Source organism: Giraffa tippelskirchi, chromosome 2 (genome assembly GCF_054371585.1).
Source record: "Giraffa tippelskirchi isolate mGirTip1 chromosome 2, T2T-mGirTip1v1.2.pri, whole genome shotgun sequence".
Lineage (NCBI taxonomy): Eukaryota > Metazoa > Chordata > Mammalia > Artiodactyla > Giraffidae > Giraffa > Giraffa tippelskirchi.
In genome coordinates, this window is record NC_137276.1 from 155,853,779 (window position 1) to 155,997,957 (window position 144,179).

At 42.6% G+C, this 144,179-nt stretch overlaps 1 long non-coding RNA gene across 1 annotated transcript; it reads right to left on the reverse strand.

The window, feature by feature from the left end:
- Nucleotides 1–28,987: 28,987 nt before the first annotated feature.
- On the reverse strand, nucleotides 28,988–108,394 carry LOC145524080 (uncharacterized). Its single transcript, XR_014067148.1, has 7 exons — nucleotides 103,746–108,394; nucleotides 90,877–90,993; nucleotides 83,674–83,760; nucleotides 32,265–32,334; nucleotides 31,754–31,867; nucleotides 30,811–30,901; nucleotides 28,988–29,097 (listed from the first exon to the last, which is right to left on the reverse strand). It is a non-coding gene; the product is annotated as an uncharacterized LOC145524080 (long non-coding RNA).
- Nucleotides 108,395–144,179: the final 35,785 nt, after the last annotated feature.

A 144,179-nucleotide genomic window follows, 5' to 3' on the forward strand; every position in this document is an offset into this window, starting at 1 on the left:
ATGTAATTTTAAACTCACTCTGAACCTAGGAGTGTTGATTGCCTTTACCGAGGCTTTAAAAGCCCAAACCCAAACTTTCAGCCCCTGAAAGTGAAACCTGCAGTCCCTAGAAAGTTTCACTGACCAACCGAGTTTCACTAACTGACTGAGTAAAAAACAAACATTAAACCAACAGAACAATCTACGAAAAATCAAATAAGAAAAAAAATCTTTCAGTTCCAAGAAACTTAGGTATTTTCAGTAATGTGCCTCTTGCAAGGAAGCCTGAGGGCTTAGATGGTGTCAGTTTCATTTCCAGTAGAGAGTTTTGACCTTCTGTCTCCTTAGGAGAGAGAGAAAGAGTCGCCCATCCCCCCACCCCTGCCCAGCAGCTGTGACACAGCCTTGGGTCTAGAAACACGCAGAGAACCAACATGCAGAGAACCGAGGCAGAATCAAAGAAATTCTTCTCATGTGTTAGGTTGCTTCTCGTCTCCTTGTTCTGTGTTAGAATAAGCTATAAGCATGTCTGTGTCAGAAAACATATTCAGATCACAACATTTGTTGAATCAGTGAGTTAGAAAATGGCTCAAAGCAGAGCTGGTGAGCGGAGAATTTAGCACGAGAAGTAGAAAATGCATTCAACTCAGGTCAGAGGACTGGCCTGTTCTTTCTCCAACACATATGAGCTTGTGATCCTGAGCACTCACCTTTTTTCTCTGGGCTCATTTTCCCCTTTCATTTTTGACATATTTGACAGATCCTCATTATGATAGGAGGGGAAAAGTCTGTGAAAACACCTATGGATTTTTTTCTTTTTTTAAAGGAGACATCCATGAAAACTCTCTATGTGCATGGGATCTGGGAATTGGAGGGTTTTCCTTTTACTCTGACTTAGGACTTCCCAACCTTGGCACAGTTAACATTTGAGGCCAGACAACTGTTTGCTATAGAGGGCTGTTCTTTCCATTGTAGGATGTCTTTCAACATCTCTGATCTCTACCCACTAGATGCCAGTAGCATCCTCTTCCCTCTCCCCAGTTGTAACAACCTAACCAGATGTTGCCAATTGTTCCCTGGGGGCAAAATTGCCCCTAGTTGAGAACCCTAGGCCATGAGTTGCATTCCCAACTGAATATAAAACATTCCTTAGATTAGTGTAGCTGAGGATGGACTTGGGAGGGTGTGGAAACCAGGCACAACCTCCCTTCACAGCTAAGGATCTGGAAATGGGGCTTTCCACAGAGCTCAGGAAAGGTAGAAGTTCATGGAGTCTGGAGGCAGGAAATTAGCATTTGAGCCCTACATTATCACTGACTGACTTTTTGACTTTCACGTTGCTGACCATTCTGAGCCTAAGTCCCTGTGAATCCAAGGGAAATGGTACCTCGTCTCTATGCATCTCCCTTCCATTTTCCCAGCCTCCATGCACACCACCAAAACATTGGCAGAAGGACCAAAAGTTATGTAGGTAAAAGTTATGTGAGCTAAAATGTCAAATATGTGTTATCACTCTAAAGGCTTATGTTTGGGGAAAATTCCCTGGTGGTCCAGTGGTTAAGACTCTGCCCATTCAATGCAGGGGGCATGGGTTCAATCCCTGATTGGCAAACTAGGATCCAACATGCCAAGCGGTACAGCCAAAAAGAAAAATAGGTTTGATTTTTCTAAGAGATCACAGAAAAGGAACTTTATTACTGAATGATTTTCCTATCAAAAGCGGTAATGGTGCCATTGCAGGTGGCACCACAGCAATATGAGAACAAATAATAGAGAACACCTAGGGAATACTGCCTCAGCACCACTTTCAAAACTGGGTTTCCACTGGAAACCCAGTGGAAACTTGAGTTTGTTAGCATTTGTCCAGTAAAAATGAAAAGCCTCCTCCAAGAAGGTGTCATGGTGTTTATCAGGCAAAGGCAAGGAGGAACAGATAGTTGTTCACATCCCTGGAAGTAACTGGGTCCTGGGTTGACTCTTCAATGGGGCTCTCAATCTGGAAGAGGCCTCAGGGACTCCTGTCTTTGACAACAGAAAACTTGAGGACTAAGAGAGGCTTCTGATGGCTGCTGGTTTCTCCCAGTGGGAGTCAAGGGGGTTCTGGTCACAGACAGGCCTAGAATGGGTGACCCTTCCAACACCTCAGGCCAAAAGCCAAATTAGGCCAGGCCCAGGACGACTCTCCAGGAAGCTCAGTTAGCTCAGAAACAATCTAGAGTTTCAAAGCAGAAATCTTTCAGGTTCAAGGGACAGGTTCAAGTTAGAAGGGGTAGTGTAACACACACTTGTGAGTTCTTTGGTGTATGGACTGCTCTTTCATCTTTTGAGGGTGGTATAGAATAGTGGCTAAGGGCACTTTTTTCTGAGCCACAAGTGTGTATCCGGTCTCTGCTGCTTGTCATCTGTGTGACCCTGGACCCGCAGTGTATGCTTTGTAAATGTTAGCTATGCTGTTTGATATGCTACTTGATGCTCACAGCAACCTCTGAGGTCAGTGCTGTGATCATCTTCACTTAGCAGAAGTGGAATCTAAAGTTCAGACAAGAGCGTCCCAATGCAGCACCTCCTCCCTCACAGCACCCCCACATCTCTGTGCCCTCCTCTTCCTCTGAAGTCACTCTTTCCTCTGTCTCCGCTATCTAAATGCCATCTGTCCCCCCAGCCTGTTCACATGCTAGCTCCTCTATACCTTGTGCCTCCAGGGTTAATTTCAGCTTCCTCCAAGCTCCATAGTATTTTGCTGGTATCTCTGTTACACTAAGACACTCACTTGGGCTATGGTAGGCAAGAAAAAGGATCAAGATAAGGACATGACACATGGCAGACTGTGATAAAGCCTGGAGAGAAAAGCTTAGCTGAAGAACTCAGGAGGATCAAAGGAAAGAAGGTTTCCTCCCTGAAGCATACCTTCCTGCTTCTCCTATCTGCCAGTTGCAATATGTCATGGTACCTTTTAAAGTCCTCATCACTTTCTAGTTCCAATGGAAGCTGACTCCATATATGGTCTCTCGCTTCTGCTACGGAGTATCTTAGTGGGCAGAATGGATTCACCTCCGCATCCCTCACAGCACATGGCTTGAGATTGCAAGCACTTAAAAATGCACACAGCTCTGAACTGAGAAAAGCTTGCTGACAGTGGGTGATGGTGCTGGATTGACGGCGGAGATGATAGTGATAAGAGGGAGGTTAACTGAACCGAAACCCAGCCGTCACGAAGGGTGATGTACGTACGACGTTTCACTATGACTGAGTGAAGAACAGGAGATCCACGAATCAGACCTAGAAACACAGCCTACTCATTGGCAAACTGAGAAGAAACTGGAAAATGGAAAAGGCATTTGGGCGGGAACTATCTTATCAGCTTCGGTCTGATGTATAGATTAAGGTAGCTGTGGCCTATGGAAATATTGCTGCCTCTGATTGTTTCAAAAATATAACTTTCACAATCATTGCAAAAACCCTATTTATTATGATTGTTCATCGAGGAAGATACAGAAAATATCCAAAGGTAGATATAAGAAAAGCAATCTCATCATGGCAAGTGGGGTACTATTAAATTTCACTATAGTTCCCTTGTTCTACCTGTTTGACTTTATGGAGATAATATTGATTCTGTAGATTACAAAGTATTTTAAATATATTTTTAGAATAAATAACACACGCATAACATGCACAATATAAAAGGCACACAAGGGGGCAGGGAGAAGACAGTTTCTCTCTTGCTCCTATTTCTCATCACCCAAATTTCTCCCAAGTCTCCTACATCTCCTTTGAGATGAGTCTGATGCTTATGTGTGCTCAGTCACTAAGTCGTGTCTGTCTCTTTGCAACCCCATAGACTGTAGCCTGCAAGGCTCCTCTGTCCATGGGATTCTCCAGGCAAGAATACTGGAGTGGGTAGCCATCTCCTCCTCCAGGGGATCTTCCCAATCTAAGGATAGAACCTATGTCTCCTGTGTCTCCTGCATTTGTAGGCAGATTCTTTAGCCACTGAGCCATTGGGGAAGCCCTGATGCTTTTATTTGTCCATTTTTAAAGTTAATCCTTAAAAAGTTCCTTAGTCCTTCAAGGTTCTCAAGAACGAAAAACTATCTATCAGATCAAAGCATGTCACTAATGTAATGTAATCTGTGCTGAGAAAGATGCAGTTATACCACCTGGATGCCAGTTACATAACCAGAATTGCATCCTGCATCTCTTCCTAAAGATCATTCTTAACCAACAAAGACAGTTGGAGGTTCTCAACCGTGATACGCTCCTTTAAAAACAGCTCTCTGCTCCAAAGATTTATCTGAATCTTCGCAAAGCTCAGAATTTGAAATCAGAGTCTCTGTGTGTCTGGATTGCAGTGACTAAGACATTAACCCCAGGCCCACGTCCCAGGCCCCTCCTACTCCCGGGCTCAGACCTGGCAGGGCCATCCTCATGGTGTTCTGCCCTCGTGTGCTTGCTGGGCTGGGAGGTGGAGGAAGAGTGGGTGGGGGAATTCTAGCTCCAATGAAGTGGTTTTTAAAAAGTCATTTCCATAAAATCTAGCTCAAAATAGAGAAAGCCATTCTATACTTACCCAAATTCTGTCCTCTTCAAACTCGCCTCCCCGTCCTAAACACAATGAACTGGTAGAGGGGCCCAGGATTCTTTCCTGGAGATCTGGTACCACGTGCTGCCCCACGGGCTTACGTGGTCACAAATCCTCCCACTCCAAGTGTGTGCCGGCCACCACAGCCTTACAGATTTTCTCCCCTGTAGGCAGTTTTCAGAGTTTTTCAGGAATCGGCTGTGATTTTGAAGTTCCTTTGCCAGTACAGTGAATTTCCCTCCTCGCCTCCGAGGATCCATCTGATAAAGTTACAGAGGCATCTTGGATTCACAGCAACCCTCCCCCACCCCGCCCCCCCAGCCCCTCTCTGAACAACACATCGTCTGGCAGCAGAAGGCGTTTGATTACATTTGGCTGGAGGGCCCACATCAACTCCAGTTGTCCCCAGATTGGAACTGATGGGCCTCACGTGCTTCAGCCAGCAGTTTGCCTTCACCCACTCCTCTCTCTGAAATGAACCTTCCTTTGGGAAAACAAGAAACCTACATGCCATGCTGGGTGAGAGATGAACAGGAGCTGGGTCCCAGCATCGCATCCCTGGAGTGACAGGCAAGAGAAGATTCAGAGGGGTTCCTGACAGCAAGCCTAGCCTCAAGGGTATCTGGACAAAATCCTCTGAACCACAGGACACAAATGCTCTCTCCGCAGGACTAGACGCTCTGTGTTCCTTTCAGCTCACGGGCATCAATTGTCCCTGTGTGCAGGGTAAGGCACCAAGCAACTGTCCCCTTCAGCAAGCCTCCATGACCTCTCTCCTCCTATTCTGACTTATTTGCTCAGTGAATCACTGCAGCAGGCAGAATAATGGCCCCAGAAGATGTCCATGTCCTAATCCCCAGAACCCATGAATACGTTATATTAAATGGTGAGGGCTAATTAAGGCTGCAGATGGAATTAAGCTTGCTCATCAGCCTACCTTAAAAACTAGCAATATTATCCAGGACTAATCATGTGCCCACAATGTAATCGCAAAAAATCCTTAAATACGGAAGAGGCAGGCACAAGAGTCAGAAGCAGAGTGGTAGCATGGTGAGAAAGACTTGATCTGCTGTGGCTGCCCTTGAAGATGTAGGAAGGAACCATGGACCAAGAAAGAATGTGAGTAGTCTCTTCAATCTGGAAAAGACGAGGAAACAGATTTTCCCTTAGAGCCTCCTTGATTTTAACCCAGTGAAACAGACCTATTCAGACTTCTGACCTCCAGAGCTGTAATATTTATGCTGTGACAGTAGTCATAGGAAACTAAGGCTGTCACCATTGACTTGCCATGTACCCGGCCTGGTACCAGGTGGTGAGCTGAAGGAACTTTCCCCAAGCGTGTGATTTCTACCTTATATCAGTCATCAGGGTCCAATCAGGGAAACTGAAGCCATTCAGGGTCCAATCAGGGAAACTAAAGCCACTCTAAGTGTCTAAAAGCAGGAAATCTAAGGCCAGTCATTGGCTAAACAGGTGATAGGAAGAAGCCACAAAGCCAATCCAGCCATTAGCCATAACAGTGGTTGCTACTAGGATTCTATGAGGCCGGGCTAGAGAGGGACATAGAGAGAAGGTCATATACTGAGTCCAGAGAATCACCTGGTAGAAGCTGGATCAAGGTGGGCCTGTCTATGGAGAAGACAGAGCCCTGCTGTAGAAGCTTCCTGAGACAGAAAGGGGAGAGAGGTATATATCCAGTTTCACCCTTTCTCCTACCCTCCAAACTCCTACCAACACCTTCCACTGACTGTTATTAGCTGGAAGGCAGGTGACATAGGAGCCTGGGTACATAGCCCTTCTGCAGATCAGAAAAGAGCTGGGAAACAACAGCGAATGGATGAAAGAATTTGTTGATGAATAGGTCCCAGACTGGTACACAACTCTTTTCTACTTGGATCACCTTGAATCTTCAACAGTTTATTGTTTAAAAATACAAATTCTTCACCTTGGCTTCTAAGACCTGACCTAACCTAGCCCTTCTCTAACTTCTGTGCCCTCATCCTATAAAGTTCTCCCCTCACTCACAGCACCCCAACCGCGCTGGCCTTTGTTCCATCCTTAGCATCCCAGGCAGTCCCATCTTGCCACCTTGTACTTGTTTGCTGTAGGCCTCTGCTCCTCCTCTTGTCTCTCCCCTAACTGATTACTTTTTATCATTGGAGTCTCAGCTTATATAATACCCTCTCCCATCTAAAATAAGGCCCTTCACCCAAAGTCACCATCATATTCCCCTATTTATTTTCTTCAGAGCAGCTATTATAATATTATGTGAAATTATCTTGGTTATATGTGTACCTGTTTATCATAACCTTCCCCAAACTGTAAGCTCCTTGAGGGTAGGGATCTGTCTGCTACTTGCTATGTCGTTGTATCAGCATTGGCTAGGTGTTGACCAAAATCTATCTCTTCTTCCTGGAAACAAAGTAAGGCTCATGTCATATTCCTTTGTGGTTAGGAGGGACAGAGTTGTAGCTACTGGAACATGAGTGAAAACAGTCAGTGCTGCTTCCCAGGCCTGGCCCATGAAAACCTCTCATGCACACTCCTGCATGTTTTCCCCTTTCTACCAGATGATGACAAGGCCCTTCGGGATGGTGGAGGCACAAGATGAAAGGAACCTGGGCTGTCGAATGACTAAGTGAAGAAGGGTTGCGCCAGCAACCTACATATCCATCCGGGACTGTTATGTGAATAACAAATAAATGCGTTTTGTGTTGAGTCTTTACTTTAGTCTATCCTAACTGAAACAACTCCCACTGCCAAGAATTCCCAGAGCTTTGTCCATAATTGGCTCTCAACAGCTACTGAATGACTGACTGCTAAACTCTCAGTAATTATATGTTCAGTGATGGAGTGTCTTTTCCTTACGCTCATGCCTTACCCACCAAACTCCCCGTATGTTCATCTCTGGACTCTTGATGGCTTCCGTGGAGCCTCAGCCTTCATAGATGATTGATGGGAGTGTGTTACATTGGGTTTCTAGGCAGCACGAGGGAGACAGTGACAAGGCAGAGTCTGTCTTGACCTTGTGAGTTTAAGAAGGTGTTCTGTGTTGCTATAACTACCAATGTTTGTGTAGTTCTTTAGAGTTATCAAAGGGTTACAATTACTCTGAAAGGAAATGGCTATTATGATCCCCACTTTACAGATGATGAATCCGAGCTCATAGAGCTTAATTATCTCATTCAAGATCTTGCTTTTTCAAGGAATGAAGTTGGTGTTAATTCATTGCTCAAAATCATTTATGGAGTACCTAAAAATGTGCTAGGGGATTTCCCAGGTGGCTCAGTGGTGAAGAATCTGCCTCCCAAGCAGGAGACATGGGTTTGATCTCTGGGTCAGGAAGATCCCCTGGGGAAGGAAATACCAACCCACTCTAGTATTCTTGCCTGGGAAAGCTCATGGACAGAGGATCCTGGTGGGCTACAGTCCTTAGGGTCTCCAAGGAGTAGGACACAATTTAGTGACTAAACAACAACCATAACACAATGTGCTTGGCCCTGGTTAAAGCTCCTGTACCTAGTGGGGGCTTAGGAAACATGGGAACCCAAAGTTATAAAGAAGTTGGAATAACCTCCCAGAAAATAAGAGAGGCCCCAATTCCAGCCCAGGACTGAGAGCTTTGCTTGTGTCTTGCAGCTTATGTGTTTAGCTGCGACGCTGCCACAGCTGTGTGCCTTAGTATAAGTTTCTGGGTGGTCTCTCAGACCTGCCTGGAGGCCACAGAGCGGCTGGAACCCCTCAGCAGCTCTCCTACTTGACCAGGCTAACGGCTCTGGCAGTCTGAGTCTGCCCTTTTCCATACATTCTTTCCTCCTTCCGGTGCCAAGATTGCAGCAGACAGTTGAGAGTGGGTTCCAGGCCATTTAGCTCAGTCAGAAATGTGGGTGAAAGTTGCCTCCCACTCACCCCAGGCCTCAGATAACCCATCAGGGTGTGACAACCTGCAAGAATGAGGGGGAAGGAACACCGTGGAGACTTTGGGGCCCGGGATTGGAGCAAAAGTTTCGGCAGCTACTGCTTTTCTCCACCCTCTCCTGGCTGTACAAAGTGTGTCAGGAATGGGTCGGCTGGAAAGCTTAGGACAAAACACCCAAGAGGATGTATTAATAACTTGTCTAAACAGATATATCAAAGGCCCTGGAGGGTCACCTGTAGGCTGGGTTATTTGCCAATGCAGGGGAGGCAAGTGCTGGCGATTGAGGGGCCTGTGAAGAGGAAGAGGCTAGTGAGGTGGCCCGTCTCTGCCAGGGCCCAGCCTTTCCCAGCCTGACGACACCAGTACCTGCTTGGGTGCCTCTTTCTGTAAATAAATCCCGGCTGCTCTTACAGTGCGGGACGTCCCACATACCGTACATCTGAGGTGGGGTGAAATACAAATAGGCCTTTTCATAATAGCTTTACACCTGGAGCAGCAGAGGACCGGTTTATTGCCTTGGTAAACAAAAGTTTGAATGCAAAGCAGAGTACAAACTTTGCCCAAGGCACTTCTGACAGTGCACCTTGTGTTTGCAATGTGAACTCAATATATATATATATATATATATATATATATATATATATATTGAGTATATATATATATATATATATGTATGTGTGTATATATATATATATATATATGTGTATGTATGTATATGACCTGAAGCAATGGAAGGCTGGCCTTTCTCTCTCTCTCTCTCATCTGATTTCCAAGGTTTAAAAGTTGATGTTTGTGTGCATGTATGTGTTGGGGTATACAGAGAGGGAATTTGCTTTGGCTCTGATTTTTTGAGCATTTTGAAATCATGCTGTTTGGTGTGAAAAAAAAAACAAACAAACCTGTGAGCCAATTTATATTGTTTTTTCCAGGGAGAGTGTACTTGCTGCTTTCAGGGTGGCAATTAGGATTTGAGGGAGGGAGACAGGGTAAACCAGTTTGGGGAACACACACAAGAATCAGGATTTGCCTTGAACTTATACGAAATATTAAAAGCATAATAAATATTTATTCAGTGCCTATTATGTGACAGGCATAGAACTATGAATTTTAATAAACATTATTATATCTTCACAACGACATGGAAAAGGAATTGTTGATTATAGATGAGGAAACTAAGGCTAACTTTGCTAAAGAAATTCAAGCCACAGTTTTCTAAATCCAACTTCAGAGTTCTCTGTACTATCCTCCCACTTCTATGCGGGGTCACAGACTCGGCTGTGTTCTACCGCTTGGTCTGTATCCACTATTTTTTCTTTCTCATTCTCTGCTGCACTTGGAGAAACAACTCTTCTCCATTCTTTGATGCATTTCTGCTTAGAGAGTTTCCCTACTATTTAGTAGTCACCTAGTCATCTGAGTTGCTCTCTCACCAACTAGCATTTCCATGCATTCAAGTGCAAAGGATTTGAAATATGTGGATTAGATTTCCCCTCAAAATACTCATAAGCTTAAAAGCAAAGGTAGGGTTTCTCCAAAAAAGACAGACAGATGGCTAATAAACACATGAAAAGATACTCAACATCACCCTTTGTTAGAGAATACAAATCAAAATGACAATGCAGTATCACCTCACACCAGTCAAAATGGCCATCAATCAAAAATCTACAAATGATAAATGCTGGAGAGAGTATGAAGAAAAGGGAACCCTCTTGCATTGTTGGTGGAAATGTAAATTGATATAGCTGGAGAACAGTGTGGGGATTCCTTAAAAAAAAAACAACTAAGAATAAAACTATATGACCCAACAATCCCACTACTGGGCGTATACCCTAAGGAAAGCATAACTGAAAGAGACACACGTACCCCATTGTTCACTGCAGCACTGTTTACAATAGTTAGGACATGGAAGCAACCTAGAAGTCCATCAACAGACGAATGAATAAAGAAGTTGTGGTACATATATATAATGGAATATTACTCAGCTATAAAAAAAGAACACATTTGAGTCAATTCTGATGAGGTGGATGACCTTAGAGCCTATTTTATGCAGAATGAAGTAAATCAAAAAAAGAAAAATAAATATTGTATATTAATACTTGCAGAAAGAAAGAAGAGACGGAGCCAAAGCAAAAACAACACCCAGTTGTGAATGTGACTGGTGATAGAAGCAAGGTCCGATGCTGTAAAGAGCAACATTGCATAGGAACCTGGAATGTTAGGTCCATGAATCAAGGCAAACTGGAAGTGTTCAAACAGGAGATGGCAAGAGTGAACGTTGACATTTTAGGAATCAGCGAACTAAAATGGACTGGAATGGGTGAATTTAACTCAGATGACCATTATATCTACTACTGTGGGCAAGAATCCCTTAGAAAAAATGGAGTAGCCATCATAGTCAACCAAAGAGTCTGAAATGCAGTACTTGGATGCAATTGCAAAAATGACAGAATGATCTCTGTTCGTTTCCAAGGCAAATCATTCAATATCATGGTAATCTAAGTCTATGACCTGACCAGTAATGCTGAAGAAGCTGAAGTTGAATGGTTCTATGAAGACATACAAGACCTTTTAGAACTAACACCCAAAAAAGATGTCCTTTTCATTATAGGGGCCTGGAATGCAAAAGTAGGAAATCTAGAAACATCTGGAGTAACAGGCAAATTTGGCCTTGGAGTACAGAATGAAGCAGGGCAAAGGCTAACAGAGTTCTGCCAAGAGAATGCACTGGTCATGTAAACACCCTCTTCCAAAACACAAGAGAAGACTCTACATATGGACATCATCAGATGGTCCACACTGAAATCAGATTGATTATATTCTTTGCAGCCAAAGATGGAGAAGCTCTATACAGTCAGCAAAAACAAGACCAGGAGCTGAATGTGGCTCAGATCATGAACTCCTTATTGCCAAATTCAGACTTAAATTGAAGAAAGTAGGGAAAAACACTAGACCATTCAGGTATGACCTAAATCAAATCCCTTACAATTATACAGTGGAAGTGAGAAATAGATTTCAGGAACTACATCTGATAGACAGAGTGCCTGATGAACTATGGACGGAGGTTCATGACATTGTATAGGAGACAGGGATCAAGACCATCCCCAAGAAAAAGAAATGCAAACAAGCAAAATGGTTGTCTGAGGAGGCCTTACAAATAGCTGTGAAAAGAAGAGAAGTGAAATGCAAAGGAGAAAAGGAAAGATATACCCATTTGAATGCAGAGTTCCAAAGAATAGCAAGGAGAGATAAGAAAGCCTTCCTCAGTGAACAGTGCAAAGAAATAGAGGAAAACAATAGAATGGGGAAGAATAGAGATCTCTCCAAGAAAATTAGAGATACCAAGGGAATATTTCATGCAAAGATGGGCTCGATAAAGGACAGAAATGGTATGGACCTAACAGAAGCAGAAGATATTAAGAGGAGGTGGCAAGAATACACAGAAGAACTAAACAAAAAGATCTTCAAGACCCAGATAATCACGATGGTGTGATCACTCATCTAGAGCCAGACATCTGGAATATGAAGTGAAGTGGGCCTTAGGAAGCATCACTACAAACAAAGCTACTGGAGGTGATGGAATATCAGCTGAGCTATTTTGAATTCTAAAAGATGATGCTGTGAAAGTGCTGCACTCAATATGCCAGAAAATTTGGAGAACTCAGCAGTGGCCACAGGACTGGAAAAGGTCAGTTTTCATTCCAATCCTTAAGAAAGGCAATGCCAAAGAATGCTCAAGCTACTACACAATTGCACTCGTCTCACATGCTAGTAAAGTAATGCTCAAAATTCTCCAAGCCACGCTTCAACAATATGCGAACCGTGAACTTCCAGATGTTCAAGCTGGTTTTAGAAAAGGCAGAGGAACCAGAGATCAAATTGCCAATATCCGCTGGATCATCGAAAAAGCAAGAGAGTTCCAGAAAAACATCTATTTCTGCTTTATTGACTATGCCAAAGCCTTTGACTGTGTGGATCACAATAAACTGTGGAAAATTCTGAAAGAGATGGGAATACCAGACCATCTGATCTGTCTCTTGAGAAACCTGTATGCAGGTCAGGAAGCAACAGTTAGAACTGGACATGGAACAACAGACTGGTTCCAAATAGGAAAAGGAGTCCATCAAGGCTGTATATTGTCACCCTGCTTATTTAACTTATACGCAGAGTACATCATGAGAAATGCTGGGCTGGATGAAGCACAAGCTGGAATCAAGATTGCCGGGAGAAATATCAATAACCTCAGATATGCGGATGACATCACCCTTATGGCATAAAGTGAAGAAGAACTAAAGAGCCTCTTGATGAAGGTGAAGGACGAGAGTGAAAAGTTGGCTTAAATCTCAACGTTCAGAAAACTAAGATCATGGCATCTGGTCCCATCACTTCATGGGAAATAGATGGGAAACAGTGGAAACAGTGTCAGACTTTATTTTTGGGGGCTCCAAAATCACTGCTGATGGTGATTGCAGCCATGAAATTAAAAGACGCTTACTCCTTGGAAGGAAGGTTATGGCCAACCTAGATAGCATATTTAAAAGCAGAGACATTACTTTGCCAACAAAAGTCCGTCTAGTCAAGGCTATGGTTTTTCCAGTGGTCATGTATGGATGTGAGAGTTGTACGGTGAAGAAAGCTGAGCGCCGCAGAATTGATGCTTTTGAACTGTGGTGTTGGAGAAGACTCTTGAGAGTCCCTTGGACTGCAAGGAGATCCAAGCAGTCCATCCTAAAGGAGATCAGTCCTGGGTGTTCATTGGAAGGACTAATGTTGAAGCTGAAACTCCAATACTTTGGCCACCTGATGCGAAGAACTGACTCATTTGAAAAGACCCTGATGCTGGGAAAGATTGAGGGCAGGAGGAGAAGGGGACGACAGAGGATGAGATGGTTGGATGGCATCACTGGCTTGATGGACATGAGTTTGAGTAAACTGTGCAAGTTGGTGATGGACAGGGAAGCCTGGCGTGGTGCAATCCATGGGGCTGCAAAGAGTCAGACACGATTGAACGACTGAAGTGAACTGAACGGAAGGAATGTAGAAAGATGGTACTAATGAACCTATTTGCCGCGTAGTAAGGGAGATGGCTCAGACGGTAAAGCGTCTGTTTACAGTGCAAGAGACCCGGGTTCGATCCCTGGATCGGGAAGATCCCCTGGAGAAGGAAATGGAAACGCACTCCAGTACTCTTATCTGGAAAATCCCATGGACAGAGGAGCCTGGTAGGCTACCGTCCATGGGGTCACAAATAGTCAGACACGACTGAGTCACCCCACTAAGGGAGATGCAGACATAGAGAACAGACTTGTGACACAGTGGGGGAAGGAGAGGGTGGGATGAACAGAGAGACTAGAATTGAAACATATACATCACCATATGTGAAATAGATAACCAGTGGGAATTTGCTGTATGATGCAGGAAGCTCAAATCCAGTGCTCTGTGACAACCTAGAGGGGTAGGATAAGGTGGGAGGTGGGAGGGAGGCTTAGGAGGGAGGGGACATATGTGTACCCATGACTGATTCATGTTGATGTGTGGCAGAAACCAACACAATATTGTAAAGCAATTAACCTCCAATTAAAAATAAATTAATTAAATACAAAAGAAAACAAAGGCAGGGACAGCTGAGCACATCTTAGGGTTGGTTGGCTCCACAAATGCCTCTGCAGCCCCATTCCCAGCTTGAATAAATCAGATAAGCTTCAGCAAAAGCATCTGAATTTTGGGGGTTCTTTTCCAAAACAAATCTTTCAACCTGAAGAACTTTGCCCATTGCTTTGGCGCGTTCACTTCTCAATCGTTCAGTGGGGGATTGCCTGCTGTACAGCTCAAGCTGGTGAAATTTTGACTCTTCATCCACAGATTAATCCCCAGGTCTCTAAAATGAGAGTGAACTCATTAGGCTTATTTTTTAAAAAGTTTCTATGAATGTGTCAAATTGTGCCTGTCTTCACAGATGAAGGATTCCTTGCGGGAACATATTAAACTGAGGCTAGAGAGAGGTGATGTCATTAAGGCATTGTCAACTCAGCAGTTTCAGGGTACCAGAGCTGTGACAGCTTGTGTCTTTACCTTTTGAAGGGAAAGCTGAGTCCCCCTCCTCCATCTCTGAACTTTTTCTCCCCTCCTATCTTTACCCTCTACCATTAACGCATCTTTAATTGCAACTCCTTGAGGAATGCTTTTGGCTTTAGTTATTGCAAGCTTTTAAGAAATTATTGGAACACAAATACTCATTGTAATGAAACAGATATGAGTTGCAAATGGATTTAAGAGAATCCCTGTGCTGGAACCCTCAAGGCAAAAGAGAAAGATTGGTCAAAGATGCTAGCTTTGGGGACTCTGCTCTAAAAACTCAGGTAAGCAAAATAGTGGAATGCAAGCCCTTAAATAAACTTCAAAGAGATCTAACCCAAGCTCTTTCTCATACAGAGGAGGAAACCAAGCTCAGAGTGGAACATGCAAGACCAAGGCTAACACAGCTAGCCAGTGACAGACCTCACCAAATTCCTCGTCAGGGCTCATAGCTCTCCCCTATGCTGTCTTTCATCCTGGGAGGAAGTGAAATTGAATAAAGACAAAAACCTTGTCTTAAATCCTAACCTGGACCCACTTAGCCTAGCTTTTCACTACTGTTTATCAGTATAGATCCACAGATTGAGCCCATGGAAAGTGTTTACCCTGAGAAAGAAGACAGATGAGAACCACAGAATACTTCCTTAACAGTGATTGGAAATCTTCAAGTTTAAGAGAACTTAGTGTTTTCTTACGTGGTTATGATTATAGACCAGATAAGCAATGCTTTAAATATCTACACAGTATTCCTTTCTTACTTTCAATTTCATTCTCATTCATTAACTTTTGTGATTTTCTAGCTAGTGATTCTAGGTGGGCAGGGTCCCTATTGCTTAGAAGTGTAGTCAGTCAGCCCATGATCAGGTCCTAATTTGAAGAAACTGATGAAATGTTAGACTATTAGGTCTAGAAGGAAGTTCGGGGACTCTCTGGACCATGCTCTTCCATTTACAGATGAGTGTAATGGAACTGAGAGAAGGCAAGTGGGTTACTCAGCACATTCACGGACCACACCATTGATTCTCCCCACCGCGTGGAAGGAGGGTCCTTCCACCTGAGAATTAGAAAGCAGCGCCCTTTGTAATACTCAGGTGTCTTTTATAAATAGTTAATGGTTGTACCCAACTCCAGGGAGCTGAATGCTTATTGCAACCTGGGTGTGACTAATCCACAGGCACCTCCATGAAGTATGGATCATGAGCTATCCTTGCCATCTTTTGCTTCATAGAATGATCAGTAGACAGAAAACAAGGCCATTTTCCAAGATTCATGATGAATCACCAAAGGCTCTGAAGCAACACACTGTTACTGGATGAGGAATCAGAAGACATAAATTCCAGTCCTTGCTTTGTGCCCAGCCATGTCAGAGATCTAGGGCTAATCACTTCCCTTTCTGAGAGTCTCAGTCTCCCACTTCCTGGAAGGGTTTTGCTGGGTGACATCTAAGAACCTTTCAGTTCTGATGGCCCATGTGTCTAGGAAACAAGACTCAGAGCTTTGTCATGCCTAAAATGTGATCCCTTGAAGCCAGAAATTGACTGCTACCATGATATACCTCAAGTCTCCTCAACCTGTAAGGGATAAATGGACTCTGCATCCGAAACATAACAACAGTGTCTTTCAGCAATTTGCATGCAAAAAAATAATAACTAAGTTCAGTTTTATTTTTTTCCATAACTTTTTTTCCCTCAAGCTCTTTGTGCCTGTTATCACTTGTCTGCTTGCAAGCATATTAACACAACAAATAAATGAATAACAGAAAAAGAGCAATAGGAGAGCTCAGAAATATGACCTCTTTATCATTTTTACTTTTAAAAGCAGAACATAGAAATAAATAATATTTATTGAATATTTCCCACAGTTGATATACACCATCTTATTTAAGATCTTTAAGCAATCAGTATTATCCTGCCTTTTTTTTATCAGAAGAAAGTACCAAGGCTCAGAGATGAAATAACTTGTCTAGTATACACACGAGTAATAAAGCTCAGATTTGAAGTCAGTTTTTCTGACTCCAAAGCCTACATGAATTTTCACAATCAAAAATTTGCATGATAAAATACAGCAAGTTGTCTGAGCAAATGTTGTCTGAGCAAAAGTGACTTACCATAAGAGAGAGAAATTAAATGTATCTGCATTTTATTGCGGAGAAGGCAATGACACCCCACTCCAGTACTCTTGCCTGGAAAATCCCATGGATGGAGGAGCCTGGTAGGCTGCAGTCCATGGGGTCGCACAGAGTCGGACACGACTGAAGCGACTTAGCAGCAGCAGCAGCATTTTATTGGGTTCCACAAAGAATAATATCATAGTTTCCCTGCATTCCCACAAAGAACATCTTTGGAAACAGACAAAGAATGTGAGGCTTTAGTCTGACATTCCCCAAGAATTTTAAAGAGAGGGGATATCTACGTCTAGAAATATTTCAATCAAAACACTTATTAATATAGCCACAAGATAAAAGGTGAGGTGATTGCTTCTTTGTTTAGTATTTATGTCACTTTGAACACGTACTGGGCACCTGGCTTTTGTCCTGACCCCTTCCCTCTTATTCAATCCTGTAGTCCTCCCAGGAATATAGGGCAAGATTAGAGTGGGCTGGAAGAAACTTTTGCAGATTCATAGTTTCCCCTAAGACAGGAGTCTGTATAGTGTCTTCTCAAAGTGACCCATACATCAGTTTCCAAATCTACGGAGAAACTGGGACCAGATCACAGGTTCTTTCATCCAATATTCTTTGACAGCCCTGGATGTTTCTGGCATACTGCAAGGCTAGTGTTACCAAAACAAACACAATTTAGTCCTGACATGACTTTGGACACCCAACTCATGTCAGACCTAGACCCCAGAAACAGTTGTGGGAGGCTGCATTGACCTGTGCCTGCCTCCAGGCTCTAGAGATAACAGTCAAGTGATATGGCAAAGGATCTTGCATTTTGTTTTGGCTTTAACTAGAATGAAATATCTGTGCCCATTCTGTCTCCTGGTAATTGCTGGAAAAATCAGAGAATGTCAAAGTTTGAAATGACTGGGTATTTCTGGGAGAGCTGGGTATTGCTTCGTTTCAAATTTCTCCCTTTAGAGATGAGGTTACTGGGGTGCAGAGGGTAGGAGGGTTGTCCAAGGTCACCCATAGAGTGTGGGACAAGGCTGGACCTAAGACCCAGGTTTCCTGGCTTTAGGCTCAAAGCTTCTTTCGCTGCTGTTGTCTAATTGCCTTGGTAGTGGGTGAGACATTAGCCTAGAAGGAAAAGAAGTCATTCTTTGTTTAATGAAAAATTATAACTGAATGGATAGATAGATCTGTATTTCCTCAGTCTGCAGTGGCTCATGGTTACGTTGGACAAGTTCTATGGTTTAGGAACAAAAACACCTTATGCTGCCCCATTATGAACATCCTGAACACACCAGACCTTTTCATGCTCTGAAAATTATGTTCTCTGGGTCTGGGATATCCTTCTCCTTTCCCCTTGTGGCAAACACTCTTTCAGAACCAATTCCATTACTTCCTCTATGGGACTGTGGTGGAATTGTTCTGGGGCAACTTAGTTAAGCTGGAATTATGTTCCCAGACTCCCTTTACATAGTAGCATGGGCTACAAGAGATATTTTTCACAATATTTGGAATATAGAAGTGAAGCTATTATACTATGCTATACTATTTAGAAGGTTGGTGTAAGGCACCATATGTCTCAATGTCTTATTCATATTGTTCCTGATCTGCTGGTTTACCTGTTAGAGTGAAGCACTGGCTGAGTCCTTGGCTTCTCCAGTTCCCATTAGAGCTATCGTAGTGCCTCTGAGTCCTGGGCCAGCAGGTAGGGCTCCATGGGGGAGGCCAGCTTCTCCTGCAGGTCACCAAGATCATCACTTAAAGGCAGTGAGAGGTGGAAATGGACTCCAGGTGGTCCTTGAAGGTTGCAGTCCATCATCGCGCTCCCCCCTACTTCATGCCCATTTCTATTTCCTAATCATCTGACCTGCTGATTCCAAGTCTAGCGCCAAACTCTGAAGCAACTGCCTTACCTCAACTGGACAGGTAGATCCTACAATTGTGAGGACTGAGCCCTGATAATGGATCTCTAATTCTGCACCGCATGCAATGGTCCTGCTTCTCTGATGGAACCCTAAGTGATCAAGAGTCTTCTTTAAAGCCTCCAAAGTCCATCATTTCTAGCCTTAACCCTTCTAGTAATGCACAAAACACAGTGTGTTGTACTTTCACTATGGACAGTCTCTCTCTCTCATTAGCAGGGATAGCTGACATTTACTGCTTGCTGACTAGTAATTCTTACAGCAACTGAATGAGGTAAGTGTTGTTGTTATTATTTCCATTTTATAGACTAGGCAACAGGGGACCAGAAAAGTTAAGTGATCTGCCCAGGCTTTTCCAACTAGAAAGAGGAGGACTCAGGATTCAAAACCAGGCAGCCTGGTCCAGAGCCAGCACTATGACCCTCCCCGAATGAGCTCTTCAAGGAGCAAGTCTCATCTGTTACCCAGCTTTGGCACTAGAATGAAATAATGATCCATCTACTTCATCTGAGGATAGAATGACTTTTCTACCCAGCAGATGGAGGGTGGATGACAATGGAAGCTTTGGGACCTAGGGTCCTACAGTACCTTGAATGTTATCCCTCCCAGACTGGAAGGTGAAATTGTAAACAGTCCGTAGTCAAGGTCTTGTTAGTAGACAAGAGACCTGTTTACACATGAAGTGTGCATCACCTGAAGGCCATCAGCATGCTTTCTGGGAGCAGCAGACTGACAATGAACACACCACCAGATGAGCCTGTTTTTCTCTCCAGTCCAGGCAGACACCTCCCCTGGGTGGAGCCCTCTCAACCCCGTGAGTTTCCAGGAGTGGAGGACTGAGCCTGACTGGAGGGTAGAATTCCCACACAGGTTCCCGGCATACAATTCCTGTTTAATACTTTGTTTCTTATATGCAACCTCAAAACTGCCCTTTGTATGTAGCAAATACGGACTGGGACTCCCATTTAATTTTTAAAGTGATTGCCAATTTCTAGATAGCAAACTTGAATGAAAATTCAAGTTTGGACTTTACACCAGAGTATCTTGAGCCATAGAGTCTGTCAGTATTAAATTGGTTGTTTCCTGTTCCCTTATCTAGAAGAGGTAGGGAAAAATTGATGGCCTCTATCTTATGAACAATGCACCAATTTACAAAAAGAAGAAAAAGAAAGAAAGAAATGCAAAAGAAATAAAAATGTGCAGGAAAAACGGTAAGAAACAAAACTCAGCTGCTGCATCAGTGAGGTACAATGCCTGGACTGCTCTTCTGGGACACAGGAGGAAGGCACATAAAGGTCTGGAGGCTTCATGCAGCTTGAAATGTTCCACTCTTCACATAGGAGGAGATAACTCACATTCAGTGCACCATTAATGGACAGTATCAATGTAATGCACATGCTCTGTATAAGCCAAACAACCAGAAGGGCTTATAATATTCAAATTTAGGGCTTTTATTTGAGATCAGACTTGGAGAGGACCTAGTTCATTCACAGATGAGGAAACTAAGACTCTGAGAAGATAGATCCTCAGATCCTGGACTGACACTAGCCATCTTGGGAAGAGGTCCAGAGTAAAGGTGTCCCAGCCTAGAAGAGGGGAGTCAGGTGAGATCCAGGGCTCCAGCTCCAGAATAGCAGCTGCCATTCTTGCAGGGTTCCACCTGCTCCCTGGAGCCCTGCAGCACTCCCATGCCTCCCATGCGGGATGCTAAAACAAGGGATTCCAAGAGGGCTAACCTGAGGCTCTGCTGGCAGTAAAGTCCTGTTGCCCAGGAAAGTCCTGTTCACACCTTCTAGGGACTTTAGCCCAAACTTATAAACCCTTTTCACTATCCCCACACCTTCTGAGAACTAGCTTTTGAAAACAGCAACCTGCCACCCCACCCCAAACCTCCAGAGAGGAGCTTCAAGACCTCCTTCTTCACTTCGAATCCAAAGGAAAAAAGGGATCCAGAGGTTGGGGACAGTACCACTAAGGATTCCCTTACGGATCTTCCCATCCAGGACCATGTCCTCTGGAATGAAACAGCACCAAGTGCAGAGTGTGTTTAAAGACATTCCAATTCAATTCACTCATTTATTGGGACCCAGAGAAAGGGTGTGCATTGCCTAAGGGCTTACAAACAGTGAGGTGGGCTGGGGCTGCAGAAGGGTCCCTGATCTCTGGGAATCACTCCTACCAGGAACATCCAGTCAAATGTGTGTGTGTGTGTATACTTGTGCAAGTGTATATTTGTTGCCAGGAACCTGGATTGCTCTGAGAGATTTTCTTGTACATCATGGAAGGGTGCAAGAGGGAAGGAGTTTGCTTGCAGTTAGGTTCAAAAGGACTTGCAGATGACACTCTTATCTTCCACTAAACGAGAAATAAAGACTCCACCTCACAATTTCACCTGTTACCGATTTTGAACAATCATTAACTGGAAAGTAATGTATGTTTATTATAAAAAATTTAGAAGTTAGAAGAAATGTGAGAGAATTATAACTACCCATCATTCCACCACCTAAAAAACACCCTTATCAATGTTTTAGTTTATGACTCTTTGTGACCTCATGGACTATATCTCACCAGGCTCTTGCCATGGGATTCTCCAGGCAAGAATACTGGAGTGGGTAGCCATTCCCTTCTGCAGGGAATCTTCACAACCGAGGGATCGAACCCAGGTCTCCCGCATTGTGGGCAAATTATTTACGGTCTGAGCCACCAGGGAAGCCCTTACATTCTTCCTAGTCTTAAAAAAAAAAACAAACTGCAATTATGTGGCATGTTTGGTGATCTAATATTTGCATGTTCTAGTGAAATTTTGTCTCCATAATATTAAATACTCCCCTGTGGGGTGTTTTCAATGGTTGCTTCATTATTTATGCTGTTGGTTTATCCATTCAACCCAATCATTACCACTGGACAGTTTAGTAATGCCTCTTTTCTTCCGTCACAAATAATAGTGAGATAAATGTCTCTTGATCTTTGGTTTTTCTTGGATGAGAGTCTTCAGATAGAATCAGTGGAATGAAGACAATGACACTTTAAAAATTTGACATATTTTTTCCAAGTCACTCTTCAGAAAACTTGAGTCTACATTTTCACATTCCCAGAAACAGTGTAGCATCAGAGCATTCAGTTCATTTCAGTCGCTCAGTTGTGTCTGACTCTTTGCGACCCCATAGACTGCAGCACACCAGGCTTCCCTGTCCATCACCAACTCCTGGAGCTTGCTCAAACTCATGTCCATTGAGTCGGTGATGCCATTCAACCATCTCATCCTCTGTCGTCCCCTTCTCCTCCTGTATTCAATCTTGCCCAGCATCAGGGTCTTTTCTAATGAGTCAATACTTCTCATCAGGTGGCCAAAGTATTGGAGTTTGAGCTTCAGCATCAGTCCTTCCAATGAATATTCAGCACTGATTTCCTTTAGGATGGACTGGTTGGATCTCCTTGCAGTCCAAGGGACTCTCAAGAGTCTTCTCCAACACCACAGTTCAAAAGCATCAATTCTTCGGCGCTCAGCTTTCTTTATAGTCCAACTCTCACATCCATACATGACTACTGGAAAAACCATAGCTTTGACTAGATGGACTTTTGTTGGCAAAGTAATGTCTCTGCTTTTTAATACGCTGTCTAGGTTTGTCAAAGCTTTTTTTGCAAGGAACAAGCGTCTTTTAATTTCATGGCTGCAGTCACCATCTGCAGTGATCTTGGAGCCCCCCAAAATAAAGTCTGTCACTATTTCCATTGTTTCCCCATCTATTTGCCATGAAGTGATGGATGTGATGTGATGGATGAAGTGATCATGATGGATGCCATGATCTTAGTTTTCTGAATATTGAGTTTTAAGCCAACTTTTCCACTCTCCTCTTTCACTTTCATTAAGAGCTTCTTTAGTTCTTCTTCGCTTTCTGCCATAAGGGTGGTGTCATCAGAATATCCTAGGTTATTGATATTTTTCCTGGCAATTTTGATTCCAGTTTTTGCTTCATGCAGCCTGGCATTTCACATGCTGTACTCTGCATATAAGTTAAATAAGCAGGGTGACAACATACAGCCTTGATGTACTCCTTTCCCAGTTTGGAACCAGTCTGTTGTTTCATACCCAATTCTAACTGTTGCTTCTTGACATGCATACAGATTTCTCAGGAGGCAGGTAAGCATTAGCTTCATTATTCATTTTGCTTACAACTCTATGGAATTCCAAGGAATGTCAGAATTATTTAATTACTACTATGTAGACATTCACTATTTTCCACTTGACTTTTATAAAACTTGTAAAACTAAACAAAACTACAAAATACTTTGTTCTATTTTACATTGTTTGAAGTTTGATCTTTCTTAACAAACATGACTTTTCACAGAATTGTAAATAAGTATCTACAGGCAACTTAGCATTCTTTAATATAAATGCTTTAATTTGCATACTTGACTTTTTAAATTTATTTTTTAATTGGAGGAAAATTGCTTTACAATGTTGTGCTGGTTTGTGTTGGTTTCTGCCATACAAAGCCATCAGTCAGCCATGACTTTACATACATCCCGGGGTTCTGAAGTGTAGCAGCCTGTCGTTTGGTGAGCCAGGTCTTTATTTTTGAGCATTTGAGTTGTTTCCAATTTGGTTGGAATTCATAGGTACAGAGTATGAAGTCTTTCTTAGTTCCTGCTGCGTGTTGGTAGGTCATACTGAACTGTGCTCTGTCCATCACTGGGAACAAAGCAGCTTCCATGATTGCTTCTGCATGCCAATTTTTGAAAACATTTCAATCTTTTTATGAATTAACATTGTATTTTTTCTCAAACCCTCAGATCTCTATTTTTCAGTTTACTGTGATTGCCCAAAAAAAGGAAAAAAAAAAAGAAAAATTGAATGATGTATTGAAAACAAAGTTGTATATTAATCTGTACAGTTTCAATTTTTTATTATACAATGAATACATGTTATATGTAGAAAGTAATAAAGTAGAAATAAAAAGGAAGAAAATTAAAGTAACTTGCAATCACATCATAAAAAGATAATGCTATTACTATTAACAGTTTTAATATCTTTCTAGTCTTTTCTCTAAAGAAATATATACATATTGTCCAGAGTGCTTTTATAACCCACAATGATATACTGTGAATGTATCATCATGCCAGTAAGTACTGTAGACCCTCTGATCCCCAGGGATATGTTTCAAGACACCCAGTGGATGCCTGAAACCACAGATAGTACCAAACCCTAAATATACTACGTTTTTTGCAGGTAGCATATAGAGTTAATGGACAGAGGAATGGTTCATTATCTGGGGGGAATAGAGCAAGATAGAATGAGATTGCTATATGCTACTCAAAACAGCTCGAATCTTAAAACTTATGAGTTACTCATTTCTGGAATTTTCCATTTAATATTTTCAGACCAAGTTTGGCTACAGGTAAGTGAAACCCTGGAAAGTGAAACCACGGATAAGGGGAGACTACTGTACCTACTTTTAATCAACTTCCTAGTACGTGACAGGCGCAGTGAGGTAGTTATGAGCAAAACAAGATCCAGTCCTCGGGGACCTAACAGGCCAAACTAGGAAGAACGGGAAAGACTACATGGTCCCTGCACCCTGGTCCAGCACGCTTTCTTCTGGTTTGCTTTCATTACCAGGAAAAGTTTGACTCCTTAGTCAGTTTTTTGTTTATTTATTTAATTTTACAAACCTAGCAATTTTAGATCACCGTTTTCTTAAAGTTGTCTTTAGGTCACAGTGTCCTACTTATTTACTTTTTTCTTTTTTTGGTCGTACCACACAGCATGTGGGATCTTAGTTCCCCAGCCAAGGATTAAATTTATACCCCCTGCATTGAGTCTTTATGGAGTCTTAACTGCTGGACCACCAGTGAAGTACCCATATTTATTTACTTTTGATCCATAAAGAATCAAGCATCTGAGAGTTTCCTTGGATATTATGCTGCTTTTCCCTTGTTGCTTTTAATATTTTTCTTGGTTTTCAATTTTTGTCAATTTAATTACTCTGTGTCTCCGCGCATTCCTCTTTGGGTTTATGCTGCAGAAACTCTGCTCATTATTCTGTAATAACCTAAATGGGAAAAGAATTTGAAAAAGAACATATACATGTATATATATAACTGAATTACCTTGTCATACCTGAAACTAACACAACATTGTTACTCAAATATGTTACTCCAATTCAAAGAGAATGGGAAGTCTTAGTTAGCCTGCCTTTTATATTCAGCGAGACCTCGAATGGCCTGACAGAGCACAGTTTCCAGGAAGTCGTGGAAGCAAAGCTTTTCCCATGGCAGGTGCACCTGCTAGCAGTCCTACAGGTAGAAATAAATCTTAGGTTTTGGAAATACAGGTCTTCTTTGTGCTGGAGGATCCTTGAAGCACAAGGACCCTCCCAGTTCCAGAGAGGGCTTTCTGCTCCCTGACACCTGCCAGGACCCACACAAACTTCTGTGAGGAGGGGCAAAAAGAGGGTGAGTGGCTGAGACCCAGGCTGTTAGAGAGAGAGCAGGGCCAGGATGAAGCCCGGGTCTGGTGAGGCCAGCAGAGTGTTCTTTGTATCCTCCCCCACCTCCACTGGAGGCATGGCTGGCTGGGCTGAAGGACCTGAATGGGTCACAAACAGGCCACTACTGTCCGCTTTTCTTACATGTACATGTACACACACACATTCACCTCTGAAACACACATATGAGCACACTCACGTAGAAACAGGCAATCTTAACCAAAATGCTCCCAGGCATTCTGTAAGTGCTCCCACCCTGGCAGGATCTGCCTCATCTGGTGGTCCTTGGACCACTGCTGGAGCCTGATTCATACTTAATGATTACTGGGACCAGATCCCCTCCCGCCCCCACCTCCCACTTCTGGCAAGAGACCATCTCCAGACATGCTAGGATCCCTTCAACAGGGAGTTTCCTGGCCAGCATCACATGTACCCCAGGGACACCCTCTCTGTTAGCAGGTGGAGTCAGGAACCTCAGTGCAGAGAGCCCTAGATGGCCGACACCCAGCGAGAACCTCTGAAGAGCAAGAAGCAGGGCTGGGCTGTGGAGTGTACCCTGAGATGATCTAGTGCTCTAGAAAGCACCCCACATACATTAGAATCAGATCACCTCACTATATGTGATTGGGCTCTATGATTCACAGGCATTGTCTCGTCTGCATGAGCTCTGAATGTGTGTCTGTTAGTTGTTCAGTTGTGTCTAACTCTTTGAAACCCCATGGACTGCAGCTCGCCAGGCTCCTCTGTTTATGGAATTTTCCACGCAAGAATACTGGAGTGGGTTGTCATTCTCTTCTCCAGGGGATATTCCCAACCCAGGCATCGAACCCATGTCTTCCACATTGCTGGCAGATTCTTTACAATCTGAGCCATCAAGGAAGCCCAAGGTTTGAATGAGGGTGTATTATTAACTTATTTAACAGATGAAGACACTGAGTTTCAGAGAAGCTCACTGACTGGGCCTAGATTAGATGCCGAGTAGCCAGTACTCTTGCCTGGAGAATTCCATGGACGGAGGAGCCTGGTAGGCTGCAGTCCATGGGGTCGCTAAGAGTCAGCAAGACTGAGTGACTTCCCTTTCACTTTTCACTTTCATGCATTGGAGAAGGAAATGGCAACCCACTCCAGTGTTCTTGCCTGGAGAGTCCCAGGGACGGGGGAGCCTGGTGGGCTGCCGTCTATGGGGTCGCACAGAGTCGGATACGACTGAAGCAACTTAGCAGTGGCAGCAGCAGCACCACTCGACTCTAAAACCCAGATCTTCTGACTCCAAAACCATTATCCCCCACCCTCTCAAACACTGACCTCATTGTGTTACATGCATCTCAATTCTTACTGTGACCCAGGTGGTGAGGCTGCTACAGCTCACTATTCTCATTTAACAGGTGGGGCAACAGGCTCCAAGAGGTGAATACAGCCAGTCACCAGGGACCTTCTCGCTCTGCAGCCACTGCTCCTTCCTCCTCACCTGATCCCTGCTGTGTAATAGCTCCCCAGAGAGGAAGGAATTGTGAACAGAGCAAGAATAACAAAGATTCAGAACAGATTGGGCACTCCCTAAGAGGGCTGCAGACAAATGCTTTGGGTGCATCTGCTGAGAAGCTTCCTGGGGGAGTCCCAGCCCCTCCCTGCAGGAGGGTACGATGTATGTTTTGAGGTCATGTCCACTTGCTCTTCGATGTTGTTGCCTCTGATCTTCCTTCTGGTCTGGGTCAGGAGATCACTTTCTACTGACCAGGCATAGGGTCCTACTTTAGAATGTCCAACTGTCATTCAGCAGTGTGGTTTCTTTGAAGAAAAATGTGGACAGAGGAAGGTGGAGGAAGTTGGCAAGAGAGGACAAGTTCACACACACTGGCATTATCTGCTTGTTGTCAGAAAGGGTTTTGAGCATGTTACGCTGGTCCTGTCCTTCCACCATGGATATAGCAGAGCCAAACATCACACTCTTCATTTCATAGAGATGCTGATGGGAGGTAACACCAGGGAGACCAGTCAGGAGACTACCACACAAACCCAAAAGGGATACGATCAGGACTTAAAAGTAGCATCAGGGTCAGAATGTGAACACAGACAAAAGAAAGACATCAGAGGAAGAATCAACCAGTCGTAGGGACTGTATGATGGAGAGAAGAAAGGCAAGTCAGAGAGCCCATGCTGACTTCTGGGTTACTAACTTAGGTAACTAGGTGGCTGAGCAGACCAGGAACAGGGACCACAGAAGAAGGAAAAAAGTCTGGGGAGGGTATAATGAGCTTAATCTTTTATATGCTGGGGATACATGTTCAGGGCATATTCTCATGAAGCTGACAAGAAGGCAAAATGCTCAGAAGAGAGGTCCTCTGGTTTCACCCTTAAAATTCACAGACATTGCTACAGCCACCACTGCCATTGTAGGCATAATAAAGAGGGATTTGAGAAGAGGAATTGGGAAAGAGGGCACTGTGTTTATGGAATCCATCGTGAGTAAAGGAAGGATCCTGAGTAGGAGTGAGTCAGCTTCCCTGATTCCCTTACAGCCCATCATTTTCAGGGACTGTTTGGTAGACAAGTACCAATGTCACGTTGGCAAAGTTATAATGGAAGGACTTGAGCATCTTGAGTTGAAGGGTCTGGATTTGGTGTTATAAATTACTAGCTGCATAATCTAGGGCAAAACACTTAACTTTCCTGATCTTTCTTTCTTTATAAAGTGGTCATCTTGTGAAAATGCTGTGTAAATTATAACAGGTTGTTCTTGGGTAGATTATCAGTTTAATATGTCATACCAATAAGCAACTAATTTTGTAACTGAAATTAAATGCTTACCAATTTTAGAAGCTAAAGCTTTAGGAGGAAGTACTAACAGATTGGAAAAACCCAGTGAATTTTTTTAGAGCAAATTATAGGAAACCCTCAGAGCTCCAACATCCTGTAGTGATGTCTTTAGGGAAAGGAAGATGCAAGAGTGGAAGTCAGGGGTTGTCCCACCAGCCTCTTTATCCCACTCCAACTCACCAGCAGTGGTGATGCTTGCAAGTAGAATAACTCTCTATACTCTTGAGGATGCTGTGTTTGCTGCTCTGGCATGGGTATATGTAAATTTCTTATCCTTGGGTCTCACATAGGGTTTTTAGTTTGTCACTTTCTTGGGCACCAGCTGCTCATTATCATTCAAGTCATCACTTCAGCATCAACTCTTGAGGCAATAAAATGTATAGAGGGCATGGATTTCAATTTAATGAAAAACCAACTATTTATTGAACTCCTTGGACATGTCAGGCATTGTGCTAAGCAATGGAGATAGAATGCTGAGCCAAAGAGTTAAGGTCTCTGCCCTCATGAAGCTTTTACTCCACCAAATTTCAGAGCTGGGGAGAGATCTTAGAGACTGGGAGATATAATGGGAGAAGAATATGAGGCAACAAATAGAGGCCAGAACTTGGAGTGATAATTCAGTCTGTCCGTCACAACCTATACAGCTTTGGACTAGTTCATGTTACAACAAAATGAGAATGATGATAAAAATAAAAGCTACCTTCCTTACAGTAAGTATGCTGGCAAGAGAAAAATGAGGATGTGTGTTCTCACTGGCAAAGTCCTAGACAAAGAGATATTATTAGAGAGATGTTTTATTTTTTAAAAAAGAGAAGGAAGAAGGAAATGGGGAAGGGAGGACTATCTTTAGTCCATATATGAATATTTTAAAAATAAATACTAAATGCTTAACAAATCCTTTCCTGATTTTCCTACCCCTCTTGTCCCTATTCACACTGGTATTCTGTTACCAGACTATGAATCAGTCAAAATGGTAATACTCATTTGTGCAATATAAGCCAAAATTACTTTGAAAAAAGAAGGACTTATTTTCTGTTGGCACATACTTTATGAAAAAACTCCAAGAAAAATACATGTGCATTGGAGATTGGTGCTCTCTTTCTTGGTTTTATTAACAGAACCCTCAGTGAGTTCCCTGTAGTCTGATGGTTCACCAAGATTCTTCAGTCCGGTCTCCAGTTGTGCTGAGAATCCTGGTGTGAAAAAGCCTAGAATGGTCAAAGAGGGAAAGGTGTATAGAGGTTATTAGAGGTTACAAAACAGATAATAACATTGTGTTCACTCAAATCTGAAGTCAGAAGATAGTACATTCCTGTGTGGGTAAGGAAGAGTGCTTGTTTTATACCAAAAACATTTAAAAAAGTAAATACATATGTATATATGTATATATACATATATACATTAAAAGATGTATCTGAAAACTGAAATGTAGGTTTTTCCAATAAAAAAAATCTATGCCTTGACTAGAATATCATAAATCAAACTGTGGACTTCAGTGATTTTAAAGCCATATTACTAAAATATATTTTTTCATCTTAAGCTTATATCTCTAGCCTTGAGTTTGATAAAATAAAATCTATAGGTGTGTTGTTAGAAGAAAAGGGCAAGTGTTGGTTGAAGGAACACATGAATGAGTTATTGAATGAGCTAAATATTATTTGTCTCCAATTTTCAGGTAAGAAAAATGAGGCTCAGAGAGGGTTTATAAGTGATCACCCTATAGTAGGTGTTTGTTCTAGCAAATCTAGGATTTCAACCAAATTGTCTGACTCTTCTTGCTCTTACTATTGACAAGAATGGGAGGATCCTGAAGTCCTCCCTTGATCTCATTTTGTTGTTCAGTAGTAAGAAAGAATTAATGAAAAACAGAGACCTCAAAGTATCTAAGGCCAACCAATGGTGTTGTTGCTGTTGTTTAGTAACTAAGTCATGTCTGACTCCTTTGCGATCCCATGGACTATAGCTGGAGCCAGCAATTAACCTTGAGCCCCAAAACACCAAGAGCTTCTGCTAAGCCCAGAGAATTGAGGTCGAGGTCAATAAAGTCTCAGCATGGGTTTTCTAGTGTCTTATGTGTGTTTCTCCATGCTGTAGGCTGTAGGGAATTTGGAGATGGGTTTCAGATACATCTTGACTCTCTGGCTGCTTCACAGGCTCTCCAGAGGTGTCAAGAAGGCGTACAAGGTGAAATAGCCTCAGGTTGGGAAGGTGATAAGAGGAGATTGGCTGGAGGCCTACCTCTGCCTTTTTCTACCTGTGATCTCTGGAGAGCCGCTTGCATCCCTCAGTGCTTTAGTTTCCACACCTGCCAAATTTAGCCAATGGATTATAACTGGGGCAGTGAGCAGGTCAGATCTGATTCTCAGATTTGTTTTTTTTTTTTGGTCCTGCCCATATATTATGGATTGAATTGTGTTTCCCCCCACATTCATCTGTTGCAGTCCTAACTCTTAGCATCTCAGAATATGACATTAGATGGAGGTCTTTACAGAAAGAACCAAGTCAAAATGAGATTGTTAGGGTGAGTTCTAGTCCAATATGACTGGTATCCTTATTAAATGGATGTACCTACAGGAAGAATGCCATGTGAACTTGAAGACTGCTATCCACAAACCAAGGAGAGTGACTTGGGGCAGATTCTTCCCTCATAGCCCTCATAAGGAACCAATGCTACCAACACTTTGGTGATAAATTTGTTTAAGCCACCCAGTCTGTAACTTTGTTATGGCAGCCCTAGCGAACTCCATCTTTGTTGTTGTTTTTAAGTTAAACACTTTAGGGTCTTTCACCACATTCCTCGCTATTCTCTATTTTCTTCCACTGAGTTGCTTGGCCCATTTACTTTCTCAACTGGTTCTTCTGGCATTTAAGTCTTGCTTTTCTGGATAAAGATTAACCCAAAGGTTTCCTTGAGTACTCACATTTTATGACTATTCCCTGGAAGTCTTGAAAGACTGAGAAGCGAGGGTCACATTCCATGAGAAGGTCTATTTCAGGACCTGGTAAAGCAGACTGAACATACCAAAGCCAGTGGTGTTTAATAATCAGCTCTTGTGGTGAGGGAGAGGGGAAGCCCTGATCTGTTATTTGCCAGTTTCCCACCAGGTCAATTTCAAGCTTTCGACATGAACTCATTGAAAGGAGAGATGGGAGATGTGTGCTGAGGCTCTAGCCGGTGGCAGGAGCAACTCTAGCACATGGTGGTCATGGCCTTCCCAGGGCCCTACAGTCCAGACAAGGAGCTCTTTGGACCTGACTGCTAAGCTCTTTAAACGACCTGAGCTGAACAGCAAGAAGTCAAGGTCCTAATCCTGTCTCTTCTTTTGATGCACTGGGTCAACTGGGATAAGCCTCTAGGCCTCAAAGATCATCATCTGTAAAATGAAAAGTTTTGAACAAATTAGGGGCTCATGGGTTTGTTAACTTTGTTTCTGCATCAATGAAGGTGAGTTGAGGGGGAGGTAAACTGGGCCCCCCAAATGCTCTTCAACTAAAGGCACCTCACCTTCACATGCACCCTATATTAGGGATGTAAATTATGTTTGGGGGTGGGATGGGGAAGGAGGAGGTTTCACTTCTTAGAAGAAAAGGGTGGCTTCTGAAGTCCCCATTGCTGAAGTGTTTTGTGCTCCCCCGTGATCCTAGGTCAGAACTCTCAGCCTCACCCACAGACTTTGGAAAGGAAGGACAAAAGGATGTGATTGGGGAAGACAGGCCAACAGGGTGACCAGTTCCAAAGAACAAGGCTGTGGATGGGGACAGGCCCAAACCATTGGACAGCCCTGGAGATGCTGCAAAGTTTCTGAGCCTGTTTCTTCCAGAAGTCTCCTCCATCAACTTACGTGAAGGGAAGAATATTTTTACCTGCCCTTGGATGGCATCCATGTCTGAGGTGGAAGGTGGCAGCTGTTTAACAGCCCACAGTAACGCTGCACAGCAATTAGGACAGGAAATAAAGAAGGCTGCATGGTGCTGAATCTGCAGAGGTAGAATTGAGGTCAAGAGACTGCAATGCCTCCGGATGGCACTCTGCCTCATGTTCCAACTGAATGTTCTCCACCACTGACAAGGCACCTGGGAGAGTCGGGGGTGAGGGGAGGCTCTAAAGAGGAGAGTCCTTAAAGCTGTGGCCCAGCTTAGATTCTGGGGAGCAAGGACAGAACAAGAGCAGAAGAATGCATCCCCATTGTGCTTGGGAACCAGGCATCTGGGGGCAATGTAGAGGGGCAGGAGTCATCACTGGGTCAGGGACCCAGGTAGCAGATTACAGGAATTGTCTAGATGATGGATCATACGTGTCTATCTTAGAAACAGCGACTTGGATGAAGTTTTTTCTTGGGGGACCAGACACTTCATATGGAGGACATCTTCTTACTCAGCTATTTTCTGTGAACACTTTCAGCCTCTCCATTGTCCTCTGGGTTGGTCTCTGGGCTTGGCAGTTCCTTTGGTAGAGAAAAAGACAGACTTTTGTCCATATTTCTTGCCATATTCATACTTGAGCATAGAATAGGATTGAATAAGCATCATCCCAGAAACCTTCAGCCATGGAATGGGAGTCACAACTTCCATGTGGGCTTAATAATCATGTTGAAAAGCAAAAACACTAATTCAAAAAGATACATGCACCCTAGTGTTCATAGCAGCATTATTTATAGTTGCTAAGACATGAAAGCAACGTGCTTGTCAACAGATGAATGGATAAAGAAGATATGCTATATATATATATCACACAAAATGAAATACTGCTCAGCCATCAAAAATAATAAAAATTCACCATTTGCAGTGACATAGATGGAAGTGGAGGGCATTATGCTAAGTGAAATAAGTCAGGCCAAGAAAGACAAATACTGTGTGATATCACTTAAATGTGGAATCTGAAAAATATGACAAACTAGTGAATGTAACAAAAAAGAAGCAGATTCACAGAGTTAGAGAACAAACCAGTAGTTACCACTGGGGAGAGAGAGAGGAACAGTATAGGAATGGGAGGGCAGGAGGAACAAACTATTGGAATCCAGAAAAAATAGAACAAGCTAGTGAATAATAACTAAAAATAAATATACACAGATATAGAGAACAAACTAGTTACCAGTGGGGAGAGAGAAGGGAGGAGGGGCACTATAGGGGTAGAGGATTAAAAGGTACAAACTATTAGGTATAAAATAAGCTACAAGGGTGTATTGTACAACATGGGGAGTATAACCCATATTTCATAAAAAATATAAATGGAGTATAACCTTTAAAAATTATGAGTCACTCTACTGTGCACCTGTAACTTATAAAATATTGCACGTCAACTACACTTCAGTTTGTTTTTTTTTTAAAAAAAGGAAAGGAAAGGAAAAAAAATCATGTGAAGAAGCAAGACCCTTGAAAGAATCTATATCTATTTTTAAAAGTAGCATGGTATCTCTCTCTCCACACTTGGGAAGAGTAGTTTGTGGAGGTGATGATGGAATTCTAGTACAAAGAGTTTGGAGACTGGAAGGAGCCTTAGAAACTGAATTTGGGTCAAAGAAACTGTGTTGGCTCCACCTTTAGAATACAAATCTCAAACCTCATCACTCACTTTTCACCCCCTGTAGCCATCTCTCTGGATTGTTGCAATCGCCTCCTACCTGATCTCTCTGCTTCTACCCTTGTGCTCCTTGGTATATTTTCAGAATAACCCTTGCGGGATGTGTATCAGATTGTGTCACTCCTCTGCTGAAATGTCTGTCTTATTGCCCCATTTTTCTCAGAGAGAAATCCCAGGGCCTCCAAATAGACTTCATGGGCCCATAGGTTGTGGCTAAGCAGGGCCCTGCTGACCTAATCTCTGACTCTTCATCCCACAGTCCAACCATGCTGCACCAATCATGCTAACCTCGTGTCTGCTGGCCCGTAGATTCCTCCTGGATATCTGCTTACTCAGGCCCACCTTGAGCACTGATGGTATCAGCTGCAAGTCCCTCCCCACCACCCCAAACCTAGGACATCCATGCCCTCTTCTGCTATCCTACTTGTGTCCCTGGTAAGACTAACACCTTCTGATACCACAGGTGCTTTTCATATTTCTTGTGATGATTAATATTTGTTTCTGCCTGTTGGAACATCAACTCTACAAGGCAGCGATCTTCCTGAGGTTTGCCTGCCTCATGGTGAACCAGGATGAATGAAACAGAATATAATTACAGAGAATGCAGCATTTTTAAAACATTTTATTTGTAAGTGATTTAAAGTTTATAGGAGAATTACAAAAATAACACAAAGGGTTCAAATATATCCTTCACAGAGAGATATCAATATTTTACCACCGTGTTGCCTTTGAGAATGGGTAATTGCCAACAATGACCTTTCACAATGACAATAGCACCAAAATTCATATGTTGAAATCTTAACCCCTAAGGTGATGTTAGGAAGCAGGGCCTTTGGGAGGTGATTAGGTCAGGAAGGAACAGTTCTCAGGAATGGGGTTAGTGCCTTATTAAAGAGGGCTCTCCTTCTCCTTCCTCCATCTGAGGACAGTCGGTTGTCGCCAGAAGGCCACCAGAAGCGCCCAGACCTTGGACTTCTCACCTTCTTGAACTGTGAGAAATGAGTTTCTGTTCTTCAGAAGCCACTCAGCCTGTGGTATGAAGTTATAGCAGCCTGAACGGACTCAAACACGTGTGTGAATCCCTCTAGATTTGCAACAGGCGTTGTTTTCTTTCATACATCAGTCCACCGGTCACTCTCCACATCGGGCAATGCACCCATGAACATGTGAGAGAAGTCAGGCTCATCAAGTCCAGGTGACGTCATGCCCAAGGTCACACTGCTGGAAAGAACAGGGGCAGAGCTGAGAAAAGAGCTGAGGTTTTCTTGCTCCCTTGTGGGCACTAGCTCTTCTGCCCGGTGGTGCCCATTGACAACCTGATTCCCCCTCCTCTGCTCCTACCATGATGGCTGCCGAGGCCAAGAATGACCCTCTGATGATGTGAGGCTGGCAGCTGCCTTGCCCGGCCAGGATGCTCTGAGAACAGCTGTGAGCAGCTCTGCACACGGCGTGAGTCACTGCATTCTCGCCCTCTCCGTGCACGTGCTCTCTTCACTCAGCGCCTCTGCCCTGTGCCCGCAGCAGCGATGCGGAGACGGGCTGCCAGCCTGGGGCTGACCAACTGCAAGGTCCTCAGGCGCCCTCGGCCCTGTGGCTGAGATGCCATCTGGCACTCGCCACAGCTGCAGGGCCACCAGCCTGGCCCCAGGAAGTGGGAGGAGGGGAGCAAGATGAAGGTGTGGGGAGAGACTGCCTGACTATGGTCCAGACGGGACAAGATACTGATCCCCTCCAGACTCAGCGTCTTCACCTGTAAAATGAGGAGAATAAATAGTTCCGACATCGATCATGATTTCTTGATTCTGATGTTGTCTCAGTCCATGATTTTTCTTCAAGGAATAAGTCTCAAGCCCTGATCCCCTAATAGGAAAACTTTGCCAGGCACGGGGACTTATCAGTAGAGATAAAAGGGCAAGAAATGTCAGAAGGACAGAGATCAGATGTAGAAGCTGCTATCAGGATTAAATGAGTCAGTATAGTATTTTCTGTGGTCAGAAAAATTTGGATTAATAGTGGTGAGAAGAACATCAGCTTTGAGTCTCTCTGCCAGGCCTGGTTTTCTGAGATTCTGCGGTAGCTTCTGGTCATCAATACTGATGAGCTGAGCGTGGGCTCTAGGTTAGGAATGCTCCCCTTGGATCACTGTCCGGGGGATAAAGCCCCAGGAGAGCCCAGGCTAGAGTGGTCTTCTGCATCCCGAGCCCTACGTGCTGGAGCAGGTGCAGGTATGACGTCCAAGGCCTGGACAAGGCACAGAGAGCCTGGCAGAGAATGGGGTCTATTTGGCAAGTGCTGTGTGCTAAGTCTCTTCAGTCATGTCCAATTCTTTGAGACCCCATGGATTATAGCTTGTCGGGCTCCTCTGTCCATGGGATTCTCCAGGCAAGAATCCTGGAGTGGGTTGCTGTGCGCTCCTCCAGGGGATCTTCCTGACCCAGTGATTGAACCCATATCTCTTAATGCCTCCTGCATTTTCAGGCAGATTCATTACCACCAGTGGCACCTGGGAAGCCCAGGGTCTATTCTAGCTCACCTCCAACTTGCTAAGAAAGCCTGGAGGAGTCACCTATCCCAGCTCTGAAGAGAAAATTTGGGCTCGATCCCTGGTTCTTCAAATTTGTCCCCAGAACAGCAGCACTGGGTTCTCCTATGATCTTATTAGTAATACAGACTATCAGCCTCACTCTGAAATACTGAACCAGCAACTTTGGGGAGGGACCCAGACATATGTGTTATATCTAACCCTCCAGGAGATCTGAGCCATGTTTAAGTTTGAAGAGCACAGGGCTAGATAGATGGGGGCTTTTAAGGTTGTTTGCATTTTTTGGTTTGTAATTTCAATGGATTCTGGTTTTTTTTGTTTTTTTTCCCCCTGGTGAAATCTCAGGCAGATGCCCAATATGTAAAGCAGACGAGAGCAGAACCCCTCTTGTTGATGGCAGGGCTGGGTCCACCCACTCTGACTCTTCCCATCAAGCACACTCTGCCTGATACAAACTGTTGGTCTAACAGGCCTCCAGCCAACCAATGGGCATAGAATTTGGGGCTTGCTAAACCCTGGGCTGCCAGTGGGCTGTGCCTCCCAAGAAGGCACCGTTTGTTGGCTCCTTGCTCAGTGTCCCCAGCAGACACTGCTGTATACCCAGGGGGCCTAATAGGAGTGGACCCCCAGCCTCACGGAGGGTGGCGTTGAGGCCTGAGGGAGCCCCGGGTCAGGATGGCGGCTGATACTCGGTGGCGCTGACCCAGATGGCGTCTGTCCCGAGGCTGGCCCGCCAGCCACTGAGCCATGTTTGAGCCCACAAGGCAGGAGCTGCCCTGCGTTTTGGGGAGGCGGCAGTCACACTTCATTTTCACTCTAGCTGCTTTTGGAGACAATGTGGCATCGCTCAGATTTTTATATCTTCCCTCTAGTGAAGCTCAGCTGATCACGGGAAGCAGGCAAAAGGCCTGCAGAAATCCTCATCTGGACCCACAAACTCACTCTCTCTGCTTCTCCCCTTCCTGCCATGTGGACTGATGAGTCATTCGAATTTCTCTTTTATTTCATTTTCTGAAATGAAGATGATGGTGAAGGGGAGCCTGCGGGTGGGGGGGATGTTGGGGAAACCCATGGTTAAAGAACTTCGCAGAAGAGGCCACATTGGTGGGGAAGCAGAAGGGAGAAGACTTTGGGGACTGTTAGAATGTGTAGCTGATGGTGAGACCTTCTCTGAGGCAGAGAACCAGACAGAGGTCAGAGAATTTTTCCCTGATCAGAGGTAGCACTGGAGGGTGCAACATTTGCTCACTAGCAGAGACTATCTTAACAGCGGGGGGTGGGTGTGGATGGGGGTGGGAGACAGTGGATGTATGGGTAGAAGAGAGGTAGGTGCCAGGGCTTCCAAATGAATGTGGAAGTGACCATTTCCTGAAACCCTGCCAGGGTATGCGTACCTCACACCGTCGAGCAGAAGAAACTCCCTGGTTTGGAGCAGTGCCCCAGACAGGCATGCAATGGGGTCATTCTCGGGAGAGGAAGTACCTGGCCATGGGCAGGCACAGGGGTCCTCCCAGTGTGGGGAGACCCCTTCTCTTAATCCTGGCACTAAAGAATGAGACCCACATCCAGTCACATCTCTGTGCCTTGATTTCCACATCTGGAAATAGAGAATCATACAATAATATCATCAATTCACTTTAGGAAAGGCACACAAAGCAGGCATGAATCTATTAGAACCTCCTATTTGTCTAATGTTAAAGTGCTTCACCAACAGACACGAATCTGGGCAAACTCCGGGAGATAGCAAAGGACAGGGAAGCCTGGCGTGCTGCAGTCCGTGGGGTCGCAAAGAGTCAAACACGACTGAGCGACTGAACAATAACAAAGTGCTTCACATCCCTCATCTCATGGATCCGCTAATCAAGCTTGGGTGCAAATTGTCATCCTCGTGAGGTTAACTGTTACGGCTCTGAAAGCTTAAGTGTTCTTCCGAGATCACACAGCAAGTCGGTGGTGGCCCAGGTTTTCTGATTGTCAGTTCATTGCTTTCTCTTAGATCCTGCTGCTTCCCCATCTGTGACAGGCAAAGACCTTTCAAGAGAAAAAGAGTGCTCCTAGCTGTGCTGTTATTATTTCTTGTTGCTCCAAATACTTGCAGCCTTAAACTTTATTACATTTGCCCCACTCCTGGAATTCAGTCTTTTCCTGCCACAAAGACTGGCTCAGTGCTTCCTTGGAGCAAGCTGGCAGGAGACTCGGCTGCGACTTTTGCCCTATTTATCCCTGAGCCCAGACAATTCCTTAGGATTCCCTGGAACTCATTCCATTTTCTAGTTCTCAGTTAGAGTCAGTGGGAAACATTACTTTCCTGTGGCTTCCAGAGCCCAAATGACTCCATGACTTCAAAGACTATTCAAATCCTGAGATTGGGTGGCTTTATAACCTAGAAAGGAAAAACTCAAAGTCATTTTAGGGGTGTCAGGGTCATTGCTGGCAGTTGGAAATCACTGAGTTCCAATCCAGTTGAGAACTGTGTTGGCTCAGGCTCTGGGCAGCTCTGGAGCTGGGGGCTTCTTTGCACCTGCTCACGTGGTAGCAGGCCCCTCACCTGTCTCTCATTCCCTTTTCACCACATTTCTGAAGTAAGGATGGTAACAGCTGCCTATGAAATGCTTTGTGACCAGGCAGCAGCCGTTGCATTGTGACCAAGTATTATTGAATAGACGAGTTTTGTCTGAACCCATCTCCCAAAGCAATCATGTGGGGACAACTTGGAGGCACACAAAATGCCATTGCTGGAAGGGGTATTTTAGCAGTAATCTAGCCAAATCACCTACTCTGTAAATATATGCTTTGTACACCACTCTCAAGGAGGGGTGGTCCAACCTCCAATGATGGCAAGTTCACTAGTCTCGAAGGCAGCTCACTGCTCTGTTATACATCTGTCGGGAAGCTCTGTCTTATGATGCTAGCTGCCTTTAATTTTCATCCCTTTCCTCTATTTCTGTCCTCCAGGGACTCTCCAAAGTAAATCTAGCATATACCCCCATTTCCATCCTTTATGTATAAAATGTACTTGAAGGTGGCTTTAATGGCCTTTCTTTCAAGGGAACCCAGGGGTGCTTGTTCTGGACGTCATCTTCAGAGAAGGTTGGAAGGGTGGCCTTGAGGAACTAGGCCCTGCCTTTGTCTCTTCCAGCCCTCAACGACTAAAAATGAAGCCCTTCCCCTATGCCCTTATATCCCTGACTCCAGTAGGTTCAGGCAGCCAGACTATTTTACTGTGCAGCTTATTGTCAGAGCACTGTGGATTGTACCTCTGCAAAAGGACACAGTAAAACATTAATAAGAAAATTTAGAAAGGAGGGATTAATTACTTGGAGGATGGAATGCTTCTAAGATGGTTTCAGCACTGAGGCAGAAAAAAAAAAAAGCTTGCTCTTTCATGAGCACCTGTGGCCCTTGGAAGGGATATTTATCACAGATGGACTGGGCTTCTGTTTAGTCATCTAGGGATTAGAAGTCACTGGTCCTTCCCTCCCATGCACAATCCTCAAGACTGCAGGCTTATAGGAAAGAGCATTTCAAAGACACCCCGTTGGAAACTATATATTCTATGCCTGTGGTAAAGAGTTTCTGATGGCTCAGATGCCTGACATTCTATGATTCATTCTGTGTTGAAGGAGCAGAGTGGGGAAAGATTAAGGGATTTGAGTCCCAAAGCCTGGGTTTGGCTATAGGCTCTGTTACTTCTCGGCTATGTGATTACTGGGTAAGTCACTTCACCCCTATAAGCTTGGTTCTGAATCAGTAAGTTGAAGAAAAAAAATTCTAAACAGTGGGCTGTGTGGTTGTATGTGTGTGTGTACAAGTGTTTAAGATCATTCTTTTCAGGATTAAGTGTGCTCAAGTTTCTTCTGTAAATGGTGCCAACTACGGTCATCTTTAGAATGGTCTGTCCAAATGTCCTTCTCCACCGTTTAACATAGCAAGTGGTAGTTTGTAAGGTGACGGTCTTTACTGCATTCAAGTTTTTTTGAAAGTTAGATTACATAAACAGGTTTAAGTTTTTATCAGCCAGTCAATACTCATTAAAGAGTATAACACAGCTCTTAAGTGCTTTTATAAATCTTGGGAGATGGAATTCGTGTCTTCCATTTTAATTTGAAATCTTTGTAATACATTGCTGACCCACACACATGGATCTTTGTAGTTTGCTCCTCAGGCCACCAGGAAACACAAAGCTACATTCTAAAGAAATCACACCTGACCTAGGACCTTTGTTGTTGTTGGTTTTTTCCATCCATTCATTTATACTTTCATCCATTAATTCATCCACTCATTGGACACATTTACTATGTCTCTGCTATTGTGCTGTAAAGTATTCAGTGTGCTCCCTTGTCTAAAGGATTTAATGTATAGCTGGGGATTTGAGAGATGAACACACCTAACAGCAACATATAGCAAAGTGAAGTAAGTACTGCATAGTATTTACAAACGAGCTGCTTTGGAAGTATGAGGACAGAACAACTCCTCAAGTTGAACAACTTGAGAAGAACTCCTCAAGCTCCCCACAAGTAGGAAGAGGGGGAGGGTTTAGTGTAGGCTTTACCTGTTCAATCCAATCAAAACACACATACAGTGCTAGAATGTGGGAATTTTAAGCCCTTCTGGGTTTGTTTCCTCGTTTCCCCATTTCTTAGCTGTGTGATTGTGGGCAACTCTCTATCCCTCAGCTTTCTCATGATAGTACCCATTTCCTGGAATTGTTGTGAAGGTTAAATTAGATAATGCTGTGTCCAAAATGTAGTTAGGAGTCAGTGACTGTCTGTTGATGTTATTATTTTCCATGGAAGGTGGAGGCTGAGGTGAGCTTCTAGGGCCGAGTAAAATTTCAAAAGATAACATGGGAAAGCAAAAGTGTTCTAAGCATAAGGAAGGTTCTGGGCAAAGGCTCAGGAGAATAAAGTTTTCAGAGAAAGATGTCTGGTTCTGCGTGTTTGCGTAGTGCGATGTGTGGGTGATCATGAGAATGGATAGGATTAGCGACGGTTGGAGGTATGGCTAAAGAAGTAGGTCACCAATCTTAGAGGTTGAGGGCTCTGATTTTGGTAGATAAGGATTTCCAAAGAGGCATGCATGCTCCCAGGAGGGTGTGCAAATCATACTGGAATCTTCATTTTCATCTATTTTCATTTGTATAAAAGAAATTAAAATTCCTATTATTTCCAACATAGCTTGACCAGGGAACCCACTTTATATCCCTAATTTGAATGATTCTATGGCAAACCTACAACTGAGGTTATTCTGAGGGAGGGGTAGGGATTCTATGCCCCAGAGTGTCCAAGAGGTACCCATGCTGTTCTCATTTAGCTAGTTTCTTGGATTTATGGAAGCTTTACTTGGATTTAACTAAATAAATCCTTACAAAATGGACAAATGGTTTTGAAAGATTCCCACAAAGAGCTTGAGAATTGAGAATGATTCGTATAACAAATACAAGCAAACAACAAGAAAATGCAGAACTAACTTTTCTCCTATTCTTGTCTTCCCACTGGCTACATTTCAGGGGTTAAAGCCAATGATGATCTAATCACATATAACAAGCTGTAGGAAAAAAAAAACAAAAACCTCAAAATTCTCAGGAAGAATGCTTGAAATATGGGTTTACATTCTTGTGATTAATGGTGAACCCTGCCTACAATGTTAATTATGTCTTGAGATGGTAGAAAAGATAGTATGATATGATGAAAATTAGCATACATTTTAAAGCATTCTTTGTTTCATAGTTAACTCTCCTTTTATCATTTCTAGTTTTGATTTATTTTTATAGTGTGCATAATATATTGGCATGGTTTGATACACATGCATACAACATGCTATAAATCTGTTTGGGCACACAAATTATAAACCTTTTTAACCAGCAGGGCTCCATACTCAGATAAGTTTGGAGACAGCTGATTGGAGACATAAGAAACATTGGAGGTCCTTCAATAGGGGGAGACATAAAAATTATTGGAAGTCCTTCAACAGCGGGAGACATGATCAGAGCTGTGTTTGGGGTGAGAAACTTAGTCATGTTTTCTCAAGGGGAAAAAAAAGTGCTGCACAAGAAATCAGAGAAGTGGAGTCTGGAAGACAGTCATTAAACTTGGAACCTCCTCTTTCGGAGATGTTGTTCTCTTCCCTACTAAGGTAAGCCACGAGTGGCCTCCATCCACGTGCAGGAGCTCTGTAGGACATGTTCCCAGAGCCAGGCTTTCTTTGGCTGCCTGAACAGAAAAAAGATTGCCTAGAACATCCTTTAGTGATTTCCTCTCTTCCCCAGTTCTTGCTTTAAGAGAAACTATTCCTAAAACAGTCCTCAGCTTTGACTCACCGCAGAGGTGACTGAGATTGTCGTTGTGACATGGGAGCTCCAGGCCCTCCTACCTGAAGGAAGCAGAACGGTCAGAGGCATGGGCTCTGACGATCTATTGATACCTCTACAGTTCTACTGGGTATTCCTGGAGTCACTCACCTTAGCCCAGTTCCTTACTTTCTTTACACCACAGTTTCCTCATCTGTAAATTGAGGTTAACCATCATACCTGTGCGGCAGTGGTGAGGAGTAAATAAGGCAATGAGTGTGAAGACAGAGTAGAATTTTTGGCATAGAATAGATTCCCAAGGAATGTGAGCTCTTCTCATTACAAAGGAATGAATTGGAGCATGGTCTGAAGGGCCCCAGGGAAGAAATGAGGAAGGAGGCTTCCAGGAATACAGATCCTTTAATCTCCTTAAAGCAATATCCAAACAAAAGTATAAATCTCTATAGAAGCCAGCACACTCAAGGCTGCCAGTTGTAGGGGGTTGGCGGGGGCTAAGATGGTTGCCTCTGAGTCAGTGTCTCTCCTTGACTCATCTGTCACCTCTGTCATCTCTGGCTATTGCCACAGTTTCTTGTGAGAAATTATGAAATAAATGGCCTGTGAAGTAATGCCTGGTTGACTAGGTGAGCCCTGGGCATGTGGCCAACACTCCATGCACTTTAAATATCTTTAGGTTTAGTGAACTCCACATGATTCAATTTCCTTAAAGAAAAAAAAAATGCAGAGAATCAAGCTTAGGAGGACTTACAGATGCAAAGGTAACATTCTGAGGCCTTCCAGGGTGAGGTTTACCCAAAGCAAAAAGATGTGGTGAGTGACAGGAGTGAACCATGCTCATTCATGGCCAATCCTTCTGTTTGCAGATATAAAGCAGAGCCTGGAGGACAAGGGCAGGTAACTGTGGTGATGAAAGTCATTGCACCAATAACTTTGCTCATGTGTACAGGGACAGAGAATTTCCAAAGTGCTTTTGTATCTGGTAATGATGATAATTAATAATCAATTCTTTGACTTGGCCCTTTATCACCTCCTTTCTTTTTAAATCTCCCAGCAGTTCCTGTGCCAATATTATGACCTCTACTTGAATTTTGACAAAATTGAGGCCCAGAGACTTTGAGGGACCTGATTCCCATCACACAGCTGGAAAAGAGTACAGTTAGATGAAAACCTAAGTCTTCCAGCTAAAAGCAGAGTCTTCTTGCCACTCTACCACTGCTAAATCCCATTTCGTTCATGTGATCCTCATAAAACACCCCAGATCCCTTTGGTCTAGAGGGAAGTTTTCTTTTATGTTACTCCCTTTGCCTTTCCCAGGCAGATCTGGCCACTGCATGACCATTGCTCTGTCAATTTCTCTGGATGGCACGTATTACACCACACGTTGTGGATCTTCTTTTGAGTGTCTCTCTCACGGGACTGTGATCTCCTGAAGAACTATTTTTAACTCATCTGTGTAGGCCTAGTACCTAGCCCAGAGCCTTCTATGCAATAGATGCTTATAGATTGAATGATAAATAAATTAATGCCCCTAAACTAAATGTCCTTTGTACACTTTTCTGCCTCTTCTATTTTTATCAGTCTTTCTAGCCCCAGCTGAGGGCCCATGAAGTTATCTATCTCTTCCGAACCTCTGAAGAGTCATAGACTCTCAACAATATCTTTAGATTGTATAATCTTATTTCTTCAAAGGGTTCTTGAGGGTAAAGATTAAATCTAAGTGGGTCCTTCATGAGATCTAGGCCAATGCTAGGTAGAGTGGGTGTTTGGGGAGCACCCATGCCCACGTTCACATGGTTGCCTGAAGTTTGGCAAGAGCTGGTGGAACAAGTTGGTGGCAGAGCCCAAGGTGTCTTGCAGAGACTTAATTGATAAGAGGCAGAAAAGCAGATGGCCAAGAGCCCAGTCCTTACCTGGCTTATCAGCATGCCCCTTTCACAATCACTGAAACTATGTCTCATGGACACTTTTGTAGATGGGGAATTCCTTGAAGCTAGACAATAGATCTGGGAAGTGATGAAGCTTCAGGGAGAAAAATTACCAACTGCAACTTATTTGTGTAAAAGTATGTGAACTAGAGGTTCATTTTCAGAAAGAGCATATGAGGGACTCTGTGAATCAGTAAGATGTGAAAAGGTACAGACTGGGAAACTAATTAGGTGTCTTGGTGAACTAGTAAGGTAGTTTTCTTAAATGAGAGAAGAAGACCATGATTAAAAATAAATACATGAAGGAAGAAACCATCAAAAATTTCATCAAGTTCCCATCTCTTTAGGCTCAACTGTTGCACTGGTGGAGATTTATTCTAAGAAAATAATCCAAGCATAGGAAAAGGGATGGCAGGAAAGTGCCCATAGAGGTATTATTGAGGTGAAATGGAGATAACATAAATATCCCAGTTATTTGAAGAATCATTTCAAAATGCTGATATAAATGACAATATATTCACTAAAGTTATATTTTGAAGGTGAAGATCCAATACTTTGGCCACCTGATGTGAAGAGCCGACTCTTTGGAAAAGACCCTGACACTAGGAAATGTTGAAGGCAAAAGGACAAGGGGGTGGCAGAAGACGAGATGGTTAGATAGCATCACTGAATCAATGAACATGAATTTGAGCCAACTCTGGGAGATATTGAAGGACAGGGAAGCCTGATGTGCTGCAGTCTATGGGGTCACAAAGAGTTGGACACAACTTAGTGACTGAACGTATTTTGAAGCATTCAAATAGGTTGTTCTAAAGACCACATTGGAATTGTTCATTGTGTGGTGCTTATGACAAAGACTAGAATGCATAAGTATATTTGTGCTACATGTCCAACACTGTGAGAAAATATGCTTTTTTGGAAAAGACAGGAAAGAATGGAAATAGACGATTTATAAAGATAGTAAGCTTGTGGGTGGCTTTTTATTTCCATAATCATGGTATATTATGTATTTGTATAATATAAAAAAATTTTATGTTAATCAGATACTTAAAAGAAAAATACCTTAACATAAGGTATGTTGCACCCAGCAGTATTTCAGTGATGCTAAACATTAGTTATGATCCTTTCCATTCCCTCCTCTTCAAACACAGGTCCGGATTAGATTTCTTTCACTTATGACAAATTTGAAATTGTGTACTTGAAAAGTCAGAAAGACTTTGAACCCACAGCTATCAATATGGATATGGATACAGATATGGATACACATATAGGTATGCATAGATAGACCTCATGAGTCCTTTCATGAGTATCAAATGCCTCATACAAAGTGATACCTGTATATAAAGAATGGAAAGATTATCAATGTGTGGACTTCAATGCCCTGCAAAAAGCAAGAGAATGTAAAAATTAAGGGAGACCATGGTTAAGCGATCCAAGTGGGAAAAAGTTCTGGTCTTATTTTCCAGTGTTTCCAGATACTCAGATACCACCTGTCTTTCTCAGGTCTCCTTTTCACTTTATCCTGCGAGTTACTGCCAAATATCTCAGCAATGGGAAAACCCAGATATCTTTGAGATCACAGAAGATTAGCAATCTGTGTTCTCAATACGTAAAAAGTCAACAATAAGAAGGAAGTAATCACAACAAAACCAGGAACACTCCATGCTCATCCTCAAAGGCCTGGATATCTGTCTTTCAGGAGTTCTATAGCTCTCAGATGGGAATATCTTTCCTTTTCTCCTTTGCTTTTCACTTCTCTTCTCTTCCCAGCTATCTGTAAGGCCTCCTCAGACAGCCATTTTGCTTTTTTGCATTTCTTTTCCATGGGGATTTTCTTGATCCCTATCTCCTGTACAGTGTCACGAACTTTTGTCCATAGTTCATCAGGCACTCTGTCTATCAGGTCTAGTCCCTTAAATCTATTTGTCACTTCCACTGTATACTCATAAGGGATTTGATCTAGGTCATACCTGAATGGTCTAGTGATTTTCCCTACTTTCTTCAATTTAAGTCTGAATTTGGCAATAAGCAGTTCATGATCCAAGCCACAGTCTGCTCCCGGTCTTGTTTTTGCTGACTGTATAGAGCTTCTCCATCTTTGGCTGCAAAGAATATAATCAATCTGATTTCGGTGTTGACCATCTGGTGATGTCCACGTGTAGAGTCTTGTCTTGTGTTGTTGGAATAGGGTGTTTGCTATTACCAGTGCGTTCTCATGGCAAAACTCTATTAGCCTTTGCCCTGCTTCATTCTGTACTCCAAGGCCAAACTTGCCTGTTATGCCAGGTGTTTCTTGACTTCCTACTTTTGCATTCCAGTCCCCTATAATGAAAAGGACATCTTTTTTGGGTGTTAGTTCTAGAAGGTCTTGTAGGTCTTCATAGAATCATTCAACTTCAGCTTCTTCGGCGTTACTGGTTGGGGCATAGACTTGGATTACCGTGATATTGAATGGTTTGCCTTGGGAACAGAGATCATTCTATCGTTTTTGAGAAAAGGAAAGATATTCCCATCTGAATGCAGAGTTCCAAAGAATAGCAAGGAGAGATAAGAAAGCCTTTCTCAGCGATCAGTGCAAAGAAATAGAGGAAAACAACAGATTGGGAAAGACTAGAGATCTCTTCAAGAAAATTAGAGATACCAAAGGAACATTTCATGCAAAGATAGGCTCGATAAAGGACAGAAATGGTATGGACCTAACAGAAGCAGAAGATATTAAGAAGAGGTGGCAAGAATACACAGAAGAACTGTACAAAAAAGATCTTCATGACCCAGATAATCACGATGGTGTGATCACGCACCTAGAGCCAGACATCCTGGAATGTGAAGTCAAGTGGGCCTTAGAAAGCATCACTACGAACAAAGCTAGTGGAGGTGATGGAATTTCAGTTGAGCTATTTCAAATCCTCAAAGGTGATGCTGAGAAAGTGCTGCACTCGATATGCCAGCAAATTTGGAAAACTCAGCAGTGGCCACAGGACTGGAAGAGGTCAGTCTTCGTTCCAATCCCAAAGAAAGGCAATGCCAAAGAATGCTCAAACTACCGCACAATTGCACTCATCTCACATGCTAGTAAAGTAATGCTCAAAATTCTCCAAGCCAGGCTTCAGCAATACGTGAACCGTGAACTTCCAGATGTTCAAGCTGGTTTTAGAAAAGGCAGAGGAACCAGAGATCAAATTGCCAATATCCGCTGGATCATCAAAAAAGCAAGAGAGTTCCAGAAAAACATCTATTTCTGCTTTATTGACTATGCCAAAGCCTTTGACTGTGTGGATCACAATAAACTGTGGAAAATTCTGAAAGAGATGGGAATACCAGACCATCTGACCTGTCTCTTGAGAAACGTGTATGCAGGTCAGGAAGCAACAGTTAGAACTGGACATGGAACAACAGACTGGTTCCAAATAGGAAAAGGAGTCCATCAAGGCTGTATATTGTCACCCTGCTTATTTAACTTATACACAGAGTACATCATGAGAAACGCTGGGCTGGATGAAGCACAAGCTGGAATCAAGATTGCCGGGAGAAATATCAATAACCTCAGATATGCGGATGACATCACCCTTATGGCAGAAAGTGAAGAAGAACTAAAGAGCCTCTTGATGAAGGTGAAGGACGAGAGTGAAAAGTTGGCTTAAATCTCAACATTCAGAAAACTAAGATCATGGCATCTGGTCCCATCACTTCATGGGAAATAGATGGGGAAACAGTGGAAACAGTGTCAGACTTTATTTTTGGGGGCTCCAAAATCACTGCTGATGGTGATTGCAGCCATGAAATTAAAAGACGCTTACTCCTTGGAAGGAAGGTTATGGCCAACCTAGATAGCATATTTAAAAACAGAGACATTACTTTGCCAACAAAAGTCCGTCTAGTCAAGGCTATGGTTTTTCCTGTGGTCATGTATGGATGTGAGAGTTGGACGGTGAAGAAAGCTGAGCGCCGCAGAATTGATGCTTTTGAACTGTGGTGTTGGAGAAGACTCTTGAGAGTCCCTTCGACTGCAAGGAGATCCAGTCAATCCATCCTAAAAGAGATCAATCCTGGGTGTTCGTTGGAAGGACTGATGTTGAAGCTGAACTCCAATACTTTGGCCACCTCATGCGAAGAGTTGACTCATTGGAAAAGACCCTAATGCTGGGTAGGATTGGGGGCGGAAGGAGAAGGGGACGACAGAGGATGAGATGGTTGGATGGCATAACCAACTCGATGGACATAGGTTTGGGTGGACTCCGGGAGTTAGTGATGGACAGAGAGGCCTGGCGTGCTGCAATTCATGGGATCGCAAAGAGTCGGACATGACTGAGCGACTGAACTGAACTGATAGCTCTCAGAAAGGAATTTCAGGGTTTTTTTAAAAGGAGGTGGGGCTACTCGACATCAGGCTATCCTATTCATCCACTTGCCCCAGATATTTAGCAACTGGAATTGTTAATAAAATGATTAAAGAAATATTAGATTAGAAAATGAACCAGTAAGTTTTACATACTACTTTTAAGTATTATTATGGGTTGCATATTATAAAGTATCACCATCACAGAAAGTAATTATATATCTCTGTTGTTATATCACAATTTTCACAGACCTGTAAAGTTCTGGTGACCACAGCATTTAATTTTTTTCCACTTTTAAAAATACTGGAATATCATTAACAAAAGATTGAATATAAAAATATATTACTCAATTTATTCAAAATTCTCTTTAATAGAGGCCATACCTTGATCTATAATAGCCAGGAGATAGATTCTATAGTTAGTTTGGGGATTATTTATATACAATTTGTATCTTTTGTGATCTTTTCTTTTGACTTTATATTTTATTGGAGTATCACTTATATTGCATATTTGACATTTTCAAATTTTTAGAAAACTTTCTCAATTTAGAGAAACCATTTTCTCTAAATAAACAAATAAACATTTAAAAGTGAAAAAGTCAAACTTTGATTTGTTTGGTTGTAAAAGTTTGCTAGGTCTTCCCGGGTGGCTCAGTGGTAAAGAATCAGCCTGCAGTGCAGGAGATGCAAGTTCAATCCTTGTATCAGATTCTCTGGAAAAGGAAATGGCAACCCACTGAAGTATTCTTGCCTGGGAAATTCCATGGATGGAGGAGCCTGGCGAGCTACAGTCCATAGGGGTCCCAAAAGAGTCAGACACAGCTTAGGAACTAAACAACAAAAAAGTTTGTTCATAGTATTAACAGCAAACAATCATTTATACCAAATAACAGAAGGTAGAGTCAAAATTAATTATATTTTTCTTCAAAGACCATAAGGCAGTGTTTCTTTGAGTATATTCTACTTTTTTCTTCTTTATTCTAGAGCATTTCATATCTTACTTCTATCAAATCTAATTGGATAATAGCATTCCCCATCATGTATTCAAGAACGCTTGGCAGGTCAAATATGATATATGTTGCTTTATTTTTACACAGATCAAGGGAAAAAAAGGGAATATAATCTTTGAATTGTTTCAAAGAATGTAATTTCAATTGGCACAACCGAGGCTCATCTTCCAGTAACAAATTTAAACTGTGAACCGTACATAGCACAAAGAGTGCTTTGAATTTGGGGGTAGAATCCCAATTCATAAACTTTTTCCTTATTATCCCTGTCATTATTTCCTTATTATCCAAGTCATCATTTCCTTTTTATCCAAGTGTCATTTAGACTTGCCTTTGGCAACTTTTTTAACCACTTTATTGAGATATAGTTTACTTACAAAAATGTTATACTTGAGGGAGGTGGGTGGGGGGTCCAGGAAGGGGAACACATGTAAACCCATGGCTGATTCATGTCAATGTATGGCAAAAACTATCACAATATTGTAAAGTAATTAGCCCCCAACTAAAATAAATAAATTTATTAAAAAAAAAAAACTAAAGCAAGGGTTTGCAAAAGAGCTGTAATAATATACCCTAAAAGAGTTCTTCAAGCCAAAGAAAAGTGATCCCAAATGTAAACAGGGAAATGCAGGAGGAAATAAAGAACACTGGAAAAAAAAAAAATGTTATACTTATTTTATGTACACGGTTTAATGAGTTTTGAGATAAGTATCCATCCATGAAATCATCACTACAATCCATCTCAAAAAACATATCCATTCCCTCCAAAAGTTTATTTTTGCATTCTTATTTGTTATTAATATTTTATAAGGGTTATTGTTTTTATGTGTTTGATAAGAACACAACATAATATCTACCCTCTTCGCAATATTCTAAGATTGCAATTATAGTCTTACTAGCTACAGCCACTATGCTCTACAGTAGATCTCTAGGACCTGCATCTTGTATAACTGAAACTCTCTACCCTTTGACTAATACCTCCCTGTTTCTCTGGCTCCTCAGCCCCTAGCAGCCATCATCCTACTCTTTGCTTCTATGAGTTTGACTATTTTATATTCCTCGTACAAGTGGTACTATGTCAAAATACATTAAAAAAAAAAAAACCTAAACATCAAATCTGAAACCATAAAACTTCTAGAAGAAAATATAGGGAGAAAGCTTCTTGAGATTGGCTTTTGCAGTGATTTCTTGGGCTTGCCATCAAAAACACAGGCCATGAAAGTGAAATAGACAAGTGGGATTACATCAGACTAAAGAATTTCTGCACAGTGAAGGAAACAATACACAAAATGAAAAGGCAACCAACAGAGAGGGAGAAATAGTTGCAAATCATGTATCTGATAAAGTGTTATTATCCAAAATATATAAGAAACTCCTACAATCCAATAGCAAACAGTAAATAATCCAGTCTAAAAATGGGCAAAGGAACTGAATAGACATTTCACCAGAAAAGACATGCAAAAGGCAGTTATTTAAATAAACACCAAAAGATGAAAATTCCTTTTATTTTTTTACTTAAATCAAAACCTGAACTGTTTTTTTTTTTCACAAGAGACATAAAACCAAGGAAACTAATTTTGATTTCTTTATTTTCCTAACTGGTAGAGCTCAATAACATTTATAATAACTGTTAGTTGTTCATGACATTTATCCCTGAAATAATCTAGTTGTACTGGGTGATATTTGCATTTAAAAATTTTACATATCTTTTTTTGCACTTTACTATCCATTTAATGAATAATATCATTTTGAAATTGCCATCTCAAATCATCAAAATTCATTTTGTTACTTTTTAATCTGTCTTCCAACCTCAGATATGCAGATGATACCACTCTAATGGCAGAAAGTGAAGAGGAACTAAAGAGTTTCTTGATGATGGCGAAGGACGAGAGTGAAAAAGTTGGCTTAAAACTCAACATTCAAACAACTAAGACCATGGCATCCAGTCACATCACTTCATGGCAAATAGATGAGGAAAAAGTGGAAATAGTGGCAGCTTTTATTTTCTTGGGCTCCAAAATCACTGTAGATGGTGACTGCAGCCATGAAATTAAAAGACAGTTGCTCCTTGGAAGAAAAGTTATGACAAATCTAGATAGTGTATTAAAAGCAGACACATCATCACTTTGCTGACAAAGCTATATAGTCAAAGCTATAGTTTTTCCAGTAGTCGTGCACAGGTGTGAGAGTTGGACCTAAAGAAGGCTGGGAGACAAAGAATCGATGCTTTCAAAGTGTGCTGCAAGAGAAGACTCTTGAGAGTCCCTTGGACAGCAAGGAGATCCAACCAGTCAATCCTAGAGGAAATCAGTCCTGAATATTCATTGGAAGGACTGATGCTGAAGCTGAAGCTCCAACACTTTGGCAACTGATGTGAAGAGCCGACTCATTGAAAAAGGCCCTAATGCTGGGAAAGACTGAGGGCAGGAGGTGAAGTGGCTGAGAGAGGATAAGATAGTTGGATGGCATCACCGACTCAAAGGACATGAGTCTGAGCAAACTCCACGAGATAGTGAAGGACAGAGAAGCCTGGCATGCAGCAGTCCATGAGGTCGCAAAGAGTCAGACACGACTGAGTGACTAAACAACAACAGCAATGTTTGGGACATTCCAAATAGTTTTTACTAAATCCAGAAATTTTCCTGAAATGATTGATCCATTTATGCTGCGAAAATCGACATTATGTTTGACTAAGTATTGGATAAATAATATTATCCTAAAAACTTCTTGCTAATATTCAAAGCAAATGTTAACATTGTTTTGTCTCTGTTGTATTTTATCAATTGCTGTTTATTTTTCCAGGCTTTTAAATTTTTCAGTCCACGTAATCTTGTGTGGGCTTTTCTGTGTGCAAGTCAACTTGCTAACTTTCATCATTTCTATTTTAAAGAACTAGGCAGACAATCTATTTCTTTTTATCCTTAAACTTTCATCTTTTCTGAAGTCTTCCAGTACTTTTTCAATTTCTATTACCTGCTGCTGCTAAGTTGCTTCAGTCGTGTCCGACTCTGTGCGACCCCATCGATGGCAGCCCACCAGGCTCCGCTGTCCCTGGGATTCTCCAGGCAAGAACACTGGAGTGGGTTGCCATTTCCTTCTCCAGTGCATGAAAGGGAAAAGTGAAAGTGAAGTCGCTCAGTCGTGTCCGACTCTTAACGACCCCATGGACTGCAGCCTACCAGGCTCCTCCATCCATGGGAGTTTCCAGGCAAGAGTACTGGAGTGGGGTGCCATTGCCTTCTATTACCTAGACGTATTCTTATTTTTAATGATCTAAAAACATGCAGCTCAATATAATCGCCACCAGCCACATATGGATATTTAAATTTAAATCAGTTAGAATTGACTAGAAATTAAAATTAAAGCTCCTCAGTTGTACCAGCCACATTTCACACGCTCAACAGCTATGTGTGTCTAGTGACTGCCATTTCGGCAGCACAGACATAGACCACGTCCATCATAGCAGGATATTCTACTGGACAACACTGATAAAGGATTATAAAAGAAATTGTTAATTGTATTCAAAGTGTACAAAATTTGAATATATTTTCATCAAAAATGTAAATGAAAGTAAATGTAATACATTTAAAAATTAAAATTACTTTGCATGTATGTTTTCAAAGATATTTCTTCAAAAATATCTCAAATATCAAACATTAATAATTCAAATTAAAAAGGAAACTAAACATGTTACAATTAATAGATGTTAACATTTTAAATAAAAATTAAGTAAAGCTAATGTTTACGTTTATTTTTAACTTAATCAAATTGTATTTATTTCTGTAAAAAATTAAACTATTGAAAATACCAGCTTTTAATGCCTACCTTATAGCAAATGTTATGAATCTATGTCACACTTGTCAGAGAGATTATGTCTCAACCTGAAAGTAAAGTGAAAGTATTAGTCACTCAGTTGTGTCCAACTCTTTGCGACCCCATGGACTGTATGTAATCCACCAGGCTCCTGTGTCCATGGAATTCTCCAGGCAAGAATACTGGAGTGGGTAGCCATTTCCTTCTCCAGGCAATCTTCCCGACCCAGGGATTGTACCCAGGTCTGCTGCATTGCAGGCAGATTCTTTACCATCTGAGCCTCCAGGGAATATGCAAATTTATGAGTAATATGAATTGTTTTGCAAAATATTCCTCAACTGCCATGAGAAACTGCCAGAAATCCATACGAATTCAGAACTACTTCCAGAGTCATGAGTTAGAGCATGAAGAGAAGCAAGAAAATGGACACTCAGCACTACTTTCTTATCAAGGATCTATTACATTTATGCCATCTGAGAGGAAGGATGTGACAAGGTAATTAATTGTTTAATTTCTCTTACCTAAGTGCTTTAACTATTCAAATCTTTCCTGTTCTCCTAGGCAGGATGCATTTGCAAAGTTGATAGTGACACAACCCCCAAATTTCACAACATCCAGACAAAATTGCCAGTTGTTTCAAGGATATAGGGTAAAAGATCTGAAGATCTGGGGACCTGAATGATGTTTGTCACAAGAGCTGATGTTTTTGATTGGTTTTTGCTGTGTCAGCTCTGAGCAACAAATTCCGAATGACAGAAGAGCCCATTCCTTCTTTATTAGATTTATTTGTTTTCATGTTTGTGATATGCCATAATATCTTCCCTTGAAGGCAAACCTGTGGCCTTCTTGCCTGTCAAGAGTCACATGGATGTGATAAGTAACATGGTTAAGAGACATTGATAGCAAGGCTGGACAGACCTTTAGCACATACAATTGATGGAGCACATCAATGTGCTACAAATCAGGCCCTCTTCAAGGAAACCAGCAAGGAAGGCGTTATTGTCCTTCAAGCCCATTTCACAAAGGGCAAAATGAGACTTTAGAAGAGGGAAATAATTTGCTCAAGATAACAGAGTTGATAAGAGGTGGTGGTGGTGGTGCTGTAGTCGCTAAGTCATGTCCAGTCCTTATGAGCCCAAGGACTGTAGCCCACCAGTCTCCTCTGTCCATGAGATTCTCCAGGCAAGAATGTTGGAATGGGTTGCCATTTCCTCCTCCAGGAGATCTTTTAGACCCAAGGATTGAACCCACGGCTCTACCAAGGAAGCCCAAATAAGAGGTAGTGGAACTTTTTAAGACCAGGGCTGCAGAGGCCAAAGCTCTTAGCCTCCCACTCTGCATTCCACCCCAGACAGATGGCTGGGCCTCTAGCACCCTGGAGTTGGTCATCTGAAGAGAGGCTCTTTCTCGGAAGGGGCTGGTGCTGAAAGCTGCCTTATTTGATGACTGAGAAGAGTGGGGCTGAATGTTGATGAGATGAAACCTGAGAGTGTGAATCTCAGCAGGAAGATGATTGGGGAAGAGAATTGCTGTCATTGCCATGTGGATCTTCTCACATCTCTCCCTTGGCCAAAAATCTCTTTTTGATGCAGTGGTGCCTTCAGGACAGTCCACACACCTCAGCAAGATGTTAAAAACATCCCAGGGACTTCCCTGATGGTCCAGTGGCTAAGACTCCACTCTCTCAATGCAGGGTTCGAACTAGATCCTGCATGCTGCAACTAAGACCGGGCACAGCCAAATAAATAAATAAATACTTTTAAAAAAGTAAAATAAAAACACACACAATTTTGCTCCAACCAGCTTATTCAGGGACATTGCCCCATTTCCACCTACCCCCAGCATAGTCTTGATTTTAGTCTTCATGAATACCATATTCTCAGAAAACAATCTCCTCTCTCAGCCCTCCCACGTGTGAATTCACTGCCCCTCTTCCTAGAATGCGCTGTTTCCTCCCTCCTGTCTGGAGAAACCTTAGTCATCCTTCATGTTATAATTCAAGTGTTGCCTCCTCAGTTATTGGATCCTAGACACTGCTCTTGCCTGGAAAATCCCATGGACGGAGAAGCCTGGTAGGCTGCGGTCCATGGGGTCGCTAAGAGTCGGACACAACTGAGCGACTTCACTTTCACTTTTCACTTTCATGCATTGGAGAAGGAAATGGCAACCTACTCCAGTGTTCTTGCCTGGAGAATCCCAGGGATGGGGGAGCCTGGTGGGCTGCCGTCTATGGGGTCGCACAGAGTCAGACACGACTGAAGCGACTTAGCAGTAGTAGCAGACACTGCTTATCTTTCCTGGTGGCTCAGATGTTAAAGAATCTGCCTAAAATGCAGGAGATATGGGTTTGATCCCTGGATCAGGAAGATCCCCTGGAGAAGGGAATGGCAATCCACTCCACTGTTTTTGCCTGGGAAGTTCTATGGACAGAGGAGCCTGGTGGCTTACAGTCCATGGGGCCGCAAAGAGTCAGACACGACTGAGCAGCTAACACTTTCACACTTTCAGACCCTCACAAGGGGTTGGTTATATCCTCCCCTGAGACTTCTAGAATTTTATTCAGGCCTAAGTTAGACTGTGATGCTTGCCAGCACGTTCAGATATCTCACTAGGTGGTGAGCTCCTGCAGAGCAGAAGCCATTTTACATTCCTTTCTGGGTCCTCCTTGCCCTCTCCCCTGGCTCTAAGCACATTCCCTAAAATATATCAGTCTCTTCACAAGTCAGACTGGTTCCAAATTGGGAAAGGAGTATGTCAAGGCTATATATTATCACCCTGCTTATTTAACTTATATGCAGAGTGCTGCTGCTGCTGCTGCTAAGTCGCTTCAGTCGTGTCCGACTCTGTGCGACCCCATAGACGGCAGCCCACTAGGCTCCCCCGTCTCTGGGATTCTCCAGGCAAGAACACTGGAGTGGGTTGCCATTTCCTTCTCCAATGCATGAAAGTGAAAAGTGAAAGTGAAGTCACTCAGTCATGTCTGACTCTTAGCGACCCCATGGACTGCAGCCTACCAGGCTCCTTTGTCCATGGGATTTTCCAGGCAAGAGTACTGGAGTGGGGTGCCATTGCCTTCTCCGATATGCAGAGTACACCATGTGAAATGCCAGGCTGGATGAAGCACAAACTGGAATCAAGATTGCCAGGAGAAATATCAGTAACCTTAGATATGCAGATGACACCACCCTTATGGCAGAAAGCGAAGAGGAATCGAAGAGCCTCTTGATGAAAGTGAAAAGGGAGAGTGAAAAAGCTGGCTTTAAACTCAACAGTCAAAAAACTAAGATCGCGGCATACTGTCCTATCACTTCATGGCAAATAGATGGGGAAACAATGGAAACAGTGACAGACTTTATTTTCTTGGGCTCCAAAATCACTGCAGATGGTGACTGCAGCCATGAAACTAAAAGACACTTGCTCCTTGGAAGAAAAGTTACAACAAACCTAGACAGCATATTAAAAACAAAGACATTACTTTGCCAACAAAGGTCCATCTAGTCAAAGCTATGGTTTTTCCAGTAGTCATGTATGGATGTGAGAGTTGGACTATAAAGAAAGCTGAGTGCCAAAAAATTGATGCTTTTGAACTGTGATGTTGCAGAAGACTCTTGAGGGTCCCTTGGACTGCAAGGAGATCCAACCAGTCCATCCCAGAGGAAATCAGTCCTGAATATTCACTGGAGGACTGATGCTGCAGCTGAAACTCCAATACTTTGGCCACCTGATGTAAAGAACTGACTCATTGGAAAAGACACTGATGCTGGGCAAGATTGAAGGCGGGAGGAGAAGGGGATGACAGAGGATGAGATGGTTGGATGGCATCACCGACTCAATGGACATGAGTCTGAGCAAGCTCTGGGAATTGGTGATGGACAGGGAAGCCTGATGTGCTGCAGTCCATGGGGTCGCAAAGAATTGGACATGACTGAGTGACTGAACTGAACTGAATCCACAAATGTTGAGTGTTGAATAAGTGCACCTTCAAGGGAGGGTGACTTCAAGGGCTTGGTTTCCTGGGAGGAGACTTTGCCTTCTGCACCCACAGCCCTCTTTGAGCAATGTCCCATCTGAAGCATTGAGCCACTTCTAGGGCCATTGCAGCAGCAGGAGCGGAGGGTGGGGCTGGTGGGAAAAAAAACAGGGAAGACAAAAACAGGGGTGTGTTGAAATCTTGAAAAAGCTCTATTCCTTGGTGTTCAAGCTTGCCACACCTGCTAAGTCAAGTGGGTTCTCAGTCCAGGGACTCTGAGAGGATCCTTTGTAGGTACAAAGGCTTTGGGATCACGGTCGAGGGGCAGGGAGAGACCAGGGGATGTGAAATCGGCTTCCTTGTTTAGCTTTTCTCTTTGTGAGCCTGTTTGTCTTTCCAGACAGAAGAAACCCTGACCTTCCCCTGCTTTAATTACTTAATTGCTTTGACACCTTCTGCTGTTGCATCAGCACAACACACTGTTTTGTCGGGGATCCTTCACTGGAGTAGATCTAGGCTAGAGAGAGGTGGCTGGCAGCAAACAAGTCCTATTAGCCAGGGAAATGTTGGGCAGAGAAGAGATCTAGGCAAGGGAAGGCAGGGTGGGACAAAGAAGGAAAAAGGAAATGTTGGGATGGTGAGAAGAAGAGATCTTGGGAAAGGTGGCAGTTAGATTAGCAAAACTAGATGTCTCTGTCTGGAAGATTTCCCAGACAAGGCCTCAGGGAGATTTTGCCCAAGCGGGCAAACCTGTCTGCTACAGGTCCTCGAAAGGAACAAAATTAAGAGAGCACAGATTGCCATGCTAGGGACTACATTTGGCTGGAAATTTTCTTCACTCTGGGTCTCAGTTTCTCTCCTCAGAAACAGGACCAGGTTTTGGATCTTTCTCACAAGCCCCCAGATGCTTTTTGTTGTTGTTTAGTTGCCAAGTCATGTCCAACTCTTTGTGACCCCACGGACTGCAGCACATCAGGCTTCCCTGTCCTTCACTATCTCCCAGCATTTGCTCAAACTTATGTCCTTTGAGTCAGCGATGCCATCCAACCATTTCATCCTCTGTCACTCCCTCTCCCCATGCCTTCAATCTTTCCTAGCATAAGGGTCTTTTCCAATGAGTTGGCTCTTCACATCAGTTGGCCAAAGTATTGGAGATCCAGCTTCAACATCAGTCCCTCCAATGAATATTCAAGGTTGATTTCCTTTAGGATTGACTGGCTTCATCTCCTTGCTATCTAAGATGCTCCTTACTGAAATACTTTTGAGACAAAAATGGAAGAAACACAAAAAACTGTCATAAAGCCCCTTACAAATATTCAAATAATTAGTATGAGAGATTCTGGAAACAAACATGGTCAAATAGAGTGTCTGTCAAAATAATGAAACACAGTCCCAGCAAAAGACACCTCCAGTAAATTTGCCTTGGCCTCTGGGTACTGTGTGGAGAAGTCAGAGAAGTAAACGTAGGGAAACCAAAACCTTGAAGATCTTGAAACAGGAGGATGAAGAACTGTTGTATGAGCCTGGGTTAGGGATTGGGAGAGCTGGGTTTTAGACCTGTTTGGCTTATGGATGTACAGGTGTGAACCTAGATTTCTCAACTGTAGGATAAAAGGCTGAATCTCTGTAGGGCTCGTGTTCTTCAGGGTGGGTGCGCAGGGCTATGCAAACAGATGCTGGAGGCCACCATCAAGCATAATACATCTTTCTGAAACATCAATTTTACCTGAAGGCAAACATTTTAAAACATTATTTTTTAATTCAAAAATTAATTCACTTTGTTGGCAAATGCTTATTGAGCCTTGGTTATATGCCAGCTACCGTTTTAAACACTATTTTAATAGCAAAGTAAACATGGATATATTATGGAATAATGTACATAATTTATGTGATCTAAGGTAAACGAAAATTCCTAAAACCATTTTTCACACACAGATTGATTTCTGGCCATGTCCATTCACTCTCAGCTCCAACCAAATAACACCTATTTGTTCTCCTTTACCCCCGGGCACATACCAATGGATAAGTAGGCCAGTAGTCTTAGGCCCCTTTCCAGTTCTACAGCCTATCCCATCAGGACCACCAGAAATTAAGCAAATCCTTATTGTTGACAACAGGCTTGATATTTATATCCACCAGACCAAAGTAAGATAAGGGAACGAACTTCCAATAACTATTAATCATTTTCACCACTACCTACCTTACAGGTGTTAAGTGTATCAGTGTGTTTAAAAACAATTTCATATGATCCTCACAACCATCCACCTGCAAAATTGGCATCATTTTCCCCATTTAAAAATTCAGGAGAGGACTTCCCTGGTGATACAGTGGACAAGAATCCACCTGCCAATGTAGAGGACACAGTTTCGATCCTTGGTCTGGGAATATTCCACATGCAGCAGGGCAACTCAGCCCATGGGCCACAGCTGCTTAGCCCACGTGTTGCAACTACTGACGTCTGTGTGCCTAGAGCCTGTGTTCTGCAACAGGAAAAGCCACCGCAATGAGAAGCCCACACACGACAGTGAAGAGTAGCTCCCTCTTGCTGCAACTAGAGAAAGCCCACGTGCAGCAAGAAAGACCCGAGGCAATAAAAAATTAAAAAACAAAAAAATTCAGTTGAGGAGGCAGAGGTTCAGAGAAGTTGAGTGATTCTCTTGAAGTCTCAGTGCTAAGAAATGGGAAGAGTCGAGATTTCATCCTGCCTTGGTCTGGCTCCAAGTCAATCCCTTTCTCCCTCTCTGACCCCACCCCTAGAAGGTAATAGTGATCATGTCACTTTTTCCTTTGATGTCTCTTTCTGCCTCACAGCTTGGTAATATAATCTTAACTCAGGCTCTAAGGACACAGCATTAGAGAGAAAATGCACATGACCAGCTCCATAGAACCACAGAGGTTAGAATAGGACCAGATTGCAGAGATTGTCAAATATTCTTGGTTCCAGAGAGGAAACCTGGGGCCTACGCTATAAAGTTAGCATTTGTGGGAAAAGCCCTGGGGTTGGCACAACTTATATCCAAGTTCAGCACTGCCATATACCCCTGGGATCCTTGCAGTCCCATAAGCTCCCTGAGACTCAATTTCCTTCTCTGTAAAATGGGCTGGAATGGGGAAATGATGCCACTTGTAGAAGGCTATTGTAAAGATGATATAAAATCATGTATTTACAGAATTTTAAATACTGAAGTGCTATGTACAAATGTCTGTGACTCACCTAAATTCTCCCAGCACAGACCCAGTGCTCAGATATTAAATATTCTTGTCCAGCCCTTCAATGCTGGAGACCCTCCCTGAAGCTGCAGCCACCCCACTAACCTTGAGAATAGACTCAGAATCCTTTGAAAAATGAGTGTATACTTTTTTAACTTGAGAAAATGTAGCAAGTAAGCGCAGTCCATCCTCATCCTAAGATGCTCTTTGTGGGAGGAAGGCATACACCATAGATACATGGTTAGTTCTTGGAATGAGCTGGGCTCTGTACCCTGAGGTCCCTACCCTCCAGGAACAAGTCCAGGTGAAGGGAGTTACCCCAAAGGAAGTGACTCACTCAGGGAGTATCCCTTTGATATGGCAATACCAGGACAAATCTATTTTGATTGCTGCATCATCAAGCCTGTACACAGTGGGAATACGGAGTTTCCCCTGCCCTCACTCCACCCCACTCCATCCCCCAGTCTCTCCCAGGCTCACTCTGAATTCCACAAAGTGAGCTCATGGGCAGGCTGCTCTTGTAGGGCCACAGGGAACATACCATGTTAATTCCAGCTTCTCTGGGGCACCCTCTCCAAAGTTCCCCAAGTACAACCTTGCCATCACTGCACCAGATCCAAGAGGAGAAATGGGGAAAACACCCCCTCATGGTATCATTGGAGAAACTGAAGTCAGAAAAGATGCAACATCTGCCTGTGAATCTAAAAACAACAGGACCCAGGAATCAATTCCAGCTCCTGCTTCTCACCGTCAGCCACCAAGATCTTCCCACTTAGCTCTATGTCCTCCTAGGGAGCAGATGCCCGAGGTTCACAGGCTGTGGTAGCCGCTGGCACCTCCCAGCACCAGGGATGCCAGATAATAGACAATTAACATGATGCTGATCAGTGACTGAGATGACTCCTTACTCCTCTCTGACTTCCTGTTTTCTTATCTGCAAAATGCCAGGGTTAAATTAGATGATCTCTGAGACACTTCTCATTTCTAACTGGTATTTTTAGGCCAGCTGAGGACCTTAGTTTAGCAAATGGGAAGTGTGGAAATCAGATTAGGAAAGTAGGTTGCGGTCCCAAGGATTGATGGAAGACCTAGCATTGGGGGAGCAGGAGTTATAAATGAAGGCATGATGTGAGAAAAGTGCCCTCACAGAGCCCACAGCCCAGGGCAAAATAAGATTCTTAATAAGAATGGAGACTAGCAGGCAAAACTGCTCAGAAGAAACTCTAGAAGCTTGGAAGTCAGAAAACCTGGGTGCCTATGCAGAGCTTGACTTTGTCTTGCTGGAAAGATCACTTCCTTTATCTGGACCTCATTGATTTTCTGAACCTGATTTATGGTTTAAAGTCATCAATATACACTCTTCTCTAAGGTCATGAAAGGAAGATCTTCCCTCCTTTTCCTTGGTAGGGGTGGAGCAGGTAGAGCTCCTCTTCCAGTGCCTGGGACTCTTTCTTCAAAGCACAGGTAATGTGGCTAACATTTCTCTTTCTTCGGAGCAGGCAGTGGCCTTAGTCCTGACTGCATGGACAAAAATCTGTAGAAACTTGAGTATGTTACAGACTTGATCTTCTCTAATTCCTTCAAATGGATTTCCTTTATCTTCCTTTTGTTATGAATAATATTTTAGGTCAGACACCCTCTACAGAGGAAACTTCAGACTCTCCAAGTTGGAAGAGACCTGAAGGTCTTTACATCTTGATCTTCTTCTATCTCAACATCTACCATCCAGTCTCTGAACATCCCCAGGATCAAGGATCTCAGCATCTCCCAAGGCAGTTAGTTCCATCTGGGACAGTTCTATTTATTAGAAATTTTTCCAAGGAAATTGGAGAGCTCCCTTAATTAAATCAAGCCTAATGCCATCTATGGTCAGTTCACCAGCTATTTCCTTGGGATCTGTCTCTAACAAGACAGCTGGGTTGACCCTAGGAGGATTATAATCACAATTGTAGATGTTTTGCCTCAGTTGGTGTTCCCACCTCCAATCCTAACTCTTTGCCCTTAGACTTTAGGTCCATCCTGATCATTCACAAATCCCATAGTAACTTGTTGCTTATTAAATAATGATTGATTTTTGATATTTTTTTCCTCCTACTTTACTTTTTAAGGGAGTGTAACTCAGTGGTTAATTCCATGAGCTGATTCCATACAGGGGGTCATGTTTGAGTTTTGATGTGATCTGGGTCTCAGTTCTGGCTCCCTCAGTCTTGGTGTGCCTTCAGCCAAGTGACTTTCTTCTCTCTCAGTTTCCTAGTCTGTAAAAATTAATAATATTTAACCTGTTGAGTTGCTGAAAGGATTAAAGAGCTTAGTTGAGGTGTTTGTCCTAGTAAGAAGGAGTGTTAAGGAGTCCTGTTTTTTTTTTTTTCCTTACAGTCCACCTTTATGTAGAATCCAAATCCATCTCTCTGAAGCAGTTACCATCTTGTTGGTCCCAGTTCCCTCCTCTGGGACTGTGCAGAGTGGGCTAAATCCCTCTTCCATGTGGCAACCCTTCAGATATTTCCATTTGACCACAACCTCTTTACATGGCAAAGGACCTCACTCGAGAAACTGAGGTGGGATAAAGTGAATCCACCACAATATCACCACAATCTGGAAGGAGAAGCAAGAAATGCTGACTTCCCTGGCCTGGAGTGACCACTCCAACATCTGCCTCCAAGAAGAGTGGAGTGAGCCAGGGCTCTTGGAAAACTCAACTCCGGCAACACATGAAACTGAAGTGTTGAAATATGCCACTTTGATGTGGCATTAGCTCATGATATTGCTTTATTTTCTTAATTTAGAAGGAAAACATAGCTGCTAGAATTTCTAATATAATAATAAGTATGGTGGTATACCAAAGGTTTTCAGGAATTTTTCCACAAGAACACTTCACCTAATTGTGTAACTTTTTAAAACATATTCTTGCAAATCCATTTTTTTCTATTATGCAAAGACTGTCTTTTAAATCATTTTCTAACCTTTTAACTTTAAAATATTGAATCCTTGAATGGCCAATATACTCTGTCTAATTGAAACAACTTCTAGAGCAAGACAGAGTTTAATTAAGTAAACAAATAACTAGACTGAAGTGCTCTTTTTGTTGAATGAAGATCTCAAGAAATCTATCTACTACTTTTCTACCTTTTGGGATATGAGCATTATGTTTTGAACTAACACGACCACTGTATAAATGCAAAATATTAATTCTCATCAGCCAGCTTTGTAACACATTCTTTAGGTAAATTTCTTGTCTCTTGGATTGATTTTCAAACTTTGAACTCAGTGCCAGTGACTTATCAGGAAAATTATAGACTGTACTCTTTCACTGGGAAGAAGAGTAGACTAGAATCCCCTTAAGGATAGCTTCAAAACCACGAGGTTCTTCTTTTCTAATAAATTGTTGAGACAATGTGTTGGGGAACAAAAAGAGTGCTAGTGAAGGCTTGCTCTTTAGAAGATAACAAGAAGAATTGTATCCAATCACGCTGATGGTAAAAATCCAGGGTGCAATTATGTTACTTTGTATGTAATACTAGAAATTTTTTTATCCCATGGTAGATCACCTGGTCAAAGTCATACCAATTAAGGACTATAATAATTTCCTTTTTTTCTTTACCAATCTCAGTGCCCAATTCACTGATTATTTATCATGCAGAATAAATCCAGTAACTGTTTCTACTAATCACTTTATCTACTAGTAGAATTTCCCACATGGTGTTTATCCAGTGGGTTCCAAAAGTGCCCAGAAATTGATCCTTTCAGCATTTTGGACCATTAGTAGGACCAGGAACTCAGGCCAGGGCTCTGAGCCAGTTGTCCCCAATAACATGTGGGTCTGTTTACTCCAGAATAACAAAGAAATGCTATCAGTTTCTTTGTGTACCATGTCTTAGAAGGGACTGGGAAGCACTGAGCTTCATTGTAAATTTCAGGCCTTTCAAAATACATAATATAATTTTACCATTATGGAGACAGTTGAAACTGGTCAATTTTTGTCTCCATGTTTGTTTTTAAAATGAAACTTACAGGGAAACCTGTCCCTTTCATGTGACCTGCTGGCCATGGGTTGGTCATCCTGCTTGGCTCCATTTTCCCACCTGAAGGAGAGTAGCTATACCTTAGAAGACTCAAAGAATGAATGAATATATATATATATATATATGTGTGTGTATATATATACACACACACATATATATATATAAAGAATGAATATATGTATATATATAACTGAGTCACTTTGCTCTACACCTGAAATTAACACAACATTGTAAATCAACTGTAATCAATACAATTAAAATATTCCAAAAACAATCTCAGAAGCTCCCCATGTGAAATGAGTAAAACACTCTCACCAACACACTTCCCCCACTGCCCTGAAATAGGTCCCTATCTCAGAGACCCTTTTCATTCAACTCAGATGCAATTTCCTCCAAGAAGCCTTTGACTCCTCCTACTCCACCTCTAAAGTCAGAAATAATTTCCCCATTCTTTCCTCATAACTCTTGTTCTGTTCTCTTCTTATAACACTGAACAATTTTTGAATCCTGATCAGTCATATGGTAATAACTGTACTGGAATGTAAACTTTGGGGAGTTAATAGCCATGTCTTATTTTTAAGATCCTTTAAAACATTGCTAACAGAACTTGAATTACACATGAAAGGCACTTAACCAGCTAAAGAAAAGACAAATTCGTTTGACACTGCTCTTTGATTAATTATATCTGATTAATTTGGAAAGTTAGATTCCTTAATAAATATTTTGGGGGCACTTGGAGAGAGTTTCCAAAAAATTCTCAAAATTTATGGCAGCTTAATTTTAATTTTAATAATATGATCTAGACAAAAACAAAAACACATAAAAACATTAAACTTTGCTCTTAAACAGAGAAGTGCAGATGAAAACAAATTTGAAGCACTGTTTTTGATATATTAAAATAGGAAAAAGCTCTAAGCAAACAATTAATGCTTGAAAGAACTGTGGTTAAATTGGCTAGTAACACTTCAAATTAACACTGTTTTTTAAATAGTATATGAGAAATATGAAGATCCCAAACATATTTCCCCAGTCATCCCATTCATAGGAATTTCAGAATTCGTGCAAAGGTAGCAATTCAACAACAAGAAGCAAAATGTTCAAACATGTCTGTAACAGCATTCACTATAATAGTAAAAAAAGCAAACAAATAAACAACAAACAAAAAAATTGAAGAGAAGCCAAATGTGCCAAAGTAGGGAAATGACTTTACTAATTATAAAACAGTATCCAAATTATATTATATAGTGGTTAAAATACAAACTTTAAAAGGAAAATTCCTATTATACAATTTTTTAAAAATCAGGCCATGAGATAAAATGTGTACTACGCATACATGATGACAATGAGAAATAGACATGAATGTGCAAAAATATAAGTAGTTAAATATGTTGTAGGATTCTGGCTTCTTTTCTGTTTTAAAGTCATTACATCATCTTTTCAATGACAGACTACATTTTAAGTAATTGAAAACAAAGTCTCATTAGCTTTGTCCTTGTATAAATTCCCAGAGAGAACACATTATTCTTATTCATTTCTACCTCTGCCACTTGTCTCTGATTTGGACCTACTCCATCCTGTTCTCCCCCTTCTCACTCCCCTAACTAGCCTGGAAAGAGACCCTCCCCAAGGAAGCTAAAGGCACCAAGTTCAGCAGAAGCTGTGTATCCAAATCTGTAAACATCGGAGGACAGGATCTAATGCCGCGCCCCTACCATAGCAAAGGCAGACCCAGATTCTTCAATGACCACAAGTGGCCTTGGTTTAACAAACCTTGCCAACAAGGCACAATGTTCCCGTCCTCAGAAATAGTCCCCGGCAGAGCTTCCAGGGGCCCATAAAAGTCTGCACTCTTGGAAGAATGTGACAACTCTGGCATCAAACACAGATTCGTCATTTTCTATAATAAGAGAATGTTCAGTTGCATCAGGCTTTTTTAGCAGGGCCAACACAGTAAAATTTTGAGGCTGTGCAAGTGAATTTTCACCCAGCCTTAGACTCTTTTCCTTGCCTCCAGATGATCAATAAAATCAGTTTATAAAGCTCTTTAGCATCCAATTTCTCACTTGAATCTTGTAGTCAGCCCAGTGAGGTCAGTTTTATTATTAACTTCACGTTTCAGAAGAGGACACTGAGGCTCAGGGAAGTTCAATGACTTGTGGAACCCACAGCAAGTCAATGGCTGAATAAGAGCGTAAGCCCAGCCCCGACTTCTCCTATGTGTTGCCTCTTCTTCCAGTCCAAGTGGATGAACTGACCCAGTGCACCCACTCACACCAGTATTTAGTCTACTGCTGCCTGGGACACCTAGGTGTTAAAGAAAGGCAGAGAGGGAAGAGGAGTGTATCGCCTTTGAGAAGTCAAGAGAGGTTTCTAAGATGCTGAACTGGCCTGAACTATTGGCTCCTTCCCTTGAGATCCACTCTGAGGAACTACAGAGGAAAAACTATAAATTGCAGGGAAAGCTGTAAGAACTCTCTGGCGATGTTTTTATTTGGCATATACATGTGTCTGAAATGGGCTTTATCTATGATAGGATACCCAAGCTGCTGTTTCAGAATAAGACAGGAAAGTAGTCATCCCTTCTTAGGATCTTCTTCCCCACTACCTCCCCACCCTTATTGCTTTGGGACAGACAAGGACTGGAGCTTAGAGCTCTTGAGCAAGTGTGCCTCCAGTGTAAAGCAGGGAAGTGCAAAGTTGGTGGATTATAATCTCCTCTTCTAGAGGCTAATTTTTCCTGAAATAAAGAATAATACATCTAAAGAGCTATTTGGTATGGTGATGAGTGATTAGCTTTGATTTTCTGATGCCTGGAATGCTCCACTTCTGGGTTTATCCTCTGTCCTCAACCTCCATTTTTAACCTATTGCTGCTGACACAGAGCAGCTTCCCCGGTGGCTCAGCAGTAAAGAATTTGCCTGCAATACAGGAGCCGCAGGAGATGTGAGTTTGATCCCTGGGTAGGGAAGATCCTCTGGAGGAAGGCATGGCAATCCACTCCAATATGCTTGCCTGGAGAATCGTATGGACAGAGGAGCCTTGTGGGCTATAGTCCATGGGCTCGCAAAGAGTCAGACACGACTGAAGCAACTTAGCACACACACTGACACACAGGAAGGTCTGGCCTTTATCCCTTTCACCATCAGAACTGCTGGGCCAAGGAGCCCATAACCCCAGAGGAATGAAAGCTCATGGGAGATAAGAGAAGTACTAATGTTCACAAAATAAAAAAACCAAACTGAGTTACAAATTCCATAGGAACCAGAGGTATTATAACTGATAGATCAAGAATTTACATATATTTTTGAGAATTTAATTTTTTATATTTACAAAAAAATGATTCTAGCAATATATAAAGAAAACAAAAACCATAGAAGGAATCAAGTAGAAATGTTAAATATGAATATATAATAGTTGAGATAATGAGCACAATGATAATTAGTAGAATGAATTCACCTGAGGAATGAATTAGTAAATTGGGAGATCAGATTGAGGACTTCTCCTTAGCAGGAAATTATTTTAAAAATGGAAAATATTTAAGGTATAAAAAGGCCCAGGAATAAAAAAGGAAAAAGAAAAAAGTGATCCAATTGGAGAAGAGGAAATATTTAAAGGGATAATGGAGATAATCCCCCCAGAATTAATGAATGATGAAAAGCCTCAGATTGACAGGAACCAGAGAGAGCAGAAGAGGAGTGATAAGGAAAATCACACTTCTAGGCATAAGTTATGTTAAAATACAAGACTATCAGAGATAAGGTAAAATTGTAAAGCAAAAACCAAAAAACTTCCAATAGAAAGAAAGAAGATCCCTTAGAAAAGAATAAGAATATTTATATCAAGGTTTTCAGCCATATGTAAGGATAAAACTATAGAATTTCATACCTAACTAAACCTTCAGTCAAATATGAATGATAAAAATGCTCTTAAGACATATAGAGTCTCAGAGTGTTTGCCACATCAAGACCAATAGTAACATATTTTTTAATGATGTACTTACATAGATAGAAAGCAATTTAAGGGATGATGGAAGAAATATGTGAAGAAAGGGTGATAAAAGATCTTTGTAAAGTCTGTGGTTTCTTCAAAAATAATTAAGGCCAAAGAAAAGAGAAAACAAAAGCAGGTCCATAAAAACAAAGAATGAGAAGTCTAGATGAATTCAGTATAATAGAGTAAGGGAAGACCAAGGGACATCAGAGTATATTAATGTCCTTATCTAATGTGAGAGAAAATATAGACAACTTTAAAATAATAAACAAAAAATACAAAACATGGGGAGAAAGTGTGACAAATTGAAATAATAAACTAATAAAGTAGAAGAAAGTCCTAATATGTGAATAACTACTAGAGATGAAAATGAGCTAACTTTCCAAATTAAAAAAATAAAATAAAATCTAGTTGTTTGCTATTCACTAAATACATTCTAAAGCAACATATATGCAAAAAATAGAAATAAAAGAACATAAAATGATTAATCAATCAGGCAAGTAGAAGAAAATAAACTTGTGTTAATATAATACTATCAGATACTATGAGAATCATAATTTTTATACCAGAACTAACAAAGATCAGTAAGAATAATTGTATAACTATGCCACTTATTGCTATAAATGTAAAAATACTCAAAAAATTTTTAGTAAATCAGATCTAATAGTGCATTAAAATGATCATATATGACACTGGGCTTCCCACAGGCATATGAGGACTGTCTGAACATTAGAAAATCTGTAAGCGTAATTTACCATTCAGCTAAATATTACTATTACAATAAGAAAAAGAAATTCAATGCTTAACAATTGAAAAGAAGAAAATAAAATTACCATTATTTTCAGATGATGTGATTTTGTCACCAAATTTTACATTTGTTTTTGATGAGATTAGTCATGGCTGGAACTGGAAATCTGTAAAACCACTTAGAAAAAGTTTGATATTATCTCATAAAATTGAAATTTATGGCCTCTATAGCTAACAATTCTGCTCCTATGATTATGCCTAAAGGAAATCTTGCATATATATATATATATATACCAGAAAATTTGGGTAAGAATGTTCATTGCACTATTATGCAAATTAACAAAAATTTCCTGTCAATAGGGAACCATGAATAAGCTATAGCATATTCAAATTAAATGAATACAACAACAAACAACAACATGGATGTCTCCAAAACAGAATATTAATTAAAAAGTAAAGATATCAAAACTATTTGTGCATGATATTCTTTTTTGTAATATTAAGAACAATATTAATAAAATATACTTTTTAAAGGAATACCTGTAGATGAGACAAAACTATTTAGAAATGAAAAAAAAGCAATGATGAATACAAGATGCATAACCGTTGTTACCCTGGGAGATAAGTGCCAGGGGTTGAGCAGGGGAAGATCACGGGAAAAGATGTGGTCAAGCCACTGTCAAATTCCTAGCTTTCACACGTGAAGGGTCATTTACAAATGCTTAATACATTAGATTAACTAAATAAGTAAATACAATAGTGCCATACATGAAGCAAGGATTATAGTTAATCCAGCTCTAAGTCCATGAGATCTAAAAGAAATATTTCAAATGGGAGACTTCAGGCACTGAGGCCCTAGAGGTGGAGATTTCTTTGAGCAGAACTGTCTGAGTCATGTATTTAGTGGCCATTTGATCCATTAGCCCTGGAGGCCTGCCTAGTTCCATAAATATTGGTACCAAACCTGTTGTAAAGATCATGTGCAAAGACTAAATTTCCATGCTCAGACACTCTGACGTTAACCAGAGGTCAGCAATTGCTTCTGCTGCAGCAGTAATATCCTCGCCAGTCTCCTGACCTAAGCCCCACCTTCCCTTACAGTTCTTGTCCATAGTGCCTCCAAGAGTGTTACTGCTAAATTGCAAAACTGATCAGATTACTTTTTCTGTATCACTATCTCTAGATCAAGTCTCTGGCTGGGAATTATAGGATTCCCTCAGCGTTCCTACCCAAGCAAAATAGCACTGTATATCTCATTGATCCCTCAGTACTTTCTGCAATTCCACACCAGCCTGCCTTCGCACATGCTGTTCTGTCGACAATACACTTAGCCTTACCAGCTGACATTTCACTCGTTTTCAAATCTCAACTCCTCTACCTCCTAATTTATGAAGACCTGGAGGGAAAAGATTATGAGCAGGGAGAGTGGGACTATTCAGGCACTCAAAAATATCTGCACCTGTAACATGGACAAAGTTTAGGTTCACAGAGTTAAGCCACTGACCGACCTTGCATATTATATCCACGTTGCAAGTGAGGCCCAATTCTGGTGACCTGCATCTGTGTCAGCCTAGGTGGGACTGAAACTCTCATCCCTTTCCCCATCTCCCAGAGTTGGTTTCTAAGCAACAGTGTAGAAAGAGTTTGGGCTTTACAGTCAGACTGACTTAAGTGAATTCTGGATCTATCCTTTAAATGCATCAAATCTATGGTAACTTAAATATCAGCACTCTGAAAAATGAGAGAAAAATGTAAACATGCAAATAATTCTGCCTATCATTTCACTAAGCTAGTGATGTACCTCAGCAAGTATGAGAAAACACTAGAATCTGTTGCTTATGCAAAACCACATACACTGTACTTTGTTGTTGCTGTTTAGCCACTAAGTCATGTTTGACTCTTTTGTGACCCCATGGACTGTAGTTCGCCAGGCTCCTCTGTCCACAGGATTTCTCAGGCAAGAATACTGGAGTGGGTTGCATTTTCTACTTCAGGGGATCTTCCCGACCCAGGTATCAAGCCTATGTCTCCTGTTTGAGAAGTGGATTCTTCAACACTGAGTCATCTGGGAAGCCCATACACTGTATTTTACTGGCAAATTAAAGAAATTTTAACATAATTTTGACAATGAGCAATGTTTACCTTATTCACTCATTTTGAAATCCTAACTTCTGGGTGAGATGCTACTTCAGTGTAAGAGCTATGACTTTGAACAGGTCTCTCAATCTGAGCTTCGATTTTCTTATTCTTTAACTTTTTTAGGAGGATGGCAGGTTGTATTTTCCAAAGATGGTCACAGCAACATCTGCCATCCCATCTGAGCTCTCTTTCCTTAAGAGTGGGCTCTATGTCTATCTCCCTGAATACAAGTGAATTAGTGACTTGCTTATAACCAACCAATAGAGTGAAACAAAAGGAATATAATCTGACTTCAGAGCCAGGTCATAAAAGGTGACTCAACTTCCATCTTTTTTTTCCTGGGACACCGACTTTTAGAGCACTGAGCCTCCATGAAAAAGGAATTAGAAAAAACTTCCATTTCAGTTGAATTTCAATAAGAAATTCAATTATCCCAAGGCCACCATGATGTAGAGAAACTGAGGCCACAGAGAGAGAGGCCACGTGTAGGTGTTCCCATCCCAGTGAACAGAGTAGCAGCTGTCAGACATGCAATTTGTATGGCCTCCAGATCATTCCAACCCACAGCTGTTGAGCCTGCCAGCCTTGGTCTCTCCCGGCCAAGGTCTCAGACATCATGGAGCAGAAACAAGTTATCCTTTTTGTGGGCCTTCTGAGTTCCTGATCCCCAGAAAGTATGCCCATTATAAAATTGTTATTTCATGCCACCAAGTTTTGGGGTTTAAAAAAAAAAACAAAACAAATTTTATATATTTATTTTCTCACTTGGCTTGGGTGATCTCAGTTCCCCGACCGGGGATTGAACCCAGGTCCTGACAGGAAAAGCACCAAATCTTAACCTCTAGACCCCCAGGGAACTCCCTGGGGTCGTTTTAAAACACCAATAGAAACAGAATCAAAGATTTTCTGAGGACTGAACAAAGTAATTTACATAAAATATCTGACACAAAACATGTGTGCAGAAAATGGTGGCTGGGACCAGTATTGTGTCCTATGCCTGGCCTAGCAGCTGCTCTATTTTTCTGGGACTAAGGCTTCTCTTTAGGAATACCAACTGAGTAACTCCAAAGTTTGTTGTGTAGATCAAATAGGATGATGGATGTGAAAGTGCTTTGGAAACTGATGCTCTGTACAAATCAAAAGAATTCTTGCGTTTATATTCTATCCGTCCACTAATGGCTCAGGATAGGCGGGCACTGGCAATCCTTCGGTGATAGTGTCTGAAATTCTCAGAACAAAGGACCTTGGCCTGAGGCCACATATTTGCTCCCTGTTGGAGATCGTTAATTTCAATCTTTCATCTAATAAGCTTTTATTAAGTGCCTACAGCAAGCAGAAAACTGTTAAATGTTGTGAGTTTTCTGCAGAAATTAGGGTACTCAATTCAGTCCCCTCAAGAAAATTCTGGATAGTTAAGAGGACAAGAAATAAATGTAATGCTGCTAGAAAGGAGGCTTTCTGTTGAACTTCCTAAAAGAGAGGGAGGAAGAAAAGAACTAATGAGGCTTGAGAACCTGTAATGTACCAGGTACTATGCCAGGCTCTTTACGTATTGTCTTACTCAATTCTCATGATGACTCTATGACATAGGTTATTTATTAGTAGACTTTACTAACGAGAGAACAGATGCTAGGAGAGATTAAGAATCTGGCTCAAGTTCACAGCAGTAGTAACTCAGCCCTGAAATCCAGGTTTGGAGAAACTCCACCCTACTGCTACCCTTGAATATTGTTTTCTGCCTCAAAGAAGTGTTTCTCCATGCAGACCACCAAAAAATTTTTCCGAGATTTAAATATTTGCTTATTAGATGATAATGTGTGCATGCTAAGTCACTTCAGTTGTGTCTGATTCTTTGTGACCCTATGGACTGAAGCCCCTAGGCTCCTCTGTCCATGAAATTCTCCAGCCAAGAATATTGGAGTGGATAGCCGTGCCCTCTTCCAGGGGATCTTCCTGACCCAGGGATCAAACCTATGTCTCCTGCATCTCCTGCATTGCAGGTGGATTCTTTGCTGCTGAGCCATTAAGGAAGCCCCATTAATGATAATATTCCTGTTCAATGCATTTTCTTCTGAAATTTTATGTTAATTAATAAAAACAATAGTATCCCATCGGCACAGAGCCTTAGCGTTTACAAAGCATGTTTGTTTCTTTCTCTTCCTGGGTCCTCCAAAATTGCTGTGGGGAAGATGTAATGTTATATCCAAGGACTCACAGAGAATAAGTGAGCAAATGATTGCACCTGAGTTTGCTGCTACATTGTAAGAGGAATAAGTATTTCCTTAGTGTTATGTATTTTGTCTTATGTATTACCCGATTTTAAGCACTGCTGAAAATTTTATAAAGGTGTGTCATCATGTTCAAGATGTTTTACAAATCATGATGCTTGTCCTGCCATTGACAGTTTACACCTCATGACACAATATGTACATACATTTTGGACAAGAAATATTGCATCCATTTTTTAAAATATTAATAATTTTTATTATTAATATTTTTTATAATTTTTATTATTTTTTCATTGACCTCCTATCCACTCAGGTGAGATGATGACTGCATTTTCCTTGAAATGTGACTGGCAGAGATTTTTTTCAGGAGTAGAAGGGTCAGTACTTCCATTTCCTTGTTCAGTTATGCTCACAACATAGGTATCTTCTTCAAACCACTGCTCGTCAAAATCTTTTAAAGCAGAAACCATTTTAACTCATTTAAGTTCATTTTGGAAAGGTTAGCTTAGCTGAAACTGGATAATATAATCCATAGATGCACTTGATGAGGCTCCTATAACCTTAAGAATGTTGTAATACACTGAGAACCTAAAAATAATGTGATTACCACACTGTCCAACTTCCGTTCTGCCTTCAAGACATTTCAGGTGTGTTACAAGGATACAATTTCCTCATGTAAGTATGAGCACCAACATGGGTAGCAGTACCCCACCCACTTACCAAACATCAGTAAAGTTTTCTTCATTTTTCAAATTTATAATATAAAAACAGAAATTCTTTGTGGTTACATAAATTTACATGCATGAAAAAATTTCATATACTACACACATACAAATACACACACAAAAATAAGTGTAAGTAAACTCCGGAGAAATCTAAACAGCTTCTGTGGACTGTACCAATGTTAATTTCCTTCTTTTGATGTTAGACTGTAATTATAGAAGATGCTACCAGTGGGTGAATGATATAATTCCATCTCTTTCAATTTTTGCAACTCCTTGTGAATCTGTAATTATTACAAAAATTATAAAATAGAAGTTCTAATATCCTTGAGGCAACTCAGTGAACTGTTGGCTGCACCTCCATACATGCCCTTTATGAAGACCATAGTTCTGACTCATTGTGAGACCTGGGAGAAGCCGTTTCCTCTCTTCAGGCCTCATTTTTCTCATCTGTAAAATGGATAGGTTGATTCAAAACTCCACGTAGCTCTAAAATTCTAGGGTTGTATATGCACAGTTCTGGGGAGGTATGCATTTCTCTAGGGTCTTCCCTGGTGGGTCAGTGGTATAGAATACACCTGCAATGCAGCAGAAGTGGGTTCGATCCCTGGTTCAGGAAGATTCCCTGGAGAAGGAAATGGCAATCCAATACAATATTCTTGCCTGGGAAGTCCCATGGACAGAGGAGCCTGGCAGGCTACAGTCCACGGGGTCGCAAAAGAGTCAGATACAACTTGGCGACCAAACAACAACATCTCTCTCAGATTATACAATGGTGGAACATCTCTAGCTGTTAGGAGAAAATATGATCAACTGTTTGCTATCAAGTCCTCTGTCCTTGACTTGAAACCATTCAACCATTCACCCCTTCTCACAGGCTCCTTCTAAGGGTTTTCTGACTAAAACAGAAAATTGTAAAATATTTCATAAAAACCTTGAAAAAAGCATCACGGAGACTGCATGAGAGAAAAAAAGTAACATTACATGTTGAAGATAATGTATTTGGGAGACTTCCCTGCCTGTCCAGTGGTTTAAACTTTGTGCTCCCAAAGCAGGGAGCATAGGTTCGACCCCTGGTCAGAAAACTAAGATCTTGCATGTCCCACAACACAGCCAAAAAAAAACTCAACACTGTCTTTACTACCAGACCTTCAGAGCCTATTTAGAGCACACGGTAGTGATACCTTGCTTTCATGACTTGTTCAGACTGTCCAGAATGCTAGTTACAAGGAAAACACCCTTTCAGCAGCCAACTTGGAAGAGACATAAAGGGATTTGTAAGTCAGACTCAGAGCCTGCAGTAATTTGAAAATGTCACCCTGACATTGAAGGGAGAAATTTGATTGTTCTCTAGTGCATAGCAATTAAAAAGCTCACCCTTGGAGAAAGCCAAGAGGTGGAGCTATATCTTTTTTACATATATAGAGAATCTCTTAACCTTGGTAACTGCTCAGTTGGGAAGATATGTTTACTTTGGATACGGGAACCAGGAAGAACAGTTCTTGTCATCATTCTCACACTGGCCATATCTTAGAGCATTTTCAGCTATGTTACTTCCCGTGACCAAGCTGTTTCTTTCTTCCCTTCTTATTTTTTAAGACTTGATTTCTTTGAGCAATTTTAGATTCATGGCACAATTGAGTGGAAGGTAAACAGATTTCCCATATACACCCTTCTCTTACACGTACATAGCCTCCTCCATTATCAACATCCTACACCAGAGTGGTATATTTGCCACAATCAAACTGACTCATCATTATCACCCAGAGTCCACAATTTTCATTAGGTTTCCCCCTTGGTGTTGTATATTCTTTGGGTTTGGAAAAAATATAACAACCTATATCTGCCATTGTAGCCTCAAAGAGAAACGTTTCATTGCTTTAAAAATCTTCTGTGTCCTGCCTATTGATCCTTTCTTGCCCCTTAATTCCTGGCAATAACTTATCTTTTTACTGTCACTATAATTTTGCCTTTTCTAGAATGTCATAATTATACAGTATGTAGTCTTTTCATATTGTCTTCTTTCATTTAGTAATGTGCATTTATGTTTTCTCACATCTTTTCACGGCTTGGTAGCTCATTTTTTTTTACTGCTAAAAATATTCCATTGTCTTGATATACCACAGTTTATTTATCTCTTCACCTACTGAAAAGTATCTTAGTTGCTTCCAAGTTTTAGCGATTATAGATAAAGCTGCTGTAAACACCAATGTGCAAATTTTCATATGGACATAAGTTTTCAGTTTATTTTGGTAAATACCAAGGAGTGTAACTGTTGGATTGTACAATAAGAGTATGTTTAGTTTTGTAAGAAACTGCCAAACTTTCTTCAACTTGGCTGTACCATTTTACATTTCCAACAGTAAATGAGAGCTCCTGTTGCTCCACATCCTGGTCAGCATTTGGCGTTGTTACTGTTATAGATTTTGGCTTTCTAATAGCTGTGTAGCTGTGTCTTATTGTTGTTTTAATTTTCAATTCCCTAATGCTGTGTAATGTGAAGCATCTTTTCATATGCTTACTTGTCATCTGTATATCTTCTTTGGTAAGATGTATGTTCAGGTCTTTTTCCTATTTAAAAAAACTGTATTTGTTCATTTTCTTAATTTTGAGTTTTAAATGTTATTGGCATATTTTGGATAATGATCCTTTATTATATATATTTTCTGCAAATATTTTCTTCCAGTCTGCGACTTGTCTTCTCATTCTCTTGACATTGTCTTTCAAAGAGAAGAAATTTTAAATTTTAATGGAGTCCAGCTTATCAGTTATTTCTTCCATTGGTTTTTCTATAAAGTTATGGCCAAACTTAAGAGCAATTAGATTTTCTCCTATGTTATTGTCCAGGATTTTTAGAGGTCTACCTTTCATATTTAGTTCTATGGTCCATTTTGAATTTTGTGAAGGGTTGAAGGTCTGTGTCTAGACTTTTTTTTTTTACATGTGGACATTCAGTTGTCCCAGAACCATTTGTTGAAAAGATTATATTTGCTTGTTGTATTGCCTTTGCTCCTTTTTCAAAGATCAGCTGACTGTATTTATGAGAATCTACTTCTTGGTTCTCTAGTTTGTTCCTTTGATATATTTGTCTCTCTCTCTCTCTTTTTTTTTTTTTTGCCAATACCACACTGTTTTGAATATTGTAGTTTTAGAGTAAGACTTAAAGTTAAACAGTGTTAGTCCTCTGGCTTTGGTCTTCTCCTTCAATGTGTGTTAATTATACTGGGTCTTTTACCTCTTCACATAAACTTTAGAATTAGTATATCAATACCCACCCCCAAAAAAACCTTGCTGGAATTTTTATTGGAATTATATTCAATCTATAGATCAAGTTGGAAAGGGCTGTCCTCTTGACAGTATTGAGTCTTTCTACCACAAACATGAACTGTCTCTTCATTGACTTAGTCCTTCTTTGATATTTTTATCAGAGTTTTGTGTTTTTTCTCACATAGATCTTACATTTTTGTCAGATTTATACCTGAGCTTATTTTCTCCAGAGCGCTAATGTAAATGTGGTGTTCTTAATTTCAAATTCTACTTGCTCACTGCTGGTCTACTTGCTCGCTAAGGGCGCAAATGACTTTTGTATAATAACCTTGTATCTTGCAGCCTTGCTATACTCACTTACTAATTCCAAGAGGTGTTTGTTTTATTTTTATTAATAGTTAATTCTTTCAGATTTGCTATGTGCATAGTCATGTCAACTGAAAACAAGGACAGTTTCATCTGTACAACTTTTATCTACTTTTCATGCCTTATTGCATTAGCGAGGACTTCCAGTATGATGTTGAAAGCAGTCTTAATCTTGATCATAGAGAGAAAACTTTGAGTTTCACTATATATGATGTTAGTTGTTTTTTAGGTGTTCTTTTTCAAGTTGAAGAAGTTGCCCTCTATTCTAGAAAGAGTTTTTATAATGAAAGAGTGTTGAATTTCATCCAATGCTTTTCTGCATCTATTGATATGATTTTTTCTATTTTTGGCTGTTGATACAACGGATTACATTAACTGATTTTTGAATGTCGAACAATTCTTGCATACCTGAAATAAATCCCACCTTATCATGGTATATAATTATTTTTATACTCTGTTAAATTCAATTTGCTAATATTCTGTTGAAGATCTATACATCTATGTTCATGAGAAATATGGTCTGTAGTCTTCTTTGTATTTCTCTGGTTTTTGTATTAGTGTAATGCTGATCTCATAAAGTAAGTTAGAAAGTATTCCCTTTGCTCCTATTTTCTAGAAGAGATTGTAAAGAATTAATGCAATTTCTTCCTTTGAAGCTTTGTAGAATTCACTATTGAATCTATCTGGACCCCAATATTTTAAATAAAAAATTTACTGAAGTATTTATGAATTCACACTCAGGCATAAGAAATAATACAGAGAGATCCCAGGTGTACTTTACCCTGTTCCCCACAGTGACATATCTTGCAATACTATAGTGCAATATATCAACCAAGATATTATCATCGATACACCTCTTATTCTTATTTCCCATTAGTGTGGGAATCTAGTATTTAGTATACAATCATATCACATGTGTAAGCTTGTTATTGAGTACCATGGAAAAGCCCAGATTTCTTTTCATATTTTCTGCTGTAGTTTGGATACAACACTGCTAAGTTATAGAAACTCACTGAACATGTATCAATACATTACCTTAGGGTGTTACAACTCATAGGTGTTCTCTAGGGTCTCCTTTACACTATTGTCTCCAGAACTGGCCCCATGTGCCATTGAAAGGGACTATGGTTGATGGACTTATTTCTGCATTAGAGTCTCTGAACATGTCCAATACATGTCCAGTCTCTTGTACATGTCCAATAGACATCACATTTTAACTATTAGAAGCTGATGAACATGAAATAGCCTCCTCTCCTGATGAAATTATCTATATACAGTTACAGGATTGGGAGACGGTACTTCAAATCCATGACAGTCAATACAACAAGTGTTCAACTTCATGTTCACCTTGATTTCTGAGCTTCTAAGATATAGTTAGGTCTATACAGTGCATTGGTGGTTTAGAGGAAAAAGTAACATATAATATAGTTTATTTATTCATTAAACAAGTTTTGAGAGATGATTATGTGTCATTTTTGATAGGATGACAAAAGTAAACAAGGATTTTTGCCATAAAAAAGTGTGTACTAACGAGGGAAATATAACACATAAATTTAATTAGTCCTCTTTCCCACTACTTCATTTTATAGCTTTTTGCCCTAAGCCAAGCAAACTACCCATTCACTAGCCACCAAACTCACATGATTTCCCTGCCTCTGTCTTTGTTCACAGTGTTTTCACTGATTGCCTCCTCTTGATTCTCATGACCATTTCTTTCTCCAAACCAAGATCAGATGCTAACTTCTCCATGAATACTTTCCTGATCCCCCAAATCAGTATGATCTTTCTCCTTTCTAGGGTCCTTTATATTGGTTTTATATGTCATACTTTATATTTGAGTTATTTATCTCTGTGTCTGGGATCTCTGGCAGATATGATCTGTGAAGGCAGGATGTATTTCAGGAAACTGAGGATACGTGGCCTACTAAGTGCAATCATATTTTGATACAGCATAGTTAATTTTCACAGCAATTGTCACTCCTATTTTCCCTGCTTCCTCTCTGTATATTAAAATAAAAATGTGGTTGTGCTGCAAATATTTGACATGGACCTTAGAAAATATGAGCCAAAAGCACAGAACAACACAATATTCTTATGTTTTTTCCTAATATTTGTTTTATGATTCTGGAAACATTCTCCAACTTCCTGTGCAAAGATAATTCTCCTAGTTTCTAAGCAAGATTCCCTAAGGAATTAAAAGATTGGGTAATATTCTGCTAGGGAATACCAGAGCTAGAGCTACCTTAGGGATTATCTAGTTCAATCAACTTGTTTTAAGTATGGGGAAATTGAGGCTTGGAAGGAGAATGAGGCTTGCTCAAGGTCACAAAGTGACTTGGGGCCAAGCTGGAAGTAGAACATGGGTCTCTTGGAGGTTACTGCAATTCTCTGTCTATATACAAGGCCAGTTTGCTAAACTGACCCTGCTCTTACTCAACACTCTGTCTGAAGTTTTTGTCCAAAATGAGCCTCAGTTCAGTTCAGTCGATCAGTCGTGTCCAACTTTTTGTGACCCCATGGACTGCAGCACGACGGGCTTCCCTCTCCTTCACCATCTCCTGGAGCTTGCTCAGATTCATGTCCATCAAACCAGTGATGCCATCCAACCATCTCATCCTCTGTCACCCCCTTCTCCTCCCGCCTTCAATCTTTCCCAGCATCAGGGGCTTTTCCAGTGAGTCAGTTCTTTGCATCAGGTGGCCAAAGTACTGGAGCTTCAGCTTCAGCATCAGTCCTTCCAATGAATATTCAGGATGATGGACTGGTATGATCTCATTGCAGTCCAAGGGACTCTCAAGACTCTTCTCCAACACCACATTTCAAAAGCATCAATTCTACCATGCACTGGAGAAGCACTGTATCCTCCAGAAAACAATTCTTTGTCACTGGAGAAGATAATTGCAAACCACTTCAGTATTCTTGCCTTGAGAATCCCATGAACAGTATGAAAAGGCAAGATGAGCCTAGGCCATTATAAGCATTATAACAGGACCACCAAAAGCCTTGCTAAGTAGAACATTTGTCCAACTTTACATGAAATTGGAGAATTCTGTAATGAGGGACACAGCTAGACCCAATGTGTCACCAAGAGCTCCAGAGGAAGTACATGGTGACCAACACAAGCCCAAGCTCAAAGACAAGAGCCAGAGCTGGTGGGGGATTATGTCTTTAGAGTGATAGACTCCTAGAGCTGGGCAGAACTTTGGAAATTATCCAGAAGAGAAAGCAACACTGCAACATGAGATATGAGGGTCTTGTTTTCTAGAAACAACCCTGTTATTTACCTGTTGTGTAACATTAGGCAAGTTCCTCCCCTTCTCTAGTCTTCAGTTTCCAAGTGTACAAAATAAACATGTTGGGTTAGATGAAGCACAAGGTACCTTTCAATCTGATACTTTTCTGTTCTGAAGTTTGACAGGAGAGGGAAAAGAAGCTTACAGAGGTTCAGTAGCTTGCCTAAGGTGACATCGTGCATTGGTGGCGAGCAGTGACCCAAGTACAGGTCAGCATTCTACCTACTGCCCCACATGGCTAGAAACATCCCTTTCAAGCAGCCCTGTGGCCCCATGACAAATTGTGAAACTACTGTCCCAAGGCTCTTGCAATCACCCTCTTCTCTATTCCCTTGGGATGCTGGCAGCACGCAGAGGGCTGTGGGAGAGGGCTCTGAGCAGTTTCCACCCTGGAAGTGGAGCAAGGATCAAATGGCTCTTTCTTCCTTCTCTTTGGTAAAATGAAACCAAAACCAACTCCTTAACTTAGAGGGCAGAGAGGCTGGTGGAGAGGGCTCCTCAGCCTGAATTTATGCAGATTCCCAACATTGCGGAGTGTGAAGGCCCTTCTCCTGGGAGCAGGTGGATGTCCTGCCCAAGTCTCTGTAGAATGAAACCAGATGAGGGGTGAGATTCAAAGCAAGATGCTTGACCCAGGAGAAGCAACACTGGGTCAAGGTGTAGACAGACTCCTTCCAGCATGGCTCTGAGAGACTTACTTCCTGAGTCACTTCGCATTCCATCAAAAATGGGGAAGGAGGTATGCAGAAGAAAAGAGTTATGTTTTAAACCTGATATTACCTTTGAGCCCTATGACTGCTCTTGGGGACAGACAGACACAGAAAGCATTTTCCTCACCTATTTCCTTTGTAGTACAGTAGGAAAGCTAATTTTTTTTAAAGTAGTTGAAGTGGACCAGCCTTGAATATCAGACATTATTATTAGCAAATCTGATAAGTTTCATATAACTTAGGTCTTCCATTTCCTCCCCCAAGAGGAAGCCACATGGCTTCACTAACCCTCCGACTAGGGGAACTCTTTTATTTTTAAAATTTAATTTTTATTTTCTTAACACCAAAAACATTTTGTATTGGGGTATAGCCAATTCACAGTGTTGTTTGTGATAGTTTCAGGTGAACAGTGAAGGGACTCAGCCATAAATATACATGTATCTATTATCCCCCAAACCTCCCTCCCGCACCAGGCTGGCACATAACATCGAGCAGAGTTCCATGTGCTCTACAATAGGGGGAACTCTTTTTTATAATCTTGCTTTGGATGTGACTTGCCCAGAATTACAAGAATGGCAGCAGCAGAGGCAAAAATTACCAACAGATTGCCTGACTCCTAGTTCCCACTCCCTGTTGTTGGAAGTGCATAATGGAAGTAAGAAAGGAAGCAGGTCTCCAGAGAGATAGACTGGCTATTGCTAAGCCTGTATAAAAATAAGCTTCAGATAATCAGAAGTTCGAGGTCAGAGGATAACTTAAGGCCATCACAAATTGGCCAGCTTGAACTCCAGTTCTCTAGAGAATTCTGGCCTTTTGGCAGCCAGATACAGAGCTGAACGCCAAGCCAGCCTGTGTTTAGGCGCAGTTCCAGGCTCCAGCCCCCCGAGCCCAGGCTCCTTGCGCGTCTCGGAGTTTAGCAGCAAACAGGATCCATTCCTGGACATACGCTTTTAATCAGAGACACTGGGACCTGGAGGGGACCTCAGGCATGATTTAATCCCTCTCACTTTGCAGATGCAGAAATCGAAGCCCAGATTGGGGGACGGGACACAGAATGCTTACACAAGGTCACTTGGCAATTTAGGAAACAACACAGTAGGGTAGAAAAGGGCGGTTTTGGGGTGGTAACCTGGTTCCACACCCCAGTTCTGCCAATTATCAGCCAGGAGATCCCAGGTAAGTCACTTAACCTCCCTGAATACCAGTGTGCTAATCTGTAAAAATGGAGGAGGGGGGCGCAATCACATTGCCTGAATGGTGAGATTTTTGATAGTTAAATAAGATGAAAAATACCAAAGTGATTTGTAAACAGGAAGTCATTATTCATACTTCAATGTTAGGATTAAATGATAATAAAAACACACAGCCTAATAACAAGAGTGCACTCTTCTGAATGCTGTCTGCATGCCAAGTATTTCATATACTTTGTTTCTTTTAACTCCTGAAACCCGAGAACTCTCACCAATAACCATACGCTTGAGGCAGGGTTTAAACCAGGTCGTATACATAGCAGGATTTCAGCAGTCTCTCGCACAGTACCCTCAGTCCTGTGAAATCTGGGCCTGGGCTTCCATTCTCAAGCCACATTTGGCTCCCTCCTCCTCACCTCTTTTCTAGGGAATGAGAAGCTCTTGGCTGTTGAGGGCAGGACACTCTCCTCACGTCTGTTAGCTCCAGGAGTTATTATGGTACTCTGCACAAGGTGAAATAGTCGAAAATAAATAAACAAATAAAATTAATTAAATCAAGAGTGACTTAATAGATGCATTAATGTTTCTTTTTCAACAATAGTTTTATTGAGGACTAATTGGATGGAAAAGGGTCTTTGATTTCCATCCAGAATCCATCAACTTCCAGCTAAGCCAGAGGCAAGATAAAGATATTTCCAGATAATTAAATCATATAGAAAACCTGAGCTTGCCAAGGCTTTCACACAAGAAATTGAGTGTGCATAGACATAGAGAACAGCCTTGTGGTTGCCAAGGGGAGAGGAGGGTGGAGAGGGATGAACTGGGAGTTTCAGGTTGCTGGGTTGGTAGACGCAAATTGGGCTTCCCAGGTGACTCAGTGGTAAAAGAATCCCCCTGCTAATACAGGAGACACAGGTTTAATCCTTGGGTCTGGAAGATCCCCTTGAGTAGGAAATGGCAACCCACTCCAGTATCCTTGTCTGGAGAGTCCCACGAACAGAGGAGACTGGCGAGCTACAGTCCATGAGGTCTCAAAGAGTCAGACATGACTGAGCATTAACACACATGCAAGATACAAACTATTACATTTAGAATGGATAAACAATAAAGGTTCCCATTATATAGCATAGGGAACTCTATTCAATATCCTGTGATAAACCACAATGGAAAAGGATATTAAAAATAGAATGTGTATATGTGTATAACTGAGTCACTTTGCTGTACAGCACAATGTTGTAGATCAAGTATACTTCAATTAAAAAAAAAGAAATTGAGTTTGTAAGTTAGGATCTGGGCATTTGTAAAGAGCTCTTTCTGTTTGCTTCCATAAATATCTTCTCTGTGAGCTTCTCAACAAACTGATTGATGTGCCCAGATATAATTTGAGGACCTTCCTTAATAATACCCCCATCCCGTTTCTAGTTTAACACACTTTTTGGCTACATGATAAGACATTGTTGACATTTCTTCAGTTTCTCTTCATGAAGGGACTCATCTGTCAAAAAAGAGGCTGTTTTATAGTCAACACCCTTAGTGTAGAAGTAACTGTTTTTTTCTCCCAGAATTCAAGACTCCTAATCTTCCTTCTGATGGTGTTGCAGGATTTCCTTCCTTGGCAGACTGCATTTTTTTGAAGACTGACTGCAACAATCTCTCCCATACTACATGCTCTTCAGGAAACTTGCCATGCCTTTCATCAGAATGTGGTGTCTAAGTCATCTTTTGAATCTGAGTAGGATTAAGAATGGATGGTTATCATTTCGATACAGTATAAGTGACAGTGTATGATTTCTGAAGCTATATTGTTCAAGGTAACAATGCTGTTTCCTCCTTGTTCATGTGGAGTACTGAGTTGCCAAGGAAGCAGTCCAACTGCCCTGAAGCTGCCACGCTGTGTGGTCCTCTCACAGAGAGACCACATGGAGGGGTCCTGAGAGATGCATGGTCTGCTCCCAGCTCCCCCTGTACCCCCCTCCCCAACTCTTCCAGCTCTAGCTTCTGTCTGAAACCACACGAGAGCTCCTGAGCTAGAACTGCCCAGCCCAGCTCCTCCCAAACTCCTCACCCACAGCTGAAATCCCTGAATTTCAAGGTGCTTTGTTGTAACCATAGCGATTGGCACTTGCCCCTTCCTCCATCCTACCACTGAATCTGATTACTGCCCGTGCATCTCCAGTACCCAGGAAAACCCTCAACTGTGTTCCTTTCTCCCTCTAGTTAATAGTAATGTGCCCTGGTTCTGTCACATAAATGCTGTTAGGAAGATCACAACACCTCAGACCTGGTTTCCCCGAATAGGAAAATGGGATTAAGAATCGTTTCTCCACAGTACCAACTGAGAAGGCTCTACAGATGATGCTTTTTATTATATAAAAATCTATAATATTTATTTTATATACATAAAATGCTCCACATTCTTCTGAGAGAGTACACATATACCATTTCATTTTAATCTTTACAGCAGCTTTGTGAGGCAGCTGGGAAGACATCATTATCCCTCTTTCAGTTGAGGAAAATGATATCAAAAGAGCCTGAATGACTTGGGCAGGTCCAAGGAGCACATGGTCCAATTGGAACCAGAGTCCAGATCTTCTGCTTTCTAGAGACTGGCCCTGAACTGCACCATCTCATGTGATAACAGAGTCCCTAACCTGCTTTAGTTTCCTGTCCACTTATACCCTATCTTTGTTCCCTAAGAGTCTGCTCCATTTGCCCGCTGCCTAACCAACCTTCTCTCTGCCTTTAGCTCTACCAACTTGGTACCAGCTCAGCTGATCACAGCTTTATAGTGTTTCAGTGGAGCATCACTCTCAAATTAACATGAGATGCACTCGCTTGGGAAGGGGTGTGGATGGTTTTGAATTATCCATGAGCAAATAAGAGTTTATATTTCACTGCCAAAGCCAGAATCCATTTAGAACTTCCCTCACTAACATACATTTCGGACTTCAACCAGCCCAATCAAACCAATCTCTTGGAAATGAGAAATTCCCACTAGGGGAAGTTACCTAGCCCACTCCTGTTTGGCCCATAATTGCACCCTGAGATAATAGCCAACTTGGGCCTTGACCTCCAGTATTGTGGCTTCAAAGCCAATATATGGCTTTTCACTTCTTGCATTGGGCACAGGGAAAAATCTTACAAAACTTCTGCTTGACACTTCCAGTGGGTACTGAACCATCACAAAGGAAAACCTGGCAAAGAGTCAAGGAAGGAACTCGCCCTTCTTATGGGAAAGTCCCAGGCCTCAACACACTCAGAAGCCCAGGTAACACACCTTTAAGTGTCAAATCTGGGGTGGTCCAAGGAAGAAGGTCCTGGAGTGTTACTTAGTTCTCTTGGGTTTGTAAGGACTTAAAGAGCTCAGAGGTAGTTTCAAAGGGGAGAGTGAAAAACCTGTTAGTGAACCTAAATTTTAGAAGCTGTAGGGGCACAAAGTAAGTAAATACATGATTTCAGGGCAATCAATCCTCTCCTGTTCCTTGTTTTGTAAAGGGATGAACTAGAAGTGGTCTGAAAAGCCAGCTCTACCACATTCAACTGTGATGTTCTGTAAAGTTAGTTAATTTCCTGACCCCAACCTTCTACATCTGTAAAATGAGGATAACAGCTACATACAGAGGTTGTAGTGAGAATTACATTAGATACTATGCATGGAAAAGTATAGTCTTGCATCTTGAACTAAGTGGTTGAGAAATGTTATTTCCCTTCCACCAACTCCCTCCCCTTGCATTCTAACATTTTCTACTCTATGATCCAATTTACCAGACGAATGCTTGATATTTTCTGATCCTAATCTAGTCAGAGGTTACTGAGGTCGTAGTGCATAAACCATTCTGAGGGTCGAGGGTGAGTTATAGGTAAATTGTGGTTTTAATGTTTGAGAAAGCTCATAACTAGTGGGGGTTTCCATTTTTTGATGGCAAGATGCACAAGCATAGTTCTGCAATAACACTCAGCTTCTCCACTCTCGGCTGTCTTGTGGCTGAAAGATGTTTTAAAAGCTTCTGTTTTTAGATGACCCTGTTCAGTTTCAGTCGTGTCTGACTCTTTGCGACCCCATGAATCGCAGCACGCCAGGCTTCCCTGTCCATCACCAACTCCCTGAGTCCACCCAAACACATGTCCATCAAGTTGGTGATGCCATCCAATCATCTCATCCTCTGTCATCCCCTTCTCCTCCTGCCCTCAATCTTTCCCAGCATCAGGGTCTTTTCCAATGAGTCAGCTCTTCGTATCAGGGGGCCAAAGCATTGGAGTTTCAGCTTCAACATCAGTCCTTCCAATGAACACCCAGGACTGATCTCCTTTAGGATGGACTGGTTGGATCTCCTTGCAGTCCAAGGGACTCTCAAGAGTCTTCTCCAAAACCACAGTTCAAAAGCATCAATTCTTCGGTGCTCAGCTTTCTTCATAGTCCAACTCTAGCATCCATACATGATCACTGGAAAAACCATAGCCTTGACCAGATGGATCTTTGTTGGCAAAGTAATGTCTCTGTTTTTTAATATGCTGTCTAGATTGGTCATAATTTTCCTTCCAAGGAGTAAGCGTCTTTTAATTTCATGGCTGCAATCACCATCTGCAGTGATTTTGGAGCCCAGAAAAATAAACTCAAGCCACTGTTTCCACTGTTTCCCCATCTATCTGCCATGAAGTGATGGGACCAGACGCCATGATCTTAGTTTTCTGAATGTTGAGCTTTAAGCCAACTGTTTCACTCTCCTCTTTCACTTTCATCAAGAGGCTCTTTAGTTCTTCTTCACTTTCTGCCATAAGGATGGTGCCATCTGCATATCTGAGGTTTTTGATATTTCTCCTGGCAATCTTGATTCCAGCTTGTGCTTCATCCAGCCCAGCGTTTCTCATGATGTACTCTGCATAGAAGTTAAATAATCAGTGTGACAATATACAGCCTTGAGGTACTCTTTTTCCTATTTGGAACCAGTCTGTTGTTTCATGTTCAATTCTAACTATTGCTTCCTGACCTGCATACAGGTTTCTCAAGAGGCAGGTCAGGTGGTCTGGCATTCCCATCTCTTTCAGAATTTTCCACAGTTTATTGTGATCCACACAGTCAAAGGCTTTGGCATAGTCAATAAAGCAGAAATAGATGTTTTTCTGGAACTCTCTTGCTTTTTCGATGATCCAGCGGATGTTGGAAATTTGATCTCTGGTTCCTCTGCCTTTTCTAAAACCAGCTTGAACATCTGGAAGTTCACGGTTCACGTATTGCTGAAGCCTGGCTTGGAGAATTTTAAGCATTACTTTACTAGCGTGTGAGATGAGTGCAATTGTGCAGTAGTTTGAGCATTTTTTGGCATTGTCTTTCTTTGGGATTGGAATGAAAACTGACCTTTTCCAGTCCTGTGGCCACTGCTGAGTTTTCCATATTTGCTGACATAGTGAGTGCAGCACTTTCACAGCATCATCTTTCAGGATGACCCTGTTACTGATTAGCAAAGTGTCATTTCTACTTTTAGTTCCACAAAGAGAAAGGCTAGTGAAATTTGCCCCACCTTACCATTTCCAAATGGGCAATATTACTAAATGATATTTAATGTCCTCAAAACATGTTTTGTTTTTTTTTAATAGTTCTAGGTCCATATTGAAAGTGAAAGTTCATGGGAAATCCAAATGTCCAATCCAACGCCCACCTGAATATTCCCCTTACAAAAACTTTTTCATCTTCTTTAGAACCGGAGTGTTGGTCACATGTATGTTGATTGCAGAAGAGCTTAAGCTGGAAAACATTGTTTCTAATAATGATGAAGACGGTGTAAAAGTTTGCACTTGCTGAATATTTTATAGGTCACAAAAGCTTTCATTACTAGCATTTCTGTCAAGTCTCCCAACTACCTTGTGAAATAGACATGGAAGGAAATTTTATCCCCAAATGATAGATGAGAAAATAGACAGTCTGAGAGCTAAGTGACTTACCCACCATCAGGGTGTGTTTCCTGAGACACCACAGCCCAGGAAGATTTCTGGCTAATTCAAGGTAGGAGTCAAGGAGTTTACCAGTTTCCAATTCCAATAATGCCTGAGCAGCACGCTGGTCCATTCAAGATGGGAAGCGGATGGAGGGATGCTTCAGCACTGCCCACTAGCCTACTCAAATGCTAAGTACAGTTTGGGAGAAAGAACACAGGAGCCCCAGTGCTTATGAACTAGGGAGTTCAGGGTAAAAGTGGTGTATGAGTTTCCTCTTGCTGCTATAATGAATTGCCATCACAGATGGCTTAAAACAACGCAAAGCTGTTCCCTTGCAGTTCTGCAAGCCAGAAGTCCAAATTTGGTTTTTCTAGGCTTTAAATTCAAAGATGTTAGCAGAGAAGGTTCATTCTGGAAGCTCTATGAAAGTGAAAGTGTTAGTTGCTCAGTCGTGTCTGACTCTTTGCCTGCTAGGCTCCTCTGTCCATGGAATTCGCCAGACAAGAATACTGGAGTGGGTAGCCGTCCCCTTCTCCAGGGGAATCTTCCTGACTCAGGGATCCAATCTAAGTCTCCTGCATCACAAGCAGATTCTTTACCCTCTGAGCCACCAGGGAAGCTCTACAGGAGAAGGTGTTTCCTTGCCCCTTACAGCTTCCAGAAGCTATTCGTACTTTTTGGTCTTCCCCTCCATCTTCAAAGACCATTACCCTAATTTCTGCTCCCACTGTCACATACCCAGCTGTCTGACTCTGACTCTCCCACATCTCTCTTACAAAGACCTTTGTGCTCACATTGAACCCATCTGGATAATCCAAGATAACTTTCCCATCTCAAGATCCTTAATGTAATCACACCTACAAAGTCCTTTTACGATGGAAGGTAACACAGTCACAGTTTTCTGGGATTAGGATATGGGCACCTTTGGGGCCATTATTCAACCTACTACAGGTGACAAGGTGGCAGGTGGATGCTGGTAGCCGTTTTTTTACTGGTAAGTGCATCACGTGCATGGCTGTGTTTGTCTGTCTGAAAGCCACACTCTTGGCTGCCACCTGACGTGTAGAAGCCAAAATAGAACCCGTGTCTTCTGATTCCAAGTAAAGTGCTCTCTCAGGCACATCATGCTGGCCATCTCAAAACTATATTTACATTCATTTTTTTGCAAATAGTTCACCCTGGTATAGATGGTAATTAATATTTGCATAATGCTGTAGAGGCTATAATGTCCTTTTCTATTTACATGAAGTCATTTAAATCCCTACAATAGCCCTCTGAGACTGTTATTATTAACACATTTTACATATGAAGAAGCTAAGGTCTAGGAGGGGTGAAGTGATTTGTCCAAGGTCACCCAGATGGTGAGGGCAAGACCACAGTGTAAATCCAAAAAGTTCCACCATGTGCAGCTCTAAATGATGAATCCACATTTAAGTTCACTTTGCTAGAGGTGGTAGTTTATCTTTTGGGGATACCATGAAGGCAACTGGGATCGCCAGGGCTGTTGAGAGAAAATGAGTCAATAAATGTGAAAGTGCTTTGTAGCAGTATGACTCACAACTACAGAGAGTTATTGATGGCATTATTCTCATCATCATTCTTATCATCATCATCATCAAGTGCCCTGGTGACCAAGAGAATTCAAACAGGTCAACACCTCTAATTGCTGTGTGTAAAACACTGACCTCAACTGTCTCGCAGTCCTGGGGATGGTGGCTCAGGCTTCTGTGGTTTCTTGGCCACCGTGCAGGTGTGACTGGTGGGAGCCGTGCTCTGAATGGAAAAGCCAAGGTCCTGCGTCCCTGCAGCAAAAGAGCGTGACCCCTTGAGAGATGAAGTAAGCATTCCCAGAAAAATTCACTTGGTGTGAAAGGACCCTAAGACCCTTCCAGATGCATGGTGATGTTTTATAGCTTTTACTGTTTTTCCCCCCATCTTTCTTCTTTTTTTCAATGAGCACATTTGCTCTGCATTTCAAATGTGTCTGATTTGGAGGTGAGGGGGTGCTGGGAAGTCACTGGTGGGGACACAAGAGCGAGATGCAGAGCACCACTGGGAGAGCTGGCAGTGACTGGGCAGGTGGAACCCCTCTCACCCCTCACCCCCGCTTCCTCCCCTCACCTTTCTTTAAAGAGCAACAAGGAGCTTCTGAAATGTGCAGCTTCGAAACCAGACCAGAGGGCTAGTGAGAAGGAATAACCAAGCCATCCTCCAAGTGTGGCTGAGCAGTCAGCCGGCCCCCACCTCATTTGTGTGAGACCGCCAAGAGCCCTCACGTGGCGCTCCAGCCACAGGACCGCAATTAGGAAACGCTCCCTGCCTCTCACAACGGCCACCCTCACCATGCAGTGGGGACGGAAGAGAGGCAGGTGCATTCAAATCGCCCTGGTTTGACCAAGGGAAATGAAGCACTGAAACAGCTTTGTCCCACAATGAGTCAAGATGGGGGCAGGGACGGGGGCGCTGGAGCCCTCTGACCCTTCTTGGGAACTAGTCTTGCTTCTGGTGGCTCAGCCCTGTGAACCCAGTGTCTGGTGTGAGTCTCAGTTCTCGTACTCTATGGCTGTGGGACCAGAGCCACTGCACTTACCTGGGGTCTTTCTTCACAACTGGTCCCACCTGTGCACATAATTTCTTACCAGACAATGTGTCTGGGTCCCTGACAACTGTCACTTCTGCCTGCTCCAACTCTGCCCACACCTCAGGCCTGTATCCCACCTCTTCTAAGAAGCCTTCCTCACACCTCTGATAAATCTAGGAATCTCCTCTTCCTCAGAACCATCTTTATCCCTTCTCTCAGATACTTATGGAAATCATTTCTTAAATGAAAATGATTTCTCACCTATTAAGTCAGGCACCTGCTAAAGCACTTTCATTCTTGCTTCTTAATTTGCTGTTTAGCTCTCCCTAATATTAGACAGAAACACCTTGAAGACAGATTGTGTGTGACTCATCCCTCCATGCCCTACCAGCCATTATGCTCTCAATACATAGTTTTTAGGTTAATAATTTCAGAAAATTATTTGAAAAAAATTGTAAATTAATAGCAACTTTTCCATCAGCTTGGAATGAAGGCATGGGTCCACATCCCACTCAAGGAAGCCAGGGTGACCTGCCCTGAGAACCTGCCCTGCAGGAGCCCTTTCTGCTTAAGGGACTCTGGGTCTGAGAGGGAACATAGGATACACTCATGGTCTAGCTAGGGGCTTTGTCTTTTCCAGTGCCGAACATCTCCCAAGGGACGCTCAATAGATTTGAGAATGTTAAGTACCATCGATATCCTGAGGTCTCCTTCTCAAGCTTCATCTCCTCTCCCAACCATGGTATTTGTTTTCCCAAATGCCCCCGGAATCTCCAGTGGGGTGTTTTTGCAAAAGCTTAAAACAGCAGGCTTGAAAGAGAATTTCCTTTCCCCCACCTCTCTTCTGAGCTTTACTAAACCTGCTCTACATCCTTGGTGATCAGTCCCAGTTATGAGCATCATTTTCACTCCACCTCTAGAGCTAGAAGTCACAAGGTCATCTTCAGACATGTCCTTTCCTCTCCCTCCACAAACCAGTCATCATACCCCTCGGAGCTCAACTCGGGAACTTAATACCTCTCATTCATCCTGCCTCTCCATCCACAGTGTCTTGGGCTCAAGTCCTCATTAGTTTTCAGGAGGACCACTGAAATAGCTGCTCCCTGTCCTCCACATCTCCTTGGGTTCTCTTCTCAAAAAGCAAATCTATCCAAGACATGTTTCAGCTTAGGAATCTAGGTTGATGATTCACTGCCTATAGTATTGAGACAAAATTCCTAGATGGGAGGACATAATACCCTTTGCAATCTGATCCCAGACTTCATCTCCTGCCTCCTCATCTCACGTAGCTGCCCTGAACTTCTTACCCCAACATACTGATGTCTTTCACAATTTGGGGCTTTTGCACACGCTGTTCCCCTTTTCTGGAACGTATCTCTTCCCCTCTCTGATAGGAAAACTCAGTCATATGTCATGACCCAACTCTCATTTCACCATCTCTATGAGGTCACCCCTCATTCCTTCCAGGCAGAACTATTTGCTCTATCTTGATCTCCCACAGCCCTTGTTTATATCCCCACAATAATGCTTACCACGCTCTACTGTAATTTTCCTGTTCAAGTGTCAATCACTCCATTATACTTTAAGATCCAGGAGACTGAGAATCTGCACTTATTAACTGTTGATATCCTCAGGGTCTAGCCTAAGATCTGCTCATAGTGGGTCCTCAGAAAAATAAAAAAGCGAATAATATACTCAAAGTTTTCTTGCGTGAATAGCATTACCAAGCGTGAACCTGGCTCTGGATGCCACTCCCAGCTCTGTTGTTAATGGTTAAAGGAAGATGGACTTTGAAGTCAGTTATGCATGCATGCATGCATGCTAAGTCACTTCAGTCATATCCGACTCTTTGCGATCCTACAGACTGTAATGCACCAGGCTCCTCTGTCCATGGGATTCTCCAGGCAAGAATACTGGAGTGGGTTGCCATGCTCTCCTCCAGGGGATCTTCCCAACCCAGGGATCGAACTTGCATCTCCTAGGCTCCTGCACTGGCAGGCGGATTCTTTACCACTGAGCCACCAGGGAAGCCCCACAGTCAGTCATACTGGTATTCAAATCTCTCCTCTATAGCTTACTAGCTGTGTGATCTCAGGCAAACAACTTTCTCATCTCCAAATGGGGATGACAACTACCTCATCACAGTGTCATGAATTGGATAAGAAGCTGAATGTGTCAAATGTGTGGCACAGAATCTGTTACCTAACAAGCAGCCATAATTATGACAATGAATTAACTGCAATGGCCCTGGGTCAAGTCTTCCTCTCTTAGCCTCCCTGGAAACTTCTTATATAAAATGAAGGTATAGACTATTATCTTTGAGGTTTCTGCAAACTCTATCACTGTAAGACTTGACGGGTCGTTCACATTGACTTTACCACGTCGTCCACTGTAAGACTTTACCATCGTCCAGCATCACTTCATTCAGCCCTGAAACTTAACCTGCCTAGTAAGATGAATTCTAATAGTTTCTCGGGCATAACTTTTGCTCATTGTCACCAAATTCATCAACCGTCCTGGAGCTCTTAAGGGCACAAACTAGTGCCTCTGCTCAGCTGAAAATTCTGGCTCAGAGCCGGGAGCTGATAAGGTACTGCAGTTGACTCAGTAGCAGCAATAGCAGGGAGGAATCTGTCTCTGTGGGGTCAACTCTGATAACAGGGACAGGACAGTACAGAGTCCCGATCACATACTGTGCTTCTCACTTACATGACTTTAGGAACCTATTTCACAATCCTGTGTTTATCCCCCAGCTCATTCTTATTAATGTCGTGTTAACATCTTAATCTGAACTGTGGCCACTGCATTTCACACAAAGAACACACGGGAGTCTCTTTAAATTCCTTTGGATTCTCCCAGACAGGAGGTGTCTTTCTCCCACATTTGCACATTTAAAATTTATTTTTGACATCGTAATATGATTATTTTTGTTTTCGTAAAGTCCTGGGGTAAAAAAGAAAAATAGCTAGTTGAGTTTCTCTCCCCAACATTTAAAACAGGGAAAATAGCCAATTCTTTGGAAGCAAGTTGTTTGGAGTAAGATTTGAGGTCTCGCTGAGTGAAATAATTAGGCACTTCCAAAGAATAAAGCAGCAAAGCACTGTGGGAAAGCAGCACACTCGGGCCATTCAGCAGACTTTGGGCAGCTTTCCCACTCCCGGGCAATAAATATCTCCAGAGTCACCCAGGGTTGGGAAGGAGCATGAGGGATGGGATCAGTCAGACCTGGATTTAACCTCATCCCTCCCACTTGCCAGTTATGAGATTCAAGCAATGTCTTCAATTCTTTTTTTTAAATATTATTTATCTATTTTTGGCTGTGCTAGGTCTTTGTTGCAGCGCAGGCTTTTTCTATAGCTGCAGCGAGTAGGGCTACTTTCTAGTTGCTATGTGCAGGCTTCTTATTGCTGTGGCTTCTCTTGTTGTGGAACACAGGCTCTAGGCTGTGTGGGCTTCAATAGTTGTGATGCACGGGCTTAGTTGCTCTGCAACATGTGGGATCTTCCTGGACCAGGGGTTGAACCTGTGTCTCCCAAACTGGCAGCCAGATTCTTTACTAACGAGCTAGGGAAGCCGCAATTTCTTCAATTCTATGAGACTCAGTTTCCTCATATAAGACAAAGATAATAATAGTATATACATCATTTATCTTTTTACTCTACAAAGGAATTAAGACAATTTGCACTCATGCTTCTAATATATCAAAGTAAAGAAAGAAAGATAGTGCTAAGTCGTGTCCAACTCTTGCAACCCCATGGACTGTAGACTGCCAGGCTCCTCTGTCCATGAGATTCTCCAGGCAAGAATACTGGAGTGGGTTGCCATTTTCCTCTCCAGGGGATCTTCCCGATCTAGGAATCAAACCCAGGTCTCCCACATTGCAGGCAGATTCTTTACCCACTGAGCTACATGGGAAGCCCTATACCAAAGTAAAATTAACATTTTTTAAAAATGGCAAAAAAAAAAAAGGAAATTGGACAAAGTAATGGTGCTGGAGTAACAAACTGAACTCAAGAAATCAGGTTGATTTACAAAATGGCACAAAATCCTGTGGTCACAATATAGGGATATGACAAGTTTCAGTGGTTGTAAGGTAAGCTGTAATTCCAGAAAAGACCAGTTCTTCCTGGTTGAAAAACCAAAAAGATTGTTTATCTTATGGCAAATGAGCACCAGGAGACAGCTCCTCACTTCCCTCAGTTCCCCAGCAGTTATTTCGCTGTATGATCCTGTACAAATCACATTACCACTCTGAGCCCCTATCTCCTCATTTGCACATATTGAAGGATGGATGAAAGGAATTCCAAAGGCCTTTCTAACCCCTATATTTTATGACTTGATTCTGTTCTACAAAATGTCTACAGCTTTCTCCTCCACGCATTTGCAACTTATGTGACATTCTTATTGGAATTCATCAGTCTGCTCTAACAAAACTATTTCTTAGCTTGTAGAGATAGGTTTGTTTCCTGTTAACCCTATCATGGGCCTCAAGACAGAACTTAGGAACCAACATTCTCAGTGTAATAACCACTTGTTACTCAAATAAATCTTACAATGGAACCATGAAAAACAATTAATGCTAACTTGGGCAGATCTGGATTTATTCAGAGTAGAAGTATTTTGTTCTCAGCCTTTTCTTCAGTCTCAATTTCTAATTCTGTCCATGTGTATGCATGCATAGTCAGTCGTGTCTGACCCTTTGCAACCCGAAGGACCATAGTCTGCCAGGCTCCTCTGCCCATGGAATTCTCCAAACAAGAATACTGGAGAAAGTTGCCATTCCCTACTCTTACTTCCTGACTCAGGTATCAAACCTATGTCTCATGTGTCTCCTGCCTTGGCAGGCAGATTCTTTACCACTGGGTCACCTGGGAAGCCTGTTCTGTTATATATTTGATACAATTTCTTTTTCTTATTGTGTTTGTTTTCAATGAGAATGCCAGAGTCTTAGTGATAGGAAGAGAGAGAGATGGGAAGCAGCTGATGAAGGAGCTACATATATATTCTGTTCATGAGAATTAGTTGCTCAGACATGGCTCTGGTCTGAAGCTTTAGCCATAGATTAGTGTTCTGTTGGTATAAAATTCTGTTGGAGAGAATAACAAGAACTCAACTGAACTGGCTTTGATTTGGGTGGGTGGATTGGATGGGGAGGAGAGATGTTTTAGGCAATAAGAAAAGTGTCTTCTCTATAATGTGTCCCATTCACCACTTTCTTTGTGTCTCCTCTGGGCCTGCCCTCCTACAAATCCCCTCCTAAGGAAAGCTTACATCCCCCACCTACCACTTTCCCTCCCAGTATTTCCTTCATGCACCCTACATTCCTTCATGTAGGATGCACATGACTGTCCCTCAGAAAGGGTAACTCACCCAGGGACACACAGCCACAAAGAGACAGAGCTGAGGTTCAAGTTCTAGTCTGCATCACCTACAACACAGCAAGTTGATCTTCACTGATAAATTGAATCCCCAATATGAATTTGTACTAAACTATCCTGTAAAGACTTTCTCAATTTCTCTGTTAAAATGTGTATATGTATCTCAGTCCTTCAAATATACTAGTGGCCCCCAAAGTGGCTTGCACATTAGAATCTGAGAATTTTTTTAAACTCTTAAGGCCTGGGATATACTCCAGAATGAGTTAAATCAGAACTTCTTTGTGGCTGGGATACAGTCCTCAATAGTTTCATAAGCTCCCCAGGAGATACGGAGCAGACAAATTTATGCCACTGCTGTAAGTCAGTATAGCTCAGCCCTGCATTATAATTACTATGATTATAAACTGTAAGCTACTGGGGAGCAGAAATCTTATTTTCTTCAAATTTGTGTCTTCCACACCACCAAGATAAAATAGTAGCTCAATGAATATTATTAAATGATTGCATCTGTCCAATTTAGGTTCTATTAATTTAAACAAATGTGGACAAATTAACCAAAGTCCAATGACAGGATTGGATATGCCTGGATGTTTTGGAATGTTTCCTGAAGTGGAAAAGGCCAATGAACTGTGATGGCAAATAGAGGACTCTGATAAAGTATTTAATAATTTTTTTCCAATCACAATAAAAAGTAAAATAGAATGACTACTCTGTTTTTAATCTCTACTAAAGAAATGGGACTCCCTGGTGGCTCAGATGGTAGAGAATCTGCCTGCAATGCAGGAGACCTGGGTTCTATCCCTGGGTCAGGAAGATCCCCCGGAAAAGGGAATGGCTACCCACTCTAGTATTCTCACCTAGAGAATTCCGTAAACAGAGGAGTTTGGCAGGCTACAGTCCATGGGATCTCAGAGTCAGACACAGCTGAGAGACTAACACTTTCTTTAAAGGAAATGGGTCTGGGCTGCCACAGAAATTGAGTGGATTAGACCTTAGGAACCAACTCCTGATGATCCCAAAAGGAAAATTCTAGAATGCTGACCAAAGAAGTCCACAGAATCATATTTTCAGGAGAGGTTTAAGAAAGGATGAGACCACATGTTACTTTCAGTTCTTAACTGAATAAAACTTCCACTATGAACTACAAAGAAAATTTTATTTTTTCAAGCTGGTAATGTGGTGAGTTCCTGATTCTTTCTGGGGATTACAAAACAATCCACTGTATGGGGTCCAGGCTATAAATTCAGGCTTGCAGATTGTTCAGAAGAAGACAGTTCAAGAAAGCAAAAGGCAGATTGTCCAATCTGGCTGCTCCATGTGCCAGGAGTTATTAATTACGTCTGTTCTAATAACAAGAGCTGGGAAGCAGCAAACTCAAAACATGCAGGGAAAACAAAACAATATAAGATGGTGCTTTGCCTTAATGAGAGGAAGTAAGAGGCAGCAGCTAGAGTCCAGGCTCAGCAAACAGGGTACAAATCTTGCCAGCAACAGATTTTAGCTGCAACTGGGCATGATCACCACAGTAGCTACAGAGGCCAAGGAATCCCAAGTGGCTTGCCAACATCTGTCTGGTAACCAAAGAGGTCATCTCATTTTCTGTGCTTTTCTGGAATGGGTGAAGGAGGATTCGAGGAGTCATTGAAAGGATCAGACAAGTTAGGATTTGCTGTTCTGTGGATCATAAATTATCAGAGTTGGAAGAGACATCTACAGATAAAATAAATAATCCAATTCTACTCATTACTATACATGAAGAAACTGACTTCCAGAGAAGTTGAGTGACATAGATCAGGTCACCCAACAATAGAAGACCAGAATTAGACTTTTCTCCAGTCCTCTTCTTGTTGGTTAATGGTAGGCTTCCTTTCTTCCTCCCTAAGAAACTAGCTTTTCTTAAACTTTTACCAACTCCTTAAGTAGCCAGTAGCTTCAATCATGCATCTGCCCCGGTGTGTTAGCTTCCATCCTTGATGTGGCCCTGAATCAGCTCTGTTTGGTCAGTGGTCATCTCCTATTCTTCCTAGAACTCTTCTCATGGTCAGAAACTCAGAAGTTCAGACTTTGGGATGTCTTTCTAAGAGTTTCAATGCTGCCTTAGAGTTCTCTAAGACCAAAATCTTAGACAGCTGGATTCCTCTCTGATCCACTGGACTCTGAGCATACTGAGGCCAGAAACTGGGGCTTCTTCATCTTCATATCTTGCTTGTCACTCAGAAGGTGCTCAGTAAATTTTAATTAATTAAAATTCCCAACACTTAAAGGGAAAACTTTACAAACTGGAACTCAGAGAAGAGCAAATAGGACTATGAAAATCTGAATGGGATAAGGGATAGATTTAAAACAAAATATCCAACTTGAAGAAGAAAGTACCACTGAGGAACTAATTTACCATCTTCCAATAGTCAATGGGCTATCTTGGGAAAGATGAAAAAAGAAGCTATGGAGAATGACTTCAGATCACTAGAAACAGCATTTTTCAGGGGAAAGAAGTCAGCGTCCCATCTCTAGTGAGGACTATCTCCTGGCAGAAAATTGAAGGGAAGAGAAAATCAGCAAGGGATGGAGCTTGACCCATGACTTCTAAGTCTAAGGAGCCTTGGCCACCTTGGAATAGGATATTTGGTGGCACTTCGGTTGGAGGAAACCTCGAAGGTAAGGAGTATGTATCTGTAGTGAGCTTAACTGGAGACCATGATAGAAAAAAAATTGAGTTTCAGGTAGGACAAGCAAGCATGGCTCTCCTAAGATCCCTCTTTCTATAACAATACTGGTTATTGAATGCTTCTATTGCCAAGCACTATATTATAACTTTAGTCTGACTGACAATAGTTCCAATACAGCAACAATCAAGCTGTATTGGAAGCCCCATTTCATACAAGTTCAACTTGAAAAAATAAAGGAAATTGATTTTTAAAAACATGCTGGCAAGGTTTCTGTGAAACTGGCACACTCGTGCATGGAACACAAATTGACTCCAAATTGAAACAATCCTTTTGGAGAGCCATTTGGCAATACTTTTCAAGAGCCATAAAACTCATCTAATAATCCCACTCTGAGGGATTTATCCTAAGAAAAATAATTCCCCAAAAGAAAAGAAAAACTGTATGTTCAAAGTCCTTTATAATATCAAAACCTGGAAAGAACTCAAATTCCCCACAGTTGGGGAATGTTTAAATAATTTATGATATATTAACTCCATGGAAAATTATGTAGCCATTAAAATGATAAATGGGAGGACTTTGTGACAACATGAAAGGCATATAACAAATAATGTTCAAGGATAAGAGTGTAACGCAAAATTGTACATGCACTCTGATTATGACTGTAAAAATACTTATGGCTAGAAATGGAAAGGGACAGCAGAGGAATATAAAAGAGATATTTTGTTTTATGAGATTTTGTTCTTATTTCAAAAAAAAAAAAAAAAAAGAATACAGAGAGGAACTCTTGCCCAAACTAAGGAAACTTGAGAATCATTGCATATAATTTAAAAAACATTACAAGTGCTGGTCTAGCACTCTTGTTTATAGTTAAAGAAACTGAAATACTGAGAAAAGTAGCTAGTCTATACCACAAGTTTAGAGGCTGAGCCTGGTCTAGAACAGAAGCCCAAGGAGAGGATCCCTAGATGGTTACATTCCAGAGGCTGATAAGTTGTAGAAACACATGGAGCGAAGAGGGCAAGAGGAAAGTTAGGGTTGCCTGTCATAAAAATTCTCAGATGTGGGTATTAATGTCAGTCAGGTAAGAGCATAACTTCATCCTCTACCTGATGAATACAACCTAGCATTCACTCATTAAGTACATAATGATTCTGCAAAGGGAGATCTGTTTTTCTGTCTTTAAAGGCCATCTCCTCTCTGTCTTCATTACCATTTCCCGAGGTCAAGGTCTCATTAATCACTCTGTAAACACTTTGTGGGTACCTGTTATGTCCCAGGTGCTGTACTAAGCCTGGAGACATAGAGGTAAGACACGCATAGCTCTGGATCTGGTGGTGCTATTATTTTAGGAGATTGGAGGCAGACAATTCACATGCAAACAATCAAGTAAGATGATTTAATACAGTAGTAAGTACTATAAAAAAAAAAACACAAGAATTTGTGATGAAGACAGGTTAGCAGACAGGTATGGAGTTTAGAAGGGGCTTCCCGGGTAGCTCAGCTGGTAAAGAATCCACCTGCAACGCAGGAGACCTCGGTTCAATTCCTGGGTCAGGAAGATCCTCTGGCAAAGGGATAGGCTACCCACTCCAGTATTCTTGGGCTTCACTGGTGGTTCAGATGGTAAAGAATGCACCTGCAATGTGGGACACCTGGGTTTGATCCCTGGGTTGGGAAGATCCCCTGGAGGAGGACATGGCAACACACTCCAATATTCTTGCCTGGAGAATCTCAAAGGAAAGAGGAGTCCCTAGGGGTTGCAAAGAGTCAGACACAACTGAGCGACTAAGCACAGCACACAGCACACGGAGTATAGAGAACTTCCCTAGGGGCTCAGTGATAAAGAATCTGCCTGTCAATGTAGGAGACACAAGAGATGTGGGTTTGATCCCTGGGTTGGGAAGATCCTCTGGAGAAGGAAATTTCAACCCACTCTAGCATTCTTGCCTGGGAAATACTATACCATGGACAGAGGAGCCTGGCGGGCTACAGTCCATGGGGTCGCAAAAGAGTTGCACTGACTGACAGACTCAACAACTACAGTGGAGTATAGAGGATCGTAAACAAGGAGGTGACACGATCTAATTTATGTTTGAAATCTCACCATCTGCCTTCATTATTCTAGGGCCATTACAATTGTTCCCTCAGCAAAAGTCTCTGTCTCTTTTTACTGTGGCCAAAGAGGTCTTAGTAAAATGTCTAAAATCAAGTTCCAATAGTAGGCACAGCTACTGAGATCTCCACCCTAGGTTCCGCATGAGTTTCTCCACAGGCCCAGTCCATCCTACCCCCCACCCCCAACCCCCACACAGCTCTCCCAGAGCCCTGGGATGCTCGCTGTCCTCCTGGCACACTGCCCATTCCTTTGAGGTGGGCACTGGCACAGACTGCTCTCACTGTGTGATCTCTTTCCTCCCTTCTTCTTTATGGAACTCTTCCCCTTCCTTTAAGGTTTTGTTTGAATGTCTCTTCTTAAAAGTCTTCTCTCATTCTTCCATTCAGAGCCAATTAGTCACTGTCTTCCATGTGCTCATAACACATTTTGTTCACAGTTGTATTATAATATATCAAATAGGTTTGTAATTATTTGTGTGTTTATATGGGTGTGTGTGTGTGTGTGTGTGTGTGTGTATGGCAAGCAGGGACCATGTCTTAGTTATACTTTTCTATCCAGAACCTAGTAGGTCTGGGCACCTAGTACTAGTGGCTACTTAGCAAACGGGTTTGTAGATAGATCATTGGATGGAAGGGTGGGTTGGTGGATGAAGGGATTACTAAATGAATGAATACAGGCTATCCCCCCCACCTCCTCATTTTAAAAGCAAGACAATTCTGATCTGGTTTGTCATCTGTAAAATGAAGAATCAGACTGGGAGATTCTAAAGGTTACATCCAGCTCTGATGTTCCAGATTCTGAGAGTTCATAAATCACGCCTGGTTATTGTCAATGAAATCAGAAAGCCTTCTTGGCTTGACTGCTTGAGAGAACACAAAGGGCTCCCAGGTTCATGATTAAGGATCATAAAGCCCATGGAGCCCTGCTGCAATGGAATAAATAAAGCCTGGGCATGGGCTGGGTGCCCTCTTGTCCCAGTTGGCAGCACTCATCACACCTTGACATACCTGCTGAGGCGAAGAAGCCTCAAGCAGAACAGGTTTCGAGCTAGCTCAGCAATAGCACAGCTCAACATGCCTGTAAATTTCCAGGGCTGAGCAAGGGCCTAGAGAAGTGATCATGGGCCGCTAAGTTACTCAGATCTGGGGGCTATTTTTGCTTACCCCATCTCTGTAGGTGCCATTGTCAGGGCAGACCTGAGTAGATTTAGGTCAGAGATAAGGATAGAAATAATTCCTAACTGAGCTTCTGATGCAGGATAAAAGAGTGAGGACACATATTACCCTCCCTATCAGGCTAGAAGAGAAGGGGACCAGAGATTCAGTTCAAGCCAGAGAGCCTGTTTGGGTGGCAGCCACATGCTTAGCCCTTGGCCAGGATCACTGGAGAAGGCAGAGAGGGATGAAATGGGTCCTGCCTTCAAGAAGTTTATACTTGAGTGAGGGAGACCAGTGGTGTACTTAAGATGAGAAAGGTAAGTTCTTTGGGAAGCAGAGAGAAAAGGAAGTTCATATGGATGAAGGTTAGCAAAGGAAGGAAGGTATACTTCAAAGGAGGAGATGTAAGTAAACAGACAGAAAGGGCATCAATCAACCATGTCCGTCAGGAAGGGTGCTCAAACAAGGCACGGAGGGGTCGGAGTCAGGGCAGTGGAGGAAGGTGGGCAGTGTGCTTGGCTACAGCAGAGGTGTCTAAGAGAAGGAAGAGGGGGCTTCACTATGCTGGAAGAAGGGGGCAGAGGAGACAGCCATGTCTTAGACACATGCATAAACACTATTTACCCAGTGCCAGTTTTGACAGGTCCTGTTCCTACCTTTGAGTGTCAGTTCCCAAGGTCTAGAATGCATCCTGGAGGCAGAGGGTGCCACAGAGGATCCTGAGTGGGACAGTATGGAGAGCCTTGCTCTTCCCGACACAACCTCTGTAATCCCTTCCTGGGAGATTATGTAATCAATTACTATTTATCATCAACACAACACTTTAACAGGGAGTATCAGGATGTACACACACACACACACAGCTCTGGGAATAAGTCTTCTAGAGCTAAAAAGATGGGATATAGAAGGCCAGATGTCAAAAATACTCTCCTGACCACTGTAACAGCAGGGATTGGGGCTCTCAGATCCTAGGACTGGTCTCCTGTGACATTTCCTCCTTCACTCTGGACGGCAACAGAGATCTCAGCCTGCTGGTCGCTCATGTGCAAACAGCCGATTTCCAGGCCCAGGATCAAAGGCAGGAGAGAGCACACAGAGATTGGCAAGCGGAAAAGAGACAAGCCAGTATTTGAAACCATGGAAAAGAAAACACTTCTAAACCCCAAGAGCAGCTCAGTTTAAAGGGATTGAGTCCTACCTTTCAAAAATGCAATCAACATTGAAATCATTCATTTCCTTCTTCCCCCTTCCTACACAGGGAGGGACTTTACCATAAATTAATTTGGAAGTTAAGTGAGTGCAAACTTACTTTTGAAAGTACCCAAGGGGCAGAAATAGGAATGAATCAAGCTGTAAAACAGGCAGTGCAAAGAAAGATGCTAGGAGTTTAAACTCGTCCGGTGGCTTTTAAATAAGGTCACTCTTGCTGATGTGGGGGCTTGTATGGTTCTTGGCTATTTTCGAAAAGTTTTCATTTTGACTGGATGCTGGGGACTTCATTGGTCCTTTGCCCTGTGAACTGTCAGAGAGCCAGGGCCAGGCTTTTATACAGAGAGGACATTGAGGACCTTCAAACCCTATTGATAATGGTGGGTGCCCAGACTCCCTTCAGAAAGAGGGCATTTCTCCTCCATCTCAATTTCCTGCTGTGCAGAAACTCTGCGTATTGTAGGAGTCAGGCTGATAGGAATAGCCCTGACTTTAGCCCCAGGATGTGTGGGTTCTACGTCAAGTCTAACCCTTAACAGCCAAAAGACTATGGCAGAGCCATGCTTCCTCTTGGCACCTCAGTTTTCTTTTATGAGAATCCAGGGAATTAAGAATGTTATATTTGTGGTCCCTGCCAGAACTAATGAAATATGAATTGAATTTGTTCAGATGCTAAACTGGCCAATTCAATGAATCAGATTCTTTTTTATCCTGATGTTCATGAGGAAAAAAGAATTGGTAGAACAATAACTTATACCAGATACTGTGCTGATATGCTTATTATTTCACCTACCAACAAACTAATATTCAGGATGAAATGACTCAACTAAACCACAACAGCAATTCCGATGGCCTGGTGGGGAGTTGGGACAGAAGCAGCCCAGATTCCCACACCTTCTGCATTTGCACCCAGGATCCCAGAAAATCAGGTTATGATCTTAATGGTAATAATGAATGATAACATTGAATGCTAATAGATCTTAAAATATCTTATGAATTATCAAAGAAAGCTTAAATCATACCAGTGTATGATTTTAGTGTTTAGCAAAGTGTGTTTTAATTTACTATTTGTAGACCAAGAATCAGTAAATGATGTAGATGGCAACAACATGAACCAGAATTTTCCATTGCCAAGAACATTCCATTGCCTAGCCACCTTAGGTAAACAGGAATTTACTGTGGCATCAAAACAATAGTGGCCTCTAAGGACTATATTCTGGGAGTCTCAGGCTTGCCAACTGTCCAGCAATGGGTCAGCTGCAGACTCACTGTCCACTCCAGCTGGGCATTACTGGGATTCAATCAGTCTCCACTTCAGAAATCATGGGCGGTGTTTCCATGGAGCTCTGTCCAAAAAGAGGTGATCTAAATCTTGCATGAGAGATGTACATCAATAGGGAGCTTTGCCTAGAACACTGTGACCTAAAAAATCATATTAAGGAACTCAGAATGCAGAGTCAGTTTCAGAGACACCAGGTGACCTTGTGCAAGGCACCTTGTAGATTGCCTTGCTGATTGGACTTCCCTAATGAATGGTGACTGCCTCTGTGAGTACCTGGGTTAGTGGCAAGCCCCTGCCAGGGGCAAACATTCTGATTTTCACTGCCCTATTTTTTAAAGGCAGCCTGCCTCTTCTATTAATCATCTTGCTGTTTGTTTGTTCTGGGAAGGCAAGCACTGATTCACAAAGGGAAATATCTCTTAGTGGTTAGACTGGAACGGTATCTTTGCTGTGTGCTTTTGAAGATCCTGCTCGTTTTATTTCTTCAAATCGCTTAAATAAAGCATTTCTTGTGGAATTTAGGGCCAAGAAGGGTTTGGTCCCCCTTCCTAATCCATACATAACTATTCTTCCTTTACTGGATGAAAAGTACTGTATAATACTGCAAAGTTCCCCCTTTTGTCTAAGCTGCTGGGAGGCTCAAAAATCACACCCTATGCTTCAGTAAAGTCATTATAATTCTGAGTTCTCTTCCTCCTCACTGTCCTCTTCTTTCCTGGCCAGGTCTTAATCTTTTATGTGTGTTTTAATGAGGTTGTTACCTCTATATCTTATGAGCTATTTTGGATATTTTTTGGAAGTGCCATGCAAATAAATCAATAATATGGGTTAATGTGTTTCATGAGTGCTTTCCAGATGAGGAAATTTAGAAGATGAATGCTTATTCTATGATGAAGTCTAAAATTTTCACTTCTAACACAGATTCATCATTAATGTTTAAAAGCTTATATATAGTAATAACTATGAACCTTTGCACAGTCTTTACCATTTATAAGGGAAATGCCTTCACATGCGTGCTGTCTTTTTAAATTAGTGTTCTCCCTTTATAGATGAAAAAGTGAGGTTTAAAGAGATCAAGTGGATTACCAGAAGTCATGGAGTTAGTAAACTCTGATCCTCTGACCCTTAGCCAGGTCTTTTGTTGGTCCCCATTCCCCAGTATCATCTTGTCTCTCACTAGCTTCTCATTTAAACCAGCATTCTTCACATTATCTTCAAACACATTGTTCCGTTTTTTTTAATGCATCGGTCAGATTGAAATAAAAGGTCATCCTAGTGGCTATTTCTCTCACTGAGATGGTCTGCAGGCAGCCTGGAAACCACTGATTTAAGGTCTAAAGGGTCAAGCTTGGAGTGACTCTTCTAGAAAATCTGAGTTCCCTCCTGTCATGCCTGCGGTTCCATGCTTCAGTTTAACTGACACATCATGTGCAATCATGTTTGAGGTGTAAAGAAAAAATGGGAAAATGTGATTTTTAACATGCTTTTCTCTTCTGTAGAGGTTATTTTAAATACCTCTGGGTCTCCCCTGTCCCTGAATGGCACATGGAATACCAGTGGGACAGTCATGGAGAATGACTCATTACTTCTGAGGGCTGGTTGGTATGGAAACATATAATATCCTTTACATTCATAACCTCATGGTCACGTTGGTCCACCAAGTGGGTCAGCCAGACAACCTGCTTTAATGTCTCCTTAAAAATTAGGTAGTTACTGCTTTTGAATTTTTGATTCCTCCCACTTCAGGCCACCCACCCACTACCAACTGCAAGTTGAAAAGCTTTGGGAGTAGTTTGTCCAGAAGGGCCACTGCGTCTAGAACCTTCTGGGAGGCTGAACACCCAAAAAGAGGTGTGTATCCAACACTTTTCTTTCTGATCTCCTTCTCCAGGCTTGGCTGGACCCAATAGGCCTCAGATCCTGCCCACAGTCTGGGAGCTGGAAAGACTAATCTCAAAGGGCTAGAAATGAGTCAGTTTCCACACTCAGCTTCAGGCGTGTGGCTTCCTGAAGCCCAGACGAGGAAGCTCTGAATTTCAAAGAGTAATTTTTTTTTCTTTGCATACCATATCCGGAACTGAAACCACCAATTCATTTCACTTAAGATCTCACACTACACTCAGATTATCAATAACATTCCAGAGATAAGATAGCCAGGCTTCATGAACCGAGTCTTTCTGTCTCTGTCACTCTCTTTTCTCTTGGTACTAATGTTGTTGGTTTCTTCCTTTTCTTTTGTTCAGTCCTGACAACGCAGAATTTAGAGGCCTTTGTGTCCTTCACAGGTGTTTATGAGGGTTTGTCCCTGCCCATAGCTTTCTGCTTTCCCTTGCAAGTCAGCTTGACTGGGTGTGAGCTAAGGTCCTAGGTTCCGTGTCTCATTCCAGGGGGGCAACTAACTTTGTGACTTTGCTAAGAGCTTCCACACAGAGGTCATCTCACTAACCTGGGAAAGCAGTTAAAAGATAGAGTGTATGGAGAGATGTAAGCAGACTTCAAGAAACAGGGAAGCGATGGAAAATGTACACAATGGCAATGCCTCCCAATGTCAACTGACATATCAACCTGTAAGGGGAGAAAGGATCTCTACCATTTACATAGTACCTTTCAATTTATAAACCACTTTCACATCCTTTTTCTATCTTCATTCTCACCAGAACTTGTTAAATTAGCCAGACAAACTTTATCTTCCCCAATTTAGACAGGAGAGAGTACTCAGTGCTAATAAAAGTGATGGGCCCATGCCATAAGAGTGAAAAAAGCAGATACCTCAGATTAGAAACCGGTTCTATTCATTCCAACTCCTGTATTCTTGGAACTCCCATTAAACCTTATGTATAATATAACATTACATCACAATCCATGGTCTAATGTTACACAGTCATTTGTTGACATTTTAGAATTTTAGGTTCTTACAGGTCAGGATTAATGGCTGTTGTTCATTACTTTGATACAAACTTCTAAGTCTCTGCTTTCTTTATTTAAAAAGTAGAAGAAGGCATTGAATCTTGTGTTGCTTTCAATGTTAACATTCTGTGGGTCCTTGTGTCAGTGACTACTGAATCCATGGAATTAACCAAAAATGTTATCCATAGGATTTGCTATGGAGCATAAGCACCCAGGATGAGTGTAGTGTTAAGTAAAAATGGTTACCATGGTCAAATAAGTTAGGAAAAAAAAGAAGGATTATTCAAAATGAAACAGGTTGCTTTGCTCTGGCCCTTCTCAGAGCATTTACATGCAAATCTACATGGGGAGGGGGGCTATGGAATGTGCAACATTCCTCTAAGTTGGCCCTAGAACATGGATCTCATAGAATCAGTGTGCTATGGATCCCATTGTGATAAACAGCAGGACATTCTCTGATGATCCCATTGGTCTTTTAAAGCAGCATCACAGATTTCAAGAAAAATCTTACAACACCCCAGTACCACTACAACCTCCTGTTGCACCCCACCTCAGTGCTGTATTTGCTAGGCCATGGAAGGCGATCCTCCAAGCCAGGTACCACCTAGCATAGAGCAACTCTGCTGTACAATCTGGATCACATCATTTCAGCCACAGAAGACTTTGAGCTGGAAAAAAAAAAAACAACCTACAATCCATCTGAAAGCAAGCACTTCCACATGTGGCCTGAATATAGGGCTAGAGGCAGCATCTTTGATTGCTTTGTGAAGTTACTGCCCTTTCATTCCCCTGAGAGCAGGATCTCACCACTCTCTTTTTATGGGAGAAGAAGGGTGAGGCCACTTAAAGATTCTCCATCCTGTCGATCGCCGTTCTAACTCCTGTGGCTCTTTCAGCATCCTCCTTCTATGGAAAAAAAGGAATTCTAGACTTTCAGAGAGACTCTTAGAGGGTGGCATAGTACAGGGGGCTTTGTCTGATCTGCAGCCTCTTTTCAGCATCCCTTCCACAGCCCATGTAGGATGGCTTCTAGGATCATGTGCTCTCTCCTCAGAGGCAACCTGGTTCCATGTTAACAGTTTTTAGATTGTCCAAAAGTTCTAAACCACACTCGGTCTCATGGGAACTTCTTCATGTGGCTGGCGCCAAACAATTCCGACCGTGCTTCCACAAGCATCCAATGTGTTGCTGCCAATCTCACAGGTGACTCAACTTGTCTTAAATCCCTATCAGAAAAGTCCCATGAACAGCATGTTCTTCCATTCTCGAGCCCAACTTCTTGTGAAGTAACCTTCTGCTGTCTCTTCCCATCTTCCTCACTCTAGAGGAAGTCTTTGTGGTGCCAAAGGTACTATTTACCTGTTTGACTGAGGAGCCTCCACTTTGAGTGTAGAATTCCTGCTCTAGGCTTAAGTCTGCAAATGCCATCTTCAAGTTTAGGGTAGTGTTTCTGCTTTTGACCTTAGCCACATTTGTGCTTGGTTAGAGATTGCTAGTTATATGAGAGACAGACAAATTATCTTTCGTCTAGAATGACATGAAACTCCCTCATGCTGAACTATGCGAAGGAAACTTCAGGCTAAAAGAAGGCATCAGGCAAACACATTTAAAATGACCTTGGGACTACTTCTGTTTTACTTGCAGGAAGAAGATAATCCTCATTTCTCCCTTGACTTGTATAGATGTTCTGCACTCTTTATCAATCACCTAGGTAGTACTCTAAGATTTTACATGAATATTTCACATCTGTTATTTCATTTACCCCCATAACAACCATTCAAGTCAGATATTATTGTATCATGTCATTATACTTTATGAGAGCACTGTGGTTGTGGGCTACTGTTAACCTTCTGTTCTATTGTTAGAATCCTGGAGTGCGATTCAAAAGTTCTGGGTTCTAACCCCTCTGCAACCTTTGGAAAGTCACTTTCTCTTTTTGGCCCTCGATCTCTCCATCTGTAAAATAGAAGAGATGCGGGGTGAACTAGACGAACGAACTTCAATATCCCTCATCCTGGTCATCCTCTCGCAACTGCTTGTCTCTGTTCACAATGTGACCAGGGAGACAAAAAACACTGCTGAATGTCTCAGGACAGCAGTACCTCTCCCCAGTGTTTGCCACACTGATGGTAAATGAGAAATATTGTCTCATAAGCTTTACATCTAAAAGAACAACATGCCCATAGTCATTCGTTATACATGGCACTGTGACAATAATTTTTTTAATGTAGAAATCCTGCTTGATTCAAGTAAAGAAATGCTTGAGAGAAAGTTCAAGTTTTGAAACTGCTAATATCTTCCTACAATGGTGTGTGGGACGCAGTGGGGGTGGGGAAGAGTAAGCCAGACAGTTCATCTTAGGGGTAACCTCTTTGGTTTATGTAAAATATATGACTCAAAGCAATTCATTCTTGTAGGCTGCCATGCCTGAAGGAGGATGAAGCTGCACTCAAAAGAGATTAAGTTGTTCATACAATTAATCAGCTACATCTTAGTGTTGTATATCACGATGTCTAATTTCCAGAGGAAAGATCACTTTCAAACCGCATAAATGATGATGCTTTTGGGAAAAAAGATAGCAAAAAGGAAAACCCACCTCTCCTCAACACAAAGATTTCACTATGAACTCACCTATTGTTTTTATTTTACACCCACAGTCTTGATGCTTATTATCTCTGAAATCATTTCAGTTTCCAAAAATTATTTGAAACACTCCTACATCTGGGGCTTTTGGTAAACAGTCCAGCTTCTACAGACAGAAACAGTTGTGCATTTGTGTGTGTGTGTGTGTGTACACGCGTGATGTGTTTGAGAGACGAGATTAGGGGAGAGGGAGAAAGTGACGGCACCTTTCTGTGCTACACAGCCTGGACACCTGTGAAGACCTGAGTAGGTTTCACTGTAACACACAAAGAAGCCTATGAGCGTGGGTCTTCCCTCCATGGATCTCTCTCTTGAGACTGCAAGAAACTTTGTGTTAATTTTACTCTGATGTTAAGAATAAAAATCATGATGAATGTTTTGAGCACTTACAATGTTCCAGGAAATTTTCTAAGAGCTTTAGTACACGCGAAATCACATATTACTCACAAGTCAATGAGGTTGATACTATTCTTATCACATTCTACAGATGAAAAACAAAAAAAGAATCACAGAGAAGTAGGCTCCCCAATCGCTGGCTTATTAACAATGAATTAAAATCTTGCCTGACAACCATCAAGACTGGAGAGGCCACTTCCTGTGGGAGGAGCTTTCAGTGAGAAGGAATCTCTCTCCTCTCAACAGCCTCCAGCTTTCTCATGGCATTGAAGCCATGCCTTAAGCTACAGTAATCTGTGTGCCTGTTAAATCTTCTCTGGGAAGACTCTAAGTTTGTTATGATCAGGGTAGTATTAAAATTATTCTTGTTCTCCCACAGCCATGGCAAAAGTACCTGGCACTGCATAGCCACTTAGGAGATACTAGTTGAAAAAGTGAATGAAGAAACCAAAGTTTCAGACCTGAGTTTGGACAATCATGTTAGAAAAATTGATACAGACAGCTCTCCAGGATCAAAGCCAGCTGAATCTTGAGACAACAATCTGTGACTATTAAAATAAAACATGTTATTTGTTTTTATCCCTGTAGAAGTTTCCTCTGAATTCATCTTCACCTCTTGGATGGTTATGATGGGTGCCCTATCCATCCGGCCTGAAAAGTAGGTTTTAAAAGAAATACTGTAATGAGAGCGAGAAAGCTTAAGTCATGTCAAGTTCTGAAGTTTGTTGTTTACACCTCCATTGCTCATCCTGAAGTTAACTTTTTATAGGTTACATTGATACCATTCTTATTAGCTTTCCTTATCCTTTTAGAAATAGAGCAGAATCCCATCCAGAACAGAGGTTAAACCTCACCCCCAAAGCATCTCAAGACCATATAGAAAAACTGAGATGTAATGAGATGCCTCTGATAAAAGTGTGATCTTATAAGGAAGGAGCTCCTTAAAATAGATAATCCCCCAAAGTCACCCACTCTAACCCTCTCATTTAGCAGATAGGAAAAATGTGGCTCAGAGAGAGGAAATGAGCTGCCAAAGGTGCCAAAACAATTTAATAATAATAATAATAAAGAGGATACACTCAAGACAGGGAACTCTTAGATGAGCCTCTTCCCTTTTATTGATATAGTTTGCTATCCTTCATGACTGGGTTACAAGTTTCAGTGATTCCTAGAATAAGACAGATTACATTTGAGGTAAAAGTTTGATTGGAGTTCGAGGATGTCCTCAGGCTTGGGCAAGACCGATCTTAAGGGCCTACATGGTGGAAGAGGGTGGGTCTCTATTTTTGATCACATACTAAACATTTGTACCTACCAAACCACAGCAGGATAAATTAGTTGGTTGGCATCAAAAGAGCATGAGTCACCATTCTCACCAGCAATAAATCCGAGTTCTGGCACAGAGGAGATCAAATTCAAAATGACAGCTGAGATCGGAGTATGTTGGCCTCCCTCCATCCATGGTTCTTCCGCCCATAGCCATGCTGGAAGAAAATGTTAGTTTACCTCACAGTGATGTTTGAGGCTTTTAGAGTAGCCATGATCTTGTAATGTTGCTGGTAGCTAAAAAGCCATCAAAAGAGAGCAATGCCTGAGCAGATGGCAAATCTTAGCCTTGTCCCTCGCTCTTTACCTGACTTTGAACATGCACATGTCTCTGAGGGCTGCATTTCCCCCATGTGAAATTTGAAGAGTCTGGCCAGAGAATGTGCAGAGTGCCCTCCACTTCTAGGATTCACTGAGCTCATGAATGCATCAACCCCTCCTTTCCTGAGTGTGCTTCTGGGAGTCCTCAGGAAAGCAGCCACTCGGAGACATGTGGTTTCAACTAGCAGTTTTGACTTCAAGGATTTGCATTTACTCCAACCCTTGCAGCCATTTGGGAGCTGGAAACATATGGACTTGAAGTTCAAAGAATGGACTCTGTTCCAGTCTCAGCCCTACAACCTAGGTGATCTTAAACAACTTCAGTTCACTTTCTGAACCTCCGATTCTTCCTCTGAAGAGTCCAAGCAATGATACCTATTTCGTTGAGCTCTTGCGGGTCAGAAGAGATTTTACATGTCAAAGTGCTTATAACCTGAAAAGCATACGGGTTTTGTGGGGGAGGATGAGGATGGAGATGTAGATGAGGGGTTATGAACAGTTTTTGATTTTCCATAGAGATACAAATGAACTGTAGGTTCAGGGTCAGCAAGTAAGGGCAGAGACTGAGACATGCTGGCTGAGTGCTCTGCTCACCCTGAGCATCATCACCCCAGTGGTTCCTGCATAACCCTCTCCCTTGCTTTCTACCATCACCCCCGTCTCCCCAGTCCAACAGAAAGTGTCACCCGTCTTATGTCTTGCGCCTCCCTCACCCCCACCCTTCTTACTGCAGACCCAGCTGGAGTGTCAAATCAAAACCCTTGTACAGATATTTCACCCTCACTTCTAGACCGTCTAAAAGAAAACAACAGAGGCGCTCCCTCCGCCTACACATTTCCCTTTGTTTTGAGGGCTGTGGCAGCCTGGTCCTGTGGCAGTTAGAGCTCCCAGTGAGAAAAGCAGCAGCTCCATCTCTGAGTCCTCTCTTGGCACACTCGAGTTCTGGGTGTTCGGCAGGTGACCTGGCATTTTCCCACTGTTAAGTAAGGCATGAAGGTATCAAGTAGGCATGCCACATGAGGTGGAAGACAGGGCTTTTCACTTGGATCCACAAGCTGATGGAGCTGAAAAGGGCATTAGGAACTACCCATTTCAACCCCCTGTTGGTTACAGATGCACAAACTGAGCCCTAGAGAAGAGAAGCAATGTGTAGTGCCGTTTAGAAATTTAGAGCCAGAAGGATCTGTAAGGACATCTAAATCAAATTCCTCATTGTACGGATGAGGGAACTGAGGTTCAGCAACGTTAACACACATGCTCTAGAGTTAAGGAATTAGTACCCATCCCACAATCTGTGGTTCAAAGGTCAGATCTCATTTCATGGGAACTGCACATAAAATATATAGTGTGGGAACTGTGTACATGAAATCTAGCTTCTAAGAATATGTAGATCAAGCAATAGGTTATTATATTCATGTAAATTTGGGGAAATTAATTTATATCCATATTTTAGAATTCCCACTTTAGTTTATGAGATTCATCATGTGTTCCTAGGTATAGAATGTGATGAAGGGCATAATTAAATCTGTGTTAGTGGTTTAGGATATATGGGTATAGGCAAAAAAATAACTACTAAGAGTTACTTTTATTCCAATTCTGAGGCCCAAAGGAGCCGTGTAAGTGTCAATTTTCTAACATCAGAAAGCAGCTTATCTGTGATGGTTCAAAGTTAGGCCCTACTGAGTGTAAATTAAGTCTAGAAACAGAAGAATCTGTGTGAGTATTGGCTCTAAAGCATATTACTTACTGAAGCATTTGTCTCACTTTGGGGCCAGACCAGTGTTGTGTTTGTAAATGTGTAACAACTGGCTTTAAGTGGGATGGGGGTGGTAAGGGGCAGGCAAGTCCCATTTGTTGTGTTTTCCAATATCCTTGGTAGAGATGTTCCCACCCAGACCACTCTCAAGCTACCAGTGCAAAATTGTTGAATGTGTCATTTGGAAATGAGATGCACAGCAGTACATAATGATTCTAACATGTGGATAAAAGCAATATTAACAACCTCAAGAACATATATGATAATAACATTTCATAAAATAAATAGGAAGTGTTGAGTTTTGAGTATTTTCTACCATTGTTTTTAATGTTATTTATTTATATGTTTAGGTGATTTAATTTTTAATCAGAATTGTGCTTTCAACCACTTTGTCAAATTCCTGATAATTTAATAATCAACTCTTGTAATCTAGAACAAGTTAGCAAACCTCTGGGCCAAACAGATCTGAGTTTGAATCCTGATCTACCATTCTGCCAGCTATGTGATGTTGGGTGGAGTTTAAAACTCCTTTGAGCTTTAGTTTTTTCAGCTGTGGATGGTGACACCCTAACAGTAGCTTCGTGGATTTTTACGTGATGTTCAAATGAGATAATGCTGAGCACAGCAGCTCTACACAAACACCCCACAAATCACCATTAGCACACCGTGCCAAATTCATGCACTCAATAAACAGTTTGCAGGAATATGTTTCATGAGTACTACCTGTAGTACATGAACTTCAGAATCACATGCTAAGGGGGTTCCGAGTACCTCAAACATGACTCTTACCCTGCTCTCAAAGAATTTATAGTCTAAAAGAATGTGATACAGTGGAAGCATAATCCACAGCAAGTACTGATCAGGTCATAAAAGAACAGAGAGCTTGGGAAGGGACATAAGGAAGAATTCCTGGAGGCAACTGCATTTGAGCCATAGCTGTCAGAACAGACCTGTTCATACAGACGTGTCCAGAAAAGAAGGTGCCAAGAAAGGAGAAGAAAGGGAGCAAAGGCAAGGATGAAGGAACATGAAGATGGAGAAGTAGAAGATTTGGTGAAACAAGGTGTATAAAAAGGGGTGCTGGAGAGATTGTTGGAAAGGCAAACAACCTCTCAATCATGTTAGTCCTGAATGCTGAGGAATTTGGTTTCTGCTCACTTAGCTAATCATGAGCCTGAGGAAATGTCTTCCTCTGACACAAATCAGGTATTTGGATTACCAATCATATTATGTGAAATATTTGTTCACTAGATACATGTTTATGGTCACTGTTCATTCCTTGAACAAGACTTGTTAAGGGTTAACCAGAGAGTGAAAGGCATTTTTAAATAAAGTTCCTCTGTAGAGAAAAAAGTCCTGTATTCAAGGATAGAAGGTGGCATTACAGCTCCCAGTTGAAAACAAAGTCATTATTGAAAGCCTTTGATAAATATTAGGAAGGCTTAAGCCAGTGGCAGTATTTCATGAGTTTTGAATTGTCTGCTGGGTCCCTCTTGCATTATGCTTCACACACACAAAGAGTCATATGACCTACATCTTTATCTGCTCCCGTCTTCAGCTTCTATATATAGGCTTCGGTTATGAATGTTTTTTCCTATGAAAAGGTCAGACCTTGCACATGTACCATCAATGCAAAGACCTGCTTATTAAAAAGCAGGCGGGCAAGTTTGTAAAAGTCATTGAAATAATACTGATGTGGGGAAAAGCTTGGCAACTTGCTGAAAAAGAAATAGCCTCCAAACTTTCTCAGAGGGAAGGTGGGGGAAACCTCTAGCTCTTGATTACAGAAGCATTTTTTCCTTCTGGCTGCAGCGCCCTGTGGCTGTCAGTGGCACCCATTTACAGAAGCAGGCTGGGACACCCCCACCCCCGGCTTTCTCTCGTGCATGCGGTGCACAGACTCGCCTCAATCAGAGAGACACCAAGCTCCGTTAACTCCTCCTCCACACCTCAAACCCCCATGGAACATGGAGGTGAGGCTGGGGAAGGTACCTCACTCGGCCAGAGAGATGCAAACCCAATTTGGGGTTTCCGGTCGTACGCACAGTACAGCAGCCACCTTTGGCCAACATTGCAACACCAGAGAGAATCAGGGGAGAGTTGAACTCTTACTTTTAAGCCAAAAGTTCACAGATTCAAATACTCCTCTAATGTCAGCAGCTCCCTGAGGCTAACCTTTGAGTCTGAATGCTCTGATAAGATCGAGTTGCTTTAGGAAAAAAGCCTGCCTTCCATTTGGTTCCCTTCTCGACAAGGTCAAGCTCTTTCTTGGAATGAAATTATTTACTAACTAATGTGAACCAGAATGGGGTGCTCTCTTTCTTTCACAGAAAAGAAACGGAAGTTGAGCTTAAGTGACTTGCCCAAGTTCACTCAACAAGTCAGACTCCTGTTGATTCGACATGTGGACAAGGAACCAGCCACATGAGATGGACAGCGTTGTCATAGGAAGTGGTAGGTGCCATTTGCCTGTCTTCAATTGATTAATATCCATCTGCCAAGACAAACTTCCCAGGGGACCTTATAGACCTAAAGATCACCAGATTACAGTGAATAAAGTATTAAATTGAAGCTCAGAAGAACCTCATTATGGTTTTAGATCAGAAGCTATCAGACACTTAGTTATTCACTCACTCATTTATTCATTTGATCAATATTTATTGAGAACATGCCAGGCCTAATTCTAGGCACTGAGAATCCGGTGTTACAAACCAAAACATAGTTCTGACTCACGGAACTTGGGCTGCTGACCACTTTTGAATACATCGCAGATTCTTTATACAATTTTTATTTGCTCACTTCATCCCCTTCATCTGCTCCTTAGAGTGTGAGCCTCTCAGAAGAGTAGGCATGCCTAGCCCACTTGTAAATCTCACCGCCTGGCACCCAGTAGGTATTGGTTGCAGGAATGGTCTGGGAGGTCTCTCCAGTCATTCATTGAAAAGAGACAGAGGCTTCTTAAGAGGAATTAGAGTTGAGATTCATTTGGGACACTTCACCTATTTCCTGACTAGCAAAGTGATTCCGGAAGCCCAGCACTTGGCCTTCAGCTACGGAGGCCCATAAACAGTAGCTCCTTCTTTCCTTCCAGCTCTAAGCTCTGTGTCTCCCCCACTTGGCTGGACTTCCTCCCCCAAAATGCTAAGTTTGTCTGTCTCTCTAGATAGTCCTGAGCTTCCCAGATCCAGCCCCTTCGAACCCCCATAAAGTTCCCTTACTGTCACTTAATGCAGGTTTTAGGCCCGAGGGAGATGAACAACATGATGATACTGAGATAAAGACATTCTTGCTTGCATGCATGCTAAGTAGCTTCTAGTTGTGTCCAACTCTGTGCAACCCTATGGACTGTAGCCTGCCAGGCTCCTCTGTTCACAGGATTTTCCAGGCAAAGACATTCTTAGGTTTGAACAAAACAAAGCTGACTCATTCTAGCAGGAGCAGCTGTCCAAGGATAGAGCAGGTTACTTTCTGGGGTGAGAATTCCCCATCACCTGAGGGGTCTACCAGAGGCAGGACCACCTCCTCAACAATGAAATAGGAGAATCAATCATGGGATGGAGACACATCACTTCTAACATCCTTTCAATCCAGTCTTCTGGGACCACTTCTCCATTCTTCACCATTTTGAGTATCAGTGATGTACTAAATACCTGAAATTTCATACCCCTTTTTCCCTAAAGAGGAGTCCAACTTGAAAGATTAACTTCCATCTAACTTCATCTTTACCAGGACACAGACTATGGTAATAGTAGTGGTCAAAGATGAATGGGTTTCTTCCCTTTTGTTAGTTTAACTCTCTTAAAATTCCACTTTTGATGCATTGCTCACTTCCTCTGAAAGCTTCATCATTCTCTATCAGTTCCAGGCTAAACTCTGATCCCTGTGGCCTGGCCTCCTAGATCTTTCACCATCAGGCTCCAACACCTCGCCTTTTCAGCCTCACCTTGAACTACTCTTTATCCACCACCTTGTCCCTAGGGTGATAGATGCAAAGCCTATTCATCTTTTCCATCTCCACATTTTTCTTTACATTATTCCAATACCAATCATATTTGTAGTATCTATTTCCTTATTCCTCGGAGTATTTCCTTATTTGCTTATGCTCCTGTGTCCTCATTATCATGTGCCCAGTGTTCAGTCTAGCGCTCAGGCCAGGTTTATTGGCTGGAATTAACTTGAATTAGAAAATATTTTTTCCATGCAGGGAGGCAGAAGGGCACGTTGGTGACTCCCTTGCTGTGAATCCTTGCTTTGTCACTTCCTGGTGGAGTGATTCTGACCTAGTTACTTAAACTCCCAGGGACTCCATTTCCTCATCTGTAGAATGGGAAAATTAACCCCCACCTCATGTCATGGGGTTTAAATGAGTTGGCTTTAATGAAGTGCTTACTTCAGTGCCTGGCACACCCTTAGGGGGTACCAATTCATTGTTTAAGGTGCCCTTTTATTTCTCCCTCTTTCATGAATATTAACTCTATTTTCCATGTATAAAGCACTTCAGAATTTACGAAGACCTTTCACATGTGTTTTCACATTTAATCATCACACTAATATGGGAGGTAGGTGTCACCATCCCCAGAGAGTTTTGGTGACACAGGTAAAAGCAGGGGGAGGGAGACTGTGACAGGAACTCAGAGATCCTGGTTCTCCGCCCTGAATGTATTCCGTTTCAATATCTGGCTTTCAGTCTTGCCCAGAGTGCTGGCTGTGACATTGTCCGGGCTGTTCAGATAAACCTCACCCCTACCCCAAGGTAAGGGCCCATGGAGACCCAGAGTGGTGTCCCGCAGAACCTCAGTACTCTGACTGAATGCCTGGATCAGGCTCTGTCTTGTCTCAGTGATGAAGGGGGTTTACTAGCTCCACGCACTCCCTGGAGACTTTGCGGTTTCATTTCATCTCTGCTGCAGATTGTTCTATGACCTTTGCTCGATCTTTGTATACAAACCTTTCTCACTGCAGGCCACCAGGTAATGCAACCATGGAACACAACACCCAGGTTAGATGGGATCGTGGAGATCATCAAGTCCACTTCCCCAAAACCATTTTACAAGTGAGAACATGGAGCTGCAAGGAAGGAAATTGCTTGTCCAAAGATCCCTCTAGTTTAGGTGGTCCTTAAGGCGGGGTCATATTTAGGCCCAGGAGAAATAAGGACAAGACCCTTGATTTTAGGAAACACAAATTCTAGGAAACTGTGTTCTACTCATTGTCTCCAGTGTCTAACCCAGAACCTAACACGCATAGTAGGTGCTCCATAAATACTTCCTGAGGAAATGAGTGATGAATAAATGAATGTCACTGATCAGTCACTGGATAAGCTGGCCCTAGACCCAGGGCTCCAAATTTCCAAGCTGGAGCTCCCCTTTGCTCATGCTTTCCACCTCCCCCATTCAGACTCAAGTCATAGGTTTGAGAAACAGCTTGGAAACATGGCTAACATTGTTGCAAATAGTCCTGCCCATCATGTTTATTCGGGAGTCACAGGTGGACTCCCAATTATCTTGGAGAAGAGTTTGAGCTCCCTCTTTCTCCCAGAGAGATGGAAGCTAAGCAAAGAGGCCATGGAAAATCAACATCCACAGACCCGAGACCTCCCCTGTGGGAGACCATCACTGCCTAGAATGTTCCCATGCCTTTGTTGCCCAAACAGAAACTAGTATATGATACATATTGGTTCATGATGGGTATCTTAACATGTTTTCTATTTTTTCTTGATTTGACTCATTTCATAGAGTGTCCAAGCTGCAAGGTGCCTTAGAGATACCTGAGCTTAATAATCCCTCTATAGGACAGGTGGAAAATCAAGAGTCTAGAGGGGGAAATTGAGTGGCTCATCATCATACAGCACGTCAGCAGCTCAGACTCACCTGGAAGCCAGGCTTCCTGGATTCCAGTTCAGAGATTCTTTCCATGCCCCATACTGCTAGACTCGGCATTAAGCCAGGAGACTATCTAGTATCAGATTCTCAAGAGTGCAGGTTCTATATGACTTAGACATCTCTCTTGTTCTGCTGGCATGGTGTTTGGATTTCACAGAAAAGCTACCTTTGCTCAGCACTGTGAAGTTCTCAAAGGGTTTTCTTGCTCATTATGAGTCCCGTTTTACAGACTGGGAAGCCTCAGGTGATCCAGAGGGCTAAGGGCTCACGGCCTTAGAAGAACCGTAGCAGGACTTAAACCTCAGTGTTCTGACTAGTCCGCGCCTTTCCTCTACAACCGTAAGCAATGCAGTCACTCCTTGATGAGCAAATGAATGAATGATGATAGGATAGATGAATGAATTAATGAATGACAAACATAGGAATCAACCAATCACTCTTCAGAAACAGATTTCAAAAAAAAACTCCAGACCCTCACTCTGCTTGGATCTGTGGTAACTTGCTGCAGCTCCCTCAACTTTCATTTCTCTCCACTCAACACCTCACATGTGTGCTTAAGGGAAGAAGAAAAGCTAACAGCACCAAACCTCCATTCTTTAAGGGGCCAATCATTCCACAAAAGCATGGAGAAAGAAAATTTAACCTCTTCAAATATCACCATCCAGAGATTACCAGTAGTTAATATTTTGGTAAGCATCAACTCTTCAGTTTTTTTTTTTTAAACATATATATAATTTGTTTAATGGATTCATATTGAACCAATTGCATAGTAATCTATTTTTGTCACTTAATAAATAAATCACAAATATCCAGTCAGGTCATAAAGGGGTCAAGGGGGAGAAGGAGCATGATACTTTGATCACATTTGATCTGCTGAGTAACACATAAGTAGTAAGATTCCCAAACACTGCTTTCCATCAATCATTTCGAGAGCCCAGTGAAGCCCTATTGCTGGGCTCTGCCTAGGCCTTCCTACCTCTAAGATGGCCACGGCTCTGACATTGTTAGTTCAGTCACTCAGTCACGTCCAACTCTTTGCGACCCCATGGACTGTAGCACACCATTAAGACGTGAGTAATTAAAACAAAGGTCCGTCTAGTCAAAGCTATGGTTTGTCCAGTAGTCATGTATGGATGACTTTGCCAACAAAGGTCAGTCTAGTTAAAGCTATGGTTTTTCCAGTAGTCATGTATGGATGTGAAAGTTGGACTATAAAGAAAGTTGAGCACTGAAGAATTGATGCTTTTGAACTGTGGCATTGGAGAAGACTCTTGAGAGTCCCTTGGACTGCAAGGAGATCCAACAAGTCCATCCTAAAGGAAGTCAGTCCTGAATATTCATTGGAAGGACTGATGCTGAAGCTGAAACTCCAATACTTTGGCCACCAAATGCAAAAAACTGACTCATTGGAAAAGACCCTGATGCTGGGAAAGATTGAAGGCAGGAGAAGGGGATGACAGAGGATGAGATGGTTGGATGGCATCACCGACTCAATGGACATGAGTTTGGATAAACTCCGGGAGTTGGTGACGGACATAGAAGCCTGGCGTGCTGCTCTCCATGGGGTCGCAAAGAGTTGGACACGATTGAGCAACTGAATTGAATTAAAACAGCTTGGAATACCAGCCTTCAATTCGCTAACCTCTTTTATACACACACACACACATGCTATTACATGTCAGTCAGTGCTCAGACAGAGAGGGAGACATCACAGGTCTTGCATGATCTTTGTAACAACACTGGAGAAAAAGTAGGGCTCACGTCATTATTTTAGAGATAAAGAAATTTAGGATCAAGGAGATTACATGTACCTGCCAGGGATTTTTTGATACTTTTTTTTAAAATTATAGCTTCAGAAATAAAAGAAGTCCACAGCAATGAGTCAGTGTTTAGAGGGGAATTTCTTACTTTTGAAAATTAGCAGAGAATTCATTCTGCTAATATTTATAGTGGAGTGGAGGCTTGAGCTCACTTCTGATCTTTCATTCCAGACTTTTCTTTCTACCATGCTACACTGCCTTCCTGACTTAAAACAGGTCTGAAAGGTTGAGAGATTTTAGTTCACTGCATAGAAGACAGTACACATATGTGAACGTGCCCCACCTCGACCAGCACGAGTGCTGACGGTGCATTCTGTGGCCTCTGTGGATGGGCTGGCGGCCTGTCACATCTGTAAACGAGGTTTAATTTGATTAACGTGGGCCACTGGTCAGGACAACCTCCCCTGCTCAGTGAGGTGCGGGCCACTGGACATGGCTGGCTGGAGGGCCAGAGAGAGGTTGTGATTCATTTCTGCCCCAGGCACCCACCTGGCCGGCCTGGTGCAAGGCTGTGGGACCAGGGGAAAGTGAGAGGCTGCAGGCACCCTGCCTGTGAGCTAGGGCTCGGGAGTAATAGCGAGAAGTGGGGTGAGAGTAGCAGCTGCTGAGGTTGATATTTATATAATGACTCTCTGTGTTCAAGGCAGGAAGTGAAACCGAGGTTCTGCTGAGACACTTTCCTTCCCCCACACCGCTGCCCACGGGTGGCTCCAGAGAGATGGCATGGGGAGAGCCTATCAATGTCCAAGCGTGTACAGAGACGGGCGTGCCAGGCTCATTACCGGGGTGTCAAAGCCAAAGCTCTGCCGCCCGGTCCCAGAGACCACCCACCCCCCCTTGGGGTTCTCTGCCTCGGGCCCTTCTTTCTCTCCACCTAGTTCCGCTTGAGGGTGAGAAAAGTCCTGCCATTCTCCTGCAGCTTTGCAGGAATGCTGTGAGGGGACACAAGGTAATATCTCTAAACCCAGGCCAATCATGCCTCACGGTGGAATTAGCATCAAGATCTTTATTACATTTCTGTGACCATCACCTGTGGTTCCTAGGGACAATTGTTCCCTGACTTTTCTATCTGCCTCAAGCAAACTTTCTGCCTCTCTCCTTTGCTTTCCTTTCAAGCCTTCATATCTTTTCAGATTGTCTTGGGCTTCAAAGCAAATATTCCCATCCATGCCCACCTTCCATCTTACTTAAGCCTAGGTTTAGGAATTCTGTTCTCATCTCTCTTTTAAAAGAGATATTTTAATACAGATAGGAGACCATATAGAGAGTCTTTCCTATTCTGCTTCTCACCTATCATGGAGAGTTCACAGAGGAAAAGGGCCTTAAAAATGATGTAGTGCCTTGCTTCTCAGTGAGGGGAGGACAAGCAGCAGCTGCTTCATTAAGGAGCTTATTAGACCTGCAGGATGCTAGGCCCCACTCTGGACTTACAGAATCAGAATCTGTGTTTTAGAAAGATCTTTAGATGATTCATATGCACCTTACATTTTGAGAACCACTGCCTTAGCCCAAGATGCTCATCACCAGGTGGAAGAAACAAGAGCTCAAAGATGGAGCTGCATCTGTGCAAGGTCACACAGCAAGAGAATGTTGTCAGGATGGAACTCAGGGGACTGTCCTGTTTAAGTCCCTTTCCTCTGTACAAGGCCTTAATGAAGATATATTCCCAATGCCAGCACTATGAAGCAAGCTGGGCAATCACATTCCTCTTTTTCTTTTTTCTCTAAATTTCATTTATGAGTATTTTTACAAGCTACTTGACTAATAGAAAATCAATACATATGATTTTTCCATCATCTGCTTTGAACCTTTGTCTTTTCTAAGTTGCCATTTCTTGTTGCTGAGTTCTACAGAGTCTGATATGTTTATTCAAAGAATGTCCATCTAAAGTTTGTTTGAAGGGGAGCTTCTGAGTAGCTGGCAAGGAAAGGGGACTGTGTTATCAGATGTTTCAGCTACCTCAGCTCTGCCCCTCCATGACCTTGCCAGGAAGAACGATGAATGACAACGTATTTTAGAATCGCAAAATGACAAAACTGGGAGAGACATTAGAGACCATCTCATCCAACCCCTTCTGGTGGCAGGTGGGGATGCTGAGCCATACAGAGAAATGACTTGTTCAGTTTTTTCCAATAAGTTAGTAGCATACTGGGGGCAAGAGTTCAAATCTCTTGCCTCTCAATTCAGGGCTCCATGCTATGAACTTCTGTCCACTCCCTCACCAACTAAATGGAATGGACAAACTAAATGAATAAGTCCTCTGGGCCAGAAAGCATCTGCTCTAGAATTCTGGAGTAAGTCATGGGTAGAATTGGCGTGCTGTTGTGCAGAATGCACATCCAGTCATTATAAACAGTCACTGAACCGGAAGGAATGCCGCACTGCCAATAGATTTCCCACCTGGGAAGTATGAACTACTAAACTTCATTATCATGTCTGGAATTCGCAAGAACAAGTGGGATCTTGAAACTGTAAAACCATAACTTACTGGGAGAAAAAGCAGAAGGACTTTAACAAACCAGTGTTCTCTAGGTTTTAAGCAGGGTACTATGGAAATTCAATGCTTTCAGTTTTCATAGATTTAAGCTCTCTGTGACTGGATTTTTACATCAGAGAGCCGCTTGATTCCAGAATGGTTTAGCATGATACTATGCCACCTTTCATGAAGATCATGGAAGTAATAATAGTAATATTGTTACAACCTCTCCAAAAAGAGACTATTAACCAAGAAATCTCCAGAAATCAAAAAATCACCCAGAACTGGGGTTTAATTCATCCTTTAATAAAAGACATGAAAGAAAGAATATAAAGTAGTGAAATCTTCACTTTTGCAAATGTCACTGAGTGTTTCTAGTCATCATGGTGCCTCATTTTCAGACTACCTTAATGGTGTCACCATTAATATTTCATCAGATGCTCAAGATGCACCTGTAAGCTGAGCAGAGCGAGGTCTGTCCCCAGTTTGAGACCAGGAAGCCACGCTTCAGGGAACAGAATGTCTTTCCAAACCTTACAATCATTTGAGTCCTAGTTGGACTCCAAATCCAGTACACTTTTCATCACACGATATTGTTTCTGGGCAAAGAACTACCAAAACACACAATACCTTCTAATATATGCACACCTCTTCAGAAGTTACAAAGCATCTAGACAGCTCTGTGACATGAGGAAGAAGGCAACTAGCTGTTGAGAACCTGCTGTGTGTGACCAGGGGCTATATTAGATTCTGTACATAGTTACCTCATTGAATTATGACCATGACTCTTTGAGGTGGGTGTTACTTTTTTCTTTCTGCCTATTAGGAAGCTGAGAAAGGTTAGGCAACTTGTCCATGGTTACAATGTTCATGGTCTGAGCATGGGTGAACCTTAGATTTGAACCCTGAGTCTATTTGGCTCAAAGCCTTCAAGGTGAAATGTTTCTGTTTATCTCAATGTGCCATTTGAAGAAACAGACTTAGAAATGTTAATCAACCAAAATTGTAGAGTTAATAAATCATAGAGAAAGAATTCAAACTGAAGTTCCCTGACTTTAAGTCTCAGGGGCATAAAGATCCGAGGAGAGTGAGTGGAAAATGTAACAGCTGAGCTTCAGTTTGGAAAAATATAAAGCAGTGCTCTTAGATAAATTATTCCTTAATCTCTCTTTATAAAATGATGGACACTAATGTATCTCAGGAGGAGTACATGGCAACCCCCTCCAGTATTCTTGCCTGGAGAATCCCACGCACAGAGGATTCTGGAGGGCAATAGTCCATAGGGTCGCACAGAGCTGGACACGACTGAAGCCACTTAGCATACACGCACAATGTATCACAAATCAGGATATGTATTTAAGTTTATTTCATTTCACTTCTATAAATGAGTACTGAGCATAGATGTTGTGCCAGGTTCTGTCCAAGCTATTTGCATAGATCTTCTCTTTCTTGTCTCTTACCAGTTTTTTTGAAGTATTGTTTTCCCCATTTTCCAAAGGAAAATGAGTGACATGTTCAAGGTCATATGGTTAGTAACTGGCAGGGCAGAAATTGAGATCATCTATGACAAATCTGAACTCCAGTAGCTTAAGCTGGGGCATGTGGGTTTCATCAGAATGAGTATGGAAGCCAACAGAAAGACATTATCTTATGATCAAATGATATCAGTGTGTGGGCTCAGGAAAAACATGACAGTTCTATTTATGGGTCTTCAAGGCAACTTCATTAGAGCTGGGAGAAGGGCAGAATGATGGAGCTTGTTGGTAAAAAAGAAAGACTTAAAAAAATTAGATTTCCCCAATCAAAAAAAAGAGAAGACTGAGAGAAGATACTATAATGCTTGATAGAATGGAATTGTGTGCTTAATCAGTAAGTCTCAGAAAGACAGAACTCTCCCGATCTCCCCTTAACCCAAAGTTTGCAAGAGTTAGATTCAGTGAAAATGAAAAGAAGTATACTTTATACAGTAGGTGATAACTCAATGAGCCCAGAGGTAGTAATTGGCTAGAAATGGATTTAAGAAGGGATTATTTAAATACAATCATCCATCTTGTTCTCATCCTAAGTCACTTCAGTTGTGTCTGACTCTTTGCGAGCCTATAGACTCTAGCCCACCAGGATTCTCTGTCCATGGGATTCTCCATGCAAGAATACTGGAGTGTCATGTCCTCTTCCAGGGGATCTTCCTGACACAAGGATCGAACCCACATCTCTTCCACCTACATCTCCTGCCTTTGCAGTCAGGTCCTTTACCACTAGCACCACCTGGGAAGCCTGTTTAAATATTATGAGGATTCATAAATTCCACATGGGTTTATTAAAAATGTGTGAACACTTAGGTTGACCTGGCCTAACTTACCACCTCATGGGCATCCACTTGATTGCGCCCAATAGTAAAGAGCTCACTCTCTCCCTAGGTAGAAGATTCCAGCTGTTGAGAGCTCTGTACATCCAAAAAGTGTTTTCTTAGGTTTAAACAAAACTTATCTCTATTTACTATGCTCATTTTGGCTCAATCTCTGCCTTTGAGATGCTGAACAACAAATCTTAAAACTCTTCCTTTTTATATGCTTTCTGGTGTTAAAATCCAGCTCTTACTCTTCCTTGTTGAAGTCAACATCATGAACAGAAATCATATTCAGGCAGAAATTGGGGGGGGGCACTTTAAAAATTCTAAAGGAAGAGTATAATGTGGCATTTCCAGTTTTGAGAAGGCTTAAGTAATAAGTATTGGATTGGAAATCAGGAGACCTAGATTCTAGCATTCTTTGACTTTTTATATGAAGTCCATGCCACTGTATCTGTCACTAATTAGATTAGTAAATGAATCTTAGAGGGCAGGGACCTCACATTTCTGGATCACAGGTTTTTCTCTCTCCTCCTTCTCTCTCTCTTCCTCTCTCTCGCACACACATACACACACACACACACAAACACACATCCGAACGCACGTGCACATACACATCTCTCACTTCTTAGCCTTCAGAATCATCTTCTAATTGCCTTTTGATATCTTTATTTTCATATCCAGCAGGCAGTTTATACTCCATATGTTCCACACCAAATTCTCTCACTCCCACCCTCACTCCTTTTCATTTCCAGCTTTATTGAGATATAATTTACGTACAACATTGTGTAAGCTACAGGTTGATTTGATACATTTATGTATTGCAAAATTATTACCATTAAAGCATAATTTGACATCTATATCATGACACATAATTACCATGTCCTTTTTGTAGTGAGAACACAAGATCTACTCCCTTTGCCACTTTCAAGTACGTAACAGTATTATTAACTAGAATCACAATGCTGTACATTAGATCCTCAAAACTTACTCATTTTATGACTAGAAGGTTGTACTGCCTGATCATCCCCAGCCCCTGATAACCATCATTCTAGTCTCTGTTTCTGTGAGTTTGGCATTTTTAGAGTCCACATATAAGTGAGATCATACAGTATTTGTCTCTTTCTGTCTGACTTATTTCATGCAGCATAATGCCCTCAAGTTCCATCCATGTTGTTGCAAATGGTTGAATTTTTTTCTTTGCCTTGGCTGAAAAAAATACTCCATTACATATATCACATCTTCTTTAGCCATTCTCCCATTGATGGACACTGAGGATGCTTCCATGTCTTGGCAGTTGTCAATATTGGACCACAGTTCTCTTAAATATGAGATAAAGAGGTTGAACAAGATAATGATTATTCTCCCTTCTGTCCATGATTCTCTGGCTTCAGTTTAGTTAACCAGTGGTAGTTGTGAAACTCCAATCCACTTACGAAACTCTCTTCAATATACTATCACTAGAAAGTAGTTTTACCAGTCCCTAAAGATGGGCCAGTACAACTGGATGGAAACTTCATTGACCTTAATTATTGGACACTATAATTATTGCTCCCCCATTCCTTGTGAAAGCAAGTCCATCTAAAGTTTAGAGCAAATTTCATCAGACTTTTATTTTCAGCTAAACTGCTTATTAGTAGCCAGAGAAAAGTTATTAAGTAGAAAGCAAACAGAAAAAAAAAAAGTTAAAAATTTAGTTCCAGATCTTCCCAACACAGATCTTCTGGATTGCAGGCAGATTCTTTACCATCTGAGCCACGAAGAAAGCCCAAGAATACTAGAGTGGGTAGCCTATCCCTTCTCCAGGAGATCTTCCTGACCCAGGAATTGAACCAGGGTCTCCTGCATTGCAGGCAGACTCTTTATCAGCTGAGCTACCAGGGAGGCCCAAGCAGCTACAACACACTTGGAGTTGTGCTAAGCTTTTAAAAACAGGTTATCATATTTTAGCTCTATTATAAAGTCTGAGGGAGCAGAAATTTTACATCTTGTTCATTTTTATCTAAGTCTCATGAACATCACCTGGCACATAATAGAGACTCAATAAATATCTGTCAAAAATTTTAAAATAGCAGTAATATTATAAATCATTAATATTAACAAATTATTGACATCCCCGTTTTCAGATGAAGAAATGGAGGCTCAAAGAGAGAAATTAACAAAAAGTTTTTAAAATTTAGGAAACAGCAGAGCTGGCATTTGAACCCAGGTTTTCTGAAGTCAAGGTTAATGCTCTTGTCAGTAGAGCATATCTGCCTCTCAGCTTAATTATCTTAAAATAAAATTGGGGTTAATCTCCTCGAAACATAAAGTAAAATTGGTAGAATAAGCATGAATGTCTCAATGATCATCTTTCTGCCACTCAAAACCTTCAGCTATAATTGGTGACTGTAAGTTCTCTACCCACGAAAGCAACATTGAAGTGATTCAAAAGGATTCTAATAAACGCAAACAAACAGAAACACCTTGCAAACTTCATGGAAATTGCAACTGGCTTTCTCAGAAGGCATAGTGTCCCCTAAATTCCTGTGGCTCTGGGAACCTGGTAGCTTGAAAGGTGTATGGGATAAAGGCAGACGCTGACTGGCAGAGAACAGCTGGTCAGGAATGAATGCTAATGTGTCTTGTGAGGGTACCCAGGGGCTCTTCAACCTGGTTATTTTCCTTTTCTGTCCCTCTCCTCCACCCAAGTCTTGCAAGAGGACAGGATGCACACAGCTCTTGCCCTCAGTCAGAAGATGTGGGTGCTCGCCAAGGTCCCGACAGTTGCTGACTGAGGGACAAACCATGGATAGGCCCATTGCCCTCTTGAGTTTTCCCAGGTGTAAAATGAAGGAGATAGCTGAAATGGCCCTAGGGCCCCTTTTCTCTGACAGTTTCCCATCACAGTATCCCTACTCTTTCCTTCTCACCCCTCCAAACAGTGCGGGCCGCCAGCGGCCGGGAGCGGCTTCGGGGACTCCCCAGCCCTGCCGCGCTGCCAGAGTGTCTCTGCTGCCGGAGCTTCTCTCCATGCAGCTGCACAACCACAGCTGGTCCTGCACTGCCGACCGCTCCGATTTCCCTATGCAGATAAGGCTATGAATAAGTGAGTTCTGCCCAAAGAAAGAAGGCCCTCCTTCTTCTCTTTCCCTAACCGAGAGTGGCCAAGGTGAGGCTCCAACACCCGCCTCCCTTAGGAACTCAGTCCTGCCTTCCACCTGCACAGGTAGGACTTGGCTTGGAGAAGAAGGAATTACTTTCCCTTTTTCAGTAAGGTTTTCCATTTCATAGTTTTGTTGAGCCTCCCTGCACACCACACATACACACACACACACACACACACACACACAAAGCATTGTGGGCTTCTTTGTCATTCTGAGACATACACGCTGGTCAGTCAATACCCATTGTCCTTGGAAAAGACAGGCCCTGGTTGCTCCCTATCTGGGCGTAACAGTCCCCTGTGCCCTGACCCAATCACATTTGCCTTCCTCGGATAACCTCACAACGGTAACTCATACTTTGATCCCTTCTAACAGACCATTTCTGGAGTCCAGTGGAAAGCCAGCCCATTCTCACAGCCTCTGCTTCCCAAACATGGTCTCCATAACATCTTCCCTTATATTTGTCCTTGTCTCCCTTTGCTCTTACTTAGAGTTACTTGTTACGTTTTCCATAGTCCCACAGCACATGTGTGATACATTCCTACATATACATACACGTGACCATACATGAGTGAGTGATTGAGTGAAAGTCGCTCAGTTGTGTCCAAGTCTTTGCAACCTCATGGACTATACAGTCCATGGAATTCTCCAGGCCAGAATACTGAAGTGGGTAGCCTTTCCCTTCTTTAGGGGATCTTCCCAACCCAGGGACTGAACCCAGGTCTCCCACATTGCAGGTGGATTCTTTACCAGCTGAGCCACAAGGGAAGCCCAAGAATTCTGGCATGGGTAGCCTATCCCTTCTCCAGCGGATCTTCCCAACCCATGTGGTTCATCATGATTACTTGGAACCATGTCATCTTTTTCCGAGTAGACTGTGAACTCCTTGGGAACAAGACTTGCATCTTGCCCATGTTGATACTTTTCTCTGACTTAAGATAAATCCTAAATGTAGGTGAATTCAGTAACTTTTGATGCTCCCTTAATGTGCTGGGCACTCTTCTCTTCTATAGTTTCTACCATGCAGAGGACATACAGCGCCATTCAAGGGTTAAATGGAAGCCTTATGATTCCTTGGGTCCCACCCTAAGGTGCTTCTTTCAGCTTCTGTTGACTTCTCCTGTTACCAAGCAAAAAATAAACACCGTCATCTCCCTTGTACCTGTCCATATGGTCCCCTGGGTTGCTCTCTTGTGCCAGGCTCTTTTCTTTCTGATCCGCCTTTCTTTGAATGTATTTATTTGCATTTCCCTCCACACGTGCTTCAAAAGGACATTCTCAGTTTAATTTGGGGTTTATGGTTAACTTTATTTGTAGCTTAGGTGGTAGAGTTCTGTTTCCTGTCCCAATAAGCACTGGTTCACTTATGTCTTTATTAAAGACATAACTAAATAGCAACCGAGACATGAGGGATAAAAACTTGAAAGTCATCTCTCTCCCGACAGTGAGGTGATCCCAGTCTAGCAAGAGAAACTAGACACTCACAGAAATCATGTATAGTAAGGTAGATGGCAATAAAAGTCTAAAAGAAGAGGTAGAGCCATCAGGTATTCGATACACTCAAAGAATGATAGATCACTCCCTCCGGAGGGGAGAGGGAAGGGATGAGGAAAATGTCACAGAGTGAAGGGTGGCCTTAATGTGGACCTGCAAGAGTGAAGTGGGATTTACACTCACAGACAGAGTTGAGCTGCAGGAAAAAAACACAACCGATGTCCAGAGATGGAAAAGTACAGAACTGAGAAGAGTGTGTAGTTCAGCCGGGCAGTGTGCTCAGACGGGGCTCTGAGGACTATGGCTCAACAAGCAGGCCGGGATGCATGTGAGGTTGAAATGGAGCAGGAGAAGGCTGAGTGGGGAGACGAGGTGCCTGCAGCCTCCTGGGTGAGAAGTGAGAGGGTGGTGGCGGTGAAGATGGGGAGAAGGGAAGAGTGTGAGAAATGTTTCTACAGTCCTACCTAATGCCTCCAAATCTCCTTGACTAATTCTCCACAGTCACTCATATACCCCTTTTCACTGCAGGCATCACACGACTTGCCCTGCCCCCTCTTTAGAAGTTTATCTTTTGATCTTCCAAGTGCGTAACTTTCTGCCCAATTACTTGTCTTCAACCCATCAGAGCAGGTCAACCGCGCAGCTCAGAAGTCTCACTGTTCCACTTGGCCTAGGTTGCTCCCTTGCCCTGTCTCCGTCCTCAGCACCCTCATCTGCAGAGGTGGAGAACAACAGCCCACATCTCCGTGCCCTCACGAGGAGGTTCGGTCAGAAGGTGAAACCTAGAGGAGGACTTAGGCACAGGAGGGAAGAGTAGAGTGGGTGAAATGAACCCTCATGGGACTTCGTCTTGTGTACTCAACCGGGACTGAGCTTCACCAGGTTAAAAGGTTAAAAAAAGCTTAACCTCCTTTACGGGGAGGCCAAGCAAGGACTAAAATGGCAGAGCCTGGGCAGGGGAGGGAGATCAGGAGGAACTAAGAGAGGCTCACGTGGGCCCAAGGAACCAACACAGCAGTGTAACCACCTCCAGTCCTGGGAGTTCTTGGCAGAGAACATCAGAACTGGGAATGCAAAGGCACTGCTTTATCTCTACTCAGCAATATGCCTTGGGGCCCTTTCCTTCCTCTGAGCCTCAGTTTTGTTGTCTATTAAACAGGGATTATGACATCCATCTTATCTGCCCCCCACTGAGTTGTCTGTAAAGCTAGAGTAAGGTAAGTGAACACGGAAGCACTTTGAATAGGTAGAGCACTACTTCATGGGCTCGTTCTCATTCAGCTCAGACCCCCCTCATTAGGATAGGTTGACAGGGTTAGAAGAAAGGAACAGGGATGCCTAGAGAGCAGAGGCTGTGGATGCTCCTCTTTCCCACGTAAATCTAAGGTGATTGGCCCTGGGGAGCATCTAGTCCAGTCTCATTTGACGGATGAGAAACTGAGGCCCAAAATGAGGGACTTCATGGTCCGTGGCCCCAAAGTGGGTCAGAGGACAAACTCAGGGTCTGAGGATCCCAGGCCAATCTTTCTTCAACCTCACATCCCTGGTTCTCCAAATGGAAGCCAGAATGGAGGCCACTGGCCCAGAATGGAGACCACTGGGCTTGCTCAGTTCCTAAATCACTGGGGAATAGCTACACGATTGGAATGAAGCGCTTAGTGTGGGCTGAATCAGACTCCATTTTTTAAACCATTGTGTTTAGAATCCTGGAAAATCAGTTTCCAAGATCCAGGGTATTCATGACCTGAAATGAATGTTGAAGTTTCAAATTCGGGATTGCCTATCACCTGTCTCTTCTCTTCCTTGGGCATTATTTGGCTCCAAGAAGAAAGGAAGAGTTCTCCTAGGAGCCAGTAACAGACAAGTGTCAAGAAGGTACTTATCCTCCAATAAACATTCCACATGTACCTCACCCTACTTCATCTTTCCAATGACACTAAGTATAAATGATCTCAGAATGTCCATTTTCAGGTGAAAACAAACACTGGACTCGGATAACTCAAGTATCTTGAGTCACAAGTTAGTGTCAGGTTTGTACCTAAGGCATCTCTATGCCACAGAGAGATTTCTTTCATTTGCAACTTCTACTCCAAATCTTTCTCACATGAGCTCCTGCAAAGCATTGGAACCACTGAAGAGCATGCTCATTTCACCCATGAGAGTCTATAAAATACTCTCTCCCTGGTTCACCCACTAGCTTGCATGTTTTTGTCTTCTAGTTCATTCATCATTACATGTGTATTATCTGAGGATGGCACTGAGCTGGGGTCGAGGGGGCTGAAACACACTCTGACTCCCTGATTTTGAGAGCTGGCGAAGGTGGGGAGTCAGGGAGGCTCCAATCAAGAAAGGACAGCTGTGCCACCAAGAGAGGCACACAGGGATGTGTCTGGTGTATCTATCTGGTGAGAATAGAGAAGGAAACACATCTGCACAAGGCGAGGGCTCAGGGGTTCAGGAAGGCCAGTGGGGTCTGGATCAAGGGTAAAATGCAGGATGAGAAGGGGCTAGAGTTGAGGACAGAAAGTCTGGGGCTGGTGTGTGAAGGATTCTGAGGCTGCACTAAAGTGCTAATTTCTTCCCTGAGTCAGCCCAGATGTAGATGGTCCCTTGGGTGGCTTTGTCGAGCCTCAGTCTCCCCTGCTGTGACCTGGAAGCCTTGAACGTTGCAGTGAGGGTCCTGTGTGAAGGTGAGCAGGGCAGAAAGCAATAGCAGAATGTGCCGAGCAGCTCCAGGGGAGGATGTGAAGGGAATGCAAATCACAGATATTTATAATTGCAGCAAACTGAGACTGCGGGCCGCCAAGCACTCCCTCTGGAAATCCTGAAAACCTGCCGCCATGGGGCTGTGCCCAGATCCCAGCTGGAGGCCGACTTCTCTCTTCTCAGCTCCTGCCAGGCTGTTCCTCATACAACAAACACTAAGCTCCCCGTGTAATTCCACCTACAGAGGCGTCAGCTCCGCACCCTTCCGTCCTCGCTTTTCAAAAAACCCAGCCGAGTCCTAAACTCCCAGGTCCTGGCAAGTTCTTTTTTAGTCCTCAGTGCCTCACCAGGCAGCCCTGAGAAGGCTAGACTCCCAGAGCCAAGAAGCAGCTGAGAAACAATCTGATTCCCATTAGTCCCCTCATGTAGCCCCTTGTTGATGGAGCCACCCCCACGCCAGGCTTGTACCAGGCATCTGAGGAGCTGATAGGCAAGGCTGGGTGGGAACTGACTTCAGAGAGAGAGACAGGGAGAACTTCCTATCAAAGAAAGGGAAAGATCAACCTTTTCTTCTTTTGTGAAACTTCTTTTTCAAATGTTATCTTTTATGGGACCCCACAAGGACAACTGGAAGTTATCTTTCGGTGACTGCTCAGGTTCTCCAGAGGGATTCTGAATGAACAGTGCTTCTCAGACTTTAATATGCATATGAATCCATAGTGGATCCAGTTAAAAGGCAGATTCTGATCCAGAGGTCTGGGTTGGGACCTGAAATTCTGCATTTCTAACAACTCCTGGTCGATGCTCATGCTGATGATCCATGGACCACACTTTAAATAGCAATAATTTAGAGCTCTTAGTATTATTTTCTGAATACCACTGATCTCTAGAACAGAGAGGATGATGAGAATGCCCACTCTCCATTCCCAGAAAAATCAAGCCAAGGCTCCTGGATCAGCGCCTCTTTCTCTGGATGGAAATCAGCTTCTGCAGTCAACTCCACAGCAAGGTCCTAGGATCCACCTCTTTACTTTCCTTTGGCTGGAGGTGTCTGTCATTCCCACAAGGCATGCTGGGAACATTCCTAAGAGGCTTGGCCATGAGGAAGAGCTTTAAGGTGTAACTTTCATTTCAACAAGGAAGTACAAAAGGTTCAGGTTAATCTTCTTCACGGACAGACAGAGCAACAGACAAGAGAGAGTGATCAAGACAGTGTTCCCACTGGACCTTGACAAGGTGGCCTGTGACAGCCACCTTCTCCCTGCCCTCTCCTAACCCCAGCCCATGAATGATGGAAGTCATTTCCCTCACGGTCTCTGTCCCTTATGTCTGTCCCCCTCAGGACTGAAATGCTCCCACTGAGGTCAAGGGTATTTTTAGCTCTGATTATGCGGGTCTAGGCTTGGCCAACCCTCCCTGGACATCAGTCTTGGATTCTGCAAATGCCAGGTGTCCTAAACTAGGAGGCACGGAGGCGACAGGGAAATCTGAGTGCATTAGAAAATGCAGCATATGGCCTTTTGAGGATTTTGTCCTCATGCCGTGTCTAATAAAAACAACAGTAACACCTAATGCTCAGAAAAGGCTTCAACATTTCAGAGTACTTCCACTGGCATCATCTCATTTGGTCTGCCCAAAAGGCTCATGGGAAAAGTAAGGCAAAAATGATTCTTCCTTCTATTTATCAGAAGGCCCAGGTGCCCAGCAGGATGACAGAGCTAGTTGACAGTTAACTTGAGTCTTCAGCCTCCCAGGTCCAAGTTAACTGCCCTTTACCATATCCCCTGGCAACCCTAACCTTTTGCTTTTCTCTTTAGCTTGGTTTTGTTTTTTGGTTAAACCCTTCAAGGAAAAATATTGGCAGACCTTCGGATAAAAAGTCTGGGATCATCCATGCTTTTAAGAATGGAAGACTAGAGACAAGGAGGAAACAAGCAGCCTATATCAGTCATGGTCCAAGGAGGAAGCAGAGGACACACTCAAAAGACGGTTACCAAAGAGAGATTAATTAAAGAATAGCTCATGAAGGTGTAGGCAAGGCCAAGGAAACCCAAGAGATGGTGATGCACCCTGAGGATAACAATAACTGGGAGTTGTTACTAGCCCTCAGGCTGAAAAGGCATTTACCAGAACCTGGTGAGCTAGGCAATGTTGAGGAGAGGAGAGGGCTGCCCAGCTAAAGCTGGAGACTTTGACAAACCCATGCAACCATTACCAACCTACAGCCTGTAGAGAAGGAGCTGAGGAAGAACCATCCTCCCTTCTCCCACCCTCTGCTCACCCAACTGAATCCAACCAGAAGCCAGAGGGCAGAGTAACCTACTGAGCTCCTCGGCAGTCAGCCTCCCGGAGAGGCAGGACAGGAGGGAAGGAGCATGGATGTGGAGGGTCCAGCACAGAGCTGTTGGCAGCTGCCCTAAGCAAGCAACTGGTGGAGGTGCTGGGGTTAGAGGGAGAAGCAGTAGCCCAATTGTCTCAGAGCAAAGTCACGCCAGAGCCCAGCTGCAGCTCTCTGGGAGCCAATCTGGCCCTAAGTCTCAGGGGAGCACAAGAAAAACCAGACCAAGTGCTCCCAAGAGACGCTACTAACACCACAGGCAGGGTTGGCCATCCTGGGGGCTGGGTTTAAATCCCAGTTCCTTCATCTTGCTTGGTGTGACTCCAGACAATTCATTAAATCTCTCTGAGTCTCTGTGTCCTTGTCTGTAAAATGAATGTAAAAATAAGAAGCCCTGTGCTGCCTGTCTCAGGATGGGCTGGCACTTTATGCGTTGGGGTGTTGCATAAGTCAGAAGGCCACATAAGAAGCCACAAAAGAATGCCCTGGATCCCACACTGCCTAAACCACCCAAACCTCACTTGTTCTCTGTAAAACAAGCCCCTAATACCTAGATTTGAGGAAGGTAAAAGCCAAGGGAGCCCTAGAATCATTTCATCAACCTTCTCTCAAATGAAAAGAAGACACTGAGAGAAAGGTCCCACAGTTAGTGGCAGAGCTGGCCACACAGGTCTCCTCTCACAAGCCCTTGGTGCCCTTCCAATCTGCTCTTGCACATGACAATCAGATGAGATGAAGGACAATAACATGTTTTGCCCATTGTAGTTGTTATAATTGTAATTAATAATAATTTGTGCCCCACATACCTCTCTAGGGCTGAAAAGTCCCATCAGTAGCTATGTCTTCAAGGGCCTGGTGAAATGTGATGATTTTACCATGGTAAAACATGTGAATACCCAAGTGCACATCAGCAGGTGTGTTCATGACAGTAGCTGAGGATAAATGTCATTCAGTGGAGGACAAAATCCTGAAGGCACCAGAACACAGGACAGGCAAGTTGTAACGGACAGTAGGTGGCTGGGAAGGACGGGGTCTGAAATGTTCCCTTTGCAGGAAGAAAAGCTCAGGTGGGGTCTTATGAGGCTGAAGGCTTAGTCCAAACCTCAATTGGCTAGAGGAGAAATTGGATAGAGGATGCAAGCCCAGCCCAGAGAAGCTGAAGGGCCTGCCAAGGCCTCCCCGAGGGCTGGCAGAACCAGGTTCCACTCTCAAGGTGATTCATTAGCAGCCAGACCCTATGGGGTAGACATGTCCATGTGTGGACTCCTCAAAGAAGAGTTTGTTCATTACAACGGGATCCCATGCTACACTGCAGCTTTCTATCTGAAAGCCCAATTCTCACCTCTTCATGAGGTAAGATCTTTAGCTTTCAGACTGTCTGGATCCCTCACATTCCACTGAGCTGGTTCTGTTCTGCTTCTCCCACACTTCCTATTGCTTCAGCTGCTCCTCTGCTCAGCCAGGGTTGGTAACTCGTCCCTACATTCATTCAACAAATACCACTGAGCACCTCCTATGGATCAGGCACATTGTTTATCACTAGGGATGCAGTGATGGAGCCCTGTGCACCCAGAGCTGATGGTCCAGGAGAGGTTGATAGAATCTTCCAAACTCCATGGAAACAAAGTCATGAGCAAAGACGGGCTCAGTCCAGAGTCTGAAGCTGAGCAAAGCCATCTACTGCTCCTGGAAGGGACACCTTCATCACAAGTATCTTAAATAGGACTGTATGTAGTCTATCCAGAGAGCCCACCCCTCTCTATAAAGACAAGGGCAGTAGAGTGTTATGTCTCAAAATGTGAGAGGTAGCTAGGTACCTGGGTTCCCAGGTAGCTCAGCTGGTAAAGAATCGACCTGCAATGCAGGAGACCCTGGTTTGATTCCTAACGGAGAAGTTCCCCTGGAGAAGGGATAGGCTACCCACTCCAGTATTCTTGGGCTTCCCTGGTGGCTCAGACAGTAAAGAACTTACCTGCAATGCGGGAGACCTGGGTTTGATCCCTGGGTTGTGAAGATTTCCCTGAAGGAGGGCATGGCAAGCCACTGCAGTATTCTTGCTCGGAGAATACTGGACAGAGGAGCCTGGAGGGCTACAGTCCATGGGGTCTCAAAGAGTCAGACATGACAGAGCATCTAAGCACACAGCTAGATGCCCTAGGTACAGTTCTCAGCTCACTTCTCAGTGTATAATCCTGGGTGAGTTCCTTCACCTCTCTGAGTCTCCTCTTCCTCCTCTGGTTTATAAAAGCAATTATAGTGTGTCCCTCACGGCACCACTATAAGAATCAGAAGGAGGAACACATGTTGAGCTCTGAGAACAGTTCTCAGCATGCCAAGGACTCAAGAAATACTATCTGTTTGCTTGGGTTTTTTTTTATATTTATTTATTAATTTTAATTTGGGGGGTGGGCTGCATTGGGTCTTAGTTGTGCCACTCGGGATTTTTCCTAGCCCATGCGGTCTTAGTTGCCCCTCCACACATGGGATTAGTTCCTCAACCAGGGATCAAACCCGCATCTCCTGCTTTGGAAGGCAGATTCTTAACCCTTGGACCTCCAGGGAAGTCCCTACTCGCTGACAGTTTTTATAGGTAAACTGAGGCTAAGATGGGATGTGACTCACCTACTGCCTCTCACCTGGCTAGGGGCAGATCCAGGGCCGGAACTCAGACGTCTCAACACCAGGCCAGAGCTCTTTCCATTCTACCTACTACCTCCCCATGGGAACATCCACAATGTGAATTTCGTGATAATCCCATTTGAATGTTTAAACAAACTGGGAAATTGAGATTGTATTACAACACAGAACCTTTCTCATTTGGGCCACTAGAAAGGTCATATTTCTTTCACTCAAGTAACCCCATGGCCAGCCACCAATCACCTGCCTGACTATTCTTGCTTAGGAAACTGAAGCCTCTGGTCTACCTCCTTGGCGAGCACTCAGGGCCAAGTGTTTCCTTCCGGCCTTATCTCACTGAATCACTGTACCCCTGCAGCCCTAATCTCTAGTTACTTCCCCATCGCACTTATTTGCCTAGATTGAGTGCTGATTTCACAATTCCATTGGCTAGAAATTCGTGAAGAGGTGCAGAATCTCTGAGTCCCTGACGTGAAGATCTGGGGCCCTGCAATGGGCCAGCAGATCCACTGAGTCACAGCCGGGGTGGTGGCCAGCCGATGGCCAGAACTCAGTGAAATGCACACACATGGGTGTTTGTGTCATATTTAACAAAGCATATTTAACAGCTCACTGAAAACTGACAGCCTGAGCCCTAACCACTTACTGATTCCACTGAATCACAAAGTGTTAGAGCTCGGTGCAACTTTAGAAATGATTTGCTCTGATCTCCCTCTTTTGTAGGAGTGCTTGAGGCTGAGTAGAAATCAGAGTAAAGAGCAACAGAGTTCAGGGCTTCAGAGTTCAGACCCTGTGGTTGGTCGAACAGCTCAGGCTCAATCCTGACTTTATGAATTACTGTGAGGTCAAGTTGCTTCATGTCTCTGCACCTCAGTTTCTTCATCAGTAAGACAGGGTAGAGGTTCATAACTTATGGAATGTTATGTGAACTGAATAAGTTAATAACTCATGAAGTGCTTAGAACAGTGCCTGACACATAAGCACTATAGGTTTGTAAAACAAACTGGGAAGACAGGGGACTGTGTGAGTGACAGTGAGTCACATGGCCACTCTGGGCACACAAAGGTTGGATTAACTTATGTCTTCTTGCCTGTATGATAAGTCGCTTTAGTCGTGTCCAGCTCTCTGTGACAGTATGAACTATAGTCCACTAGGCTCCTCTGTCCAAGGGATTCTCCAGGCAAGAATATTGGAGTGGGTTGCCACGCCCTCCTCCAGGGGATCTTCCCGACCCAGGGATCAAACTCGCATCTCTTACATCTCCTGCACTGGCAAGTAGGTTCTTTACCACTAGCGCCACCTGGGAAGCCCCACTTGTGTCTAGGTACCCCTGTCTCTCATTATCATGTCGACTGCTTTCCTCGCTGGGATGATGAGGCCTGGAAATCCCACTCTGAGCTCCTGTCTGAGATGCCAAAGCAGCTGTTTGGAAGGAAGAGCATGACCACCAGTGGCCACACTGGCCTGGCTGAGGCAAAACACTCTGCAGCTTTCATTCTTGTATTGACCTGGGTCAAGCCATTGCAGGAGGCTCCTTGGAGTGAAATGGAGTCTGCGCTCTGGCTTTTGTTAGATGACGCAGGAACCTCCCCCCTCCTCCTACCTACCCCCTTCCCCCAACCCCGTTACTCTCTGATCCACCTCCTCTTTGATCTCTTGAAACTCGCTGAGGACTCACAGAACCCACTCTTTTGTTCCACCCAGGTGTTCTCTTTTGGACCCGGATTCTATTAAAAGAGCTCTATGATTCATTTGGTTCTGCTGCTTGAGGTTTGCGAGTGGGGAGAAGAGAGTGAGGGAAAAGGTATTATATATACAAACTGAATGTGTACATGCGTGCGTGCTCAGTCACTTCAGCTGTGTCCGATTCTTTGCGACCTCATGGACTATAGGCCTCCAGGCTCCTCTGTCCATGGGATTTTTCAGGCAAGAATACCGGAGTGGGTTGCCATGCCCTCATCCAGGGGATCTTCCTGACCCAGGGATCCAACCCGCATCTCCTGCATCTCCTGCATTGCAAATATCTTTACTGCTGAGCCACTGAGGAAGCCCTTGAACTTGTACGAAAGGTTATCATTCAGGGGAGGCACGGCTCACTGAAGATGAGGAAAGAGTACCAGCCACCTTACTGGTGTCTGACGTAAGACTTGAGTGACAGGGAGGCGCCCTGGACCCCTGTGGATCCTCAGCAGAGTAAGCTGTCCCTATATCCTTTTCTGGGTGCTGTGCCATTGATGCTGAGAGCAGGGGGATGGGTGGAGAGGGGCTCAGACTCAGGTTGCTCCTCTCCTCACCCCTCACCCCCTCCTCTGATCTCCACCACCCTAACTCAATCCCTCATCACTCTCGTCCCTCAGCTCAGCCCCCTTTTCTCCAGTCCCAGTGCTAGCCCCCCTGCTCTCCCTGCTAAATTGCAGCCAGCTTCTCTTTAAACCATGTCCTGCTGAAACACCCCCGGCCTCCCTGCAGCTGCTAGAACAAAGTAGACTGACTCCTCACTGACCCTCAAGTCCGCTGATCTTAACTCCCACAGCTCCCCATCAAATTATGCTCTGCTTTTCCACCCCAAGCAGTCATTCTTTACCCTCCACTAGGAAGGCCTCATCACTATACCTCCGTGGAAACCGTGGGCTCCAATCATTTATGCGCAGGGTGGCCTTGGGAAAGTTACTTAACCTCTCTGAACCTCATGTTCTTCATTTACAAAGTGATGCTAAGAGTGAAGGGCTTTCATGAAGAGGAACTAAGATAATACTTAGCACAGTGCCTAGAACACAGTAAGAATAGAATAAAAGTTAACTGTAATCATAGCCATGGTCATAATGATGTTGATGATTGGTCTGTCTTAAGTCATTTCTGCCACACAGCCTTCTATGATTTGCCAACCGAGTACTAGTTCTTTTTCTTTTGAACTGTCCCTGTCTGATGGCTGTCCTCATGTTCTACATAGTTTTACAGAGATTTTTCCAGTTATCCTGTTTCCCTCCTTGAAAGCAGAAACTGATCTTCCTCTGAATTATTGGTTTCATCTAAAAATGGATTCTAGACTTTCATAGGTGCTCAGTAAATTTTCTGCTATTTGAATGCTCCTCGGGATCCTGGATGCAAGGCCAGAGGAAGTTAATTGTGATCCCGAGCTGCTTGGGAGCAATGGGTCCCTCTTAGAAATGAGAGGGAGCCACTCACCATGGGACTCTGCCTGCAGGGACACGCACCACAGCCTGGGCAACCAAAGGGACCAACAGGTCAGCTTAGTGAACTCTGCCCTCATGCCCCAACATCCTACTTCCCAAAGCCTGCTGCTACTGCTAAGTCACTTCAGTCGTGTCCGACTCTGTGCAACCCCATAGACGGCAGCCCACCAGGCTCCCCTGTCCCTGGGATTCTCCAGGCAAGAACACTGGAGTGGGTTGCCATTTCTTTCTCCAATGCATGAAAGTGAAAAGTGAAAGTGAAGTCGCTCAGTCGTGTCCGACTCCCAGCGACCCCATGGACTGCAGCCCACCAGGCTCCTCTGTCCATAGGATTTTCCAGGCAAGAATACTGGAGTGCTTGGACCAGTGTTATTCTTGGTTACCAGAAAGAACTGGGGAAGCGTGTACGAGAGAGAAAGTGTTGCATTTGTCACTGAGATGCTGCTTGGGAAATGGGAGAAGGAGCAGGAAGAGGTCCTATTTTCTAAGACTTGGGGAAGGAGAATGCTAGTGGGGGGGAAATGACCTGTGGCTTATGCTCTTCTTCTAAGCTCAAAGGGAAGATGCTGCCCTTGTATATGGAATTGGTTAGGAAAATGTTCCTAGTTACAAGGAGCTCCTCAGCTCACTGTGGGTGAACACGGAGGGGTCCCAGCTTTCTGGTTCATCTGAATTGCAAGCCTTAGCTGGCAACCGCAGTTACCTCTGCCCCAAGCTGACCTCATTTGAAATTCCCTGTGTTGCTCTCATGGCCAGAGCTAAAACCTGATCACAGAGCTCAGCGGCTCTGGGCTGTAGGTCAGTTCACTCTCAGTAGCTTCTCCTTCTGAATCCCAGTGTGCAGAGACAGGCTGACTGTCCCCCACCCCCCAGTAGTCTAGACTTGGAGGGCACCCCAGGGATCATGACGCCTAGTCTAACTCTAGCCCCGAGAGGAAGGATCATCCCACCGGGCAGTGATGGAGCCAAGAATGGAATGCAGAGCTCTGGCCCCAAATCCAGGGCACTTTCCACTCACCCGAAAAGCCCCCAAAGACTGTTCAATCCGAGGACATAACCCGCAGAGAAAGGAGGAGATTGTGAAATGCTTCCACTAGAAGCCCAGGGCTGGCTGGGAGCCTAGAAAGTTCTCCAACCCTCCTAACCTAGTCACAATTCAGCAGTTTTCATCCCACTCGTCCATGTTAACCCTCTCTTCTACGAGGGCAAG